Genomic DNA, 121896 nt, shown 5'->3' with positions numbered 1-121896 from the left:
CCAGATGAAGTGCCGCAATAAGACGTTTCAGAATTGCTTGTGGTTAGAGATAAAGGTGAGACACCTACTGTATTGTTCTCAAAGCTAGTGATTTTTGTGTTAAAGCTTTAAAAAGACTTGGCCGTCTGTCTGCTCACCACTGTCTGGCCAATGAGACGCAAGGTGGCCAACAACACCCATTGACCGTCTCCCTGAATGGAAATCACACTGATATTTGTGACCTGCCAAGAGCAAGCTGTGATTGGCACACATTATGTTGTTGGTTTTCAAATTGGCAAATAATCACACAGGTGTTTTAGTTCAGTGGGAGGCATTCTGTGTGAACATAGTGTACAATGTTTAGATTTAAAGAAACATTTTAATTGGTTGCAAAGCTGATCAAACAATGATTTAGACTGTGTGGGCGATTTTATCAGCTGTTGTGATGACCTCGGGTGGACTTGGATGATCAAAAAGGAATTATTAATGAACTTAAAATCAGATCTATAATGTAGGAATAGCACCAACATAAAAAAAACGAATAAATAAATATATAAAAATGTATTTCATGTTATAATAGCATGTTATAATGATAATATTGTTTTATGTCTTTATTAATGAATTGAAAATGAAAAAAGAATGAATTAAAAATAAAAGTTTATGCCACATAGCCATGTAATACAGGTTTTCAATATTTTTTTGATTCAATATCATTACAAACAACGTTTTTTTTTAAGAATCTTAACTTAGACGTGACTTTTATTTAAATAATGACTTAAATGTAAACAATTAAAACGGTAATTTAAAAATAATTAATCGTAATTCATTTATTTTTAAAACATGGTCATCATAGCTATGTGTATTGCAATTTTTGCATTTGCAATGTTTATGGGCGTCATCGTAACTTTGACCCCCCAAAAAAGAAAGAACTGAAAGAAAGGCCTTGAGAAATCGATTTGTTTGAAGACTCTCATGGGGCCACACAACTTTACAGATTTGTAGTTGTTCGTGATGAGTCAGTGTGGGGGTTCCTGGCGTTTTATTGGTCACATTAGACCTTACCCCGCCTCTTTCGACCAATAGAAGTTCTCTGATTTGCATACGGTCCCGCACTGCAGGATAAAGACACGCTTGTAGCGGTACTGATTTAAACTCTTGAGAGAAAGTCTGGACATAAGACATCTAAAGCAGCTGCTACCGCCACCTGGAATTTTAATCTGCTGTAAAACTATAAATAACCGGATCTCAACAGCTTTTAATTAAATTAAATAAGTTGTTGCATCCGTGATCGTTATATTAATATGGGGAGAGTAACCAGCGCTTGTTTTATATCTTGGATATATTTCGTCTTTTCCTCTGCTTTTGAAACCACGATTGAGCCAACGATTGAATTTGCCGCTTTTGGTAAGTATAAAGCTTATTTGTTTTATAAAATCATAGAATTAACATGTGTTTATAAATTTTATAAAGTGTTTAAAAAGTGACTGTGAGTATATATTTGATGAGGCAGTTGCATAATAAATATCAATACACAAATACTTTTATTGGACCAATGACCGCATGAGTCCCGAGGCATGTGGTTATTTTTCCTGCATGCGTTTCTTATAAATATTATTATATATTTTTTGCATTTTATTGCATTTTTTATTTCATATTGGTATACATTCTTTAGTCCATATCAATTTATACCGTTATCTTTTATAGTATTTTTATAGTATTATGCATCAGAAGATAACATGGATTGCAAAATATTAAATATAAATATTAAAAATATATTTTTATACACACCATATTTTGCGTTGCAGAACTTTTTACGATTCTATTAAACACAAATTTTCTTGTTATTATTTCTATTTTTAACTAGCATTTATTATTAATATGACACTTGTAATTATAAAATAAATATACTTGTCATAGAAATGTCTTTTTAAATGGTCAGCCTATTTTGTTTTAATAGCGATTTGCTTAATTTATCAATGTTTACCTTACAAATTATCTTCTTTGTTTTTAACTGTGAAGATTTGTAAACATAATGTATATAAAACGTAATATCTTAAAAACATGCAGAATTTGTTGACTTTTTTTTGACAATATGCATACTGGTAATTATCTGTTAAAGACAGCTCAAACATTTGTTTGATTTTTTTGTTTAGAACAGTCAGTTATGAATACATTCTGAAGGAGATTATAGCAAAACATTTTTTATGTATAGTCAGTCAAGCACTGGGAAAGGATCCAAGCTTGCCATTTGGAAATAATTCCTCACATTCAAAACAAGGGAAAAGTATAAGCACATGCAAGATAAGCTTCTTTTAAATGTTAATTTAAATAATTATAAGCAGCTTACAAGTAAAAAGCATGTAATATAAGCAGCACTTGCTGGCTGGAAAACTTATTGTTGATCTGGTTTTGGACAGGTAACTTAATGGAAAATGCCACAGAATGGATGATGGACTTCACCGACATCGAGTCCAAGTTTTCCTTTAGGACTAACGAAGAACCCGAGGAAGATCTGTGCTACATAGTTCCAGGTCAACCCCAAACAATCAAAGAGTGTAACTTCAATCCAGACTACAAGACTTTCATAATTATACATGGATGGACGGTAGGTGCATCTCCTACACTTGTTGAAGTCATTAAATGAATGCGTGAAGCAGTCCAAAGCATGACGTGAATGATTTCGTCTCAGGTCACCGGTATGTTTGAGAGCTGGGTTCCCAAACTAGTAACAGCCCTGTTTGAACGAGAGCCAACAGCCAATGTGATTGTGGTGGACTGGTTGTCCCGAGCGCAGCAACATTACCCAACATCTGCCGCCTACACCAAACTAGTGGGCAAGGATGTGGCCAAGTTTGTCAATTGGTTACAGGTATGTCAAACACTCTGAGAAGTTTTGTGCTATATCAAGGTGCATTTAAGAGCATTTGATGAAGATATAGTTTGTTTTCTGCAGTAAACTTTATCTTGCATGTCTCGTTTCTTCATCCAGGCTGAGATTGACTATCCTTGGGAGAAACTGCATCTGTTGGGCTACAGTCTTGGCGCTCATGTAGCAGGAATCGCTGGCCTTCTCACAAGACACAAGGTTAACAGAATCACAGGTAACTTCATTTTGTTTCTTAAAGCCCCAATATACTCACAGTGAAGTTCTTTTTCGTTCTTTTCTTGGGGGTAAGAAGTAGTTCAAAATACGCAAGCAGCACTTTACAGTTAGCGAACATCCGGACAACTCCCACACAGTGTTTAGATGAATATGTAAATGTGTGCTGCACGCTTTCCTTAAAGAAATTACAGATCATAGCAACACAGCTCTGCAATTCGGCTCTCCGATCAAGTCACGTCACATTTATTTATATAGCACTTTATAACAGCTTGCTTAAAATCACGGTTTACAGTATCAAACACAAAATAATTGTGTTAGTGTCGCTTTCAATAAGAGTTAATTCAATTTCTGTTATAAAGCGGCTCTCCAGTGAGTTCATGTTTTATCCGCATCTGACCTTGAAGGAACAAACAGAAGAAATGAACCAGAGAAGATTTCCATGTCAAAGAGGGCGGAGCTAAAATTTTGTAATTGCTACGGACCAATGGTAGTTCAGAGGTGTTTACCAGCCGGAGTAAACTCTTCCTGGAAAGTTTGCTTTGGCAATATGTTTCGATCCCTGATTTCGTTCGAAATGACATCACACCAGTTTTATCTTCGATTTAGCTTGAAGTATATTGGGGACTTTAGGGTTTCAACTTTCTATTTTACCATTCAAACCCTTAAAAATGCATTCAATTTAAAATTGGTCAATGTTCTTGGATTTTTAGGCATGGATCCTGCTGGCCCTACTTTTGAGTACGCAGATGCCCAAAGCACTCTTTCCCCAGATGATGCCCTTTTCGTGGACGTTCTTCACACCAACACTCGTGGCTCTCCGGATCGCAGTATTGGGATTCAGAGGCCGGTCGGCCACATAGACATCTACCCCAATGGTGGAACCTTCCAACCTGGCTGTGACCTCCAGAACACTATGTTGATGGTGGCCACTTCTGGCTTAAGAAGTACGTTTGTCCTCCATTGTCCTCCTCAGACGTTCTTGGATTTCAAAATCACAAAGCTTTAATTTTTTTCTCTGTTCTCCGCAGACATGGATCAGATTGTTAAGTGCTCCCATGAGCGCTCCATCCACCTGTTCATCGACTCACTGGTGAACCAGGAGCAACAAAGCTTGGCTTACCGCTGCAGCTCCAAAGACAGCTTCAACAAAGGCATGTGCCTTAGCTGCCGCAAGAATCGCTGCAACAAGGTGGGCTACAGCGTCAACAAAATACGTTCACGCAGGAGCAGCAAAATGTACTTGAAGACTAGAGACATGATGCCATATAAAGGTGAGGAGCACTAAAGTTTAAGGTTTTAATGTTTGTTTAATTATATATATATATATATATCCTTACGTAATTCAACCATCTTCCCACAGTTTTCCATTATCAAGTGAAGGTCCACTTCTTTAGCAAGACGAAAATAAGCTACAACGACCAGCCCATGAAGATCTCTTTGTTCGGAATCCACGGCGAGAAGGAGAATATCCCTTACATCATGTAAGTTAATAGCGTTTCCTGATAGATGTCTGGACAGGTTCTGAATTAACAACTCGAAGCCTAAAAATGCAATGTTAAGAAGTTTACTAAGATCCAGAGATTTTTCTTTGATTTCAGTGATTATGAGTGTTCAACCAAGTCACGACTGGACTCTGTCCTGTGCTGAGATACAGTAGCTGTACAGTTTTGACAAAGATGATACAGATGGTTTTTGATTCCACAGGCCTGCTCTAGACACAAACTCCACAGTGTCCTTCCTTTTGACCACGGATACGGACATCGGAGAGCTGCTGATGGTCAAGCTTCTCTGGGAGAAAGACTCCCTCATCAGCTGGCCCTGGTGGAACCCTGATATCTTCCACATTCGCAAACTACGCATCAAATCAGGAGAGACACAATCTAAGTAAGCAAAGAGGATACATTTTTCTTTATATGTATTATTATATATTATTTTGCTTTAAACAACCCACTGTTTTTCTTATATTACTAATTCTGCATTTTATTGCATTTATTGTTTATTTTATACCTTTCATACTTCAGATGACCTGAATTTAAAATTGATGTCTTTTTTGATCCAGGGTCATCTTCAGTGCAAAGGAGAGTGAATTTTCCTACCTTTCTCGCGGAGGTGAGGCTGCCGTCTTCGTGAAAGACAAAGAAGCCCAGTCAAGCCGCAAAAACCAGAGGTAAATTTCCATCCGTCGTCCACCCATTCTATTGATACAGCTCAATAAAATGACCTTCCCCGTTCAGTTAGTATGTTCTTGTTTTGTTTGACTAAACCCTCTGCACTTTACTCTGGCAGATTGCACAAGTTGAAGATGCACGGAAGTTTGTTCAAACAGGACACCGAGTAAAGAAGCACGTCGAAATCCACCTCTGCTGGGATCTGGCACGGAATCTGCCGGGGAAACTGGAATGGTAGAAACTGACTTCTCCCGTATATATTTGGACTAGTAGCCTTCACCCGACCCAAATCCAGAAACACATCCTGCAAGAAAGCACATCTTGAAAATGTTACTGCTGTGCAGTTTTAAAACCAAAAAAAATCACTTTGGATACTGCTCAAGACAAGCCTTGTGAGACAATCTTTAATGAAATCATTTAATGCATAAAATGATAATCATGTCTCTATGCAATATATTTATACAAGTAATCAGTTCTAGTCTGAAAGGACTTGCACTTAGTTAACAGGGTTTGCTAGTTGTCCACAAAAGAGCCTTTCTTTCTGGAGAAAGATGCCATTCGAAACATGTTGCTGTTCGTTTGGTCTATCAGTATTACTCTTGAAATTCCACTTAGAGACTAAACATCTAGGTTATGTAGCCGTTTGTTTGGTTGTACTGTGAATTAGGTTGTACCAAAGCGGTTTTCTAGCTATGCTAATCCTCTTTGCCTTAGTTCCAAAAGCAAAACCTTCAGATTTGCCTTTGTTGCAGCCCTCAGTCAGTCTCAATGAAATGCTTTAGCAAAAAATGGGACCAAATCCTACTGAATGAAGATGAAATGATTACTGTAAATATTTGTAATTGTCATTATATATACACTTACAAACAGCTCTTCAGATGTCTACCGTTCTTTCATTTCTTGGGTTATTGTGTCTGGCACAGGTCACTTTAAAGGCTTTGCCTCCATTTGATTCAGTTTTGTTTGGTAAAACGAGCAAAATCAACAAACAATTCAGCCACTTTTATGTTGCTTCTCATCACCCCTTTCAAAGCACCTCAAAGGTTGTTTCGTCTGGATTTTGTAAAAAGTAATGAGGCAAGAAACTACTTTCGTTCGCACAGCCAAGAAGTAAAACAAGCATTTCATCTAAGAAATGATGGCAACAGTTTTTTCCTCAAGCCTGACAGGGTTGACTGCCCCACATAATAGCCACAAATACATCAAAAATGTACCTTTTTCCTATTTATTGATTGTATATATTTGTATATTAAGCACCTAATATATGTATTCCATGTTTCTGAAGTGCTCTTGCCTTTTCTTTTGAGTCATGTAGACTCTATTTTTTATAAACAAACATTGAGTGAATGAAGTTACTGGAACTGATCAGTATTTGGTCGCCTGTTGTGATCATATGAATCTATAAGCCGTGCACTGTATGATGTTATTTTAATAAACATTATGTTACGCTATGTGAGCACTTAAGATTTTTCATTTAATACGTCACCGTCTCTATTTTATGTGCAAATGCCATGTCTGTATTAAAAGGTTAGTTCACCCAAAAATGAAAATTCTGTCATTTATTACTCGCCCTCATCTCGTTCCAAACGCGTAAGACTATTGTTCATTTCCGGAACATAAATTAAGATCTTTTTAATGACATCTGAGAGCTTTCTGTCTGTCATTGACAGCCTACGCAACTACTTTCAAGTACCAGAAAGGTAGTAAAGACATCTGACTCCAGTGGTTTAACCGTCATCTTAAAAATTGTTGATGCGAGAGTAGACGTTTTGTGGTAAACGTGTGTCCGTCAGAGATTAATATTTTGTAATAAAACTGGGTAAAGTTTTGTTTTTGTGTTTTTGTTCACAAACAAAGCACTCGCATCGCTTCATAAAATTGAGGATTACTTTAATGATGTCTTTACTACCTTTCTGGGGCTTGAAAGAGGTAGTTGCGTTACGTAGCTGTCAATGGAGGGACAGAAATCTCTCAGATTTCATTAAAAAAATCTTCATTTGTGTTCTGAAGATTAACGAAAGTCTTACGGGTTTGGAACAACATGAGGGTGAGTAATTAATGACAGAATTTTCATTTTTGGGGAAAATATACCTTTAAATTGCGCTGAAATGCTTTCCAGTGTTTTTTTTTTGTATTCTCTTTGGTATTATTTTCACAAGCAAGGTGTATATTTTCAAAACTCTTAGTACTAATATCACAGATCATCAAAAGTGCCCTTTTTTCAAACATTTCAGCATGTTTTCAACTGTTCGTACAATACACAAAATCACAAAGTATTCTTTTCACAACACAAAATAAGTGTTTCATCTATCTAAATGTTTCAATCACAGTAACTGTTTTTCATAAAGCTCTTACTATCAAACTTTTTCAGTTTAATACATTTGTCTATTAATCCAACTGAACTTAATGGTTGATTAATTAATAATTTGGTACACCAATAGAGTTCAATAGATATTGATTAGACAAGTTTCTATAGAACTTATTTGCAATTTCTGATATTCATAACCAAATGTAATGAATTCTTTTTACACAAGTGATTTATAGATGATAACCACTATTATGTCCAAAGTGTTTGCATCTGAGTGTTTGAGTGCGCGCGAGAGCGAGAGCGAGAGCGAGAGCGAGAGCGAGAGAGAGAGCGAGAGAGAGAGAGAGAGAGAGAGAGAGAAGAGCAGGATGGAGTAAGGGAGAAGAAACAGTCAATGACTGTAAACATCAGATTGATCAAAGATACATCAGAAGAAGGGGTCTCCCCTTGGCGTCAAATTTTACATTACCGTATGTATGCCATGTGATACTGTAAACAGATTACCATGGTAGAGACTGCCACAACTGTAACATACAGTATAGATTCAGTCATAGGGCACAGTGAAAACATTTACTGTATTGCCAGACAAATCTTTTCTAGCACAAAACCTCATGGCAGTTTCATAACTTCATCATTATGGATTTTCTAATGTGGCAACTGTAGCTTGTAATTATTTAAGCAACTAGGGTGATTTGAAACATGTATATTGCATTGTTTGCTGTTGAATGAAATGATTGTTAAAAGTACTAAACTGAAAGAAGATTAAGCTATACTGTTGTGTTTGTTGTGTTTCTGTGATTAAACCTAATGTTCTCATATTACAATAATCATGTGTTTGAAACAATGATTATGTGGATTGAAAAGTGCATAGCTGTAATGAAAGCATGGGATCAGGTTTTGAAAGAATGACCAGCTGTGTTACAAGTGTGATTAGTTTGGATTTTTGCGCTAAGAGTTTTGAAAATGTACACCTTACTTGTGAAAATAGTACCAAAGCGAATAAAAAAACTGTAATAGTGACACTAAATCTCATTTTAAATGAGTGTTTTGGATATTTTATGTCTCATATTTTGAAATGCTGTTCATTTCACAGCATCAACCGAAATCTGGGAAAGTTTGACTAAATACTTTGTACTACTTTGAAACTTTGAAAAACGACTTTGTTTACGCTAGATGTTATGTAAATGGAGCGTCATCCATTCAAATAACACCATGTGTGTGTAAAACACTCAAATGGCTCACATTGTTTAGTGAGAGAGCGACTCACGTGTAGTGACCTCGAATCAAAACACAAGGAGCTTGTTTTTCAAGATACCCACCCCTTTTCATGGAATGGAGTTCTTGGAATGAAAATACATTCCCATTCTTTCATTAGTCAGAACCTTCTGCAAGGAGACTGTTGAGAAATTGAATTTTTGGCAACGTATCGCGCATATAGGGATAAAAAATTTAGATATGGAGATTTAAATTGATCTTGGCTTGGCTTATCACACTCGAATTCTTCTGAGAAATCATATTCGACCTCCTCTGAGTTCTTGTATGGTGGACAATGATTTCTAGAACCGTTTCCATCTGCTAAAGAGCATGTGACAGCTCATTAGTTATGGTTTTGTTCTTGAAGAATATTTTGGACGATAGAGTGCTTGGTCCTTGTTACGTTATTACAAACGGAAGGAATGACCACAGCGCAGTTGTCATTGAGAGTTTTGGCAGGGTCCAAGTGTTATGGTATGACTATGACACAATGTGTGCAAAGAGCATTTAGGGTCCTGGCACATAATGAGTTATAAATCTTTACGGTCTCGAATGACAAAGAAAGGAGAACATTTTAAGTAAAAGGAATCAGTTTTGTTGTTGTTCTTTACTCACTCTCCTCCATAATATTTTGCATGAATATTGACATAACCTGTTATGTCATTGTCAATATTCATGACATAAGTTTAAAGTTTAAGTTGTCTAAAACCTGTCTGACCCATTTAGCTATTAAACCTAAGCTTATATACAAACTATATGACTGTTTCTTGGCCCTTTTCCCGCTAATAGATGGCCAAACGTTTGGAATAATTATGTTTTTTTTATTTTTTATGAAAGAAGTCTCTAATGCTAGACAAGGCTACATTTATAAGATAAAAAATACAGTAAAAAATAAATATTGTGGAATATGTTTTAAAATGTATAGATAGATAGATAGATAGATAGATAGATAGATAGATAGATAGATAGATAGATAGATAGATAGATAGATAGATAGATAGATAGATAGATAGATAGATCCAAGGTGACAACTGCATGTTTTATTATGGTAAAGTAACCTCGTGAGACATCAACAGCTCCTGACTAACAACAAATGTGTGACCTTATTACCCCGCCTGTGGGCTGAGACAAATTGTGCTCTTAGTTAGTAGTTCTATTTAGGAACTTAACTGAAGTCTGAGGCTCGGATTTCATTAGTCAGGTTTTCAAACAGCACCAGGACTCAGGAGTTAGGGAATATTTTAGTTTCTCCGTATATCGTATAGCAGCCTGCGCGCGCGATAGGAATTGGCGAAGGTCACAACAAGTGCACAAAGTTTAGACAGAAAAGACATGAACATTTTCTCATTCCAGTGCGTTTCGTGGCTCGTATTATTAAGCTTCACTGCTCTGTTCGTCGCTGCTCTGGAGGAAGAAAACTTCTCCAACGCAGTCTTCGGTAAGATGTTTGTTGATGCTCCGTGCAGAAAGGGATTCGGATAAAACCTGAGGGGTTGTTTTATTTGGACGCGGTCCGATTCTTTCGTTTTTAATGTCTGTGTTTTCCAATCCTACCGCTAATCCTGTGTTTTCATGGGATATTTTTAATTTCCGGCATCTGTCTGAGGTTTTAAATCCACGAATTAGCATGTAGAAGACGCTGGTCCGTTTACTTGACATTTCTTCGAGCCGACCAGATGTTAGTTGATGTTTTATGCAAGAATTTCTTGAAAGTTCATTATAACTAATCTTTACACTGCAATGATATCGCATCGATTAAAGGTGTGATAATAGTGTATAGTAAAGATATTATGGCTCCACCCACCTAGGCTGTCAACTATTTTAAATATTTAGCCTACTTTAGCTACTTTTGTAACATGTTTCATAAACAATGCCAAGTATGTTACATCTAAAGCATAAATATTTAAAATTTTATTTTTATGTCAGATTTTTCTTTCATAATTGTTCTTTCTTTTCAAATTACAATTTGAATGACATTGCCAATTACTAATGCCTTATATTCAAATAAAAAATTATAGAACATTTTGAAGTATAATTGTTTTTTATCTGTATATATATTGATTTATTTTATTTTAAATTATATTATATTATTTAAAAAAATTCATTTTATAGCCTAATTATATAATTTATAACGTAGTTTTGATAATTATAAATAAATAACTTTTTATATTATATTTTTAATTTTACTTTTTTTAATATTTGACTATTTTGATGTAGCCCTATTTCTTGAAATACGTTTTTTTTTTATGGCTATTACCATTACATAGGTAATTTCCTGGAGGATCTAAGGGACCTGTCAGATGTCAACAAACCCAATGTCAAGTTTTCTCTGAGAAACCCGTCCCAACCAGATGATGATGTGTGTTACATTGTACGTGGCAAACCAGAGACCCTCAACAGCTGTGACTTCAACAACACTTCGAAAACCTTCCTAGTCATTCACGGGTGGACGGTACCTCAACACTTTTACATACATTTAGTGAATTTTTCAATTGATTCTGATTCTTTTTCAACTCATCCCATATAGCCTATGTTAGTGTTAATTTAGCTCTTTCCCTTTAGGTAAGTGGATTATTCGAGAGCTGGGTTGAGAAACTGGTTGCTGCCCTTTATGCCAGGGAGAAGAACGCTAATGTCATTGTCGTGGACTGGTTGGACACGGCGCAGAACTATTATGCGGTGGCAGCACAAAACACGAAGATGGTGGGACAAGAGGTCGGACTCTTCATAGACTGGCTGGAGGTTTGTGTCAGCAAATCAAATCAGGCAAATAATCCTTCTCATGTTGTGCAAGTTGCACTGCTAATTGGTATTATTGTGCTACTTGATTCATAAGGAGACTATCAACGTTCCTCTGGAGAAGTTGCACCTCATTGGCTACAGTCTTGGCGCCCATGTTGCGGGTTTTGCAGGAAGTCATGCAACGAACAAAGTTGGAAGAATCACAGGTAGGTTCTCTGACTTTCTTTTGGAAATGAATCTTACATGTCTTAAATGCACCGTATATGGACAACAATTTGTTTTTTTTTGCAGGTCTAGACCCTGCTGGGCCGGACTTTGAAGGGGTCCACGCCCACAGACGGCTGTCCCCAGATGATGCCCATTTTGTAGATGTCCTCCACACATTCACCCGAGGTTCCCTGGGTCTCAGTATCGGTATCGAGCAGCCGGTCGGCCATGTAGATATATACCCCAATGGAGGAAGCTTCCAGCCTGGCTGCAATTTGAGAGGAGCTCTGGAGAAAATTGCCAGTTATGGAATACTTGGTAAAGACCTTGATCTGGGATATCTAAACATACGACTTCCATTTATCCATAGGCCTATATTTCACCAAAATTGATTGAAAAATGTAGGAAGAGTGCATGCACTTGGGGCCATTGGTTCTTGAATTGTTGATTGTTGAAAAGTTGATTGTAGCATTGTAGCAATTTGACATAAAAATATATTTATTTAAAAATTTAATATTATATGGTATTTTTTTATATATAAAAATACTTAGAAACAGAACAATTGATATAATAAAATTGTAATTAAAATAAATTAATTTTCTTATTTTTTGTAGTAAATACATTTTAATAAAATATATACACATTATACAATAATACAATTAACATAATAAAGTATCATTTATTTAAAATAATGTATCTTTTCTTATTTCTAATTAATAATTAATGCTGGCCATAAATCCTAATTATTTTGTCAAATATTCACATACACAAATTATGTAAAAGACTACAATTTAATATAAATTATAAATATTTAAAATAAATAACTTTTTTATTTATTAAGAATTAAATTACTTTAATTACTGGTAATAAGAAATGCTGATTTATCGTAGCAATTCTATTCTAGAAATTACTGTTATTTGTAACTTTCCCAAAGATGGAAAGAGATTAATTATATATCAAGAGGTTGAGACAGCGTTTCATAATCACATTTTCTAATCTGTTTTCGCAACTTACAACAAACCTCTGCTACAACTGATGCAACCTTTCGACAATGGAATCATTCATCTCTGCTAAGAACCAAGATATTTACTTGTGTGACTGTAAAGTTCAAAATCATATCAGTTTCATTAATACCCTTAGCCATGAATAATGCCATCAGATGCGAGCACGAGAGGTCCATCCACCTGTACATCGACTCCCTGCTGAACGAGGAAGAAGCTAGCAGGGCGTACAGCTGCGGGAGCAATGACATGTTTGACCGCGGCATGTGTCTCCAATGTCGCAAGAACCGCTGCAACTCTGTGGGCTACAAAGTCAGCAAAGTCCGCAAGGCACGCAGCGTTAAGATGTTCACCCGGACACGAGGCTCCATGCCATTCAGAGGTCAGTGTCAAGATTTTCCAGATTCCTGTTTTAATTAAAAAGTTTTTTTTCTATAGTTTTTATTAAGTTTTAGTTTATTTAGTTTTAGTTATTTTAGTACTTCAGTTATTTGTATTATATATTTAGTTAGTTATTATATATATTTAGTTATTTGTAGAACTTAAAGGGGTCATGACATGAGAAACCAAATTTGCCTTGATCTTTTGGTATATAAGAGGTCTTTGTACCATTAAAACGTCCTGCAAGTTTCATAGCTTAAGACGTCCTCCCCATTATAAATGAATCATTTATTTAATCAAGCTCTAAATACAGCTCGTTCTGGATCCATGGTAAGAAGTGACGTCACGGTACGAAGTGACGTACCAGCGTTTGCATAATGACCGCCTCCAGCAGAAGACAACTACGCTTAAAGCGCAAGACGACTACGCTCATTTCGTATCACTGTCGCGCCCGCGCGCTGCGCGCCTCACAAGTGTTCAGTCGACGGACAGCGAGTGGGTCTGTCTGTGTACAGGGAAATTACCTCTTATATACTGTCTATGGAAATTACGATGCCACGCAGATGTGCTGTTCCTGGCTGTGGACAAACAACATCTTTGAATACGCTGCGAAAGATTCAGTCGTCAGGGAAAAATGGATGCACTTTATTTTTTGCGGACGTCTCAGTCACGGCAGTGTTAGTTTAAGCGTTTGTTCTATACATTTGAAGGATGACTGTTTTGAGAACAAATCCCAAAATGATGCTGGCTTTGCCAGAAAACTGTTGCTCAAAGATAAGTCCGTGCCGACTATTCTGGGCTCAACAACGACGACGCAAACTGTAAGTAATGTATTTAAAACTTTAAACTACTTTTTAAATACGCCGAATCCGCAAATATTCTGGCTGGGGGCGTTAATAATTGATGCATAGGCACTGACGTTAGCCAATCATAACAGTGGGCGTTAACACTGAACTCTTAAAGGGGAAACACCCCCAAAACAGACTGTTTGAATCAGAGGATGAGAAACAGGGTGGGAAAAGGTCATAAATCACTACATTTTAAACGTTTTTTGTAAAAAAAACTATAGTAATATTATAATTGCACCTAAGGGAACATAATAATAAAATAAAAAAAACCATGTCATGACCCCTTTAAACTAAGCGAAAATGAGAAATGTTGCGATGGCAACTAGCTGAAATACAAAATAAGTATATATTTTATTTTAGTAAATGTTTTATTTCAAGCAATGAATGTTTTTGTATGGTTTTAGTTTTAGTTAAAGTGCCCCAATTATGCTTTTTCCGATATTACCTTTCATGTAGAGTGTAATAAAGCTGTTTGTGAATGTAAAAGGTCTGCAAAAAAAGTTGAACAAAATCAAAGAGCACAGAAGCAAGACCGTTTCTAAAACGAGTTGTCAGTAATTCCAGTGCAAATGTGTTACAAACCTATGTAATAAAGCCTATGTAGGTTTGTAACAGGGTACGAGTAACAAACCTGTAACACTGCAAATGTGTTACACACCTATGTAGGTCTTAATTTTATGTAGGTTTGTAACAGGATGTGAGGTACAAACAGGTAACACAGTAAATGTGTCACAAACTTATGTATGTTTGTAACAGAATGTAAGTTACAAACCTGTAACACTGCAAATGTGTTACAGCCCTATGTAGGTTTGAAACACCATGCGAGTTACAACCCTGTAACAGTAACACTGCAAATGTACGTAGGTTTGTAACACATTGTTCGGTCTGTAACACATTTGCATAATGCCAGCCTATGGTCTTCATTGGCTACCTGCGAGCAACGTCTACTTTGCCCCGCCCTCAGCAGAGACCCGAAAGATTTTGGTTTGTGTTGTTGACACGTCGAGATGTGGTTTTACGCTCTGCAAAAGCAAATCCACTTTGCATTCACTTCCAAAGGATGAGGATTCGCACTTGAATTATTACAGTAATATTACAGTAATATTACAATTATTAAAATTCGCGCCATTATTAGTTTGTATTACCGTGTATACAAGCTCTGAGAAAGATCCGGTGCTTAAATTCAGATATGGTAATTGGTGTTTTGTTTCCGACATGCGCTGTAAGCGGCAAACCAATCACAACAGACTGAGCCGTCTGACCAATCAGAGCAGAGTATGGTCTCGGAAAGGAGGGGTTTAGAGAGAGCGAATCCTTAATAGAGGTGATGCTGCAGTGTATATTGTGAGAAAATGATTTTTGACCTTGGATGCATAGGAGTCCTCCAAGAAAAAATAAGGAACCTTTAAAATAGCATATTAGGGGCACTTAACCTAAAAATAATAACCCTGGTTGTGGGTGCTACAATAATTTTTTATTTCTTAGTTTTTCACTATCAGCTGAAAATCAACTTCCTTGGAAAAATAAATCAATTAGAGACGGAACCAGCCCTGACAGTCTCACTTTACGGTACCAATGGTGATGCAGAAGATCTCAAGTTGAACGTGTGAGTAATCAATACTTATATATTCTAAAGATGGCTATATTGTTTTCATACCAGTCAAATGTCAATGCCAACTATCGTTAAATTATTTCAACAAGCAGACCAGAGAAGATCACCACCAAAAAGACTCATTCGTTCCTCGTTATAACCGAGAAGGACATTGGAGATCTTCTGATGCTGAAGTTTAAATGGGAGGAGTCCACTTCCTCTTTACTCACTCTGCTCTCCTCGTGGTGGTATGGAGATTCCACAAACTTTGACGTACAGATCCATAAAGTCCGCGTCAGAGCTGGGGAGACACAAAAAAAGTATGTTTCTACCAGTCTTGCTAGATATAATGAACCTAAAAAGCTTTCAGACACTTAAAATTCACATTTCTGAGACTCTTTTGCTCAATGACTTGAATGAATCGGTCTCAAGGAAGTCAGTTTCCCTCAAGTTCACACAGGTGTTCTAACAGAGAAACTTAGGTGTAATTCATCACATTAACTATGAACCACTAACATTTCGCAACCAGAAAATGTCACAATATGTCTTCAATTTGAACGTATCTACTGATTAGGATCTACTAATATAATTTCAAACCTAACAAAAGCTTTGGTTGAAAAGTTAGCTTTCTTTACATTAAATGCCACATGATGTGATGTTTCTTCTAACGCAATGAAATTCATATATTCTTAAGTATCTAACAGCTTTCATTCTTTCTTTCTTTTTTTTTTAGAATTGTGTTGTGTTTAAAAGATCACCAAACGGGAAGTTCAGTTCAAGAAGTTGTATTTGTGAAATGCAGGGAACCATGGAGGTCTTTATCGAAAAGGTGATAATAGCGTAGGCTACTATAATTAATATCCTCACATTTAATCTCATATAATTCTAATAACTACCATTTTCTTTGTTCCAACACAGGCCTAAACTGAAGAGCCAATGAAATGATTTGCAAGAGATTTTGATGAAGCACTTCAACAAATGTATTTATACAGATGTTATTTATTAAGACTGCAACTGCACTGTATTGAATAATGTATTGCTATGAATGTGATTCATGCAAATGGATTGTGGACTTTTGTACTGTATGGAATAGGCTTAAAAAGCCTTGAAATGTGATTGATTTCATTGAATAGCAGTGGATTTATATTTGAATGGTCATTAGTTAATCCAGTGTATTATTATATGTCATGCTGATTCTTCTGGCTACACTCACTGTCCATGAATACAAAATAACAAAACTTTTTACCCGCAACATTTCGCTAATGTAACTAGTGTAACTAGTAAACAATTTTGGTATTTTGACTAAATTGTCTGTAAACTCGGATAACTTTTCGATGGTACTTTTCCACTGAGAAAAATGTAAACGTGCATTAATACCATCACTTGAAATATTGAATGTTTAGCATGTTGTTTGAGCAAAAGAAACAATTACATCCAGAAGGCACCTTTTAAAGTCCAAATAAATCAACTGTAATAAGTTCATCTAAAAAAAATCATAATGAAATGAAAACAAATGAAGCATCTACTGTGTGTTGAATGCATTTTATTATTGGTAGAAGTTAAATTATTCCTCTTTTGCACTTTATATAGGTAATCGACATTCATAAGCAGAAAAAAATATTCCAAAAAGGCCTACTGCAAACTGACATTTAATCCGTCTACTACATCATACAAACTGCTACTACATTTTATACTTTTTTATGAAAAATAATGTGATGTACATCAATGAAATGAACTGTACTGTAAATGTGTCCAAATATATATAAATATCTTTGAGCTAAATATATGTCTTTTTAAATGTCTTGAGATCTAAACTTGAAGTGTTTTATACATTAATTTAGCTTTTTTTTTGCATTTCTTAGAGCACATTATACTCATTATAAATTAATTTACAAATTGAATTCTATTGAATATGCTACAAAACATTTACATTTCCTATTAAATCGTTTTTGAACTTTTTTACCCCATACAAGCTTAAATGTCACTTAGTTCTGTGCTTATCATGGTAACCACCCCAAGGACGACATGAAGAGATAAAATCGTGAAAGCAAATCCAGCAACTCAAACAAACTGGTGTCGTGATATCACTCATCATAGCCAAGAGTTTGTACAACACAAAATTTTGACCTTGCTGATATTGTTTTGAACCTGTGATTTCCGGAGGAACCAAATATGCAGGGACAACTAAAAGAAAGCCATTTGCAGGTTGACATCTACTGATTTTGTATTGTAGCATTCCCAAAAACCTGTTGTGTATGCATGAAACTACAGCCATCTGTTGTCTATGTTTCTCAAAATTAGAATGTCATGTTCTTGGATTTCTCTGAAATAAATGTAGGTGACATTGTGTACAAAGTTATTGAGAGCAATGATTTATAGCTGGAAAGCTGGAGAATATTCAATTCTCAAATCAGCACTGGAGTTAAAATAACTTTCTAAAGACCAATGGTGTGTGACACATGGCCGAAGTAAACTCAAATCATGTTTGGACAGATGCTGTGGATGACTCTCAGCTGTGCATCTGGACAGCCTTCAATGATCAGTCAGATGTTTTGAACATTCATAAGTTGCCTCAAAAGCAATGTTTTCTTGCTTGCAGGGGTTTCTTGCCAGTTGGAAGGCCCCAGATGGAGAGATGTTTACCTGTCATCATCAATCTCAAGGGGCTGTCCAAAAACACAGATAAGCCCAGCCATTACTCCTGAAATAGCGAGAATAGCCAGAAGAATTGCCCACCAATGTGCCTACGAAAGAGAAGAGAGAAGTTTCAAAGTATATAAAGAAAACTAAGGTAAATGAAGGAAATACAAAACAACCGCCAATGGAAGATGCTAGCATGATGTTATATTAGACTGTTAACAAATGCTAACAACAAACCTTCATCCAACCGGCCAGGTCATCGAACACATCCAATTTGAGGAAAGAATTTTTGAGCCTTGCAATTGGGCCATCCGCATCTAGGATTCGGCAGACTTTAAACCTGTCGCAGTAGCCTCTGTTTCCAGAGCAGGGTGATCCAGGAACCAACGCGACACGTTTCCCGCTAAAGTAGTGCAAAAGAACCGAAGAAGTGGTGCTTGCGCAGGTATTAGGTTTATCTACAGAGAAAAAAAAGGATAATGCCAAGGAAGTAAACTAAAAATCGGATACAAGAACATATGTGCTTAATTTAAGTTTTTATAAAGCAGTAATGTCAGCACAAACGGCTGTTTATGCATCTAATTTATTTGGAGTAGTAAACACGTTCTGATGTGGCGGAACATTGTGGTTACCTCTCTGCTGGCAGCACATGTGGCACCTCTCCATCTTGTTCTCTCCCGGACAGTCACATTGCACCATGTCGTACAATGCGCAGAGAGACAGGCCACATTCCTGCGACATCAAGCCACAAGACATTGGTTATAGAGGACCTCACATTGTATAATAGGGTAATACTCAAAAAAAGATATCTAATTTGTATCACTATGCTCACTAAGTCTAAATAATTCCATGTGTTAAGCTCACAACCACGCAATCTTTTGGATTTCTTTTGTCTTTTCATTCCCTAATCCCTACCCAATCTTCTTCATGCAAACAGATATTATTTATGACAATATGATGTTTTTATGACTTTGGACCAAGAAAAGGGGTATTTGTATTACATATTGCAGACATCCTCAAGGCTATGCTCTGACGTTTGTGGAATATCTCAAATATATGTTTTTTTGTATTCTGAATAGTTAAAAATGCATGAAAACTGATGTTAACAAATTGGATCCAAACTACATGTATATGTGGTTTGAAACTGGATTCAAATCTGGATATGTTTCAGTCTGAATGGTCTAGCCAGATATCAATGTAAATATGCAGATACACTGTAAATGGACTACACTGAAATGAAAGACACGGATTGAATCCAAATCGGTTTAGTACAGTGTGAACACAGCTAAAAAGATATACAAAAATCCATTTTGGCCCTGTTGGACGTACCCCGTTGAAACAGACACGTGTGCCATCACTGCATATTTTCATGTCGGGCTTGGCGGGAGGTTCTGGACATGCAGCAGAGGAACCGGAGCATACACTTTGGTTGCGACACTCAGAGTGTTGTTCACACATCAGCCCAGCTTCCTTGAAGACACAATGGGAGCTGCAGCACAAACCCTGGCTAGGACTAGGATAGATACAACTGTAAGTTAAACATTTACCAAAGATCAACTTCAAGAAGGTAGGTTTTGTGAACCTGAAAAACTATGATAAGTTCAGGCATTCTTAAAGCTATCCCAAATGGTGCTGTTGAAGTAGCTTTTATTTATATGTTCCCACGGAGTCCACAAGATCCTTCAGAAGGGGTGTCCAACCAAGCTCCGGGATGGACACCTTCCTGAATTGTTTAGCTCCAACCCTCTATAAAACACCAGCCAAGACGTATTGAGTATTGTATGAAGACCTTTATTAGGTGGTTCAAGTATGTTTAACTAGTGTTGGAGCTAAACCTGTCAAAAAGGTAGTCCTCTAAACACATGATGGCAGGGGTGTCCAACTTAGTTCCTGGCGGCACACCTTTCTGCAGAGTTTACTCCAACTCACCTGTTTGGAAGTTTTAAATAATCTTGAAGACCTTGATTAGCTGGTTCATCTGTCAAATTGAGATTGGAGCTAAAATTTTCAAAAAAGGTGGCAACTCCAGGAGCTGGACTGGAGACTCCTGGTGTAAGGTCTCTCATTTGTCATTTTATTTCAAAGGGATTTTACTACCACCCCCAGCACTTACTATCACCATTGATACATCCTTTTGGAAAGCCCCCTCTGTTGCGGTCTCAACAGTGGTCTGCTATCTAATAGTTGATGTGACTTTACACCACCAAGGATGGGGTTGACAGTAGAGTGCGGATCGGGCCGACTTTTTCAGTCCGAGCCCGGCCCGCGTCCGACAGAGCAGTAACCGAACCCGACCCGAGCCCGACAGGCATCAAGATATTTATGTTCGAGCCCGACCCGAGCCCGACAGTTAAAATCCCATTTTTTTCTCATACTAATGACAATTGTACGTTTGTTTGTGTGGAAAGCCCGCTTTTATTAAGCAACTGTAGGAAGGCAATCGGAAATGTCAACAGGACAAGCGCATCAGCGCGCGGAGCAACAAGCGCTCTTAACACCTGGCGCGCGCACATTATGCACGCGTTTCGTTGTCACGGCTACATAAACAAATGTCCGCACACAGGAAGACGGATGGTAATATTTTACATGTATTTTAATCACAAAAACGAACGTTTGCATCAAGTGAAAGCATCAGGCACATCGGCTACCTACATAAGCTGTTTTAAATTTAAAATGTTCAATGCCTTATCGCGCTGATGTGACCGAGCCCGACCCGAACCCGAACATAATTTCTAAATATCTGTCCGAACCCGGCCCGGCCCGTCGGGTACCGGCGGGTCCCGTCGGGCTCGGGTCGGGTATCCATCCTCTAGTTGACAGCACTATTTGGGACCTTAGAGTAAAGAAGTTTAATTTGTCCAAAAAGTCCAAAGGTCATGCTCCTGACACAAAATGGACTGATGCAAACCTGCATTGTTTTTCAGGCTTCAGTCGACATTCAATGCCTGAAGGTTCCTTCGAGCTGTAGCAGCATGGATCGCTTTCATTGTGGCCCACGTCGCACTCCTCACCCTTTTCTACGATGCGGTTTCCACAAATGGGCTGCTCACTAACTGACAAGGCAAAACAGGTACATCTCCAGTCAGTTTACCTCACGCCATGGAGCCATGGAGATCAGCCCCATTGTAGGAATGATTTAGGACTGAGACAAGCTAACATTCATTAGCATATCTATCCCATCCAAGAATTTAGACAGAGGTCATACCTACAAAGCATCTGTCCTTCTTGATATTCAGAATGCGACTCATGTGCCGCAGGCTGCAAGGGGAGAACTTGTCACTGTTCTCCTCAATCTTGTTGGTGGCTTGAGGGAACATCAAGAACCTTCCTTTACCACCAGTGATCTCCATGCCTCCACAGTTCGATTTCTCATCGTGCTGCCACAGAAAAATCACAAAGTAAAATGTAAATGTTAGAGATGCTCCTGTTGACTGGCCATAAATGGCTTTTAGTTTTATTTTGACCGATCTCTATTCTGTACTTACACACAAACTGCATTGCAATTATTTTCCAAAATGTAACGGAAATATAAGAAGTCTGTGTACAGGACATTAACACAGGACAGAGATGGGACACGTTGAAGATAGGCGCAAAGAAGAGAACACAGATGCACTAGCAGAGAAAATACTATACCAGGCACAGCAAGCTCACTGTTCGATATGCTTGAAATACAGGAAGAAAAATATAAATATTGAATTGGGGATGGGGGGTTATATGAATGAATCCCTGAAGGGAACTGTCTTGAACTGGAACTTTACAGTGGTATCCAAAGAAACCCCTGCTGTTCTATAAGCGCAACCTACTGTCAGAGAGTGAATTTGCATTTTCATTCAGTCCGTCTGTTTTTTAAAATGCAGTGGTTGCCCTGAATTTCAAATGGCTACAGATATTTTTGTTTAAGGCCAGTTTAGCCTGTTATAGAGCAAATAAACAACAAATAAATTTGCTAATGATACTTTTTTTAAACCAAAAAATAAATAAATCGGCAACCGGTATCAGAATCACCCAATTTGCTTGAGAAATAATCAGAATCAGTACATCACTGGTAAAAGTAGTAAAAATGTCCAATGTTTTCACTGGCCAAATTAATTGTATTTTGTAATTATAAACACATTTTGATTTTGATGGCTGCAACACAATCCAAAAGTTGGGACAGAGGCTAAATAAAAGTGGAAAGACAATAGAATATTCAAGTTAAACTGTTTTGAAACAGTCCACTATTAGCAGGTGAATTGGTAATAGGTGAGTGTATCGTGTTTGGGTATAAAATGAGCATCCACCAAAGACTTTGACTTCGCATGCAAAGTTGGGTCATGGTTCAATGAGAGAACTCCCAAATTTCATACTTTTTCCATACTTTGGAAAACCGTTGTTACTTAGCACAGTCTGCCGCTGCATCAAGAAATGCAATTTGAACCTCTTTTATGTTCCATTGGCCTGAGCTCATCTCAGATGGTCTAAAAGACAGTGAAAATGTGTGCTGTGGTCAAATGAATACACGTTTCAGCTTGTTTTGGGGAAAAACTGACTTCGAGTTCTCAGTCCCAAAGACGAAAAGGACCATTCAGACAGGTGCAAAAGCAAACATCTGTCATGTTATGGGGGTGCATCAATGCAAACGGTATGTGGGTCTTGCATATGTGTGAAGGTACCATTGATGTGGAGGCGTATATTGGGATTCTACAGAGACTTAGGGTGTATTCACACCTGCCTTGTTTGGTTCGATTGAATCGAACTCTAGTTCGTTTCCCCCCTTGGTGCGGACCTTTTGGGCAGGTGTGAATACAGCAATCGAACTCTGGTGCGGACCAAACAATCGAACCGAGACCCAGTAATTAAAAGGAAAGGTGATGTGACAAAGTGGTAAACATGCCTCTTTCCCGACTTTTTTGGAGTGTGTTGCAGCCATCAAAATCATTTGTACTTAAGTTGGTCAGTGAAAACTTTGAAAAGCTTTTCTTCTTATTTTTGTCAGTTACCGGTAAATATCTACATTTCCATGGCTATGAAGTAGTAAAACTACTTCCAGGTATACAAATGGAGCTTTTCATTCACACAAGCTCTGTGGCTCCAGGAATGAAATGAGACAACTGGGCTAAAGGCCATTGGCCCCTTTCCCAGTTCTCCCCATAAATCACAGGTGATGTGGATCCTCTGATCTGCTCTGCATCCCAAATTCAGTCTGGAAACAATGAGCCATGCTTGTCAGCCCTCTGATGTCAAATGTGACTTAACATGTAAAGGGAACATGGACAACTGGAGAAGCGCAGAGCTAATCTGCCAAAGAATCCTAGGAAGTGTGAAGAACATGGCTGCAACAGGTGGAAAAGATCACTGAAAGGCATTTAGATAATCATGTTCTATAGTGTGACATGCTATGCTAAAGCCTGCAATCTAACAAAAGTAAGCTAGCATTTGGCAACAGCATAGCAGCATGCATTTTCAAAACAAAACAAATTACCGGTAAGCCAATGAAGATTGCATATTTGATTTGCAAACCCAGTTGCAAACCCAACATTGATTATAACTATTAATTAAACTGACAGAGGTTTGTCGGTGATATCAACCAGCTGGTGGTGACAGCAAAGGCAAACATAGGACTCACAGGGGCTCCAAGACTATGGCCCAACTCATGGGCAAAGGTCAGATGCACGTGTTTGGGAGAAAGGTAGTTGCCGTAGTTCTGAAGGGTGATTAGACCCGTGTTATGGCTGGAATTGAGACCACCCTTCACGACCATCTCAGAGCAGATTCCTCCCCAGTCATCTGAGAATCAGAGAAAGGATAATCTGAAATGAGATTCAAACTAAAAACATCAGTCCATAAACATAAAAATGCAAACTTCAGGCACATGTGTTAAAGCAGTCCAGTCCTGCTCTTGGAGGGCCACTATCCTATAGAGTTTAGCTTGTGTTTTAGTACTGCAAACTTTTGTGTTTTAGTGCTGCATTTACGTGTTTCTTGGAAATCGATGTGTCAGTGGGGTTTAGGTTGGCCAAAATATCTTCTGTCATGATTTACATACTGTAGAGAATGAAAAGAAACCAGCTAGCAGAGTTGCTTACGTTTCTCATATGAGATCCCCTGTGTTTCAAGCTTATATAATGCCAACAGACAATTTTACTGCTGATCACAAGCAGCTGGTCTTTTTTGCACAGCCCTAACCAATTACATCATCGCTGACTAAAGTCTGCTGGTGGGTGGTAAGAGAGGTTAGACTTGTAGTTGGTCAAGATCAGCTGGTCCATCAAAGTCCCAAGTCCTGGATTGTTTTAAACCAGGCTGTGAACTGTTTTAGTCTAGCAAAATCAAAGGTCAAGCTAATGACTTCCTCAGATGTTGTTAAATTTGTGTTTTCCAACCAGGGAGCTGGATTTTTTTGCTTGTCAGGGGGAATTTACGAGAACCATACATTGTGGCTAGATAAACTGGCTAAACATAAAACTTATGTGAACTGTGGGTTTATAGAGGTTTTATGGTCATCATCTGTATCTCATGTACTCTCACATGAGGAATAGGTCTTCATTTTTTTAATTGCTGAGTCACTTGTCACTGGTTCTAATTAATAGAAACGCAGGAGTTTTAAAATAAAACTTTCAAATGTAAATGTCTAAAAATTCCAAATGACAGTTAAATCAACTGACTGAGAACAGGATGTATTATTATATAATAGTTGTATTATAAATTATTATTATTAATGTATGTCTGGATATTAAACTTATGTTAATACTATAAAAAATAATCTACACATTAAAATGTTAAGGTCTTGCAGACCATGTCTATCCAGCTATAGTGCAATTAGAAGGAGAATGGTGTGGTCCAGATAAACACATTAAACCAACTATGTGAGCTATATTCAATAAGGCAATGGCATATAAATGCAGTGCCTGGTTGCAGACCTTACTCATCCCAACTGACTAGGAACAGGGCCAAATGAAATGAAGGTGAACAGTTTACTCCGGTGTACTCTAGTGAGCAGGCATCTTTACAAAACTTTGAGCTCATTCAACAACTTGTAAGGTGACCAGGATGGTGCCTCAGGGACGTTGCTGCCTTTCACAGTTGCTATATCAGGCTCTTTTTCCACTGGACTTGCAGGGAGCCTTTTTTGTCACAAGGTTTTTAGGACACAAGGCTATTGATTGGCACCACAACACAGTCACTTGAGAGAAGCCATCATGATCTAGGGCAGGGGTCACCAAACTCAGTCCTGGAGGGCCGCTGTCCTGCAGAGTTTAGCTTCAACCCCAATTAATCATACCTGAACCAGCTAATCAAGGTCTTACTAGGCATACTAGAAACTTTCAGGCAGGTGTGATGGACCTGGTTGGAGCTAAACTCTTGTAGGACAGTGGCCCTCCAGGGCCGAGTTTGGTGACTCCTGATCTAGGGTTATACTCTGCGAAACAATCAGTAAAAAGTTCAAACCAACCACAAAGAGATGCAGAAGTACTTGAAGTACTAGAACTTGATACCTGAGGCGGAGGACTAGACTAAACTCTAGACTTTAGGGTTTATTGTACTAGGCCAATAGAGTGCTGCAGTGATGATGTATTTTTGTAGGCCAAACCGGAAGTTAGCATCACCATGGTTCCATCGACAACAACCCAATAGGGTTTTTCCACTGGCTTTTGGATAATTGCAGAAAATAAGCTCCCTTGGCCAACCAAACTTTATGATTGCACTATTGACAAAGGACCCACTTTTATGAAATTTTAAGCCTAAATACAATCGGCAGAAGTAAAAATCTAAACGTAGACTATGAATGAACTCCACCAGGGCCCCATGACTTCAACATCACCACAACTAAGCTTCCGACAACTCTTTCAGTCTTTATTTAAAATAAATTTTCCCTGAAACTTTGAGTTGGATTAGTTTGCAAGAGTGTGATTATAAACACAACGAGACTGTGGAAGCAGACTAGAGACTAGATGAGTTTACCTGTTCAGATGTTTAATGTCCCCGACAACCTCTGTAGTCCCAATTAGCCACTTGTTAGCAACTGCCTTATACAAGACAAGTAAAGGCTTTAAAAACAATCACAAGGAGGTATTACTGATGTATTTTATGTTGTAGAACAAAACGTGAAATATCTTGAGTCTGTGTTAACCACACACCTCATTTCAGGAATTTAGCCAAAAACACATATTGAAAAAATCCATTGACTTCAGGACAAAAAATGCTAACTTGTTTCTTGGTTTTGGACTACAAAAATACGTCATCCCTGCAGCACTCTATACGACAAACATTATGGGATTTAAGATATGGTCCAAGTCATAATGCATTAAGATATTAGAAGTACCACCCATCTATCAAAAATATTGACTCTACAACATCCCAAGCTGCTGAAGTAGAGTAATGCACCTTTGTTGGGCAAGTATGATTGACAGAAAGCAACCCCTGCAGCCTACTCCACCGTGGAGTAAATTAGTGATAACATGCCTCGTCAAAACAAGACCAAAAAGATTGTTGTAGGACTTGCAGATGTCTTGGTTAAATGTTCCAGATGTTAGCATTAGCATCTATTGAGTTTCCTGACATGTTTGGGTGCTAAAGCACTGGACGTCACATCAAAGTTATCATCGCTGTGAAGTTTGTCCAAAAAAAGCCTGAATTAACAAGTTTACACATGAGGCCCATCCCGTATGGAATTGAACGCAACTTGATACTGGATTGGCATGGTGTTTAAATGCTAATATGCGTGTCTAATGAAATCTCCTCACGTGAGGGCTTTGCCATGGAGACAAATGTGAAAAAAGGAATGTGGTTATCCAAGTTTTTGTGGAGGGGGCAGAGGTCTAGTGTGCATAGCTCTCTGGTCACATGTCACCATTGCCGTGGATTCACGCCCCCTTTCTCAGCCAATCACTGCGGGCGCTGTGGTCAATCCCATGGCCAGATTCAAGGATCTCAGCTGGCGGCCTGCACCTCCAACCGCAACAATAATAATCAAAACAATGACTGCTCAGTTTCCTAGCCATATGAGATCCCAGTGACATTCAGATTCTGAAGCGATTCTGTGTACATTTACAAAGCACTACCTCTGTGAAAGCCTCCACTCGGAGAGATCTGAGAGCCATTGAGAGTCAAAATGTAAGGAATGTGTTGGTATGAGTGAATACCTTGCTGAAAAGACAACACTGGACTGGTGGGGTGAGTTTGCTCGGTTGGGTTTCACCAGACACGTTTGTTAGGTCTTACTTGAACTGGGACATATGGACACAAATTGGTAAACCAAAGTTTTTTTGTAAGGCTGTACATTTCAGGTTTATCATGTTATGGTAATATTTCAAACTTTTTTGACAAGGGTAAGAAAAAAAATATTTCCACTTAAATATAATATATAAATAATCATGAAATAAAATTAGTATATTTATATTATTATACATTTTCAGGAACCATACCTAAAATAAATACTAATAAAAACACATGGGAAAATAAATAAATACAAAATCAACTTAAATTAAGGGACAATACTAAAAACAAATGGGCAAAAAGAAGAGGCAGTATATAAATATTATTAAAAAACAATAAATAAATAATATGAATGTATAATAAAGAGAGAGAAAAATACTATAAAGCAGAAAATGAAATAAATAAGCAAATAAATATATAATGAAATTATGTAAAATTAAGACACAAATAAATAAATTATACAGGCCTATAACATAATCATCTAAATTATGAGGCAATAAATAAGTAAACTAACAGGAAAACAGAAATAAAAAAATATGTATATGAGGTAATAAATAAATATGAAAATATAAATCATACAGGTTCTGTAATCATTTTGTTTAAACATGGATTCAAGTCCAGTGGAAAAATTAAATGGTGCAATGTATAAATATTTTGTATTATGCAAGTTGTAACTGCTGTCACACAACTATGCTAAAATGTAACTTAACTGGTGCAACTGGACCCTGGTGTCTCCAGCAGGCTTCTTAACTAGCCAGCTTAACCAGCAAGAGTTCTATGGTCAAGCTGGACCATACATGGTTATACTAGCATGGTTATGCTAGTATAGAAATCAATGCTGTTCTTTTATGAATGAATTGAACATTGAAGATTGGAGATCTCCCATTGTTGACATTCAGGATCTTGATAATGTCTAGATTAAAGGGACCGACAGATGAGGTAATGTCCTGTCATGAGGAAGTTGCTAATGAGAAATGCAGCATTCATTGTGTAGCAGAATGTTAATTACAAGGTCAGTTCAGCGGTGCTACAAACAATGAACCAACAGTTATTGCTTCGGTTAAAAGGGATTCAAATGATATACTGTAAGTCTGCTTGTACAATTGCTTAGACAACTGTATGCTGGTCTACTCATTCAATTGTGTTTGCTCGTACAATTACGAGAGTCATTAAAAACAAATACTTGACCAGGGAGTTTTAAAGTAAATCTGTCCGCCTGTTTCTCATAAAACTCTCAAAACTGCACATGGAATTACTCAAAAACTCACAGGAAGCTTGTTTCTCTGAACTTTACATGCGTGTACAGTCCTAGACATTTCTTAGAAGTACTTCCCAAAGACCACCACTCCACACCCAGACCCCCACCATCCGTACTGTCTGCAATTTTTCAATAGGGTGTCTAGAGTTTGAGTGATGTTATCAGATAAATTCACTTCAATATCATGTCGCGTCAAGGACAACTGTGCATAGAGGTCACATACCAAAGGCCAATATGCAATACAAGCCCAGATGGCCACCATTGAGTATAACAATATTCATCCACGTGGCCTGTTGTGGGCGTCAATGTGGCGGCTTGTGTTACCGATCCCGTCTAAAGCGGATGGGCTGAAATATTACCTGCTTTTCCTTCCCAGGCCAGACCAAGAACCCCGCTGAAGTCTCTGTTAGTCAAGAGATAAGAAAGACAGTAGTCGCTCCAGTCCATCTCGGAAAACACACACAACAGCTTCTCAGGTCCAATGTGAGTCTTGCCCAAAAGACTGCTGGGATCTTCCTCTGTGATCACCTGAAATTATCAACCAGTTTTGCGTCAATCACTGTTGCCAACTATTTTCAATGGAAAGTAGCTAAAGCATGCTTGAAAAGATGCTAAATGTCGCTAGATGACCCCATAAACCTTATTCAGGTAAGACGCCATATTGAATTTAATGCGAATGAAAACGAGGCTGTGAGGGATAGACTTAGAGTCAACAGTAACGCAAGTGACTACAATGTCACACACTTTATAAAGGTCCTAGAGTTTTTGTGTACTAAACGTTTTCGTCTTTTAGAACGACATTTTGTCAGCTGTTAAACAAAAGTACAATCCACTAAACACACTGTATTCTTTCCTTCACAGCCTCGTTTTCATTCCTGTCAAAAATGAAATATGGTGCCACCCTGACTAATGACTTCAGCCAATTAGTATATTTGTGACATCATTGCGTCATATTTGCATTCTGCCTAATGTCGGCACTTTACATCTGCTTTCGCTCCTAATCCGTGTTCACATACTGTACTTTTATATTATATATATATACAAATATCCAATAAAGCAGTGTCATTTACATATTTTTTGTCAGACAATGGAACGAGTATGACAATTAACAGCAGTGCAAAAAGTCCCTAGATTTGTCGTCAAGTCTGGCAACACTGATCCAGACTTTAAATCTTTGACATAGATGAAGAATTAAGTCACAAGAACAGTGAACAGAAAACTTTATGGCTGAAATGATATGTGAAAAAGGGCAATACAAGGACCTTACAGTGAGGAATTTCACTTTGAAGTTAACCAGCTCTATGCCGTCAAAGTCGGCTTTGTCATAAATGTCGTTTACTGCTTTCATGTAGGAGGCGACCTGGAAAACATATTGTTGCATTAAGCTTATGATTAACTGATTGACAGAAATAGCGACACACCAGTAAATAGAACGACAGACAGATTAATTTTGCCACAGTAATCTTATCAAATTGTTTGATCAATTGAGACACTGTTCTTAAAAGCTTTGGTTGCAACAGTGAAGTCTCCAGACAGTCTCTTGCCCCACTCACTGTCAGTGGAATGAGGCACATTTCACCTCTGAGGGAATGAAACCACTCTGGGGTAAAGAGTCTGGTGATATGGAATATGAGTGACAATCTGGCCACTGTTCCTTACAATGAGCAGGCCAAGACCAACGTATTAGCACACAGCACTGGGTGAATACGGTAATGTGGAAGAACACTGTGACATGGTGGCACACAGCTGGAGTACCTACACCCATTTACACAAACACTTCTGAATCTGTAAAAAAAAAAAAAAAAAAAAAAATTATGATAATCACAAGTCAAGATATTACAGTTTATCTAAATGTATATACCTAGCCTATATATATATGTATAAATACACACACTCACACAAACACGCACACACACCCTTATATTTATCTAAAAATTATGTATAAAAATATTATATTATTACTACATATCTTTATTAATTTCATTTAAATTGTGGGATTAAATTATTTACACTACCATTCAAAAGTTTCGGGGTGATTTATTAATTTAAAGGGAATACTAGTTTTAATTTGACATTTAATAGTCAAACATAATTTGACATTTAACAGTCAAACGTAAAGTCATTTATGTTACAATTATTTATATTTCAAATAAATGCTGTTCCTTTGAACATTCTATTCATCAAGGAATCCTGAAAAATACTGTATGACAGTTTCCCTAAAAATATTAAGCCGCACAACTGTTTTCAACATTGATAATAATAAGAAATGTTTCTCGAGCAGCAAATCAGCATATTAGAATGATTTCTGAAGGATCACACTGAAGACTAGAATAATGATACTGAAAATTCAGCTTTTCCATCACATAAAAAAAAATACAAATGTTAAAATATATTAAAATAAAAAAATAGCTATTTAAATTGTAATAATATTTCAGTTTTTTCCCTTTATTTTGATCAAATAAATGCAGCCTTGGTGAGCATAAGAAACTTCTTTCAAAAACATTTTTAAAATCTTACCAATCCCAAACTTTTGAACGGCAGTGTACTTTTTTTTTGCTAAGTACTAATCATTCTTGCTGGGAACAAACATATGGAGCAAAACCCAAAAGACATACAACAGTTTTGCCCAGCTCACAAACCAGCCAAAAAAAAAAAAAGCAACAAAAATAAAACATAACAGAGGCATTATCATTTTTAAGGGTGTTTTTCAGTTATTCTTTTGGCAGACACATTGCTTTTCAGGAATATTGTACATGCAGTGATTTGGTAAAACAATAAAAATCACCAGCTGCGGACAGTAAAACAAAAACATTGCGTAACCTTCAAAAATAAAATGCAGACAATGGGAACTACCCCCAAAGTAAAAGCCTCAGGCATAAAGCAGGCGTCCCAGGCCCCAGAACACACCAATCTGGAAAACTCGTCAGATAAAAGATAACAAATGGTAACATTAACTTGTGGAAATCCTGTCTTTTATCTTCAGCATACAAACGTTACATAACATTAAGTTCCACCAATGCAGATTCAAGACCTTTGTTTTTCACAGCAGCCATAGTAAAGAACTTGGCTTTGGTCCACTGGTGACACACAACCCCACAATTTCGCAGAAGTCTCCAATGGGATTGAGGAAAGGAACATGCTGTGAATCCCACTTCGGGGAGATTGGGTACCGAAGGGGGGTCAAAACTTTAGAGTCAACAAGAAAAATGTTGTGCTTACTACCCATGTAGACTTCAAATAGAAGTTGAATGAATCTTTTGAGCGCTATGGGAACTCACCTGAGCCACAACGGCTTCAACACTTCCAAAGCGTTTGTAAAAGCGGTAGTCTGCATGGAGGTGCAGAAGACAGCTGGTTTTGGACTGGTCGACCTTCCTCTTTGACCTGGAGACCGGTACCTGTTGAGGGTCACAAGATGGAGAACTTTGAGAAGGCGTGAAGGAACAATGTAAGGAGAAGGTTCACATCTGGTTTTTCAATCCTGCCACCGAACAGCTGGAAATTATGTGTTGTAGTAAATATGAGCTTAAAATATAACAGAAGCATGTTATCTGATTTAAAAACACGCCAGGTTGTCCTTGCACCCATTTTGGGTAAATTAACACATGGCTTTTAACCCAATCAGGACCTTCAAACAATAGATAGATCGGACAGATAGTACTCTCCCAAGCAGTAGCTTGGGTCGCCTCTTAAAAACAGGACATGGTGGTAAGGCGAAACAATCATTGAATGACATTACGAACCGTTGATGTAATGTCAGCCGATTTCAGAAAGCCCTGAACATCTGATTTCTAAATTATTTCCAGACCTAGTGGATCTCTTAAAGAAATTATTTGGGAATGTAAGGACACACTATACGGGGCTGAGCTGAAAACGAGGTGAGGTCATGTCTGACCTCTTGGTGGTTTTGGACAAGATGCTGCAGCCGCTCGGCACCACAGAAGCCAACATGATCGCGTCTCAAGGGACTGCTGTCTGTGAAAAAAAAAAAATCACATTATGTTACGATATGGGAGTCAACTACTAAGGAGATGGGGAACAAGGGATAAAATGCTGTAATTAACTTTTTTTTATTACTAAAACTAAAACTATTAAGAATCGTTTTCATTCAATGAAATAAAGCTGAAATAAGATAAACCATATGGATGAATAACAAACTTAAAAAACCTAAATTAAAATTTTAAATGTTTCTTTGGCAGCTAACTGAAATAAGACAAACTAACTAAAATTACTAAAAATAAAACTGACATAAAATAAATTAAAGCTATATAAATATATATTGTGACAAAAGCACATAAAAATTACTGAAAGTTAAATTTAAATTAAAATGGAAAACTGAAAATATAATAATAAAAGCTGATTCGAGACATTAAGTACTATAATATTAGTACATTAGTACATACATAATACTAAAATAACACTGGTAATCCAGAATGTTGATTTGAAAGGAAGGCGTTCAGATTAGTTTCAGTAAAGTTTTAAGTGACGTTTTATTGGTTTCTGGCACCATCCTAATTTTCTTTAAATTAGGTTCTTCTCAGATAAAAAAAACAAAAAAAACAAGCTATTTCTTTATATAAATAACATACATTTGAAAAATTAATTAATGATGCCCAATATAATTATTGGTGTCCAGCGAAATGCAGGACTAGATGATGCAGACAATCTGACAAAGATTGCAAAAATCTTGGACCCGCTTGTACAGCCTTGAAGTTATGAATCCATTGCAAAACCGAGGTGCTTGCTCAAGAGAGACTTGAGCGATTGTATCTTTTCTGACCCCTGTCGAAAACTCTCATTGTGACATAATTACTAACTGTACTAAACTTTGGTGGACGTGACACCAACTTACGACTAATGAAAGAAAAAGTTAATAAAAACTCCAACCTTTTATGTTATTTATACGTTTTATCACAGTCTGAATTTAAAAGGAAGAACAAGATTTGCACATTTCCATGAGAAAACATGAGTGGGGCTGGCAGGACCAAGCAAAAGTGTTGTGGGTGGTTGCCAGGGTGTTGCTAAGGTGTTTTGGTGGTTTAACGCATTGCTGAGGGTGATTTGTAGGTTTCTTATTGGGCCCACTCAAAATTGCTCAGCCCCAAAATTACCCTACAGTAAGTCAATTGTTTTTTTCACCCATTTGATCATCTGCTAGACAGAGAAAGTCTGAATGCTTAGAAATATAAAAGCAAATGGGTGTACACTATGGGTTATTTAGTACATTAAGCTCCTTTCACACAAAAGATGATAACTATAACGTTTTAATAATAGCTTCATTTATGTGAGAATAGTGGAGTCCAGATCACCTTCACAGTATTTTTTACAAGATAAAACATTGACAGCCAATCAGAATCCACTTGCTTTAAAGAGCTCTAGCATTTAAAGCAGACGACATAACTGCAGCGCATGCTTATAATGAACAGAATTAAAAACATTTCACCTTCAAAGACTCCTACAAAAGTGGCACAGTGCTCCTAAAGTCTTTCAAGAAAAGAAACACCTTGATAATGCTGTTATATTATTCTTATTAAAGAACAACTTAAAAACATTCACGTGTAAACTTCAATCAACTACAAAGAATACAATAGAATTTGTGACAGCAGTGCATCGTGACCCCAACCAGACATAACAATAGTGGTATGACCTTAAAACTCAAGGTAACTGACTTTCAAAAACAAGGTTTTACATTATGAATTAAAATTCAGGATGTTCCCTAGAATAACACAAATCAGATTAAACATTAATTTGAAATAAATTGAGGGCAAAAAAACAAAGTCAGGTGGTTGACATCCTCAACCGCCTGGTTAAGTTTTACCTACACTGTAAAATGACTGGGAGTTTAGCTGGGAGTGAATGTCAGGATGTTTCTTGACTTTAACTAGTGAAGCAACATGATTGGATCACACCATCCTGGTGTGAAAGAGTCAACCAATAAGAATTCTTTAATGTAAATGAGGTGGACAACGAGGTCCCACCGCTGGCCTCAGATCACGCTTTGGAACATGATCATAGTTTCTATACACAATAAGGCTAGTGGAGTCGTTCCTGGATCGGTGAGTTTGAGTTGAGAGAAATGGAGCATGTGAGAAGGAAGGGCAAATGCCGGACATTGACCCATTGATGGAATTACTTCCAGACTTTGGCTTCATCCTGCGTGCCTCTCTTTCAAGTTGTGCATGTGGAGATCAGGGCAGAAAGGTTTCAGGAGTTGTTTGAGGAAAATATGCCGGCATTTATTGAGAAACAATCCACACCAGAGGGGAGCGGAAATTAAAATAAATGTTTATCCAAGAACACTTGCAGAATCTAATCTGGAGATTAGTTGTTGTTTTTTCTTCTTTTTATGTCATTTCAATTTATTAGTATGCAAGTTCCCGGGAAATCAAACCCAAGACATTAGTGTTGCTAAAATTATGATTTTAAAAACGTTTTACTTTCTGTAAAGCTGCTATGCGTGTTGTGAAAAGCGCTATACAAAAAAAGTTTGACTTGACCTAAGATTTGACAATAAATTGATAATGAAATTCAACTGGGAAACCATCTTAATTCTGTGTTTTATATCTATGTTTCTCATGCATTGCTTCTGATTGGTTGTTTCCTTTATTCAGCCAGCTGCAGTGAAACCTAATCAAAGCTGCTCCTTTTCCTGTTAGTTTTAACTTCCAGATGGCAGACAAACCACGGCATTGTCCAAAAATAAGAGGAATCGGTATAAAAATAACAGATCTGTACAATCAGCTTCAGTCATCAAGTAACTCAAACAGGAAATCCGTCTCTTAAAATGGCTGCAAATCACAGTGCAAATTAGTACACTGTTTAAAAAAAAAAATGCTGCATAAAAAAAGGGTCACATTTTCCCTTTTTGCAATGGAAAATTGGTGCATAATATGTGACATTTTTCTAGTGTTAGTTTTGTTTTGTTTGATTTTCACATTAATTATATGTCATCAAATATATTTACTAGAACAACATTACTATGAATGGGAGAAAGTAGCATAATATGGCTAAATAAGTCCCACTTTCTAAATAAAGGAGCCAATCGTCAATCGGTAAAGTCATTGCGTCACTGCAACTGCCTTTAGAAGCTCCGGTTCCTATATAGAAAGGTTTTCTGAGACGCGCTTATGACTGCACATGCGCATTGGCTGGTCCAGTCTGAAAATCGTGTTGGTTCGTTTTTTTGTCATGGTTTGAGCATTCAGAAACAAAATTTATAAGACAGTTCTTGTCAGATTTCATTGGTGATTTCAAATATAAAATTTAATCGTATGCTTGGTGAACAGCTTAGGAGAATTTGATGTTTCCCCATTCAAAGATATAGAAGCTGTAATATGAATGAAATAGCTGCCCCAGAGGCGTTTCAAAGATGGCCGCCGAGTCAAATGACTTGCCTTAAAGGGGCATTGATGTAATTAATGCTTTTGCTGTTTTTTAAAACAGTATTTTATAGTAAAATGTATTACATTTTTAATCCAGTAAAATCCAAATGGTAAATTACAGTTAATAAACAGCTTTTTTACTGTAGCATAATTTAAAAATGTTTTTGTTAAAATTACAAACATTATTTACTGAAACAGTGATTCCCCTTATGCTAATTCTGTTTATATTTCTTACATATTATGACGTTCCTGGCATACTATAGTTACATGGTGCTCCTTTAAAACATATCCAAAGCTTTAAATATATGAATAACCTGCCCCTGGACCCATGGGAAACCTTGAAACCTTGTAACCTTGAAACCACATGGGCATGGTGTGACTTCAACCACGAGATCACATGACCACAAATATCCACAGACTATACCTACACTTGTCTCTCTGCCAATGTTTACCTCCATGCTATACAAAGACAGGAACACAAGCCCCCCTTCCCCCTCCCCCCTTTTTTTCTTTTCTTTTCTTTCTTTTTTTTTTACCACCACAGCAAAGGAAGTACACAAACACAAATGGAAATCCCAGAAATGACACCAAAAACACTCCAGGGTAGAAAAGTCTGGGACCACTAATGAAAATGCACCCATTTTGCTTTCCTGTATAAATTCATATTGAGCATCTTGAGTTTCATCTGAAGCAAATCTGACCTTTTGTACAAAAGGTTCTCAAAAAAAAAAAAAGTTGAACGTGGTCTCAGACTGACACATTCATTAAATGTACGTCTATTACTTACAGTAAATGACAGATATCTTTAATCCTTGTAAACTGGCTCTGCTTTCTAGGCTTGCTACTTAAAACAATAATTTCCATGTCAGTTAGCAGAGAAAGAAGACTACTAGGATTTAAAATTGACTTGGCTGAACAATAACTATTTTAAGTTTTGACAAAAAAGATGGCTAATTCATACAAATTCATATAAATCTGCTTATGCCCCATTGATGATTAGGTTTAGGGGTTCCTTTTCCCCTAAAAACTGCAGGTTTCCACACAAATCGCACCATACAAATTCATACGAAATCGCCACCTCAGGAGATTGAGTTGGAAAAGTTTTATTATATCGACCAGTTCTAACTTAACCAGTAGGCTATATTATTAATCTTGTTTTATGGCTTGTTAGTCTATCGGAAAAAAGACCCCAAAAAAACTGATCAATACAACGGTGAACGCACAAGAAAGGACATGAGAAAATTTTGTTGGGACTAAATCACAGCTTAAACGTAAGAAATACGTTTTAAAATCACTTACCCACATGATCCTCATGATAAATAATGGAATGGTGGTCAGAGTTGGAGGTGTTGTATCGGTCAGTGGGCTCCACGTAGAACGTCCCATTGGCTGTTGTGATAGTGCCTTCAAACTGACCCTCAACAACAGAACCTTGACATGAGGATCCACTGTCATCTATGAGAGAGAAAACATTTTATCTTACACTGTAAAAAGTGATCAGTTGACTTAAGTGAAGAAAACCTGTTGCCTTAAAATTATGAATAAACTTCATGCGTAATTGAAAAATTAAGTTATGTGGTTACCATAGACTGTAAAAAAATAGGGTGGTTACGCATGAAGTTTATTACTTAATCATTTTAAGGCAACAGGTTTCCGCACAAATTATCACTTTTTACAGTGTGTATTAACATTAATTATAGATAACAAACTGCGTGGCTGCCAAAACAAGAAGTCCTACCTTCTAGTACTCCTGAATATATGTGAGAGAGATCCACCATCTGCGTTTCATCTTCTGACTGGACCTTGAAATCTTCTGTGAAGCCATTTACATCTGGCTTGAGACGCAGGTGGAATGCCCTACAAGAAATCAGTGCTTAATACAAGTTTGTAAGTGGATAATAAAGTATGGAGGGATAATGAAGATGTGTGGACATCATAGGTGCCGGTAGCTACCTACCTTTGAAAGGCGTTGAAGTCTAGATGAAGCTCTTGATTTTTCAAATGTGTCTCCCGTCTGATGCGCTGGTGTTGTTGTTTTAAGAGCTCTCGGCCATAAGAAAGGCCTTCATAGTGTTTTATGTACTTGCTAATGTCTTGTAAAGCTTCTGAAATAGTTGGAACAAAAAATAGTGTTAAATTCGAGTCCAATGTATTTATCACCACAAATCTACAGACAACTAAACCTCAACGTAGCTGTTTTGTATTGAGTAAATCACAAAATATTAGAGTTTTTGCTTTCCAACCGCGCTATTTTCTTAATTGTTTTTCAATGTAAATAATATTAGACTAAACGGGCGTGACACGGCGTCTCTCGCTGCTTTTTCACCGTCTCGCGCATTTTCTTGCGCACGAGAGACGCCATGTCAAATTAAAAGTTTTTTTTTTATTGAACATTTTCCATTTACAAACTCAAGAAACAACAACTCAATCAAAACAACAACAAAACAAAAACATAAATATACATAAATGCACATAATTCTATATTTAGTCATAGCTATATACCGAATAGCTATAGCTAATAATACTGTATTATAGACATTATAGGCTATAACTAGACTATAAAGTAGCTAAAATTAATATAGGCTTATAAAAGAAACAATAAAAAAAATCCAACACTAAGGGGCGGGCTGAAATAATACAACAAGCTGTAAAATAATAAATACTGTATGCTTAAATATCAAGTTAAAAGTTGTGTGACCGCTCCTCTATGTCAAAACAGTGGGCCAATCAGAAGAAACTGGGGCATCACAGTCACATTGGCTGCGTCCGAAATCTTTATTTCTATAGTAAAAGATTGAAGAAATTTTTTAAGTATTTCTTCACGACCGACCGCTAAAAAGTATGTTAATAGTATTAGTATCTGGACATGCCTACATTCGCCATTTTGTCATTATCATGTGACCTACTAGTCAGTTGTGTCGCTTCACTGCCATTCATAAATCATCTCCAGTGGCCTCATGGGACAGTAAAGTGTCCATCGTATGCACACTTCAGAATCTCGCTGAAGAAAGTAGGTCATCAGGGTACTTTTTGCCTACTCTTTTAAGACATAATTATTTTGTCATATACTGTTTTTCGCTTACTGTATTGAAGAGGAGTATGCGATTTCGGACGCAGTATAGCCTAAAGTGGATTTGCTGGTCTGTTGACTGATTTTAGAGAGGTTTGGGTAACTTTTCAGCTGGTCAAGCTGGGAGACCATGCTCGCCCCCAGCTAAATACCTGGAGCAGCCTGGGATACCAGCAAAACAGATTAGGCTTGTTCAAGCATGTTTTTTTGTTTTGTTTTTTAGCAACTGTCCGCCGACTTGTTCGCCATTTCTGTTATTTACATGTGTTTTTTCTGAGCACATTACATAAAATGCATTAGACACCCCTGTTCTGTGGTGCACTTTTGTCACATTTTAAACGCAAGAAAGCATTCTGTTTGAACAGAACACTACAGTGTTTTGAGTGGCTCAAGTAAAAAAAAAACTACCTGTCTTGATAATAATCTTTGGACACAAATCTTTTATTTTGTCCATTTTATCGTCTATCAAAATGAAAATCTTTTTTTTTTTTTTTTAAAGTAACAGTATACCTCACCACCACAAGCCAGAGCACGAACGGTGCAGGTCAAGTTACTTCCCAAAGTGTAATACTTTCGGGTTTGTCCAAATAACTAACCCTATGAACAACAATAGTGTAACCTACCTTAACAAGACCTCTAACTATGACTAAAGGTGTTCTTATATCCAAATCTTATTTTGATGCAGGCAAGTTGAGGCAAACTACAATGAAAGAGGCCAAAAAAACTTCAGTAATGTAGACAAATGTGCTTATATTGACCTCAGATAAGCCCACCACCTGCTGAAAGACAACGCATAAAGAGATGTCTTACCTGTAAAATGTCCTCTAGATAAAATATAAATCAGCAGATAAATCTTGAAAGCACTCAAAAGTTTGGCTACCATGTCTTCTTAGCTCACTATAGGTGCTTGAAACCTATTCCGAGAGGAATGTGTCTGGCTACACATGCCTGAACTACACTAACTAGGCATATACAGACATGTTGATATGTTTTGAAGGAGGACCACAATTTAAATTCAGTTTCTAAAGTATAACAGGATTTTTTTTCCTGAATTTTTTTGAGGTTTGCTTAGGGAAACAATGACATGTTGGGTCCCCCACATTCATGCTCTTCCAAGGCTTTAAAAAGGATTTTTCTTTTTCTTTTGGGAAACTTCCAAAAACATTGTATAGTTAACTGCGGGGGAGAACAGAAATTCTCATGGGTGTGTGGTACAGTAATTGAAATTCCAGCTCTGCTCAGGTTTTGTTCCAAATGGCTTGGTCCACATGTCGACGTATTTGCAGAAGAGAACATGTGCCAGTTCAAACAGCAAAACATCGCTCAGTCAGACCTAAAGCAATGGACAATATCATTAGGAATGAGGACAACCAGCAGTTCTAGGACTTGTAGTCTTGTAGACAGCATACATTTATCAAGAATTTCTTGGCACATTTCAGCAGTATGATATATAATGAGAGTTTTATGACCCCTAGGCATTTCTAGGAATGAAAATCTGTCTGACTCCACCTACAAAACCTTCAGCCTGAATGCGATTGGCCACCAATGCACGACCTGATCTAAGTTAGTGACATCATTCAAGATGCCTCCCCAGAAGGCATCACTTTAGGCATAGGTTACTTTAGGACATTGTGGAACTGAAACACCGCACACCAACTTCACCTCCCAGGATGTCGTCTGTTCCCAAATGTTCTCCTGAGTTCCTTTGAACTGCATCATTTATCTTTATTGACAGCTAATTACTCTACTATTAGAGTTAATCATATGTAATGACCATTACAATTATAAATTACTACCCCCAACCAAAAGTTGCACTGCAGTGGTTTGTTTCAAAGTATTAAACAACGTCCCACATTACTATGGCTAATTTCAAGCTAGCAAAGCACAATATCCCCTGTGGAGTCAGATTGTTGTCATAATGATTAACTGAAAACAGATTCAGGAGTGAATTCAGAGCCTGAAATTTTGGACAACGTCGCCCCCTGACTTAGAAATTAAATTCTGAAAACAACTATAAGGAACTTCAACATGGGTTCTAAATATACACTAAAATAAAATATTCAGGAAATGGTTTTCCCTTAGCCAAAAGGTTTAGTGAGACATAGGGAATTGAGGGTTATTATTAGACATAAGTGATCTAATACTCCAGTGAATAGACTTGCACAATGTGACTGTTTAATCTTCTGACATTTAAAAGCATGTAACAAGTGCATTTATTTTTGACGGTTTATTAGATTAAAAGCCACAGTCCTCCTACGACATAGAAGTCAAGCTCTGAATAATCAAGATGTATTGAGCAATTGGCTGGTGGTCATGATGGTAATGCCATCCGTTTGCTTAATTTAGAGTCGCAATATGCCAAAATAATATCTAAATCTGTAACCAAGACTATAGAGAAGCCACATATTATTAGCTGTGTTTGCTAAAGGGAACCATCATAATAACATTAACCCTAAGTACTAAATTAACCAGTTCAGATTGGATTACATGAAACACTAACAGTTTTTTCGGGAAAATATAAAAATCTACTTGCATTCTCACAAACATTTTTCAAATCCTCAAATTTTGCTTAGACTAAGAGCGCCACCTAGTGGCAACAGAATGGTAGCGTGTACATAGGAAGACGATAGTACCACCTTTATGTAAAGAAAACTCCACAATTTTATTGAAACATCAAAAACAATTGAACAACTATTTCATGGTTTTAAAGACAGGTTCCATTTTAGCAAAACGTTCCTGAGCATTCAACAAGTGAAAAACAGAAAAGCCTAAAATCTAAAGATGTGGAATGGAGGGGAGGACAAAAAAAAAAAACTCAAACTTTACACAATGTAACCAATTATCTGTTTGTCTTTACACCATCAAAGTAAAAGTGGACTTAAAAATACAATTACAAAGCACGATTGGCAATGTACAAGCTGCAAAGTTTCTTTTCACATAACAGATACACAAGGGGTTTAAGTTAATAGCGTCGACCAAAGGCTCCGCCACCCTGTATTCCACTACCCTGAATCATTTGATTCGGTCGATTTAAGGCTCCAGAGAGTGACTGGGACGTCCCTGTCTGTATGTATCCACCTCGGCTATGGAGTAGAGTAGACAAATATTAGTTTCATGAGCAACAAAAGACATTTCCCATGATACTCTATTTACACAGTTATGTCTAGCCATGACAAACAAAAGCCTAAACCTTGATACCTTGCTATTCCACCTCGTGCCATGTGACCCTGTCCCGGAACACCTCGGTCTGCTCCTAAAAAGAAACGTAGTAGTAAGTTAGAGGGTAACATGCAACTTCTTAACATAATAGAAAGAAAGAAGAAGAAAAAAAAGACATACCTTGCCAATTTCTGTCCCCGTCCATTTTACGTCCAGGCTCCCAGTCCCTGTTGTCACGACTTCAAACAAGAAGCAGAGCAAAACAATTGAGTGAAGTGAATTTGCGACCATTTAATGAAGCGGCACATCTGACTAGATGAGACAAAAAGACCTACCTGCCTGGCACCGGCCTCATAGTATTCATTCCACGCTTTTCGTAGCCGCCACTCCAGTTGTCACGACTGTCCCTGCCATGTCTTTCCCGATCTGAAAAGTGCTGTAAATTGAGAAAGGAGGATGAGATGTTTCCCAATACCCGAAGATCAAATCTAATGAAGGTCTGTGAAGGGCTTTTCTTACCTGGTTGTCTCCTGACAAACCACCTCGGTTGTCTCTCCTGTTTGTAAGGGGGGGATGTAAATCATTACGATATAGTAGCAAAATCTATAGACAAATATCTAGACAGTTGGCTGCTGTTAGACATGTTAGACAGAGCTGGCATTACCTGTCCATCACATCATCCTGATAGCGGCTGCGGTCTCTGTGGTCAAAGTCTTGGTAGCGGTCTTGGCGTCCAAAATCCGACCGTCCATAGCGATCATCCATTGTCATTCTCTTCATCGGCCAGTCATCTTTTCTGTATATTTGGAAAATGAAAAAAAATTATAATAATTATAATACAGACACGCTGCATCCCACAGTCTAGGGCTGCACAATATATCAAAACTATCAAAATATTGCAAATGTATATTGTGATATGCATATCGTAATGGTTTACGATAACAGTTCAATTGTAATACTTCAACAGATTATGAAAAGTCCAATTTTTACTTTGACGCAGACAGCAGAGAATAGACTGGCACATGACTGTTTCATACGTGTGAGATGCGTAATGTTATCAGGCGCAATAAGCGACGCCTAATTTGTTCTTTTCTCCCACAGCTTATACGACCTAATACACATTTACATTTATTCATTTAGCAGAGGCTTTTATTCAAAGCGACTTACAAATGAGAACAATAGAAGCAATTAAACTAGCAGTAGGACAACAGTATGTAAGTGCTATGACCCTTCGCAGTTCAATCTAATGTAGTTTTTTTTAATAATTTTTTTTTTTTAGATGGAGAAAGTGTTAGTATTACTTAAGTGATGTCGAAAAAGATACGTCTTCAGCAATTTCTTAGAAATGGCTACGGACTCAGCAGCTCTGGTTGAGTTAGGCAGATCATTCCACCAGCAGGGAACAGTCATGGTAAAGGTCCGAGAAAGAGATGTTGTGCCTCTTTGAGATGGCACCACAAGACGCCGCTCGCTTGCAGAGCGCAAGTGTCTGGATGGCACATAAGTCTGAAGTAATGAGTTAAGGTACAAGGGAGCAGTGCCAGTGGATGTTCTGTAGGCAACCGTCAGTGACTTGAATTTGATGCGAGCGGCAACCAGTGCAATTTTGTGAGGAGAGGAGTGACGTGTGCTCTCTTCGGCTTGTTGAAGATCACTCAAGCTGCAGCATTCTGGATCAGTTGCAGAGGTTTGACAGTGCAAGCTGGGAGACCAGCCAGGAGAGCATTACAATAGTCCAGTCTGGATAGAACAAGCGCCTGAACAAGGAGTTGTGTAGCATGCTCTGATAGGAAAGGCCTGATCCTTCTGATGTTGTACAAGGCAAATCTGCATGACCGGGCAGTGCTAGCGATGTGGTCTGTGAAGATCAATTGGTCATCAATTACAACTCCAAGGTTCCTGGCTGATCTTGATGGAGTTATGGATGACGAGCCTAGCTGAATGGTGAAGTTGTGATGAAGTGCTGGGTTAGCCGGGATTACACACAAAATGATGTCAAAATGACCGTCTTAGCGAGTATTCACGTTAACGCAGTCAGTTGTGTCTTGGGTAGACTAAAAAGTTGAGAAAGAAAGAGCGCGTGTAACGATATATTGGTTCCAAAATTGACAGCAGCCTAATAAAACCTGCTTCTGTGTGTGTTAGGGCTGGGGCGGTATGATTTTTTTCTTATCGCGGTTGAAAAGCAATATAGAGCAGTATAGAGTTAAACCGCTTTAAATCGTTTTCATACAAAATATATATGTAACATAATTAGGTACTTTAGTTATTATTAACACAATAACGTAACACATGCAGGCTATGTTTCTCAACACTGAGAATGAATAAATCTCTGTGAAAGAGATATTTAATCTCAGAGAGCTTTTCTGGTTAAATAAAGGTTATATAAAATAAAGAATAAAAATAAACGCCTGTTTCTCCAGACTCGCGATTATCAGTAATCCACAAATCACAGCAATTTCATAATCACTAAGCCATAGCAATTTCAAATTTATTTAGATTTATTGTTCAGCATTACTTGAGCATTTTACAATTTGCATGGCTAAATGATGTCTTCCTCTTATCTGAGTGACCATGAATGACGGAGTATTTTAGTATAATCCATGCGATCACTCCATGTGATGATGGAATCCAGAGGATTAAGTTAACTCAATACAACTTTCCACATCCACCCCAGGCCGTTTACCTTCAGGAGTTAGAAGTACCTTAACTACTATACCAGGGCTCCAAACAAAAAAATCAAGTAAGGAGCCATTGGCTCCTAAAGGGGAAAAAAACAGGCGCCAAATAATTTTTTTAAGAGCCACATAACAATGCATTTACTTTTAGTCACCCTGTTGTGTGCATGTCTCTCCTCTTCTTACAGTTTCAGCATTTTCATCTTGTGAATGTTCTGGGAACTGAAGCTTATTTGGGAACTGAATGTCACTTCCGACTTATGAACTATATACAGTCAAATTAATTGTTTTATATAATAAATAATAAATTCACGCAGCTTGCATGCACGAGAAACTGCACGTGTTAACGGTGCAGTCTGTGGAGCATTCTTCGCGATTATGTGATCGCGTGCATTTTTATGCTTGTTACTGTCCCCTTTTTTGAAATGGTTAGTTCCTGTAATGAACTCCGTTTTCCCCGCTATTTCTTTGCCCGCTCTTGAACAAAAGTCACAAAAAATTGTTTGTGTCTCGTGATCATACCTCAGTAGGGCTGCACGATTTTGGCCAAAATGATAATCACGATTAATTATCACGATTATTTGTTGATTTGTCACATAGGCTAATTATAACTGGTTTTTACATTCATATTGTGCTACATTTCCTGCTAATGTGCATCAAAATAAAATGGGTCCTCTTATTCACCAAAATTCAGTGTATCTCCTGAATAAATAAAAATAAATAATTTATTAATATTTTAAATTGTATTTATATACATTGGGCCTCATTCATGAAACATTCGTAAATATACGAGTAAATATGTGAGTGATCTGCGCGTAAAGAGACCTTCCCGAAAACTCTTCTCCTGATTCACAAATACTTCGTAAACGTCAGATGTGATAGTGAAACGTGTGTGTGTGTGTTATGAATTCCAATCTGTCGTAAATGGGACGCGCGTTCACGCTCATTCTCAATTACCATAAATCCCGCCCATTAAATCCGACTGACAACTATATATGGGCATCATATTATGACACCAAACGAAGGATTTCAACATGTCTTCTTAAAAGCGAATGAAAAATAAAAATTTATCATTATCAGATAATATTTTATTATCAGAAGTTCATTCAAAACGCCACATAACAGGGCCGGATTAACCATTGGGCAATTGCCCAGGGGCCCAGGATATCTAAGGGGCCCTGGGCACCGTCAAATATTATGTCAAATATTATGATTAAAATGTCTCCACGATCTGCTTTTGAATAAATATCGTAGGATCGTGCATTCTATCAGTTTGCAGTTCTGGCGCCTCCGTCTCAACATACTGTACAGCGCGACGTATATTCACATGAAATGCAGAGGAACGGGACACTGTAGTTTATAAAAATTTATTATTTGCATGTGCTTTAAAGCCTTGCCGGTTAAACATGTCATTCGCTGCTGATGTGCTGTTCTAACGGGCGCTTTTCTGAGCGCAATAACGTTACACCCGCCGACGCGCACATGCACTAAAAGCCTACAGCGCCTGTTATTTCAAGCGTACATAGTGGCGTATCAGGTCCTAAAAAAAGCAAGCTTGGCAGATATTACAGATGCAGTTACTGGAGTTTCATCTGTTAATCGAACAGTCCCAGAAGTGAAGAGAAAATGGTTCGACAAGCTCGACTGCAAAAAACGAGTTCACTTCGAAAAAATATAGCCCAGCCCTATTGAGCAATTAATTATGTGATTAAAGTGTTCCGTTTGCAGATGCTATTACTGGCTCTTATAATAAAAGTAAAAAGAAAAAATATATGTAATTAATATAATAGCTATTTTTTCAAAATGCTGTGTAATGTCCCCGATTAAGGTGAATTAAAATGCAGCCTTATTAATGAGCAAAACGTTCGGAAGTTAAACGCACTATTTACACGTGGTTGGGAGCAGGTGTAGATTTCTTTCGTACCAACTAACATTTGGAAAATACGAACATTTTAATGAATCCGAAAATTTACGCCAGAACCACTTTACACACGATTTACACAATAATTCGTTCTGCTCGTGTTTCATGAATGAGGCCCATTGTATTTATAATAATTATTAGGATAGACTATAGATATTATCTTCTGTTATTATTATTATTACCTATTATTACATGGCTTGGTTAAATTCTAATGTAGAATGCAGTATGTTATTTCTTGATAAGACACAGTTGCCATGAAAAACATAGCGTTGTCACGGACACGGAAGCAATACAATCGTTTTTAAATCAATATTTTGTGTCAAATTATTGATTTATTTGGAAGGTAGCCATGTAAGCGGGATCCCGATGTCAGTGAATACAATTCTGTAGTTGTTATTTGAAGTCTCTCGCGCGCAGACACCCTCGGTCTCTCTCGCGCACTATTGCTCGCGCACAGACACACGCTGTCTCATCTCGCCCAGTTGAGTTCGCTTCGCTTTTGTTCAGTCCGGCAAAACATTCTAGTTTCTACATCTAGAAACTAAGCTGTGCGGTGCAGGGAACAACTCTGATTATTGGCTCGTCATGGAGCCAGCGCTAGATTGGCTTTGCAAAAAAAAAAAAAAAAAAAAAAAAAACTTTCATATGGAGCGTTCTATGAACAGAATGACGCATTTAAAATATCGCATATTTTTTGTTAGCAGAGGTGTGTCATGCGTGCTGGTGATTGACAGAGATGAGGATTGCTTGAAGAAGTCCAATATTTTTCGCTTTGACATTTTTTTTCTGGCACGAAAGGTGACATTCGCTTTACCCGTTCATATTTTGGCGCTTTCACTCAGTTCACACAAAGCGTCTCATTTCATGACGTTAACAAAACAAATGAAGCGATAGGCTACTGGTTATAAAACATGCATGTATGATGCAGATTTTACAATCAAAGGGAGTAAATTTGTATTGTCGCCAATGGCGACCTTGGCAGAAATTTCACTCGCAAATAAATATATTTGGTCGCAAATGCGACCATTTTAGTCGCAGTTTGGAGCCCTGTATACTGTCCTCGCTTATGCAATCCGTCAGACGGCGGGCCGCGGGAGTGGAAGGGGGATCGAGATGGATTCTTTATTGGTGTCGATTTTTAACGATAGGCCTCACGCATCTGTCAATCATCCCCGCTTGCTATTTGGGGAATAAACCCAGCGCTATGATTGGTCGAACTCTTCTTCTTTTGCTGTTGCTTGATTTGAGGACTGCGCATGCACAGAGGCGTCACCAGGTTTTTGCGTAGTTTAGAGTGACAAATCGTACCAGCTTACTTTGAGGTCAAAATGCGTATCCACTACGTAAATTGCGTACAGGTTGGCAGGTCTGCTGTTGTTAAATAAACCTAACGTAGGCCTGTCTGAAACTCTAAACCCCCTGGTTTAAACAGACGTTAAAATGACACAATGCTACAGTAAAACACTGCCATTTACTTTCAAAATTTGAAGGGATGCTTAAATAGAATGTGAAACATATGTTGTTATATCATGTTGTTTTTAATTTTACATTTATTTTAAACACTTACCATTATCGAATTTAATGAGTTCTCTTCAATATGGTGCAGCCCTACCACAGTCAAAGCTGACAAATCAAGGTGCTCCTGCTTCGTGAACTTACCCAAGGCATCAAGTAGAGTTGCAAGTGGGTGTGGAAACCTTGTCTTTTACTGGTTTGGCAAAACTGTTCGGCAACCCTACTTTATGCATACCTGCCATCCATGTCGTAAGGCCTCTTGACGGGACGTCGGTCCTGTTCAAAGCGTAGCTGATCCTGTTGCCGTCTCAGCTCCTCCCTCTCCCGATGAATGCGTTCCTGCTCACGCCGCCGCTCATACTCGATTCGGAGACGTTCACGCTCCAGGAACTCGCGCTCCCTGCGGTCGGCATCCAGCCGCTGTTTCTCCACCTCCAGAAAGTTGCGCTTCCTCAGCAATCTCTCCCTCTCCTCCCGCTCCCGAAAGAGGCGGATGCGCTCACGTTCCGAACGGCTGTCGCGGTCTCGCTCGCTGCATCGTAAACAAACCCCAGTTGGAAAATTGCTAGATTGATTTTTAGATCAAGACAAGATCAGGGCCAAAGGATAGAAGCATCAAATTTACCCAGAGTGCCTGCGTCTCTCCACCTCTCTAATCTCTCGTTCCCTCTGCCTCTGACGCTCTCTCTCTCTCTGCTCCTTAATTTGGTCAAATGACAAAATATCCTTCCTGTCCTTGCTAGAGGATTTACGGTCACGACTCTTAGTGCTCTGAAACAAAGATTGGCGTGTCATTTTAAAATGTTCAAAACCACACAAAGTAGTCTGAAAAATAACGGTTAAAACCACAAAACTTACTCGTTCTTTGCTTTTAGTCTTCACGCTGATGACTGGCTCTCCTTTTGACTTGTCCATCACAACAGTCCTCTCTCCTCCTTCTGTAACAGCAAGATTGAACCATTACGATTTGGATACCTTTGCATATTACTGAAGGTAGTTACAAATGTGAACGCAAGCTAATCTTGTTACCTTTTCCTTCAGAGTTTTCAGACTTCTCATCCTTGTTCTCAGATCTGTAAGGATGAAACCGCATGATGAGACCGTTAGTTATTTGGCATGCAGAGATGTCTAAATAAATACCATTGATTTAAAACTTACTTCTCAGTCTTCGAGTCCGAGGACTGTCTTCTGTCACTTCCAGGCTTTTTGGCATCGCTTTTTTCAGCAGGCTTCTTCCCAGCAGGCTCGTTCTTGGCCTAAATACAGATGGAGATCAATCAATTAGCTTTGACTCCACACCTGACGTCAATACTGATGCCAGCCACCCAATTCTGATGCAAGAGTTTAGAAATAAGGGCACTTGCACACTAGACAAAACTTTTGGAAGAAAATCCACGTTAGGGGGTGAAAATAAAATGGGAATACAACAAATCAGATGTCCAAAAGCAGAAATGTTATTGGTGAATGAGTTGCACCAATGGACACTCGCAGTTATCTCTGGCGAACTCTAGTATGTTAGGACCCAAATAATAAACAAAATCCCATACCTTTTCAACTGAAATCATCCGGCCATGCAGTTCGGTTCTGTGCAGATGGCTGATGCATGTTGTGGCCTCCTCGGTAGAGCACATCGTAACAAACCCATAGCACCGAGCGCCTGGGCTTCGGGCGTTTGTTACTACTTTCGCGCCAACAACCTGCAAGTAGTAGCAAACATGGATCAAGACACCCTCAAACCTAAGAACAACATTTCCAATGTGTAGTTTTCTATAACATGCAGACCTTGCCATATTTGCTGAACAGATTCTTTAGATCTGTCGCTCTTGTGGTTGAAGAGAGTCCACTGACCCAGAGGTTCCTTCCGCTAGCAGCAGCACTACCTGATGAGGCGCAAGATCAATTTACAATGTCCAGTAGGGCTGAACGATTAATTGCATTTGCGATAATATCGCGATATGATGAAACACGATTTTGTAATCGCAGAAGCTGCGATTACACTCTGGTCACGTGACACGCGATAGTAAAGCAGTCTGCACTGCAGATGAAGCATCAACTTGGCACGCTACGCATATAGGCCTGGTATAGGCTACAGGAAAGAACAGTTTGTTTAATTTATGTGATAGTGTTATACATTTTCCGATTCTGTATGGATTCAGATCATTTCAGAATCGAGTCTGAGCTTAGTTTTAAACACAGATGCGTGATGACGCTGCGTGTGCTTTATACACAATATTCTGCTTGCTTCTAATTCCTCTGTCACACACACATTCGAACCTTCCGAAAAATTGTCGTTCATAGTCTACAGTTCGGAAAAGTTGAAGTGAATTGGACGTTCGCGGGCTTCATTGCACTAGAAGATCATATGGCACTCGCTGTGAAATACGCGCGCTTGATGTTACTCTAGTAGTGCGCGGTCCCGCCCGCCGGTATTTTCCTTACAAATGCTCTATAAAGGCATCATAAGTCTTTTGGAATGCAGTTGGCTTATATATTAAAAATAAAAATATGAAAACCATCGACAGAAGCTGCTTTCAATTTCAAATACTCACGCCCACTTTGTGAAGAGCGCTCTCACATGCGGCTGTGAGCGACTCTGTCTACTTGTATGTAAAATGTACTTGCATCTCAAAATGCGTTTATGACGCGAAATTAATGTAAACAGTCAGTTATGTCTTAAGGTATTAAACAGACAGGACAAACCACATCTTATATTTCAAAAGATATCTGTACATAAGTGTGAAGCAGCTTATCTTATCTAAACTGAGAAAGAAAAATCACTTAATCACAGCTCTTGAATGGAAAACATTCAGACTACTCTTAAATACTGAAAGCACTCTTTGGTTATTGCTTGTAATGTTTTTTCCCCTCTTTGTTATTGATAGCTTTTATATTTTGAAGCTATTCGCTTATATAGCCTATTTAAAATTCTTAACATGTAATTGTATTAATTTAGTTTTTTAATGTGTAATTATTTTTAAAAGTAGCCTACTTATAATTACATATGTAATTAAATAAATATTTAAAGTTTTATTAATAAGATTAATTGATAAATAAATAAAAAGTCGATCGGCTCATGAGGTGCCTAAAGATTCCCATCCATATTTTACAATGATTTATTGCTTGTGTTTGTTGAATAATATAAAAGATAAAGAGCTTAAAAAATAATCGCATATCGCAATATTGGTAAAAATAATCGCAATTAGATTATTTTCCAAAATCGTTCAGCCCTAATGTCCAGAATCAATTTCTTGGTCAAAAGTAGTACTTCATTGCACACCCACCTTTATCATCTTTTGACTCAGGCTTGGTTGATGTATCCTCATCACCGCTAGAGAAAAAGAAAATGGTATTATGAGAAATTGAAAGGGCAAAATGAACGGGATCACCAGTGTTGATTAACAAATACCCACCTAGTGAAAACACAACCATAGTCAATGAACAAAGATTTGGATATTACAACTTGAATAGTCACGTGAAGCCCAATTAAATTAAACATACCTTGGACTAAGATGGCAAACCAAATTTCTGGTACATTACTTTTTGAAGGTAGAAAAAAAGACAAAATGGTAGACGAAATGCGCAGTCGTTTACACCTCCCAAGAGAACCCATACTTGTTAACAAAGGAGCCAATGAAACAGAGAAAGCCATTGTTCTAGTAGACAGAAAACAACAAACCTCTTTTTCTGATCATCACCACCCTGTACAGAGGACTCTTTGACTTCTGAAGACTCAGCAGGTTCAGTCTTCTTGCATTCCTCGTCTGCTTCTCCTTTAGACGCCATTTCCGAATCAACTGCGCTTTCGATATCGCGCAGACATGTTTCGCTAGCATTAGCGGCCTGAGTGGAAGTGCTCTCAGAGTCCACCAAATTGTCCTGAACGTTTTCTTGGTCCTTGCATGTTGAATCGACTTCACTTTGCTTTGTCGCGTCAACGTCCATTTCGCAGGCTGGCGATTCTGCTTCCAAATTGGCGGCCTCCTCTGCATTAGCAAGGTCGTGCACATTGTCTTCCTCTTTGTGAGAATCCCAGACTGAAGATTTCTCGTCTTCAGTCGGCTCTTCAGCGAAGTCTTCCTTAAGCGGCTCTGATATACAAGACCCGGCTACTTTCTCACTTTCTACGGATTTAACAGGAATAGAATGGCACAGAGTTTAATCACTTCTGAGACATTGCAATGTTAACGTGGAACTGGAATAGGACGTGACCCTCTGCTTTCTCATACACAAGCAAAGGCAAGCTACCCTATGAAGAGACTGGAAAAACCAAAGCAAGAACAAGCAACAAGCTTCCAGACAACAGGCCATTTCTTTTCAGTTCACCTGCACCCTGAAGCAGAGGGCGCACTGTTGACTAGGGAAAGCCACAAGACCTCCACCACAACCGAGTGTCCATCGTTGACTTTAGTACTTGAAGTGTCCATGATAATGAAGAAGCAGCTTGTGCTGTCTTTACAGGAAATTTGTTTCTTTTCAAACAAGCAAATGGTCCATTAGTGAAATCTCCAATTAACAAACTGAGTCCTACAGTGATTTTGCGTCAGCATGATCCAGTTCTTCTTGTCTTCTCTTCGTTGTCTTCTTTAAGCAACCTAGAAACACTAAATTGCATCTGCAACAACCATTTAAACCAACCAATGTACTAACTGAAACAGATTACTGACTCTCTGCATATCTTTGCCTTACAAAAGAGCATTTGAGTGACTATAACATCATTCTAAATTGATATTAATGGCTAAATGCCCAATGTCAGCAATGCAGAAAGCCAGTAATCAACTTTGGATTTCCAGTCTCTTTTATACCTGGAAAACCTGATACATTTACACTAAAGGACCTTAAGGCTTCACCATGACATTAAGAGTAATTCCAGAACCCCATACAGTACCTTTTTCGCTTTTGGTGTCCTCGCATCCAGGCTCTCCATCATCCTCCTGCTAAAGATAGAAAATGAGTGAAGACGAACAAATGAAACCCAACAATGGGCACCATTAACAATTTGTTTGTTCATGTTAAATAAGAGGCGATCTGGCGCTGAAACGTGTTGTTTTTTAAATTATGCAGTGTGTTCGTAGCCGCTGTTATTAATGACAGAAGGCAACAGTGTTCTCTTGTTGCTCGTGCAGTCTTCTTAGGGCTGCACGATTATGAAAAAAAATCATAACTGTCAATTATTCCCTTTTTTGTAAGGGAATTGTAATTGCGATGATTACAATCGTCACAATCTTCATTGAATATATATATATATACATATATTTATGCATATTATAATACATTTGTTTACACAAAAATTGTTGACACACACGTACTGTCCCCCTTTACTTAGCATACACATAAATTGTAAGAATATTACTAATAGTAAAGAATACTGATAAATAAACATTAGGCCTATGCTAATATAGCAGTCCCAAACTAGTGATACAATGTTGGTATGAGCCACCACAGTCATTTAAAAATATAAAAAATAGCACAAAGAGAAAATAGAGGCATTTTGGGGTTATGGAAATGACAGTTACCATGGTGAATACACATTACAAGAACTGTTAATGAAACATGGAAACTGCTCCTGGCGAATAGAATGAAAATCATACCTGCATGCAAATCCTTCTCAGCTAGCTCACGACGTACCAGTAACGTGATTTATTGGTATTTGACTTTTATTTCGTGACTTACTAATTTACAACGTAACGACGTTGCATGCTCGTAGTTTCTTTTGCACTTTATATACAGTGAAACGATATACAGCGTGCTGCCGCTACATTTGCATGTGCAATTGTAGAGAGCGCGCTACGAGCACAGTATAACGGCTGACAGGAAAGTCAGTTTTTCTGAGGTGAGAGACTTTTTATTTCAGCGTACACTTACGTCACTGGTAGTTCCTATTGTGCTGGGTTCTCTGAAGTAGGCGTGGTTCGCCTCTCATAACACTAAACACACTCAAAGTGGATTTTCTTTTGTAATCGCAGCTTTGATCGCTTATGTAATCGTGGCATCCGTAAAGGCGAGCATACACTGTGCGATTTTGAGCCGAATTCTGACTTGTGCGACTCTTTCGGGCAGGCCGATTTTCAGCACGAAAGGCGATAAACCTCTCCCGGCCGGCAATCGGATGGTCAGATGAATTTCTGGCATGTCAGTAATTTTGGTTGCTCCTCGTGAGGGTATCGCACAGTTGTAGCAGAGCTACGAACGATTGCCGGACTCACGATTTGAACGCTCACTGCGCCTGCGCGAAAACAGAAGTTTAACCATTTTATCTTTAATGCGGCAAGAAAGAAAATGAAAAGAGGGAGCTCTAGCTATCAGACTAGCTACAAATTATTGTTGCTTACCTATAGTTCGTGTTGCAAAATGGATAAACCATATTACCCACGTCTTCCAAGCCACCTGCGATGTAGCTACACGTGCCTCTTTTATTCATTTTTTAAACAATGTTCATGTTAAACAAGCTGTTTTTGAAATAAACCCGATTTAATTTTCATTGATGACTGATTATTGCAGTGTTCGGACATATTATAGACTATAGTTTTAATTATAGGCCTATAGTTCATTGTAATCGACCTAAATGTTTTTAGACAATTTTCAATGAGGAGGAGTAATCTTCGCAGCATGTCGTTTATGCGCTATGAAAATATTGCATGGCAAATTAATTAGGCTATAATAGCCTATCAATTTAATAATAAAAGTAGGCCTTCCCTAATAATAATACAACAACACTAATAATAATGTAATACATACATTGGAAATGTTAAATACTCTTAATATTGATAGCTGATGCTTGTTTTGACAATATATCTGGATACAAGATATCACGGTCTATTGGCGCAACCCGGCACGGGGGTTTATCGCGCATATTTCACACGTATAGTGGGAGCAGTCAAGTCGCAGCTCGTCGTTCGGACCATATAGTGGGAGCACAAAAAACGCAAGCTTTGGCTCTACATCACATGCAATCTACTCGTTCAGTGCGAGTAGGTAACCTGGTTGAAATCACAGTGTATGCCCGCCTTAATCGCAATCGCGATAAGAAACTTGATTAATTGTGCAGCCCTACTTCACATAGACGAGTGCTTCAATCTATCGCTCAACGCTGTTGTGGAGACTCATTCGTTCTAGTGAAATAACAAAAAATCAGACCAGGTGACTTTTGATATGAAAAAGTCTCTACTTTCAAATTTGGTCTTTTTTTTTATTTCAACAATAAATATCGGTTTGTGGTTCTTTAATGTGTCTGACACATCGCTGTAGAGCCTCAGTTAAAGCTGCTCGTGAACCGATCATCTCTTCCTTCTAGTTAATTTATAGCATCAAATAAACATGAATGCACATAAGGAATGTTATTTTAACCGCGGAAAGACGTCCGTACACTTAATTATTCAAGTTCAAATCCTCCAACGTTAATCTACTAACTCTCCTGACTGCTTTGTCGGACAAAAATGGCAGATTATTATTGGTCAGACCAATGATTGATTGATCAAACTCCCTGTGAGGGGTCAATTGAAGTGCTCTTTTTTCATACCATGAAAAAAATACCTGCTTTACATGAAAATGTGATCTGTAAAATCATTGTGCATCACAGATAGACTTGAGTCATATATTGTTGAAAAGGTCTTAACTAGCAGAGTACAAGAAGCATATTTGTTTCAGTTAGCCAAGTATGGTACTCTACCAACTATTGGTATGAAAAAGAGCCGCTGACGCACGTGTAAACAGTATACAGCTGTAAACCATAGTCAGTAAACCATAGTAGATCACATTGATTGTAAAAATGAAAAAATTATTGTAGCCTAATGCGCTGTGCCACTGTTTGTATTAGTTTTGAGCCTATGCTTTATTTTCAGTTTTGCACTTTATTTCGTTTTTGCTCTTGATCTGGTTTGTTTAATAAATATTATTTTTTATATTAAAATGGACGTGCCTTTTGTGTTTAAGAGTAAAGCTTTAAGTTAATAGTCTATTTGTCTCAGCCGCGAAGCTGCGCTCCTGTGTTCACCCTCACTCTGCGAGCTGCTGCGAGCGGTCAGTTATTATAATACATACGATAAAAACAATTGTCTAAATTATGTTGCATATTCCTCAAAAGTTCTTGTGATGATATCACTAGTTGACAACAGTACTATTTTCGGAAATCATAGGCTATGATATTGCGCAGGTGCACGTGATGCAACGCTGTCAGAGCCGACAGACTCGCGTGTCAGACTCATTTCAGTGCAAAATAATTAGGTCAAAAACGTTTTAATATACTGCAAATAGCCTACAATTTTTTTATGTTTATTTATAATTCATTTAGGTGGACAACAAGGCTACCAAGAACTGCGCACAGTGCGCAGCTAATTAATTTAATGGTTTTTTTCCTAACGTCATTTTTAATTGAAAATTTCAGGACTTCAGTCGACCAAGATTTCCTTTGGTTGATTACAGCCCTACTAGATTTGCGATATATGTGGAGTTCGCCGAAAAGGGCCATCATTGCAGCCTGTGCATATGCTTCAGTTATTGTGTGAAAGAGAGATCTCAGGACTAGTGAGAGGATACTGTGTTTAAATATTGGCTTTAACGAGGAGCAGTGGGTCCGAAATTTTAGGATGAGCAAGCCAACCTTTGATATGTTGTGTCAACGTGTGTCCACATTTATCTCCTACGACGTTTCGTCGAGCCACAAGAAGCACTTTGAACACTGACTGTACAGGATACAATATAAAGCATACAAGCATAATGTTGCATGTGTTAGCACGCACAGACATATGCATACTATTGTGTTTTGTTTTGTTAAATGTGTCTAGACTCTGTTCATAGTGATTTCTACATCCACTTAAGCCCATATCTTATTTTATGTATGGGATGTATTTATTGTATGTATTTTAATAGTATACATTTTTAATTCAATACTCTGTAATTTCTGTTTTAATTTAACCAGGGACAGGGATTGAAAATTAGTCATGGCTATAAACCTGTATGCATGGCATTTACTTTGTATTCTTTATAAAGCAATGCTCTATGCATTTGTCCCTGTCAAATAAACATTAAATAAATACATAAATAAAGCCATCCGTCCCTTTTCATATGTGCGTCGAGGTTTCTCTCATCATTAAACTGTGGAGACGTAACATAATGCCTCGGAAATTTCGATCTGTCGGTTTACATGACAGTCACATATCTGATTTATGAACGAGGCCTGAAACCTATCTTGAAATATCCAAATGCATGCGTTTTTTTCCTGTTTACACGGTCATAGAACACATCCGATCTGTGTCACATATGAGGAAAAGAAAAAAATCGTAATTGGGTCACATTTCACTGACAGTGTAAACAAGGACAGATAAATTTAGGGTGGGTTGAACCAATTAGGATGAACTTAAGCACAGTTTAAAGCTAATCTAGGATTTGTTGATCTGGGCTTTATTTTAAATTGATTTGTGCACTGGTGTTGCACCAGTTCATTTTAAAAACAGATTAGAATTCTAACCTGCGATTAAAACTTCCATTTACGATAAATTTTCTCCGTCATGATGGATTCGCCGTTGTAATTAAACAGTAACAATGTTTATATTCCATTTCCTTCTTTAAAAACCAGAAACTCTCTCTGATGATAATAGCCCTTGCCAATAAAGGAAATAAACTAGAATGTCAGCTGTCTTAATAAACTACTCGTAGAGAGACCATTACTGATAAAGCAGGTAATGAAAATATTGCGGCAGCGCGTTCGAGATTTCATAAGCCTGGAAATATATAGTATCAATTAATGAAGTAATAAGGCATCATATAATGTATGACAAAACAACCGCGATAAGAAAAAAAACCTGGCATGATTCGCAGAGTGACAATCTCCAGTCTTGACAGCGCCACACTGTCCGTTTGAGTATATAAATGATATAAATATAAATAAATATATTCCTCTCTTCTTTGTCCGACAGCAGGCGTCCCGGACTCGATAGCAGGCGTAACAACCCTCACACTCTGCCGGCTCAATGCGCTTTATTTTTCATTTGTAATAAAAGAAACCTGAGGACACAACCACTCTTTCGGTCTTTGTTCAATCAGCCACATATTTTATTTGTAGGTGCAATTTATTTTATCTAAACCTCATCTGGTTTAGCTGGTTAAATCTTTAATTGAGATTTAAATCTGAGTTTAAAGTCTTGAAGCAATAGGATTCAAGTTCATCTATTTTAAATATAAATTAACTCCAGGATAAAAATTATGGTTTAAATTTAAACCTGCTTTTTTTTTAAACAAGGTTTAAAGTTTGGTTCAACAGAACTATTACATAAACCTTGATTTAATCAAGATTAATCCTTATTGGTGCAACCCACCCATAGAAAATTTAACTACGGCGCGCACAATTAAATTTTCCTCGTGTCTCTGCACGTGTTTTGCGAATAAGCCATGCACACCTCAAAACTATGCACTCTAATGATGACCTTGCTTAATCAACCATCGATACATTTTATCAAAGAACCTATTAACGACAATTAATCAATATTTTAATTGTTGGCATCCCTACGTGCCCCCCCTCCCCTCCCCTCCAAAATGTCAACTTCCTTGAATACCTGACACGGCACATCCTGGTTTTCTTCCATGTCTGCGTCATTAGCCTTTATTTCCTGAAAGCCAAAGAAAGTGTCACTCAATGTGCAATAAGAACTAGGGTTATTATTGTTAACTAAAACTATTCAAAAAAAAAAAATTTGTTAATTGAAAGAAAGCTGAAATAAAATATAAATATTATTTGGAAAAGAAACTAAACGAAAATTAGAAATGCTGCCTTGGCAATAAACTGAAACAAGTTTAAGTTGAAGCACTAACATTATTAAAAGGAAATTAATAAATAACAAAACTTAAACTAAAAGAAAAATAAGTTAAACCTAAATAGCAATATATAAACAAAAACACAGTGAAATTACTAAAAATTAAACAAATTAACATGAAAATTAACAATAAAACTAAAACCAAAGCTAGTTCAAAATATTAATAAAACAATAATAAAAACTAAAATAAGAACTGAGCTGCGGTATTATTAGCAAATATTAAAACCTCACCTCCTCCACTTCAGATTTACTCATAACTTCATCATCAGCATCCTCCGCATCATGGTTATTTGCGGCATCCTCCCTCAGGCTGTCAGCGTTTTCTTCATTTGATAAAGTATCTAGGACCTCGTCGTCATATTCGTCTCCATCAGTCCCGCCTCCATTGCCCATATCGGCTTCATCCAGAACATTCATGTCCATGATATCCATCTCATGAAGGCTATCTGGGATAGCATCTGGATCCTCCTAAAGAAGGAAAATAAATTGTTAGTTGTGATAAACCTATGCAAAATAACCAGGTCAGATCATATCCATCAACAACTTCATATTACAGAGCACCTGGCCATCAACAGAATCCTCCTCAAGGGTGCCATCTTCAGCCTCATCAGGTTCATCTTTGCTCTTTCCTATAGACAGAAACAAATTCCATTTCAAACCAACTTAAAATCACCATGAAATCAAAACTGTCCGATATATCAGCCGCCATATCGGAATCGGCCAATATATGTTAATTTTTTATGTTATCAGCCCGATAAGAAAATGTGCCAGATATATTAAAGCAGATAAATAATGGATTATTTCCTTCAGGTGAGACTCTTCAGATGTGCACTGTTCGCCATGATGGTTTTTTTTTGCTTGAAATATGATTGGAAAGGAAACTACAGTTAAGTGCCACATGTGCAGCACAAGTCTGTTATATAGGCTAACGTTACATAAAATTATTATTTTGGGAGAACTAACCCTTTAACCATCGTGAGATCAGTATTGTGTATAGAACCGAATCATGACACGAGTGTTTTGTTACATTACATTTGTTCATTACATTTATAATTTAAATGAAAAACCTTCAAACACAGTATATCAGTACATCAAAGAGAAAACATCTCGCTTTTACCTTTTGGAGTTCGCCTAGGTGTTTTCTTAGGCGTTATCTCAAGGTGTACAACAATCTCATCTGGATTACCGCCCTCCTCTTCAATAGCCTGAAACGAAAGTATGACAGTCTAATACAAAAATGATTGCCATCCATTGCCTATTGTTTACATAGTCACACAACTCATTTTTATTCTACACTGACAACCTATTGTATTCGCTGCATATTACGTAAGCCTTAAATCCAAAACATCCAGCAAGGCCAATTTGATGCCTGAAACAGTCAGACAGGCGTGCATGAATTATTATATAACGTTACATAAACGTATATACTTTTGCGCATAACAAAATAGCAGTAACAATCCAGAACATCATTCATCATAACAATAAAAACTGAGTACGAATATAAACAGCACATGTACTGCGGTAAGCATAACGTTACACCCCAGTAACTCAAGACCATGCAAAGCATGTTTATTCATATGTAATAAAGAGTTGAAAAATTATAAGATATGGATATTTCTCGGGGTCCACTTGCCTTTTTGAGTCTCTCTGAAAGCAGGCTCTTGTTGCCGCTAATGTCGAGATTTCGGCGCTTCAGCTCGGCCTTCAAATCGATCACTCTCAGCTCCGATAACTTACGAACCCCCGCTTCCACAGGCCCCACATCTGCCGTCGAAGACTCTGACATGTTTTCGGGTTGTGAATATAATCGTGGAAATAGACCAATGAGTCTCTTTCTACCCCGCGAGCACTCACCAGATTGTAGATAGGACACGATATACAGCGTTTCTCACTCGAAACAAAATGGCGCAGTCGGCTACAGCCATGCGCATGCGTCTGCCTTGGGAGTTCAGTTTTAGCGCATGCGCATAGACGTCACAATATTCGCGGTCAGTTTGACAGGAGTTTGCCAGCGCGGGAGTGTGAGTTTTTTTTTTGCTGATATTATTTTGTTATTAATTCCAATAAAGTTTTACCGGATAAAATACACTCCAGGTAGCGATAGATAAAGAATATTGTAGGTGCAAGATCGGTTTTGACTGTTTTGGAACAGCTGAGAATTGTTGAAAGAAATAACCTATTTAATAATCATTTTATTTAATTAGGCAGATATGATAGATACATATAATAATCTCACATCATGCAATATATTAATTACACTATGACAGGAGTGAGGGAACCTAATATTTAATATTTTAAAATAAATAAAAGGTACTTGCACTTTTAGTGGGTAAAAAAAATTACATTCTATAATTAGTATTTTATTCTTAGATTATTTTTATCATGTCTAAATTCAAGTGATAGATACATTACAATGATTTCCACAGACAGAATCATTTGTGGTGTACTTTAATGAAAAACCAAACAAATCCAAAATAAGATAATTTAATGCACTGGTAGATTTATAAACAAAACAATACTGTAAGCTGTAAGAGTACATCAACTTTCTCAATTATATTACATTCTTAGGCTTCTGTAACATGTGGCAGATAGAGTGGAAAAATTACACTGTAACATTTTGTATACATATTATATACACAAACAGTAACAGTTTGTAACACATCCGATGCGCAGCACTGAACACTTTCCTGCTAAATGGAATTTGGTAAGTTGCTAAATTTAAATGGGAGTTCCTCAGAAGAAGTGCTAGGCAAACTCTTGATGGCGGGAGGTTCTTCAGACTCAAGAAACTCTGGACTTATGGTTTCCTCAGGTTCATTCTTTAAACCAGTGTATGTGGGTGATTCCCTGGGACCCTGACAGTAAGACCAGGATGTAGATGGAGATCCAATGTAGGAAAGGTTTGAGTCAGACAGGTTAGCTCTGAAGCTTTCACTGAAGGATGAAGACTCCATTATACTGGACATTTGTAGTTCAGAGGAGGAAGCGGGAGAGAGTCGAGGCTCGTGGAGGTTGAGTTTTGACACTAGAGGTTTGCCTACAGTGACCCTTTGCTCTTCCAAGAAGGCCTCTTCATCCAGATTAGCATACTTGTAGTGTAGACACACAGTAAACGAGAGCTCTTTCTGTGAGGGGAAAAGCAAGTAAGATATGCCTTATAATATGCATTCCATATAAGTAATACATTAGATATACTTTGCACATATTGTACAAACACGAGACACTATACCTTCAGCCTTTGCAGGGCACTAATACGAGTAAAGAGTCGAGGTTGTTCCACAGGCAGTAGATCATCTAGATTCAGTAGTAAGCTGCCAGCCTCACGGAGACTCTCCTGATTGCTGTGCTTCAGGTCTATTTCGGGGCCCTGAAAAACAAAACAATGCGTCTTGGGCTATGTTTTTGACAATCTACCAAAGATACACAAGTTGAAGTGGGGCATGAAAAGGTAATGAATCTTATTCACAGGAAATCAATGAATGATACACATTTATGTAATTTTCTCATAACTAACTCAATAAATTATTTGCAGATCTACAAGAATGTTAGTTTACCTCTGTAAAGTCAGAGAGCTGAGCAGAGCATGACGAAATGTCTTTAGGAGTCTCCAATATCCGAGTGTAGATTATCATGATATTGGAGAACTCTGCAGCGAAACCGAGCTGTACCTTGACACCACATTCAAACTGAAGACAGCGGCTCTGTGGGATGACTGGAACCATTTACACAAAATCATTATGTTTCAATATTTTCAGCATTTTATCTACAACCATTGTACTTTGCATAAGGATATAAACGAAAGGGTTTTTATTATGAACAGGTCCCACCATGCGCGATGGCCCACTGTAAGTTCCGTGTTGACGCTGTGACTTGGCACGTTGGAGCTTGAATGCTGTCCGTCAGGGCACGACGCTCTGAGAGATTACTGCGAAGTTCCAGAGCCTGCCGGCCACGAGTGATTTTACACCTTCCCATGTCTGCAATGGACATAAACTTTTTTCATCTAATAATTCTATCTGTTAGCCAGGGCTGCGTTTCCCAAAGCATTGTGAGCCAAGATGATCGTAGAGAACACTGGTGGTAATGGTCTTCACGATCAACTTGGGCTCACCATGCTTTTGGGAAACGCAGCCCAGAGCAGTTCAAATGTCAACATTTGCAAAAAATGACCAACAATATCAATTCGAGAGAAGTTTATGATGTAGATGTGGCTTAAAAGTATTTGCACATTTTGTAACATTTTCTTGTCTGAAAAGTAATTCTAGCCACACACTGATACCAACAATGAATTGTGGATAACTAGGGAACATCTTTAACCCCAAACCTTCTGCCACTTTGTCAAGTAGGACCGTGACCTTCTCTGGCTCCATCAGTCTCTTCTTAAGAAAGCTCATGAAGATTCCATTAGAGAGATCATCTTTATTTACTTCAAATGCTTCGGCATCAACACACCTGAATCCAGAATGCGAAGATTGCAATCACAATTTCTAGACATCAATAAAATTACATGTCATTGCATTATACTCACGTTGCATAGCCGAACACTATGTTTGCGGTCACTCTCAAGGGGCCAGGTTGTGGGATGCTCTCATCGTTTGGGTTTCTGTATGAACAACACAACTGCAGTAAGGTTCAAGTAATATTTCAGTACAATGATTCAGAAATAATAAACTTGTGAATCAAACCACACCGTTTCCGACACATGTCCAAAAGAAAGACGTTAAGTCCCGTCTGGCGCTCTTGCATGCGCTGCAACACGTCCTGCACCCAGAGACATTGCTTGAAGGTATAAGAGGCTGGAGCATCGATGGGTACCATGAAACTGTTTCCATAGTTCTCATAGCCATGACCAGCAAAATACAACAGCCCTTGAAATGGCAGACATGAAAAAAGAGAGATTAGATTATCCAAACATATTCAATAAATAAACAAGGAGGATTGGTGTAACGTTCTATTGCTGCAGAAATCCAACTGATGCAACAAGGAACTAACCATAAACGCCTCGATCCAACAGCAGCAGGAACTCAGTAACAGCACTATGCATCTCCTGCCAGTTGAGGTCCAGTAGAGAGACGACTTTAAAGTCCAACTGGCGTAGAAGGTTTGTCAACTCATGCACATCTGCCATGGGAGCTCTCAGCTGCCGGTGATGCAGGTAGTTCATATTCCCCATAAGCAGTGCTACCTTGTCAGTGGCTATAGATTTTAGAAGTGACAAGATTGACACAGCAGATCCTATGAATACAAGAAATACGAAGAGTAATTTCCTTATCACTTACCGCAACAATCACCCATTTGCCTTGGACCCGCATCAGAAGTACCTGTAAAACATAAGGTGCATGTGAGTGACAAGAAAGCATCAGTACATATGCTTAATCATACAATTATACAGATCATTCTTACCCACTTCAGTTGTTTCCCATGAGACATCAGAAGAAGAACCAGGACCTGAGTGAAAATAGGCCATGCTATGAAAAATCTTAGGTCGATTTATTTCATTTATATTTAAGGGAATGATTATGGATCATGTTGTCTCAAGTTCCTTACCTATGTTTATTTGGACCTGATCGCTCCACATTTCATGATAGAGGTTGTAAACTCTACAAGTATATGTACCTCTGTCCGCTGTGGTAATGCATGGAATCTGTGGACAAGCCCATGTAAATGCCCAATTAAGTACACTGTTCACCATACTTTGGCATAACCCTTTGCATTCTCTAATAAATTATTCTACACGTTCAACTGTGATACTTAAAATTCAACTTAATGAGTACCTTTAAGAAGCTTCTAGAACACTTTGGCATTGGAAGTTTGTTAAGGAACCATTGGAACTGTGGAGGTGGGTTGGCCTGAGCAACACATTCGAGATAGAGAGTGTCTCCCTCCATCAACACTTGAGGCCTGGGTTGCTGAGTAATATACAACCCACTAGTTGAAGAAGGGAAGTAGCTACCGCTGGCACCTGCAGATGACACAATGTATCAGTGTTGAAGGAAGTTTGATTCCTTCAAGTCTGAAGTAAGTTTTAAGGTGAAATATTCACATACCTGCACTTGCGCCTCCAGACCTCAGTAGACGTACATGGACCCAGCTGGAGAAGATGTACTTGTCCCCAGAACTTACACGGCAGATGTAATGGCCCTGTTGAGATGGACTTACGGGATTCAGGACCAGCTCTGGGCCACTGCCTCCTGGCATCTACCGAGAACATAAATAATCAGACTAAGGATGACATTTCAAATCAGTAAGCTTAATTACAGAATGTAGTGCAGCAGACCTCATCTTTGCCCCTGAACCACTGGTAGGTGAGCTCCACAGGTCCAACTGCTCTGCAGCTCAGAACCACGGTACTTCCCTCTGGTACCCGCTGATTCTGTGGCTGCAGTGTGATGTTAATATGCTCCATCACTACCCAAAAACACAAATAACACCTGGGTGATATTACCCACCCCTTTGGGTTACCACCTCCAATTAGATTAGATTAGATTTTTTCTTATGTATATTTAGCTACCATGTGTAGAAAGAAATCCAACAGCCTCTCTGTGCTCAATTTTCTTCAGGCATTGAAGCAGGAAAGCCAAAGAACACCGTCTATCTGCGAGGAGGGCAAGCAGGTATCGACCAGGACTGCCATGTGGACTTAGTACTTTGATTGAGCAGTCAGTCAGCTCTTTGTCACTGCAAAGAAGTAGATTCTGTAATTGTGAATCGGTCATAACCATGCACAATATCGGTTAGTTATTCCACACAATTTAGCCTATAACAAACTTACCTATAGCAGAATTGTGGCTGCTCAGCCACTGCTTTTGCCAGCTGTTTCCAACCACACTCTAGATTGTCTAGCATGTAACCAAGTCTGTTTAGCTCTGTCTCACTCAGGGTTTCTACACCCAAAATCTTGTCCTCCATAATTTGATCAATGATTATCTGAGAAATAAATGACAAGAGGTTTATTTACATTTATCATCAGACAGGATTTTTTCCCCCAGTTATTCAGTTAAATGCTGGGGCATTCATATAATTTTTACTCTAGGTGTGATACCTAGAGTAAAAATTATATTAATGCCCCAGCCCACTGCTCATCTTTTGTAATTTTTCAGAATAAACTATAAATCAGCTTTCCAAACCAAACATTTACAGAAGAAATGTTTTATTCATGCAACACCCAAACCTTACAACAAAAGGGGAAGATTTCATGAATGTGTTCCCTTTTAACCCGCATAACAAATATCAAAACCAAATTTAAAAAAACTAGGGCTGAACGATTAATTGCATTTGCGATAATATCGCGATATGATGAAACGCGATTTTGTAATCGCAGAAGCTGCGATTACACTGGTCACGTGACACGCGATAGTAAAGCAGTCTGCACTGCACATGAAGCATCAACTTGGCACGCTACGCATATAGGCCTGCCATAGGCTACAGGAAAGAACAGTTTGTTTAATTTATGTGATTGTGTTATAGATTCTCTTCAACGATTCTGTATGGATTCAGATAATTTCAGAATCGAGTCTGAGCTTAGTTTTAAACACAGATGCGTGATGACGCTGTGTGTGCTTTATACACAATATTCTGCTGGCTTCTAATTCCTCTGTCACACACACACATTCGAACCTTCCGAAAAATAGTCTTTCATACAGTTCGGAAAAGTTGAAGCGAATTGGACATTCGCGGGCTTCATTGCACTGACTAGAAGATCATATGGCACTCGCTGTGAAATACGCGCGCTTGATGTTACTCTAGTAGTGCGCGGTCCCGCCCGCCGGTATTTTCCTTACAAATGCTCTATAAAGGCATCATATGTCTTTTGGAATGCAGTTAGCTTATATATTAAAAATAAAAATATGAAAACCATCGACAGAAGCTGCTTTCAATTTCAAATACTCACGGCCGCTTTCATGAAGAGCGCTCTCATGCGGCTGTGAGCGGCTCTGTCTACGTGGTTAAATGTAGGCCACTTGCATCTCAAAATGCGTTTATGACGCGAAATTAATTAAACAGTCAGTTATGTCTGTATTAAACAGACAGGACAAACCACATCTTATATTTCAAAAGAGATCTGTGCATTAGTGTGAAGCAGCTTATCGTATCTAAACTGAGAAAGAAACATCACTTAATCACAGCTTGAGTGGAAAACATTCAGACTACTCTTAAAATACTGAAAGCACTCTTTGTTTATTGCTTGTAATGTTTTTTCCCCTCTTTGTTATTGATAGCTTTTATGTTTTGAAGCTATTCGCTTATATAGCCTATTTAAAATTCTTAACATGTAATTGTATTAATTGAGTTTTTTAATGTGTAATTATTTTTAAAAGTAGCCTACTTATAATTACATATGTCATTAAATAAATATTAAAAGTTTTATTAATAAGATTAATTAATAAATAAAAAAAGATTCCCATCCATATTTTACAATGATTTATTGCTTGTGTTTGTTGAATAATATAAAAGATAAAGAGCTTAAAAAATAATCGCATATTAAATCGCAATCGCAATATTGGTAAAAAATAATCGCAATTAGATTATTTTCCAAAATCGTTCAGCCCTAAAAAAAACGTAGGCCTACACCACACACTGGTAGTTTTTTGGGGGCTTAAAGTCCTAAAATGTCTAGGTGCATGGTGTAACTGTCCAAAAAGAAAAATTCCCCCCCCAAAAAATTTATTATGCATAATATTTTATTTTGAGTTGAATAATTATGTTCTAAAAATATTACTAATATTTGAAAAGCTTTTGATCACCAAATTGAAAGACAACAACAACAGTAATTTAACTGGAAAATAATTCAAATCTTAAAACTTCTTGCTTGCCATTCTGTAATGTTGCACACGTGTTTTAATCTCGATTTGTGAACAACTTCTCTTTTTTTATCAGCTCTGAAATACTTATTTGTCGTTGTTCCAAATACGCATATCATTATTATTCTTTTTTTTAAATCATATTAACACCGTAATATTTAAAATAGAAGACATTTCAAAACGTTCTTTGTTCCTGTACGTTAATAAAACAGTGAAAACCAATCAACATAGCTAGTAACATGAAAATGCGGAACCGAATAGCCTAGATTTTTAAAATTCACGACACAGTTGGCAATTTAAATAACCAATCGTTAAGGCAATTAATAAAAAAATAGCTCTATGATATCATTGCAATGCATCAGCAAAACTTCAAATAGATTAGCTTTTAGTATATTTCATTTAATTTGGAAACGAAATAAAAATTAAAGCTCTTAAATGTAATCTTAACAGGCAAACAAAAGTAGGCTATATTTACCTGTTATACGGTAGACTCCAGGAAGTGAGTTTATCCCGAGTTCGTAAAACGCAGATTGTAAAGTGACACTGATAATTAAAGATCTCACTAAATTCACTGTTTTACCAATAATCAGTCAATCGTTCTCTAAATATCCGTTTAACTTACTTTGAATCTGATTTACTGCGACTAATACTGATCAGAATCCGCAAATCAATATGGTAAACATCCGCAGCAGTTCTGTCTTTTTCAGGCAGTAGTTCCTCTTTCTAACATGTATTTGCATGCACACCCCTGTCTTTGTGCACACCCCCACCACGCGCAGTAAGAGCTTTTTGCTTTCACCTTCTCTCGACCTATGGCAGCAAGACATCATGACAAGTCACTCCTGCAACCCTCATATTAACTCACATAACCTAGATAGATAGACAGACAAATAGATAATAATTATTAGATAGATATAATTAAATAAATAGTTAGATACATTATAATTATTAGATATAGACAGATAGACAGACGATAGATAGGTGAAACTCTAAAAATTAGAATGCAAAAGTTCATTTATTTCAGTAATTCAACTTAAAAGGTGAAACTAATATATTATATAGACTCATTACATGCAAAGTGAGATATTTCAATTTGTTATAATTTTGGTGATTATGGCTTACAGCTTATGAAAACCTTTTCACAATATTCTAATTTTGAATTTGGGGTTTTCATAAAGCTGTAAGCCATAATCATCAAAATTATAACAAATTGAAATATCTCACTTTGCATGTAATGAGTCTAAATATGATATATTAGTTTCACCTTTTAAGTTGAATTACTGAAATTATAATTTTTCGAGTTTCACCTGTATATACAGACATGCGGATATAGGTAGATGGACAGACAGACGAATAGACAAACAGTTAGACACATACAGATAGACAGACAAATGATAGATAGACAGAAAGATGATTGATAGATACAGACGGATGAAAAATAGATATAGACATACAGATACAGGCGAACAGATAGACAGACAGGTGATAAATAGACAGAGATAGATGATACATAAAGATGAATAGATAGTCAGACAGACAAATAGATAGTCAGACAGATGGAAGATAGATTGATAGACAGACAACGGATGATAGATGGACAAGCAGAAAGACAGAGGTAGAAATAGACGAATAGATAGACATACAGACGGATGATAGACAGAAAGATGATAGATAACAGACAAATCATTTTTTTATAGTTACATATTTCCACAATATTTTTATTTTATTTAAAAAGACACTTTTTGACATTGCGCATTGATGATGGCATCAGAATTTTATTTGTTCATGTGACTGAAATGAGAACAATAACAAAACGACAATAATAGTAATACAAAGAATGACAACAAAACTAGCAAAAATACATCCACTTGATTCTCAGAAACAGGAGAACCAACGCACCAGCAAATTTGGCAATGTCCGCTGTGCCTGCTGGGAAAACAAAGGTTCACCCAAGCCTTGCTCTCAAAAAAGAATGATTTATATAAGCATTCTGTCCATTCCCTTTACATCTTTTTGCCTTTATGCAGTTTATTATGTCTCCAAATATGCTCCTTCCTTAAAAGCCTACAGTATTCCCAACTGTCTGGTTCCAGTTCATTGAGTTTTTTGGGTGGGCCGAGGTTCAACTGAAACAGCCTGAAGACATGGGACAACAAATGCAACTTGAGTTACAAACGTGTTATTTTTCTAGCTAATCTGAGATGCAATAAATGCATTATAAAGCACAAAGTAGAATACACCTCATCATACCATTCTGGATACTCCTCCTTGGGTTTAATAAGAGGGTCATCGCCCTGTTTCAAGATGTTGACTCCAACTGCATGCGTGCAAAGTCTCACTGGATCCTTGCACACTTCTGGACCCTTAAGAACTTCCTTTACCATTCCTTTACCTTTTCCTTTCATTACTACGAGAGACAAAATAATATTTTATTAAAAAGTATATATTTAAAATAAGAATGCAAACCAATATAAACATAATATAATAATATTATATATAAAAAATGTTTTGAAAATCGGTCCTCCAAGGTCAGAAGACATATGTAATAGGTACGAAATCAACCTTACCTGGTTTTTTAGCATAACTACGGTATTGAATAAAAAAAGTGTTAACAAAATGCTCGTTATAAGCATTCAGAACAGGCAAGTTTATCCTCTTCAAAGAATGTAGTACAATATGTGCCATTGTGCCTCATCGGATCTTCCACCATGCTGTACATGTACGTGAGACGTACTTCCGGGTGAATCTGCAACACGCATGCGCGTTTTGCGTACGGTCTAGTCTAGAAACTTCAGTTTCTTAAAAAATATATATAACTAACATTCAGTGTAACATAACAAACCACGAATGTGCAAAATATTAAATAAATAACAAGTAAAAACAGATGATTAATCTATACCCTTTCACTCCTGTCCTGTAGAGGGCAGTAAGACCGAGCATAAGCTATAAACACCACCGACCGTCTGTTGTTTATTGACGAAAGCAAGCCAACATGTCGGAGTACAAATCTGTCCAGAAAGGCTCTTTAAACCTGAAAGGAGTCTCTTTAGCAAGTAAAAAGTATGCATTTGTTTATTTTCATGCTTTTCTAAATATCAAAACATTTTAGCTGTTATTTCTTGTGGGAAAATGTTGGCGTTTCCTGGCACGACAGCCGTTAGCTGTTATGCTAGCTTTGTGTTGATGTTATTATTAGCAGTTTTACTTCTTTTGGGGGTTTATTTTATAGGAAAAAGAAGAAGGAGAAGGAAAGGAAGCGTTTAGAGGAGCAGGCTATGGCCTTAGAGGAGCAGGCTATGACCAGTCAGAGTGAAAATGGAACTAAGAAAGTTTATGTTGACAAAAGGACGCCAGCACAGATGTCATTCGACAAAATACAAGAAAAAAGGGTATTTATAACATTTTATATTTGTCATCTATTGTTTTAGTGCCGTATACAAATACTACGTGTATTTTCTGTGATTATTTTTAATTCTGAGTAATAAATTGTCAGTTTCACCGAATGAAACTATATGAAACCAAGTGGATTATATATCACTAATCCACTTGGATTATAAAGTGATATTCATTCTTTCTTTATAATTTTTGTTATTAGCAAATGGAAAGAATTTTGAAGAAGGCCTCCAAAACACACAAGAGAAGAGTTGAGGTAAGGTCAATGATGTTTATGTTCATATTTTAAGTAATGTGTGTGTGTGTTTTTGTTTTTTTATTAATTCGTGAATATTTCTTTGTTACAGGATTTCAACCGACACCTGGACTCACTGACAGAGCATTACGACATTCCCAAAGTCAGCTGGACTAAATAAATGTCAATGGCTTTTCACCTGGATGCTTTCAGAGCAAAAACACCTGCTATAATGCTAATTTTCTTACAATGAGTGCTGAAAAAAAAGGTCCAAAGTGATTTTAACATGTTGCTGTTATACTCTGTGATAGATTTTTCTTTTTTAATTTCAATTTTCAGACCACTGTATGTTAAAAAGTAAAATTTTCCTGCAATTGCTTAGTAAGCTCCACTTGTCTGCCTGCAGTGATCATTAACTTTTGGTTAAACTATTTAAAAAAAACTCTTTACCTTGGTATATAAGTACAGGATGGTATTTTGTATTATTTGCATGTTGTAATAGTTGCTGGTCTAAGAGTGACTGAGCTGAGACCAGTGGATTTCACACTATTACTTGTTTTACGTTGCATATGGACAGCTTTATCTTTTTTTTATTACGCAAACTTGTGGATGATATCATCTTTTTTTCTCATAAGATATTCATTCTGTGTTCATTAAATGTCTATGATTGGCTTATCAAGAGATGCATACAGAAACCAGAAGCTGTGTAATAATATCAAATAAAGACTAGTTACCGTATTAGTTTTCTGAAGACTATAAAACAATATTCTTCCATTTAATAAAAATATTTAATGTATCTAAATTGCACCAAACAATACAGTGTGAGTCCAAATCTAACTTGCCTGTAAACAAAGACAATGTTGTGCCAACTAAGTGCAACTAAACTCTTGTATTATACACTATGACCTGGTTTAACCGACCTTTCAGACTAGGCCTTAGTTCAATCAGGACATTTACAGCTTTTATAAATGTGCCTTAGAAAAAAAGCATTACTGGGTCATTCTATGAAATTGGTGCCTTTTGTGTCCCAAGTTATATTAATCAGGCATGAATTACTATAACAAAATATATATATGTGATCTAAAAACAGTACTATATTATTAAAATCAATTTAACATTATATTAAATAATTAAAATTGCATTTATGCTGGTAAGGTTTTTGGCCTGTCTATTCACTACGATTGTTCTTTTTCAGCAGAACTTTTAATTTGCAAATTGAAAGCAAAAAAAATCTCATAATATACTAAGAATAGTCTCATTGTTACGCAATGTTTTGGCATAAGTATACATTATTTTGTATAAATAATTGTATCGGTGTCCCCTGATTTCATGTCAGCCCTGTTACCCTCACCAAAAACCCTTGTAAAATAATGGTATACATTCCAGTGTGCATCTTGAGACAAAAATGGCACTGACATATTTCAAGACAAGTTGCTTTCAGTTAAAACAGCTCAAACAAGCATTTTAGTCTGAGACTAGCTTAAATATTGTATTTTAAAAAAAACTCCGTAAACAGTTTTAAAAGTTGTGAAAAGTATGTAATCTAGGACCTTTATACTGTGAGTGCCATTGTAAAGACTGCAGGCTACAGTATAACGTCTGGTCTGTCTCTCACAGCCTCGTTTCCTGCGTTAAATTCAAAATGGCGTCTAACCTGACTAGTAGGTTATATTATCGTTGTTGCTGTTATCTAATTTCATAAATGTTTTTGAATGAATTCAAATGTAATTTGATGTACAATATAAGTATAATGGCACAGAAAACCAAATGCTGCGTGTGCTCGCCATTAAAAAAAAACATGTTGCAAGACTAATTCCAGCAGAAGGCGCTGTTGGTTTAGTGACTGAACTAAAAGATCTTCACGCTATCACGCATGATCGTCTTCAAAAGCTGAGACATGTGAATTATAAGGTATATTTTATATGCCACAAATAATAACCTTTATCCAGAGCAACTTAAGTGTGTTTAATCTAAACATTTCCCCCCAGTGTGCATTCAGAGGGAATCGAACCCCTTGACCATGCTAGCAGGTAAGCAAAATTAAAAGTTACGTTTTCTGACACGACACACAGCAACCTTCGAAAGAACTTCTCATTGTGTATAATTATTGTTTAACGTACTAGTTTACATTTTGAGTATTATTTAGATACACAGCCAGTCAAATATTTCTTACATGTCTACTCAGCACTGTTTATTGCTGTTTAATGGCAAAATAACTCCCATTCGTGCTAGATATTAAATATTTGTTTGATGCTAAGGACACGTCATGCTGATCTGTGATTATAGCCTACCCTGGTGCAGCTTTGATAGTCAGTTTATGAGGGTGTAATTAACAAGGTGATTATGTGGTTTTCCATGTTTTATGTTTGTTCATCCCGTGTGTTCAGAGTACACGTGCACGCGGACAAGTGGCCTCAACCTTGTAATTAAAGGGATATTTCTCCCAAAAATGAAAATTATCTCAATTACTCACCCTCAAGTCGTTCCAAACCCGACAGACTTTCGTTCGGAAAACAAAAGGTTTTTTTTAATGAAATCTGTAAGCTTTCTGTCCCTCCGCTATGTTGACAGTCTACGCAACTACCACTTTGACACTTTAAAACGAGAACAAACCTCATTGCTGAAGCTCAAACTTGCTGCGTATCATGAGAATTAGGGCTTCACGATTAAAGGGCACCTATTATGGAATTTTGAAATTTACCTTTCATGTAGTGTGTAACATAGATCTAAGTGAACAAAAACATCCTGCAAAGTTTGAAATATGAAAGTGCACCGTATATAAAGTTATTGTCTTTCAAAAGTAAGAGTCGACTCGGAGTCATTTTTATGAATCGTTAGAAGACCGAAGCTTTTTCTCTGACTAGATGACGTCAACTTGTCAAGTTATTTGAATATGATACGCCCACTTATTGCGCTCCAAAGCAAACTTGAAATCATCACGGCGACGAGACGCTGCGTTCTGAAGTGCGATCTGCCCAAGGAGGAGCATTTGAAGACTAAGTGGCTACAATTCATCATATATACAACTATACCACAGAAGTATAGTCCGAGCCTTGTGCTTTTGTCGCGCCATTTTGAAGACGATTGCTTTACCAACTTAAATGCACTCAAACTGGGATTCGCGAGCCGGCTGATATTGAAGGAAGGTTCAGTTCCAAGTGTATTTGCATCAGCTTCCTCCTCCGTATCACAACCTGTAAGTGTTATTAATAATTGTTGCTTATATGTTTTATGTAGGATGCTTAATTATTATTTTGTTTGTTGTGTAAGCACCGTTTGCTTCTAGGTTTTCAATGACAATTGTATTGAGATATGTGAAGTGTTTGTCGTTGTTTTCGGAGTTGTCTTAAAGAATAGAGTAATACCTCGTAGTAATATAACTGCATTTTTTTTTTTGTAAAAACGTTATGTTTATGCATCGGGCTAACGCAAACAAAGACTGATTGTGCTTTTATAATATGAACTCTGGGCTATGCTCGCTAACATAACATTAAATTCTTTAACTTATTTTTAGTTTTTTACTACAAACTACAAAGCAGTGGACTATAATCATTATTATAACACGATTTAATTGATAAAAGCATCATTATACTCCGTGTTAAACAATAAATATTATCTATGTAAACACTGCTGGGTCATCTGACCAATCAACGCAGATTAGCGTCGCGCAAAGGAGGGGTTTGGAAAAGGAGTCGTTGAACGATTCATTTGGGAGTCGGTGAGCAAATCAGGTAAAAATAAATGCATATTATACGACAACAAAAGTGTTTTTTGACATTGCATGCATGTAAAACTGTTGTTGGGGACTCCCTAAACAACATTAGGAACATTTTAAATGTCATAATAGGTGCCCTTTAATCAAAATGAAACCGCACGCAATTTGGCAAAAGCTGCGATTATTTTATGTGCAGCGTGTCAGTGAAACACGGCTCTGTGATCAGTAGTAAATGCGACTTCATCTGAACGCCAGAGGGCGCTCTCACGCAAACACTCCAGAAAATGCCCTACTGCAGAAGTAGACAACACGTGTCATTCCAGAAAATCCCCTGAAACACTTTGATTGAGTTTTTAAATGTTGTCTTTTGTTGGACAAGAAGTTCGGTAATGCTTCTCACGTTTGGAAAGACGTTTGTTTGGCTCGTTGCTTTTACAAATTCACGTTATAAGTGACTCAAACTCACAGTGCTTTCAGATGGAGCAGCGTTTACAGAGCCGTAGCCGTACATCAATGACAAGCTGCGCATAACAAATAATCGCAGCCTTTGCGATTTCATAATCGCAAAAAAAAACAAATCGGTTTAAGCATGATTTCATGTTAATGAGAATGAACCAATTTGGTTCTTGCTGAAGCTCAAACGTTCTGCGTAACACGAGAATGAACCTCATTGCGAGATCTCACACTTTGGTTGAGCTTCTGTTTATGTTCGCTGATCAATGTTTACATGTGAATAAAAGCCTAAATTCAATCTGTTCATCATATAAAGCGATCTTAGGCTATGTTCACACTTAGCGTCTTTTTTCAAACTGCCAGCGTCTGTTCTACATTAGAACCCTATGGAGTAAACCGTTTTTTTCAAAAAAGTCCTGAGCGCTTTTTTAAACGCCACCGCCGGCGTCTTTTTCTGCAGCTCAGAGCGTCTTTTAAAGTTGAAAAAAGTTTAACTTTTCTGAAAAGAACGCCCTACGTCAAGCACCTTTTTGACAGCTAACCAATGACAAGCGAGTAGCGAGACCTGTCGTTTCCATAACAACAAGAAAAATGGACACGGTGCCGGTAGAAAAACTAATCGTCCTTGTTTCGGAGCACAAGGAGCTGTTTGATATGAGTACACAACTCTATCATAACATACATCACAAAGAGGCTGTGTGGGCACACTACTGTTGCAGCTGTTGTTATAGCAACAAAAGACGCGCTCGGCTGCTATTTGTAACCGAACGCGCAGCGGTTGTTTTTTTTTTGCTAAAAAAACGCCGTTGTTAACTTTTTTTTGTCAAAAAAGACGCTAAGTGTGAACGTAGCCTTAGACAATTTTGGACTAAACCGCTCAATTCATATGGATTAGTTTTATGATCTCTTTATGAACTTTTTGAAGTGTCAAAGTGGTTGTTGCGTAGCTGTCAATGGAGGGACAGAAAGCTCTCAGAAAAATCTTTATTTGTGTTTTGAATATAAATGAAAGTCTCACGGGTTCGGAACGGCATGAGGGTGAGTAATTAATGACAGAATTTTCATTTTTGGGGTGAACTAACCCTTTAAGCAAGGCATATGGTAACAAGATCCTTCTGACATGAGGTTTCACTGACTGTATGTATTTTAATGGACTGGCTGGGTGAACATTGTTTTATTTATTTTTATCTAAAAAATAAAACAGCTCGAATTGCGAACCAAATATATTAGATATACACAGATTAAGTCCGCTAGAAACTAAAAGAAATGGCATGTAGACAAATCCCTGACCACTGGAAAATGATAGAAAACTAAATTTCACTGTTACCATGGCAAATGTACTCATTTTCCAATTCCATGAAGCATTATACAATTCATGTACAATATAATACAAAGCCTCAGACTACTCCTTAATTAGATGCTAGTCATAAGTGTGTGTGTGTGTGTGTGTGTGTACTGTAGCCTATATATATATATAAATTACATAATTTGCAGTGCTTTATTTTAGTTTTGTTTATTTAAGTTTTTTTATGCACCAAACTCTCCCCGGGGCCAATATTCACAAAACCTCAGACTTAATTAGACGCTAGTCATAAATAACTGTTACCGTGGCGAGCAGGGTGGATTCTCTGTGTGTGTGACACTGGAATGATGTCACATATGGTTCTGATGAGAATTGTAAAGTATTGATGTTATCTAGCATCTGACTGATGTAATTCTTAGTCCTATATTGCACTCGTCTTATCTTTAAGATTTAACACACAAGTTACCTTTTGGCTAGTACAGTTTGTGGTGTATTAATTTTCAATTCAATTAAATGCTTCAAAGATCTGAAGGCAGCGTGGGAGGGCTGCAGTTATTTCAGTTATTACTAAATTATGCAATCTACACAGTCATATTGTCTAGATAGAACATCAAAATGGAAATTCCCATTTGAAACTGTCAGTTTTAATTTTAGGGAAAATTAGAGGGAAGTACAGCTTGCTAAAGCAAAAATGGTTTAGTTTGTACAACCCAAGCTGTTTGTTACCTTCACTGTGTTATACATTAAGTATTTCTGACTTTTTTAGTGTACTACTATTCTCTTTGGTTACTTCTGTCCCACCATTGCAATTCAAGGATTAATCTTAACCCCCGATGAGCCCACAAAACTCATCACCCAAGATGGTCTCTAATCATGAGCGCACTGCCTGCACGGGCCACATGTCTAAACGCAGAGCTGCAACCCACAGACATAATGAAAGTGCTGGAACTGAGATACGAGCCTCAATGAAAAACAGATCCACATCAGACTCGGGGGTGCCGCCGTCTGATTTTAGGATAGTTTAAACAATATTCTGCTCCATATGCAGAGCCATTTTGATGCACTCACAATTGGTGAAAGTTGTATATCAGAAGTATAAACAAATCTGGAAAATAATATATTGTATTATGTAGGCCTATGTGGTTAGTGGTGTACAAGTTTATTTTAATTTTGTATTTTTTACTATGGTGACCTAAGATTTTTTACACGGTAGGACAACTCTGCAAAAAAAAAAAAAAAAAAAAAAAGTAAATAAATCTATTTATCTATTAATAAATCTATTAAAAAAGAATGTTATATGCATATATATCAAATAATAAATGTGTTATATTTTGTTATAAATAACAACATTGTTAAATGCATTGATTTATTGATAAATAATACCTTTTATTTATTATGAAACTAAATATATAATTAAAAATAATAAATGTGTTATTTTGTCATAGATAAAATGTATATTCTATACATTATTTACTTACTGATAAATATAAATGCATTTATTTCTTATAATAATAAAGTAATAGATAATTATTCTAAATGATAAATAGGCCTACTTTATTTTGTCATTATAAACTTTATAAACACATTTAACCGGTAAATCAATGCATTTATTTCTTACAAATATTCAAAAGTAACAAATATTCAAAATAATAAATGTCTTGTTTTGTCATAGAATTTAAATACCTTCATTTTAAATTTATTATATAATAAATTAATAAATGTGTTGATTTATCAGTAAATAATGAATAATTATTACAAATAATAAATGTTTTATTTTGTTATAGATAACAATTGAAATATGTTCATTTATTAATGTAGTATTTACTTATTGATAAAAACAACGACAAAACACTTATCAATAAATAAAAAAAGTTAATAACTATATGATCAGAAAAATAGTGTTATATATATATAAAAAATAATACTATTATAATAATACATTTATTTATTATAAAATAAAGTTATAAATGATTAATAATAATAATAAATGTGTTATTTTGTTATAGATAACAATTATAAATTCATTATTTACTTACTGATAAATAATGAAAATATCAATAAATAAAACAATATGCCTACATGTATGTTATTATAAATAAAATACATTTTATTTATAATAAATGTACAATTTTAATACACCGACATTTGAACTTCTTAACTATTTAAATGATGCTAGGGCAGCACAAGACAGACTGCTGACACCTCAAAGTCTCGACTTGTTATTTCTCTTCTTTTTTTTTCCCCAGACAAAATAATCCCAATGGAATTCCTGTCAGTGTCCAACCTTGATAAAAGTTGATTTAAGTGACCGGAGAGGAAAGACCCGGTGAGTTACCAACATAATTCATAACCGGAGTCGACGTTAACCCTGTGACATCGAGCGAGGGGTCAGGACTGTATTGAACAGACCAAAAGCATGCAGCAAACGAAAACACTCGAAAAGCAGCCGTTGATGTTATCTCTTGCAATAACTATTAAGCGAAGAAAACAATAGGGAAAACACGCAGAAAGCTCAGGGGGAATAAGGGCGTTATATCGCCAGCCCCCTCGCGCAGACGGAGCAGTCTGCCAATAGCACTGAACTTTACAACTTAAGGGTCATTGATGACGAACGTTGCGCTGCCCTGTGGGACTCCAAACACATGACTGTTTATGTTACAGATTCATGCCTCTAGGTTGCCTCATGCCTCGTGTGATATCATAATGCACGTATGAGAAAGGCACTTACTCTAAAGTTTTACATTGGCTGGCACAAATAGCAATTAAAGTCATCTTTCTTTGATTTATGGCAAACCTCCTGCACATTAATAGTTCAACATGCAACAATCAAACCACTGCTTGTGGCTCTAATTGTTTTTAATTTACGATCGGCACTAATTCAATGGAAATGAGGACAACTACAGTACCACATGTTCTCAAATCTTTTGCAGACCTATAGAGGAGATTGAGGAGGACAGAACTTGATTTAACACTATAATCAGCCGCACAGTATTGCTTTTGTTGCTTTCTGGTACTAAAATTGAAATCTTTAAAAAAATAATCAGGTTTGCCATCTCTTGTATAGAGCTTATGCATTGAAGGAATAGCCCCCCCACTCCCAAATTAAAATTCAATCATTATTTACGAGTCATAGTCAAGAATCAGATCAATCAATGAAAAAATACTTTTAAACAGGTTCATTTCAATGATCCTTTGATCCGGTTTTTACGAATGAGAATAATTTGTTTATAAATTGAGCTGATTCATTAACAAATTTGACTGATTGTTCCAATCCCAGCAGTTGTTGAGTAAACAGATCACTGGATGGGGAGTTTATCAGTTAATAACAACTTAAATTACCTCACAGAAAACATTTAAGAAGAATGAGTTAGGTTATATGGACAATGTTTGTGAGTTGTTGTATTTTTGTGGTAATTTTTGTCATTTTTGGTGCTTAAAAGCATGTGGAAAAAAGGTTGCTGCCTTATATTTTTAAGTACAATCAACTTGAAAGTTTAAGTCATTTAAGTTACATTAAACAGACTTAAAAAAAATTAGTAACATCAAAAAGTTGAAAAATACTTAAAGGATAATTCCGGTATTTAACACCTTGAGTCTATATTGTAGTTTGTTTTGGATGAACAAGAGTGGTGGACAACATTTTTTTGACAATGGTTCCTCTCTCGAGTTTTTGACTATAATAGAATTGGCCATGGACCCATTTAACATTGGAGTCAATGGGCATGTCCGAAAATGTCATTAAAACAACAGCCAATAATGTTCGTTTACAAAACTGTTAAACTCACCGAGTGGTTAGTGGTGTTCGTTGATGATTATAAACAATATATCGTCGCAATATATGATTCCAATCCGTTTATTTTGCTATAGTGGAACTATTTTTTCAGACACTTCACAACCGTGTAACTTCCGCTCAATATTTGAATCTGAAGCGTTAGCACACTCCCGACCACTTGATGGCGATAACCGATGTTTATGTCTTGCGGGACACTCACGGTCACAGTCGAGTTCAACTTCATATTACAAGTAACAATTAATGAAGGTTTTGTTTGTTTATTTCGCTTACTCTCCCGGAGCACAGTTGCTCTGCTCGCTAGCCTTATGAGAAACGGAAGCGAGCAAAAAGACTACATCGACCAAATGTAAACAGCCCCCTTTCCGTTTCCGGTAGCGCATTTATATTAACGAGCACTCAGTCCTTCAACAGAATTCAATGGGATTTTACAAAATGACGAATAAAACACGACAGAAACTGTATTTCGCAACACTTTTTGTTTCTGGAACATCAACTAACAGCACTAATCACTCGGTGAGTTGCACAGTTTTGAAAACTAATGTTAAAGGTTGTTTTAATGACATTTTCGGACATGCCCATTGACTTAAATGGGTCCATGGCCAATTCTATTATAGTCAAAAACTCGAGAGAGGAACCATTGTCAAAAAAATGTTGTCCACCACTCTTGTTCATCCAAAACAAACTACAATATAGACTCAAGGTGTTAAATACCAGAATTATCCTTTAACTTAATTTGATGAGTTAAAGCAATGTAAAACTAAAAACATGTTGTCATAACTTACTGATCATATATATTTTTTTTACAGTGAACTGATTTTTATTTTATTTTTTAAACGGAAGAAAGTCAGTCATACAAGTGTAGTCAATAATGACAGAATCTTAATTTTTGTTATAGCTCTAACACCTAATAAACTACAAAATGATTGTACGAATAACAAAAACACAATACGCATAGCCTAGATCTGGACCAAAATATCATCATCTGCATGTGCATTTTCTGGCCCATCTCTCATTTTCCCCATAAAAGCTTTGTAATGAGTTGAGGGGAGGGTTGTGGTACTGGGCCAAATTACAAACCTTCCTCCATCATCTAGTTGAGGCTGCTAAACTCTACCTACCAATTACTGCTACAAACCCCCTGAACGCTAAACCATCCTGTTTCAGCCTTTTTAATGTTCTTGTCTCGCAACCCCTCCAGGAAGCCGGATTGTTTGATGGCTCAGCAGACAGTCATTTTAGAGGATCCTTTGGGAAAGAGGAAACAGCAATTTAGACCCATTGTCTAGACATAAATGAGGAGAAATGCTTCGTTTCAAATCAAGAAATGTACGCAATAACTGATGTAATTCTATGAACATGATGAATTTATGAGTCGTTTTTAAAATCTCCATTGCATTAGAATACACACATGTCCTTAATTGTTCTCAAACACGTGTTTTGAAAGCAAACGAGAGCCAGCTATCCATAAGCCTATAAGGGAATGGCTAACTGTCAACACATAATCCTCCACACTACAGCGCTAATAAAACCTAATGGCAACCTTTCGTTGTTATTGTTATACAGAAATCGTCACATTCTTGAAGTATAACCTTCCCCATATGCTCTCCTCAAACAGCTGGTTTGTTCTCACTGTGACAAATCCAATGGCAAACATGCGCACGCGGCCCATTGTTTGAGCCTGGGCCGGACGCAGGTTCACCTCCACTGCTGGTCTCCAGATCCCAGTGCAGATAGAGCTAACAACTTGGCTCGAACGTAAAGCCTGAAACTCAATACAGCTGTTCCTTCCGAGCTCTTACGAGCAGATCTTGCTAACATGTCCTCAACTATGATTACAAGATGATACAAAACAAAAGCCGTCTTTGAAAAATCTCCTGACATGGTTTATCCAGATAAGTTTGTACTAAGAAAACGTAGGGTTAAATGTGGATATTGTAGGCATACTCTTATAAATAATGTTTTTATTGGCATCAATGGTTCCATGAAGAACCTTCAACATGCATGGAGCCTCTCCATCGCACAAAATGTTCTTTATAGTGGAAAAACGTTCTTTGGATTAGCCTATAAAAATGCTCTTCACACCATATGCAAGAAAAAAATAGTTATTTTAAGAACTGTTCACTGAAAGGTTCTTTGGGGAAACTAAATGGTTCTTCTATGGCATCATGCGAAAACCCTGTATCGAAACCTTTATTTTTAAGAGTATCTAACTAGACTAAATATCCTGCTAGTGAGCATTATTGAGAATACTGATAATAATAGCCTAATGTAGCAGGACACGCTAGCTTTGAAAAAACGGAAGGTAATATACCAAAACCAACAGGCGCTTTTCTGCAAACTGTTAAGTTGATTCTTTCACATTTCGTGACATTTTCAAATAAAAATATCCACTTCAGTGGAGCTAAAAGCGCTTCGGTTTTATGGTTTTATCCAAAACAGATGAACGTGAATCTCGCGATGGTTCTTGTACTTATCGCGACAGTACGTCCGGTCAGTGGCGCTAAAAGATTAACGCTCGTTCGAGTTTAAAAATAACGTAGCCTACCGCCACCTACACTAACCCTACCCAAACCTAACCGATAGTGTTAACAAAAAGAAAACATGAGATAAAACGTATTTGCTGAAGCAACCCTGCCGTTTTAGTTTGTTTCTACAAGTCTTTGAGGTGAAGTATTTTATTGTGATCGTGTTTCGTGGGACTCGTAGTAGCCTAACGTTACTCGAGAGGTGAGCTACAGAAGTTTAGGCTATTAACAGCCATATGGAGATAGTTGTGATGCTACATCAAAATGTACTCGTTTATAAATCATGCATTGTGGTAAAAGTGTTTTGAGGTCATTAAAACATAGTATTGTGCAAGAAACAGCATGAAAAGTCTATTAATTCTTAATTTAATCATTTATGTGAAAAGTTTTAACAGTTGTTGGTCTTTACTGACAAAAATGTGCATTTCAGCTGGAAACTGCGGTGAATTGTATTTATAGGTGAGTTTTTTTTAGTTGTGTAAAAATGTTTAGGCCTAGATGCAATAGCCTTTGTTAACCTAAAAAAATTCGTAAAAGCTTTCTTGTTAACCAAAGAAGCAAGAGTTCGCACAGAGGTTTTGGATTGGGGTTCTGCAAAAAAAAAAAAAAAAAAAAACATGCTGAAAAGGACATCTTCAGGTAGACAAAGGTGGTTTAATGGTCTTCACTAGCTAGCTGCTGTTCAGTTGGTTAGCCTAAAAAAGAAGAAGTAAACAAACAAGAATAAAAAAATCCCTTTACAACCATAAAACTAGACAAGCCTGACTAACTTGACAGAAGATGTTCTATCTTCCTTTGGCTAAAGCTATTCAAAATTCATAAATTTCACATCTTAACTAGTTACTACCACAAAATGTGTCATTTAAAGCTATTCAAGTTGTTTTGACGCTTCCAGCTATTGTCTCTCCTAATGACAAGTTTGGAGTTTAACTACATGATGAATACCCTGTGCTAAGCTCCATCTGGGCCTCGTTTCATCTTGGCTTGATTGCTGAGAGATTGATTGTTGCTTTGGGCTCTGAGGAGGTGCTGTACACGTTAATTTCTTATTTACATATGTTTTGGATCCAAAATAATGTTCTGATTCTCCCTAATCTATCCTTCCACTGCAATTCACATTGCGTCCAAAAGCGTTAGCTAGCCAGCCGTGGCAGTTCTATGCAAGATGTCGCCAAGACCATAAAGTGATTTTTAAGCGAGTTAATCTGGTGATTATGATTAAAGCACATTTTTTTTCCAAAATAAAAATATTTTCTGTATGGGCAAATCGGCTAAAGGTTAGCACATCCGTAAGTTGGTTTAGCTTTAGTCTGAGGGAATCCAAACTGAAATATGCAAGGATGAATTGGGGGAAAATGACCTACGAGCGCCTTTCCTTCCAGCTAACCATGGAAGGCTATTTCAGGAGCTGAGGTCAGCAGGCCTCATTCAGTTGATGTCACCTCCTGCGCTCTGAAGTGGCGTATTTAGGAGCGCTGGAATGTGGTTGAGGAAGCGGTTTCAAGCTACTGTCTGCCAGGCTCTTCTCGGACACAAAGTAAGGACAGGACACAATGAATGGGAGACTTCTACTGTCCAGACACAAAGGGTTTGAAATTAGCAAGTTTCTGTGTGAATTCGTCTTCTGCACATGCTATTGCGAACAAATTAAACTTTCTTCTACTATAATATAGTCGAATTTGAGGATTTCCAAGAGTTTGGTTCTACCTAGCATGCGGAGCAGTACTGAAAAAAAATTGAAAAACATTTTACTCATGATTTATTAGCAATTTACTTACCTTCATGTCGTTCCAAAAAACATGCTATGTTTTCATTGAAAAAAATCAAGAATCTTTTAAAGCTATAGTGACAGCTCAGAGCAATTTTCCATAAAATGACAGTTTTTGTGAAGCACCAAAAATTAGAGAAAAAAACAAAAAAATATGTCATGGTCAATAATTCAATAAATTGTGACATTAAAATGTATTTATTCATTCTAAAATCTAAATGTAAAAATAGGGGAAAAGATTATGCAATTAAACATCACATTTTTGACAGATACATTTTTATATACCGTGTATATAAATCTTCACCACAACAACAAAAGCACCATAAAAGCATGTTATGACTAATAACCAATCAACTCAGAGATTTGAATTTACATTTTTATTTATTCATTATAAAATCAAAATATATAGACCTAACAATTAAAATCACGTTAGCGCGAGCGTTAGATAATGGCAATGTTAATCTAAATGTAAACATAGGGGAAATGATTATGCAATTAAATATCAAATTTTGACAGATACTGATCAATTCTAAAAATCTAATATAAATCTACAAGTAGTGAGAGACACCAAAAAAGCATGTTATTGCCAATAACCAATCAAGACATTAAAATATATTGCAATTTATTTTATTTATTAACTCCCAAATCTATAAAAATGAATCTCTAAGAACTTAATTTCAAAATGCTGCAATTTTTACGTGAATTAATTTAGGCATCACAACATTATAACACACAGTATGAAAAATGGATATTCATTTTGATGTATACCATTAGTCAGCATTAGATCCAATCTAAATTAGGGCTGTAACGATTAATCGCGATTAATCGAAATCCAAAATAAAAGTTTGTTTACACATAATATATGTGTGTGTGTTGTGTATAATTATTTTGTATATATAAATACACACACATGCATGTATATATTTGATAAATATTTGCATTTATATACTGCATATATATTTTTATATGATTTATATTATATATAAATATAACTATTTTATATATAAATAACACATTTTTATTAAATATAAACATGCATGTGTGTGTATTTATATATACAAAATAATTATACACAATACACACACATTTATTATGTAAACACAAACTTTTATTTTGGATTTCGATTAATCGTGATTAATCGTTACAGCCCTAATCTAAATGTGAAAACAGTGCAATTAAATATCCAATATTGAGAAATACTGAGATAAACCAAGATGGCAGAATTTGTATCCCTTTAAAAAGCAGCCGAAGTTGCACTTTATGCTTTGAACTTGTGAAAATATTCCCCAAGGAGCAGCACTGAAGAAATCTCAGAAGTCAGGACCCAGTGTTTGCCTGTCTGATACTAGTATTATGATTGTTTGAGTAGAACTTTGTCAAGCAGACGTTTCCCCCAAGTATTGTGTGGTTATCTAATCTCGGCGGCTCACTTCGGTATGTGAGGTGCTTGTGGTCAATGCGGCTGTAGCGCACATGCACAGATATTTAGCCGTGTTTCTTCACAAGAGAGACAGGATGAGGGGATTTCTGTAAACGCCTTGTCTGACACTTCGGAGTAATGAGAGGATTACGGTGAGACACGTTTAGTTTCACAACTCCAAGTTGCCCACACGTAAGACAATAGCATTGTGCATCGTTTTTGGTCGTAAACAAAGTGTTAGCCTTACTTTAGCACCAAAAGGTTAGGGTTTGTGCGCTTTATGTACAATATCTGGGAAGACAAACTGCAAAAGAAGCCTTTGGAATAACATGCCATAACCAAAACTAACCTGTAGAGGTCACTGTTCCCCACACACTACTTGAAATCTCCCTCCAAGTCAGGTTGGTGTGACAAGCAGCTAGCGGCAAGATTAGCCTCTTAAGAAAAGGCACATTAGACCCCAAGAAAAATGTTTGTGAATTAAATGACCGAAGACACTAAATTACGTCTTTCCTAGTGTAGCCCAAACAAGTGAAATTAGCACAAACCAAATAAATGAGCTGGAGATGCTAAAGCAGTTTGCTTGTTTCTTCATTTATATTGCATATGCAGCACACTTAGCTTAGTAAGCCAAGCATAACATTTGTAATGTTATATTACTAGCATGTTAGCATTACATTAGGGCCTTGAGCTAGATGCTAGATTGGGTGTAAAAGAATGTGATGGTTTAATCGCCATAAAATGTTTTTAAGTCCATTTTATTACAGTATCCGTTTTGTTTCTTTACCTTTGAGGTAATTGTACAAAATCAACAACTTTTGCAGCTATCAGTTTTCATTGTTTTTGCTAGCATATATAATTTGGGCTAGCTGACGTGTAACCCTGCCCTGTAGAAAACACCAGTCTTTTTTCGAAACCAAAAAAAGTCATAAAATACCAATTACGAATGTGCTGGTATTTCTCGTGTCCCCGTGTTTGCTTTTGACGTGATATATTTACTGACGTATTGAGTTGCAGGACATCAAGTACATCTTGGCTCTCTATAGGTGTGTTGTGTGGGAGTCCTGCTGTTTGTTATTCTTTGACCTTGTCGCCTAGCAACCAGCTTTTTTTGAGGGAAATCCTTGTGTGTGAGAGAACACCTGGTTTTGTGACGTGAGCAGGCAGTCAATCCTCGCACAGTGGTATTGACTGATGTGGGACAGTTGGATGCCTGGCAGCCACAAACATACATGAGTAATAAGCAGAGAGGCTTAAGTTTATGGAGTGTAGGGTTGGTGAAAAGATTTTAAACAGATCCTATTTGAATACCTCATCCATGACATAGATGTGTGGGTGACTCTACAATGTATTGTGAAGAAAAGGGCTAGAGACCATGCTCAGAATTCAGTCTGAAGTAAGACATTAGCCTGGAGCTCATTGCTGGGAAATATCTGTGCATGTCCCAAGCTTGCTGTGCCCTTGGGTTTAATACTGATGCATGCTCACTTACTGGTATCATGGCTGTGAGATGATGGCTCTGTGATCATATACCACATTCTATGTCTCACAGCACTAGTAATGACGCAATCTCAGACACAGTCAAGTTATGCCATCATCACTTTTTCACCTCGGATGACTGCAATAGATGTTCACCTGTGACAAGAAAACACTTTTCAAGGGTGATGTTGACGGTAGCCTTCCATAGTAGTAAACAAATACTATGGGAGTCAATGGCTTCAGTCAACTGTCTGGTTACCAACATTCTTCAAAATATATATTTTTTTGTGTTCAACAGGAAAAAGAAACTCATACAGGTTTGGAACAACATAAAGGTGAGTAAATGATGACAGAATTAAACATTTTGGGTGCACTAACCCTTTAAGTCAACTAATGAAGGCAAGAGCTTGAAGAAAATATAGCACCTTTAGCACAGCCACATGCTAAAACCACTAGCAACCACCTAGTAAACACCTACATGTAGATTCCACATTCGACCGCTCCAGACGCATTGACACGTTCGCCATCTTGGAACAGTCAACATTTCAGATGCTGTCGTCACTCACAGTAAAAATCAATACCTTTTCCAAGACGCCAAACATTGTGCAGCCTCTGTTTGGAAAAATCGTTGAGATTTACATTCCAGAAGTAATGGGATCACTGGTGAGAATGGTTTGTGATTTTTATTTTATTTAACTTTGATAACTTTTTAATGTCATGTTAGCTGGCGCCATTGTCTTGTTGTATTGTGGTAATGATATACTAAATCCTATGAAAATCAACTGCTGAAGTCTGTTGCAGATATAGATATTCATACGTGCGTACAATTACGGCTGCAGACACACTGTGAACTTGCTCTCAAGAGTTCACGGACCGGTTTTGACCGTTCCTATGGTGGATGGCTTACGAATAGCGGCCTATAGAAACAGCTGCTTATAAGGCTTCTATGTATATATATATATATATATATGCTAGTAATCACCTAGCAATCACCCAGAATACACTATTAAACACATAGAACACCTATGTCTATGGAATAACATAGCAACATGCTAAAAAACACTCAAAAGTCCTTATCAACGACTTAGCAATTACTCAGAACACAATTGCAAACACGAAGAACACCAATAGCAGCATGCTAATAACCATTCAAAACACCTTATCAACCACCTAGTGAATACCTATCCGTTTAGTAAACACCAAAAAAACACCTTTTGCATATTAACATGCTCAAAAGACTCAGAACATCTTAGCAACCACATTTGCTCAACCAAGTTAGTTAAAGTCAACACGTTTTAAGCTTGCTGAGTGAAAAACATAGCGGCGTAATTTAAAGGCAACTTTATTGCCCCCTTGAATACTGAGGTTTATTACCACCAGATCAAAGTAATGGCATTTGCAATTACACGCATGAAATAAGTATGTCTCTCAGGGTCTGATAAATACTTTAATTCTAATCAAATGATAAGTTAAAAGCAATTACAGCTTGTACAGCTCGTACAGCTTGCTTTTAATAGCTGGTAAACATGGTGTCCTTTAGACAAGAACTAAGTACATTCAATTGAGCCTTTAAGTTTAGTAAATGTGTCTCACGTGCTGGAGATCAGCCTCATTATGTGGCGTCTCAATTATCATTTGATGTTGTGTAATCATAACATGTACAAAGCCCTGCAGCGACTGCTGTCCTGTTAACAGATAAATAGGTTTATTCTGAGACATGAAAAGGTATGACAGCAAGCAGTATTTAGAACAAATAGATGAATGTCATTGCATGCTAGGAATGTTTAGTGAAGCCAACCTTTATTGTCTTTCCCTAAACAGCCAGAAAGGTTTCTAGTTGTGTTCTTTGTGACTGCAGTTCCCATAGCTTGGCTCAGGTAAAAGGTCACCGTCCAGGTGCACACCTGGAGGATGTCACTAATGCTAATGCAAATCCTCATGCTTTTGCAGCTCCACGTCCCCATCTGCCTTTTTTAATACTTCCCTCGGTGGAATGCAGGAAAACCGCCAGGGTGACATGTGCGCTCCGTCCCATAATTTCGTCCCCTCTGCGTAGCGACCACTCTCCTTTAAAGCCATGAAGTGGTTTCTAGGCCTTCTAACTGCTTTAAAGGGGAGTAAAAATAAACCCTGGAGACACATGTGCTTTCCATTTGACTCAAAGGAGGAGGTGAGGGGGGGTGGTAAAGAAAGAAAGAAGCACTCATTGTGACCTATTTACTTTGAGTTGTTATGATTAAGTCTAAACCAGCATGCAATTTACAGATTATTCCCTTTAAATAAGAGGGTACGCTCGACACAAGAAAGGGCTCGAGATGAGTGAATGAGGGGGGGGAGTGGCTTTTTTTTTCAATGAAAGAAAAGTTAAATATAACATATGCCACATGAAGATAGCCCAAAATAGCGTATATAAACCAATGGTAGCACATCATATGGAAGGCATACATTTAACTTCTGTCAAAAGATTGAAATGACATGCTAATTGAAATGCACCCTCTCGGCATCCCTATAAATATCACACACACACAATGTAGAATATAACCATAATTAAAATTTTAAAATAAAAAACCCACCAAATATTTAAAAAAAAACTTTTACATTTTCAAAAGAAAATAAGTGGTTGCCTGCATGTGCAAAACTCCCGCCACAATGTTAGTGCGTTCTCAAGTTGTGTCTCAAATAACGCACTATACACTATGCACTTATACTATGTACTATGTACTCAACCATCTAGTGGATGAATGTTATAAGGCTATTTTGTCATCCAACTAAATATTATGATAGCCTCTCCCGCTCATAAAGAAAGTGCATGAAGTGTTCAACATTCCACACATTTTCGGGTTAATGAAGTGCACTTTCTTGTAGGAATTTCCAGTCAGAATGCTCTAATCGCACTATTTATTCTACAAAAAGGCAAAGGATAGTGCATAAATAAGAGATTTGGGACGCCACTTGAGTGTTTGTTTTTAGCATGTTGCTGTTCTAAAGGTGTAGTTGATGTTTGCTAGGGGTTCTGAGTGTTTTTAGCACATCATTTATGCTAAGACTATGTTTGTGATATATAGTGTTGCTAGCATGTTCTGAGCGACTGTTAGGTGGTTAAGAAATTAAAATAGTTTTAGCACATTATAATGCTAAGGGCATTCTTGATATTTGCTAGTGTTCTGTGTGGTGGCTCTAGAACATTCTGTGTAGTTTTTAGCATGCTAAGTGTGTTCTGTTGTTTGCTAGAGTTGTGCAAAGGTGTTCTGAACAATCGCTAAGTGGTTAAGAAATTCAGAATGTTTTTTTAGCACATTATTATGCTAAGACTGTTCTTGATATCTGCTAGCATGTTGCTAACATGTTCTGAGTGATTGCTAGATGGTTTCTAAGAAGTTCTGAGTGTATTTAGCACATTATTATGCTAAGGCCACACTCGATATTTGCTAGAGTGTTCTGAGCGATTGCTTACTCCAGTGCGAGTGTATTTTTTTTCACCCGTTTTATCATCCACATGAAAATCGTAAGTCAGATCGCAGTAAGTTACACAACAAAGTTCAGCAGCCTAAGTGTCAACAACACTATTAGCGCATTAGCAAGCGCCACTTATGATAGGATTCTATAAAATGCCATTAGGGATTGCTAATCGATTAATCTTTCAAAACACTGCTATCTCATGTTCAAGTCAAATGTTGCAGTGCATATAGACATTGTTGCTTTAACCATTTATCTTGGCCGTAAGTGACTCAGTGTTCAAATAAAGAAACTAAGTGTTTAATCAATATCCTTGGACTAAGGAGGGAACATGCCTTATCTTTAAGCTATACGCCAACTAGGAGATTTAGAGATAATATTTAAGACAACACAGTGATAGTAGCTTCCACCTAACTACTAATGATTAATCTTTATGGGATTCTAAGGGAAGACACTGTTTCCCATCTGATGCACTACAATAAATGTGATTACATTTGGTCTGACATATGGTCAGGGGTAAAAACAGGCCAGAATAATCCGGAACAACGTTCCAACTTCACAAAAAGTTTGTTAAACCACTACAGAAATGTAATAAGTATTCTCTTTTTTTAAAAAATTTAACCTAAATTTTAAATGCTAACATAAAAGAGCAAAGTAGCATTGGACGTTTGGCATGCAAAATCCAAATATGCAGACTACAAAAGATCAGGACAAAACTAGATTAACTTGTTCGCATAACGTCTGACATGCTCATTCATGTATTCGGCCTAAAGAAAGCAAGGACATCCTGTTCCGTACAGTTTTTGTTTTAAGCGGAGATCATGCGAGGCCGTGCCACGGATGCCGCGGGGCATTGTGGAATCTGCGTACAGACAGTTCTTACCTGAGACAGGTAATCGCATCAGCCGTGTGCCAATTCCTGTTCTAATCTTAACTCTCTCGTCAAACAAGTTTTAAGAGGCTGGGAACAATCAAAAGACAAAGTGTGCAGTTCATTGAAGGTGCAGCTTTTATCCACACACTTTGCAATCGAGTAGAAACACTGTCCATCTTGGAAAACCTGTCGTGTTGTCGAAAGCAAGATGAAAGCAAACTTCGGCTGTTAAAGGATTATTTCACACAAAAATTTAAATTGTGTCATCATTTACTCGCCTTCATGTCGTTCCAAACCCATAATGACTTTCCATTTTCTGTGGAAAACAAAAGGAGATATTTTGAAGCTGTTCCAAATGCTTTTGTCCAAAATGGACTAAAGTATTCATTCATAATCTTACACTTTGACTTTGTATCTTGTAATTGCGACTTTACATCTCTCAATGCATATTTACTTATGTAAATTCATATTTGAACATACTCTCTCTATGTATACATGTATTTGTAATTTAATAATTATATATACTGTATATATATATATGTGTTTTTATGTATATTAATCAATATAATATGTATACACACACACAGTGTATGTAAACAAGTTAAAGTAAAACCTTTTACTTGTAATTGCCACTTTATATCACATAAAATGGCACTCACATTATGACTTTTCTTATTTTAAACTTATTTGTTTAACCCTGAGGTGAAAGCAGTCTTCTGTATTGGCATGAGGGTCAGTAAATGAAGACATAATTTTCTTTTTTCGGGTTAAATGTCCCCTTTAGAGCTTCTGTGAGCCGGATTCCAGATTTTTATCAACTAGATCGGGAACAGGTGAATCCCAGCTACAAATGAGCCCTTGGCAAGGATTAACGGCTTACATTTTCCCACTGTTTTCCCACTAAACTGGGACAGTTGAGAACAAGAGCTTCTTCCCTTAGGCCCGATTTGTTTTAAACCCCCAATTTGAATGAGAGCTCGAGATTGGATGTGATAAACTGTGATGTAGGCCGAATCTCAACCAAAACAGATTAGAACTGAGGCTTGTTTTAATCCAAACAAGTTGCTGTGTTAAAGAAAGTCAAACATCCTGATAACGTTAAGGGAACGTCTGTTCCAAAATATCATGAGAATGGGAGAAATGGCTCTCCTCAGCTATTTAACAGACACCACGGGTTTAAGAGCCAAACCAATGTTAACTGTTAAGTTTGCTCTTGTGGTCTATATGTTTTGCTTGCACAGCTTTTAGGAAAACCTCTGGTCCTGTATAACTCAGAAATGACAAAATAAACCAGATAGTTATACATTATAAATAGCACCAGAGTTATTGGTACGAAAAACACCTGTTAGAAAATACAGCCTCAAACAGACTGTTTTTAATAGTTTCTGAATTTAAAAAATCTCAATTTCTTCAATTATTCTGTTCCCAAACAGACAGAGAGAGAGAAAGAAAAAGAGCACATGTGAAACTGATCATAGCATATTACCTTATATGAGGTCAAAAGTACAACCTCCTGCTTGGAAGACAAATTTCTGGGATTCTCTGAAGCAAAACCAATACTGTAAACATTACGGGGCTTTATTACATTACAAAAAGGGTCAGGTGAACATCCATGGATGAAAGCAGGTCTTTCCCTCCCTCTGGGCGAGCAGCTGTCAAAGCTGTAAGGTGCACAAAATACCACAAAACTCTCACGGTTCTCTGCAGAGATGGTTGTCTTGGAATGACGAATCTGAAAAATGCACAGAAAATGCAAAAAATGCAACGGTATTGCTAGCAAATCTTTCTAGAGGTGCATTCAAATTTTCAGCTTTTTGAGGTGTAGTTAAACTATAAATAATAAATATATTTATAATATAGAAATCTATGTAAAGAAATGACTTTGCAAACATTAACATTAATGAATATAAATTGTATAAATGTAATTTAATATGAATAAATACATATGTGTGTGCATATACCTTTTAACATATTTTTAAATGTTTATTATATATTATAATGTTAAGTATATATTATATTTAACATTCTTTATATATGCATATATAAATATACTTTCATTTAACATGCATAAGTGTGTGAATGTGAGATATGTAATATATATATATATATATATATATATATATACTCTATTTAAATATAATCTATTTATAGACATTTTTTCAAATATAATCTAATTCATAAAACTATGAATATTACAATACAAATATTAATACATAAATATAAATTCTAAGATATATATATATATATATATATGCATGTATAAGTAATATGGACTAAATATAATAAATATTTAAATATTAAATAAAACAGAATATATACCAGTGCTCAATAATATTATTGTATAAATTGACTAATTTTCATATTTTCTCAACATAACAGAGAAGTCCAGTAAGTATCGTGAGCAAGAGAGAAGGCCCATAGTCATGAAGAAATCATGTTTTTCTGGTTGGTAACACAGTTAATAATGAAGTTCATACACACAGCTGGGTGAAAATCAGAGAAAGGCAAACGCTCAAAAATTGCAAATTGACGTTCCCCGTGGAGCTTTGTCTCGGATTAGTTTTGCATGTTTTGTTTACCAGATGTCTGAGCGTAAGCTTGGAATGCCGTCTTCTTTTTATGCACCATAATCAATCTCAGACATCAAAAAAGATAAAATCATGTTGACATTGAGTAATCCAGTTAGCATGTTTTCCGTCTTTCCTGTAATAGCTGCGATCTGCGTTTGATTCTCTCCAGATACCAGGACGACTGGGTACAGGCTGCCGAAAATAAATGCATGTTGAAGATGGACACATCTTGCACCTGTATGTCGGAGGCCTGTTACTTCTACAGTTACAGCAACAACACGAAGCCCTCAGCATCCAGCGGCTCTCAGTGGGCATTTGACCTGCTACCAGGAATATAACAGTAGGTACGAGGGGGCCTGAATACGTTCTGTTTGTTTTTCCAAATTCTGCTACGATCTGAAGCTGCGAATTAGCTCCAGTTTGATCTACACATGAGCTCTCGCTAAAAACATCGAAAAAATAACACGGCCCGGCGAGAAGCATTCCGTGCGTGTTTGATTTTCCCTCAGAAAATTGCGCGCTTCAAAGGAACGCTCTACGACGAACGGGACATAATCTTACCGAAAAGACCTCACCTTACATCACTGAAATAACAAACTGATTTTTATTGAGCCAAAAAAATAATATTATTCCCTCAGCACAAACCAATAACTGTATTAGTGCAATTTTCAACTGAGAGGACAGACCAGAACGTACGGCCGCCGTGTTGGAAGATTCCCACGAGAAACTGTTACGTTTGTTTGTTCTTGTTCTGGTTCTTCCAGTGAAAGTGTGCATAAATCACATGGGCCACCGACCAAAACATACACTTACAAATATTCATACCATTTCGCTTGTTTTGTCATCCTGTTGACTTTTGTCATGCTATTAACCCTCAGAACGCCTCGTTACGTCAAACACCTGGTCTGGAATTACTCCAGGCATGTTAGCTCGTCATAAATCAACATGCGATGCGTGAAGTATTTTTATTCAAATGCCTCGAATCAAAAGCGTGTAGCAGATATCAGCTTTCAGTGAAGAGTACCAACTCAGAACATTTCCGATTTGAAAATGAAACTATATGCAAAGGTAATTTACGTCAAAGACTGTCATGAAAGTATCAAACTACAGTGCTTCACGGTTCCACTGTAAATCCGATACTAACCCATTAGGCAGTGATGAATTAGTACATTTTTGCTGATGTCGTAAATCGAAATCGCCCCCATAGCCTTAAATAGGACACTATTTGAGGGGACAGCCTTTTGTAGTGGTGTCCGAAACCATAGTGGACGTTATCGAGTGCACTCATTCAATCCCACAATGCACCACAATAACGAGTGTACAACCGATGTACGCTCAACGGCTAGAGAATACCCATAATGCACTGTGAGAGTCGCACGCCGAATGAATACCCGCGTCTGACCAGAAGAAGTTGCCGCAGTTAAACCATCCATCCAATTTCCAAACCGCTGGTCCAATGTGGCTACAGCGTAATATCATATTGGTATAGATTCCTTTTTAATTGATTATTAAATTGTTTAATTAAGGTTTCCGTGACAGAGTTCAAGATGAAAATTTTCATTTTACTGCTGGAGCTGCCAGTTTCAAATAATTACTAAACCGCAAGCACAAACTACGCAAAACCCTTTCGGCGCACTCAGTGTTCCAATCACTCACTCATTTTCATTCTCACCCTCAAGTGAACTACATTAGTAGACTAATGTAGGGAATAGTGAATGAGGGTATAGGGGGTCAATTCTGACAGCGCATAATTTCAAGATGACAACACGTGGTGTTCTACTCTGAGATGTTCAATTACTCGTTTCAATGGAAACAATCAACGCCTAAATTAATCTATAACGTCAGGTGGTACAGCAGTCACATGGTACAAGTAGGAGCTCTCTGAAAATTCCAAGTTTACAAGTTGTAATTACAAGATCTACGAGGACGTGAACACTTTATAAAAGTTGAAATCTCGTAATTACAATAATTACGACATGGCGTGAACACACTTTTAGTTACGCAGTTCAAACTTTGTAGCGCCAATATTTGATGGCCCCGCTACGCGTGATTTCTCCTCTTGTACGTTTGCCGGAAATGACTAACTTTTTTTATTAACGTATAAAATAATTGTGTCGTGTAATTGAAAAATAATTGATCGTGATTAATGCAACATCGTTACAAAACTTCATAACTTAAAGGGATAGTTAAGCCAAAAATGAAAATTCGGTTCCAAACGAATTTGAAAATTCCAAAAGAAAATGAATTTCTTTCTTCTCTTGAACACAAAAGAAGATATTTTGAAGATTGTCGGTAACCAAACAGTTGATGGACCCCATTTTTTTCCATGTTGTGGAAGTCAATGGGGCCCATTAACTGTCTGGTTATCGATATTCTTCTAAATATCTTCTTATATGCTGCACATGCTAATCTAAAATAATGAAAAATGATGAAATTCAGTTTAACATTATTTGAAAGATATTTTGCACCCCCTCTTGAATGTTTACCGAGGTCTGCTAGTGGGTCCCAATCTTAGCTAGAGGCTGTAATAGCTACACCTGTCTGCGAGCCCCTGGAGGATCGAGCTGACCCGGGAATGGAAGCCTAGCAGGAGATCTGGGAAAGCAGCAGACGTGGGATCAGCAGAACCTGGCGTCTAGACGAAGGTGCCGTACCTGCATTCCTTCCAGAGCGACTCATCCCAGCGGGGCTTAAGGTCGCTGTTGAGCAAGACATGTGGGAGTGAATCAGGGATTCGACACGAGTGCTCTCGCTCCGGCAGGCCTCGGCAGATGGTCGATCTCTACGCTGGAGCGCCACATGTCAACATCAGCCGACCACAAACCCCCCAGCGTCCCCCTCTATCCTGTCACACTCGCAGGCCACACATTAAACACCACACGCAAACCCCCCAATCATCTAATTACACTATTTGAGACAAGCATGTCATTTTAGGTTAGTAACTCGCCATTGAAGAGTTGACGGAGTCTGCAATTTGAAGGAAAATCACATACGAGCGCTGCTGTCGGTGCATTTAGGCCGTGCTGCGCTAGGCTAAAATGAAAAGGCTAGCTGACGTCACAGGCGCGAGTTGAGGGCCGTCATGAGGCAAGAAATGAAAAGCTTGGCCTGCGTACTTTGGGCTTTGAAAAAAACGGGTTAAAGCAGGTCAGGAGCAGAGATGAAAAGGCTGGCTGTTTAACTGCGGGTAATTCTTCATGTGTCGGTTTTTACAGATGTTAGGTGAAGCCTTTCGATCTTATTTGGAGATCGAGAAGTACTTTAAACTCCTCCGAGCCAAGAAACAGCAGGCCGTTCCTTCTAAACGTGAGCTTTGTGCAACGCTTGCGCAGGATAAATGCTGATATAACTCACCTTGCCTTGCCAACCGTCTTTATCACACCAGTATTTTTTTAGGACGAGGCAGTCCCCAATGAGCAGTTACCTTGTACATGATTTGCGAAGTTTTTAACCTTTCACAATTGCAAAACATTGCATCACAAAGGAGTAAATCACACTGAAACATTGAAACCATTCATTTTGCAAAGGTTAACAGTAACTGCTTAATACATCGGGAACATATGAAGGGGTTCGGGGAGATTTATAGGCCGGCGGATGACTCTGGAGATGAATCAGAGACGATGGTGGTCCAAACGATTTAATCAAAGGTGTTCTGGGTTATTTTCAGCCATCGCAGTGATTTAGCAATTGCTTTGGAGTAAGAACTGAAGCCTCTCAGTTACACTAAAAAAATAAAATAAATGTTAATATACAAAATAAATAAATATACAAAATGACACAAAAAACTTTTTCATAATAATGTAATCGAAGTTTTAAGCATACAAACATAATAAATTAAATAATAGGTGTCTCGACCACAACAAAAATATTAATAGAGATAATTTTTTATAAAAAATAATGTGAGCATTTTCAGCATAGAAACTTATAAGAGGGTCATAAACATTAATTATTGAGACTGTTCAGCAAAAAATAAATAAAATAACAGATTCAGTGGTTGCTTTAGAGAAGAAAACTTCTGTTAAAAAATAAACAAGGAATAATAAAAATAACGTAGTTTTAAAAAATATATATGAATAAATAAAATAACAGATTTAGCGATAACTTTAGAGAAAAAGGCTTCTAGATTACACAAAATAAAAATATTAATTAAAAAAAGTATAAAATAATGTAATTAAGACTTATATGGAATATCTTAAATGGAATGAGACTTCTCGATTACACTAAAAAATAAATGTTGATTAAACATTTTTACAATTGAGACTGTTCAGAAAAAAATTATAAATTAATAGATAAAAAAAATAGATTTAGACAAAGGTTTAAAGGTTTAGACAAAAAAAAGTTTTTTAATGTTGATAAAAAGAAAAAAAATAACGTTACTGTGACATCAGCCATTGCTTTAAAGAAAGAGGCTTCTACAGTCGATTACACTACAATATAAACGTTAATAAAAATGAAGAAAATAATGTAATTCAGAATTTTCAACAACAAACTAATTAGAAATAAATAAAATAGCAGATTTGTTAGTTTCCAGCATTATTGTACAAACCTAATTTAAAGAAGAAGAAAAAACCTAGTTATAAATTAAAAATGGGATGAAAATAAGGTGAACTATACAAATAACACAAATTAACTTCAATTTGGTTATTTAAATCGATTGCATGCAGTGAAAAAAAGAGTAAAAAGAAATCATTAGCATTTCGAAATCTAAAAGTCTCTATTTAAATTCATGTTATTATTTGTTTTGTTTTGCTTTTGTTGCAGCCGAATTGAGAATATGAGCGCTCTACCGATACTAGCATTGTCATGCAGGTCCAGACTTTGATTTAGCCAAATAAACATTTGCTGGGAAACAAAGAGTGTGTTTGTTTATCCCCAAACACACACCTGAGACAGGCGCTCTGCAGGGGATTGTGGGAGTCATAATCATTCGTCCCACGTGTCTTTTACCATGTATTCTCTTCAGTAAGACCCAGACGCACCTGAATACACCTCAGCGGCCCCCTGTTGCTGGCAGTAGCAGAGATTTGTGTGTGTGTGTGTGTAGGGGTCAATAGAGCAACAGGTTTGTTGTGTGAGTAGCTGTGTGTGACTCAGTGGAATAAAAGCTGGCTCTTCAGCAACAATAGAGCTCCGCTTGGTTACCGTGAGAAAAGTCTTTCAGCGAGAGCTTTGAAGGATCGATTCCGAAATAAACATTCGGCTTTCATCTCTTCGGTGGTTTGGCGTGTGATGGAAAGGTTTGTGTTAATTCGCACGACTTTGAATAATCTCTTGTCAGCAGTGTAACTGAGTGGTAATAATGCGATATGTAAAAGGCAACGCCTGCGGAGCTTTTTATGCAGCGATTCTTCCAAAATGAGCGCAACTCGAGCGTGTAAATAACAATAACATCTTTCAACATCACATCTTCACACCTTGACAGGTGACATCAAACAGATTATCCAATTTTACATCTTGTTTGACTATCTTTCTATCTATCTAAACGTTCATCCATCCATCCGTTTATGCTTTCATCCATCCATCCATTTACCCTTCCATCAATCCGTTCATCCTTCCATCCATCTGTTCATCCATCTGTTCATCCATCCGTTTATCCTGTCATCATCCATCTGTTTATCCTGCCATCCATCCATCCGTTTTTCCATCCGTTCATCCTTCCATCCACCCGTTTATCCTGTCATCATCCATCCGTTTATCCTGTCATCATCCATCTGTTTATCCTGTCATCATCCATCTGTTTATCCTGTCATCATCCATCTGTTTATCCTGCCATCCATCCATTCGTTTATCCGTTTATCCATCCTTCCATCCATCCATCTGTTCATCCATCCATCCATCCGTTTATCCTTCCATCCATCTGTTTATGCAGCCATTCATCCGTTTATCCTTCCATCCATCTGTTTATCCATCCATCCAACCGTTTATCCATCATCCATTCATCCGTTTATCCATCCATCCATTCATCCGTTAATCCATCCATTTATCCGTCTATCCCTCCATTTATCCTTCCATCCATTTGTTTATCCTTCCACCCATCTGTTTCTCTTTCCATCTATCTATTTGTTTATCTATCTATCCATCCATTCATCCATTTATCCATCCATCCATCCATCAATTTATCCTTCCATCATCCATCCATCCATCCATCCATTAATTTATCATTCCATCCATCCATCTATCCATCCATCAATCCTTTTGTTTATCCTTCCATCCATCCATCCAGCCATCCATCCGTTTATCCATCTGTTTATTCTTCCAACCATCCATCCGATTATCCTTGCATCCATCCATGCTCCCAACCATCCATCCGTTTATCCATCCATCCGTTTATCTTTCTATCCCTTTATCCTTCCATCTATCCATTTATCCTTCCATCCATTCACTCATTTATCCATTCATCCATCCGTTTATCCTTCCGTCCATCCACCCATCCATTCAATAATTTATCCATGTATTCGTTTATCCTTCCCTCTATCCATCCATTTGTTTATCCTTCCATCCATTCGTTTATCCTTCCATCCCTTTATTCTTCTATCTATCCATTTATCCATTCATCCGTTTATCCTTCCATCTATCCATCCATTTGTTTATCCTTCCATCAATCCATTTGTTTATCCTTCCATCCATCCATCCGTTTATCCTTCCATCCATTCATTAATTTATCCATGTATTCGTTTATCCTTCCCTCTATCCATCCATTTGTTTATCCTTCCATCCATTCGTTTATCCTTCCATCCATCGGTTTATCCTTCCATCCATCCATCCCTTTATCCTTCCATCCATTCATTCATTTATCCATTCATCCGTTTATCCTTCCATCTATCCATCCATTCATTTATCCTTCCATCCATTCGTTTATCCTTCCATCCATCGGTTTATCCTTCCATCCATCCATCCCTTTATCCTTCCATCCATTCATTCATTTATCCATGTATTCGTTTATCCTTCCATCTATCCATCCATTTGTTTATCCTTCCATCCATTCGTTTATCCTTCCATCCATTCGTTTATCCTTCCATCCATTTGTTTATCCTTCCATCCATCGGTTTATCCTTCCATCCATCCATCCATCCATCCCTTTATCCTTCCATTCATTTATCCATCCATTCATTTATCCTTCCATCCATCGGTTTATCCTTCCATCAATCCATTTGTTTATCCTTCCATTCATCCATCCATTTATCCTTCCATCCATTCATTCATTCATTTATCCATTCATCCGTTTATCCTTCCATCCATCGGTTTATCCTTCCATCAATCCATTTGTTTATCCTTCCATCCATCCGTTTATCCTTCCATCCATTCATTCATTTATCCATTCATCCGTTTATCCTTCCATCTATCCATCCATTTGTTTGTCCTTCCATCAATCCATTTATTTATCCTTCCATCCATCCATCCGTTTATCCTTCCATCCATTCATTAATTTATCCATCCATCCGTTTATCCTTCCATCTATCCATCCATTCGTTTATCTTTCCATCCATCGGTTTATCCTTCCATCAATCCATTTGTTTATCCTTCCATCCCTTTATTCTTCTATCTATCCATTTATCCATTTATCCATCCATCCATCCATCCATCTGTTTATCCTCTACATCCATTTATTCATCCAAACTGTACTAACGAAATTAAAATATGTGTACTAGTTAAATTTGGTTGGATTAAACGTAAATGTATTTATTGATGCATAACGATCTGAGAAGTGATTATGAAGTGATTATAAACCTTATCAGCCAGGTTCATGAATATTAATTAAGTGATAACATTAGTAGTCATCACCGATTTGCTGAAAAATATGCAGTGGCCTATTAGGATTTCTTCTCAGCGATTGTGTTCACATGTACGTTGGACTGATGATACTTGCAGTATATATATTGAATTTCAACGCTGATTAAATGATTTTCTTAATTCTTCAAGCTCTTAAAATATAATTATTGCCCCAAAAGGAAGGTGGATGAACTTTCAAATATATTTCCTGGCTGTTGTCGTTATTTTATAAAAGCAACAAGTCACTCCAAGTTGTGCATTACAGTGTTTTTGCCTCGATTTTACTCGATTTTTAGTTTTAAAAATATAGATTAAACTTAAATGTGACATTGTTTCCATCTGCTTTCTTAAACAACACCATGGAATTTTATTTTTCAGCATGGCTCGCATGCTCAACTTGCAGGCAATGAAAATCAAATCAGTGTGTCAGAACAAAGTACATTTGAGATACATTCGTGCCGGACTTTTAAAAAAAGGACTAAAGCAGAATAAACTACAGCTATGCAAGCACTTGCACGCAAAGACTCACAAGAACCTCATGCCGAATGCAGATTTTGGCACCGTTCTTCTCTCAGAGCTGTAAATGCAGTGCACTCCTCCAAGCAGGTCCTGTCTCACATCTGTTTGCTAAAATGCACAGAGAGGATATGTTTTCATCATCATAACATGCTAAAGATCATACAGCCGCTAGCATATTGAACTGTTTGAGGAAACGGGCAGCTGTCACGCTAAACGTTCTCACTGCATTCGCTACAGTGTCAGGCTTACCTGCATTGAGACGCATTAGCAACAAATGCCGCCACACCTGCTAGGGCTGTACAATGAAGATTACTGTATGTTTACTTTGTGGTAAACTTTAAAATGGAGTGCATATGCCCATCCTGTTGTACCTCATTTGAGATGCTTTGTGATGTTGCCATGGAAATGAGAAAAACATGGAGCCTTGGATCCAACAAGAACGTTACTGGGTCTTTATTTGAAAAAGGTTACACTTTTTCAGTATTTTAAGGTATCATTGTTACAGTACATGTGTTTTGTTCCCCCACCCCCAAAAAAAGAGAATCAAGACTCAATTGCTGAAATTTAACAGTCTGGTAGCAGGTAAAGATGGTGGAATAACAGACAGCAAGTCAAACAAATGTAAAAGCTAATTATATGCTGCTTATGGAGCCAAAATAATTATGCTAAAAAGGTACCTGATTTTGGCCAAATTCCAAGGCAGGTTCACATGTATACTTTGTGGAGAAGAAAAGTTAGCGACACGAGAACGAGAGAGGCGAGTCTCAGAGGAGCACATGATGTTAAATAGCTAAAAATCGTGTTAAATCTCTGTAGTTCTCTTGTTTATGAGTCATTTCTACCTGGGTTTGAATTTACCATCTTTGAGCTGTAAGCCCACATCCTGAACCACTGCCACGCCTTATTAGCATCTTGTGGCTTATAAAAACACACATCTGAGATGCAAATCACATCACAACCCACACACACAATGTGTATATATATATGAATACATTTGCTTAATCCAACTAAATTTAACCAGTACATTTATTTGAATATAATTAGTACAGCTTAATGTTGCTTTTTATAGCTTTTAGGCTTATCCAGGATGGATGGACGGACGGACGAGTGAGTGAGTGGATGGATGGATGGATGGACAAATGAGTGGATGGATGGACAAATGAGTGGACGGACAGATGGATGAGTGGACGGATGGATGGACAAATGAGTGGATGGATGGACAAATGAGTGGATGGATGGATGGACACTTGGACAGATGGATGGACAAATGAGTGGATGGCTGGAAAAATGAGTGGATGGGTGGACAAATGAGTGGATGGCTGGACAAATGAGTGGATGGCTGGACAAATGAGTGGATGGCTGGACAAATGAGTGGATGGATGGACAAATGAGTGGATGGATGGACAAATGAGTGGATGGATGGACAAATGAGTGGATGGATGGATGGACGGACAAATGAGTGGATGGATGGATGGACAAATGAGTGGATGGATGGATGGACAAATGAGTGGATGGATGGATGGACAAATGAGTGGATGGATGGATGGACAAATGAGTGGATGGATGGATGGACAAATGAGTGGATGGATGGATGGACAAATGAGTGGATGGATGGATGGACAAATGAGTGGATGAATGGATAGATGGACAGACAAATGAGTGGATGGCTGGATGGAAAATGAGTGGATGGATGGATGGACAAATTAGTGGATAGATGGATGGGTGGATGGATGGATGGATGGATGGATGGATAGACAAATGAGTGGATGGATGGCTGGACAAATGCGTGGATGAATGGATGGACAAATGCATGGATGGATGGACAAATGAGTGGATGGATGGACAAATGAGTGGATGGATGGATGGATGGATGGATGGATGGATGATGGATGGATGAATAAGTAGGTGGATGAATGTATGGTTGTATGGATGGACAAATGGGTAGGTGGATGATGGATGGATGAACAAATGGGTAGATGGATGCTTCGATAAATGGATGGAAAATATGTAGGTGGATAGGTAGATGGATGGAAAAACGAGTAGGTGGGTGAATGGATGGACAGATGGACAAACGTGTAGGTAGGTGGGTGGATTGATGGATGGATGGATAGTTAGATAAACGGATGGATAGATTTGCATCTCTTAATATTTTACAACATTGCTGTTTTACTGTATTTTTTATCAAATAAATGCAGACTTGGAGCCTCAAGGGACTTATAAACAAACAAAAATCTTACAGAATCCAAACCTTTGAATGGTAGTGTATATATTTCTCAAATTACATTTTATATATCATGTAATATTTGTAAGAAAAAAAAAACTGAAATATATTTGAGAAATATTTTTGAGCATTTTATTAATTAACAAGATGTTTTCTACACAAAATGATGGTGTCCCATTAACCAACCATTTTAAAATGAGCATTTATAGCATGACCTCTTAGATCATGGCATTGTGACCTCTCTGAAATGTAATAAGATGTTATGATATGAAATCATTAATAATTGGCCCGCATGAACAGTGAGCCAAGGCTCTCCATGAGGTGCTTATTAGATGTTAAAGCTTGTTATTACCTGATAGCATTCTGAAGCTCATTTACTGTAATCCAACTAAAGCAAACAGGCAGCCAACAGGGATTATATTAAAAGGGGTATTAAGAAACATATCCACATATTTGGCAAGCCACACTTTTTCCGAAGATGCAAAGCTCTTGTCATCACACATGGGAAAAAAGGTCTTGAATTTCTTTTAGGAGTCCGGTTGAAAAAGATACTCTCGCGCACAAAAATGATGTGATTTTTTTTTACGATAGCTTCTAAAACAATATCAAGCGCATCACGTCACTTAAGTCATAGCAAGTTTTATTGCGGAACTAGTGAGGGGATTTCACTGTCTTGTATAGCGATAGCAATTGCCGAGCAACGGACAGAACAGTACAATAACATTAAAAGGTTAAGTGCCCAAACAGACCACCTGAAAACAATTCTGAATGGTGGCTCGTCAAGTCTTTCTGTTTTTTATTAATGTCTCACGTCATCCATGAAACAAGGGGCTGGAATAAAGTTGGCCAGTGCTCGGCATCTGCTGCAATTGTTTATTGAAATATGCCCATATTTTTCCATTACTCCCCCAGGACCCATATTCAAGGAACGATACATTCCAGTGAAAGAAAAGGAGCGATTCCTCCGGCAGGACTTATGATTGTATTCCTGGAAGAGAGCCTGGTAAGAGACGAGGTTAGTTAACGTCAATTACAGAACGAACTAGCTTTGCTGACTTACTTGGGTTGGTCGTACGTGGAGTTGGAGAAACATTCACAATGAGTTTCATTGTTGACTTTTGGGCACTTTTATACAAGCACACGGATTCTGTTTACAGAGTTGAAACTTCACATCTTCAGGTTTGAGGTGAATGAGTTGAGTTTGTATTGGGATTTGAAGCTATTGAAGGCTATGGAAATCTGCTTAGGATAGAAAATGACAAAAGTTCCAGTTGCAGTTCCTATCGTATGTTTTGGGATAATGGGACAAAAACATGACAATTATATTTGTCCAAATCTATTTGTTTAAATAATACATACATGTAATTCATTTAAAAAATAGATGTCCAAATCTCTCTCTCTCCACAAAGTCCAGCAAATCAAAGCCATGTGATGCAGAAACATGCAGAAAAAACCCCAAAGCAAAACATAAAACAGGAAGTGACATCATAGAGAGATCATTAAAAATAAAATAAAAAAAACTTAACGTATTAAAATAATATAGTAAATGTATTTTCAAAAATAATGATTAATATGTTGTTCCTTTTTACTTGGTTACACTACATTACATTTTTAAAACACTTTCCTGGAAAATGATTTAAATGTTTTTCAAAATCATATTTCTGAGAAGTTTCTTAGAGTTTTCTTTATAATGAACACTATTATTTGTCATTGACTCTTGTTATGTTTACACAACAACGATGTACTAAAAACAGAAGAAAAAAATCATTTTCTTTTTTGCACACAGACGATAACGTTGTCAAAACGATCCCCGTTCACACTGATCCGCGAAAACGATTAAAAGCACTGTATTATTCATGCCAGGCCAGTAGTTGGCTGTGTCACTTTGTAAAGAAACTATAGACTGAACACTTAATACACATGCGCATGATGTCACGGTTTTCACAAATTCGCTTTTTGGTAATGGAGATGTTAACGGTATATTTGCAAAAAATTGCACTTTGAAACTTGATTTCAAAAGTTTGTGTTTTCAGGCCCAAAAATGCAGTTGTCGTGTACGGTAAATGCATAAAAAGTTTCCCGTTTTTAGTTGAAAACGGTGTTGTTTAAACGGCCCCTAAGACCTCTGTGAGATGAGACAGGAAGTGATGTCTTTTCTGAGAGGACTCTCGCTGCATTGGAAAGGTGGGGGAAAGATAATTGCTCTCAGCAGCCTGACAGAAAGGGGGAAAAAGAGAAAGCAAGAGAGAAAGAATATAGGGATTGCTGCCAATTTGATCAAGATGCTTGTGGCGTGCACATATGGGCTTCATTACGGCATTCGGCTGACTGTGGTGACCCCCATTGGACTAGATCAGCGGTTTCTCGCTGACGGGGGGCGGCCTATTGTCCCGCTGCGCCCTAAAGACCACGAGGACAACCTGCAGGTGGACTTTGGCAACCCTCCGGTGTGGTCACCATCCAAACACATTCCCGCGTTCTCCACCAACTTGTACACCAGTTTGGAGCTCTGGGCCAGGCCTGGAGCGTCTCCAAATGAGCCTCAGTCATCCTGACGACACTCCGCATGCACAAAGACGCGCGCCAAGGTTACGCCATCGCTGACGTCCGTCAGGCGGGAATCCTCTCCCTGTTTTCTTTCTTGATCAGCCGGAGTGTTTTCTCTGCGGTTCGAGAGACAGAAATCCGAACATGCCAGTGATTATTGCTGGCCCATAACAAGCTCTAAATTCATTTGCTGTCGACTCTGCTGTCGTCAGGCCAAGTTAACATGGCGGCTGGAAAATACCCTGGAAGAGAGTCACGGACACGCCTGTCCTTCGCAAGACGTCCGCTCGAAAGCGCGCCCCTGTTGAGGAGGGAGAAAATAAACGTGTATCGAATCACATCTCCTCTGTTTGGGCCCCTCTCTCCGTGGCAACCATGAAACAAGCTTGTTTTCCCATCCGACCAAAGCACCCGAGATTATAAGAAAGTAGCTGAAGGGGAAATGTGTGCTATATGTTTCATGATGGTAATTAATAGCATGCTCACTGAAAAAAAAAATTGCTGTAGGATTTACTTCAACTCAAAATCGCTAGTAAATTTCACAAATAATTACAAAGAAACTGTACCAATGACGGTTTCTTGTAAAATGTTTCTTGTAAAATTACATATGAATGTGCAAATAATTGTCATTTAAAGGAATATTTCAGGTTCAATACAAGTTAATCTCAGTTGACAGCATTCGCTTGAACTGTAAAGCCGTTTACATCAAAATGTTTACAAGTGTTTTGGGGTTTACAGTGTCGTCATGCTGACTAAATTTTAAAACTGGATATAAATTCACACAGAAAAGGTTAGCAAGTAATACATTTTTAACAATAAAATAATTGTAACACTCATATTGCTTACATTTTGTGGTTACACTATTGAATCAGTGAGTTGTTTGATGTTTAAGTGCCATTGTAAGTGTCTCACTGTAAACCAGTTAAGAAAAAGTGGAAATTCATTTTTGTGGTAATCAACATTAATGCCACAAGTGCTGTCTTGAGTTTTTTCCTTTCAACATGGAAATGTAGATAAAAATAACTCAATGGCTCACCTTGAACTGCTACATGAGCTGCTGTAAAACTTTCATTTTCCCTTCGCATGATCCAACTCAACGACTGTCGTCAGTGTTCATTTCCGGTGACATTTGTTTGGGTTTGAGGGTGCCAGGGACAGATGTGCCATCTATCCTCCATGCCCAGACCTTCTGATGGTTCCCCTATCAGCTGATTGCACATATCCTGTGGTGACGGCCCATTGGCTCTCCAAGACCCCGAGGCCAAGCTGTAGATGGGAGGAAATGGCCGCCACTTACTATGGACTGAGCAGAGACCGAAGTTCCTGTAAGCCATGCAAGCCAGGAAATCAGAGTCTCGTCAAAAGATGAGTCAGGACTAGACACGCCATCCCACAGCTGTGGGAAGCTGAACGGAAATAGTAAAGAATTCGAAGTTGACATTGAAATTTATCAGCCAAATAAGGAATTTGCTGAGGTTAATTACTCTATGCTTAAAAACGTTGTTTGAATGCTATAGACCGTACGCGCCAGAGAAACAAGCACGCATCGATCTTTCGATTTTTGTCTTTGAATTTCTAATTTTGCGGTAGCTCTGTATATTTCTATGGCATCGCTGTCGAAGAATTAGCTAGTGAATCGGATTTACTTATTGTAGAGTTAACGGAAGTTACCATGGACATTATAATGTTTGAAGCGGATGTCATAACAAATGTCAGTATACCTAGAAGATTTAAAAACAAGAGGTTCATTCATAAATCTGTACGATCATACCTTCATGCTGTAGAGATACAAACTGGAAGACAAAACACAATGAGCGCAGTGCTGAAAAGTGGCAGGGCTACATAACGCCTATACAATGTCAGATAAAACTTGATACAGGGTTGGAACAACTTTAGTGTGAGTAAATGATGGCAGAACTTTCATTTTTGAGTGTACTATTGGGTGAGCTCTATTGTGTCGTATACTATATAATTATGCCATACTTCACTGTTGTTTATAGAGTGAAGTATGGCATAATTATAGTATACGGCACAATAGAGCTCACCCAATAGTTCACTCAAAAATGAAAGTTCTGCCATCATTTACTCACCCTAAAGTTGTTCCAACCCTGTATTAAGTTTCTTTCTTCTGTTGAACACAAAAGACGACATTTTGAAGAATGTTGGTAATCACATAGTTGACAGTTCACGAGCGATCAACTGTCTGGATACCAACATTCTTTTCAAAATAACTTTTGCGTTTGGAACAACTTGAGGGCGAGTAAATGATGACAAAATTTAATTTTGGGGTGAACTATCCCTTTCAATTTTGTCATACTGCCCCCAACGGTTTATCTTTAAATCTGGCTCACAAATAAATGTTCAACTCAAAAATAAAATAAAATGGTAACACTTTATTTTACAGTGTTACAGTGTACATTTATGCTTTCCGTTTTAGTTTGATAAAACATTAAATAAATAAAAATGTTATTAAATTGTAACATTTAATAAAAAAAAATTATGATTTAAATGTAAATTTTTTATTTTTTTTATTTACATCTTTATAATTATATTTTATTTTAATGTTATTTAATTGAATGTTTATAATGTAATATTTTATGCCTTATACACTTACACAACATAAATCCATTATATCAAAACCAGATAATTTTTGCTCTTAAAAATGATCCCTGATCTCCAAGGAAATGATAGCAGACATGTAAATCATCCGCAGGATTTGAGAAAGATATTAGTCGAAAAGATCTGTATATGCATCAATAGCTATATAACAAAGGCACTTGGACTATAAGCATAGCCGCATTGAGTAAAACATCATTTGGTTTAACTCGTACATTAAAATTTTAAACCACAACTAATTGCTCAAATTCATCGCATTGCTTTACTTGCGTAACATGAAACAATAATACAATCGTGTGTACATCACTTGGATGAATCAAACATGTCAAGACAATTGTTTTCCATAAACAATATAGGAAAATTCAACTCCATCGCTTGAGGTTGACTAAATCCTTCTAATTAAATCTTTTGCAATGAGGTTTGCAAAGCTAGTCAATCCCCAAGAGACACTGATGCAACATCTCCAGACGTAAGGAATGGGATGAATTGCGCTTCGACGGAATAATATCGCTGCTTTTCAACGGGGGAGGATTCGGGCAACGTTTCAAAACCATCTGTAGACCTCACACAGAAAATAAGTGCAACCTGAGACCATCAGACTGCCAAAACACTTCAGTGTTGACTGCCAGCAAACAAGCGTCAACAGCAGGAAAGTTGTCGTAATGGATTCAAGCCTCACACCCGTCACGTTCAGCCACACTTGAGCTCTGGATGCAGTTTCAGGTCCCATCACTAGAGGTTTATTGAAATTAATGGAATATTTCATTTATTTCTTAGTCAAATGCTGCTTTTTTTCTTTCTTTAACATGACTAACTCCAAATTGAAATCCAAGATGACATGAAGACACACAACAATGGGTTTGGGAAAACGGCCAAGAGCTTGGTCCCTAAGAAAGGACTATTCAAATCTCTTACGGCAGAAAACAATGGGATTCCTTTATTGCTACATGGGAATCATGGGGTGTAAATTTTAAGCTGAGTAGGTCAGAACTAAAAGCAGCGATTCCATTCGTCTGTGATCTAAATAAGTTCTTTTGTCAGAGCTGTTGGAATTCCATTGTTGCAGCTGTGAAGCACCTGTCTGCTCCTGAAGTCCACAGGGAATGAATTCCTCAGACACACATCCTCTGATATACAACTGGACATATTAATAATCAAGCAGGTGCTTGTGCCGTATGCAGTAAATGTTTTGGCAAAGGGTTTAATTGGGGTCTGATGGCTGAAATTAGATGCTGACAGATTTAAGAAGAGTCCTCAGTTACACTCTTAAACGGACAGTCTCAAACATTCCCAAATGGTTTTCCTTAACGCCGAGAGGGGAAAATAAGAAGGGTGATAAAGAATACAGACCTTGCACTCTCAGCAATTCTTTGGTTTGGAAGAATGAATCTAAAGAATGGAACAGGGAGAAGTAGAGAACAGTCAGTGGAAAACTATGCTGGAGGGGAAATCAAAAAGAATTGTTAATTTGTAAAGTGATAATCTGGATTATCAGCATAAAGTAAAATCAAATTGTTCTCAGTTTACTTTCTCAGTGCACATTCTTGGCCTTATTTTAAATTATTCACCAGTGGATGTAGCTAGTGTTTGATCTAGAAAGCAGAGTGGCTGATATTCAAAAGAAAAGTGGTCCAGTATAGGTTTTCAAACCCTTTCATTTATTTATGCCTTTGGTGGAACAATCTTGCATAGTGTTGCTTCTTTTAGACTGGTCGGGACAATCTGCAATTGGCTTATTTTCTAATGCTAAATCCTTTCTGCACCACTTCTTGTAGTGTATAAATTAAAGAAAAAGGATAAATGCATAGCATTTGGGTGTTTAAAGATGTCAGGGCGCTGATTTTATTAGCAGCTGGGTGCACTTTCCACCAGCCTCCTTATTCCACAAGGTCTAATTAGCTTAATAAAAGAAGGCTTCAGCTCTACAGAGGCATTTTTAGTGAGCGCTGTCTCCAGCCTGTCTGAATGCCTCCTTTAGGGAAGCAGTACAATGTTAAAGCTAGTCTGAAGGTCCATGACGGAGGGAGATGTTATCAATGTGTCGGGGGTGGACAAAAAGAAAAGGGGGGTTGCATTTATACCTGCAGTAGTTGCAGGGGTAATTAACCAGGTCAAACTCTTGCTTGCTAATCTCCATTAGGATTCTTTGAAGAACCCCGGATCCACATAAACCTAATTTATCTGCCAAGGTTAAGAGGGAGTCATGGGTCGTAGACTCCAGCGACCCTGCACCTGACCGTCAACAAGCTTTCACAATGTTTTTCAGTTCACTTACAAATCATTTCTCCTCCAAATCTCAGGAAGACTTATGAGGCTCCTTGTACTAAAGACAAGCCAGTATTTGGGATTCTTGAAATACGATGGACCAGAATTGGAGCATTGAACCGGTTGACTCTATAATAGAACGTCCAATATTTTCGTCTCTTACACTCTGCCTTTAGGAGTACAACAGCTTGTCACTGAGGCAGTACCCTTAAAAAGACATTTTTGTACCTTATCTACTCCTAAAAAGTGCATTTCAGTACCTTAGAGTCGTATTACGTACCCTTAAGGTACTACTATAAATCTCTTAGGGGTAAACAAGGTACCTTTTTGAATGACCAGATGTTGTACCCCTAAAAGGTGCATAGTAATATATACCTTTACGGTACTACTATGACACTTTTAAGGGTAAATAAAGTAAAAAGATGTTTTTTTTAAAGACAATTAAAAAAACAATTGAAATGTTTTAAAGACAAACTTTTGGGCCCTAAAGGTGCATATTACCACCTTAGAATACTAATACGAATCCTTACTGTTAGGGATGCACCTATATGAAAATTTTGCCCAATACGATAATTCAGCCAATATATTGCCGATAACCGACATATTGTCCGATAAATCTAAATCCACAAACAAGTCTCACCATTAAAATCCATGTCCCAAGCAACCAATTATAATGTTCTCATTATAATTTTATGTAGCCTAAATGACACTTGCGCTGCACATGTTGCACTAACATGTTATTCCACATAATAACATAAGTTATTCCAATCATATTTAAAGCTATTCAAAACCATCATCCAAACAGTGCATATCTGAAGTGTCTCAGCTGAAGGAAATAATCTATTATTTATCGTCTTTAATATATCTCCCAATTTATTTTATTGGGCCGATAACGATAACATCAAACATGAACATATATCGGCCAATACCGATATGGTGGCTGATATATCATGCATCTCAAGGTACTACTATGAATTCTTTAGGGGTAAATAAAGCGTAGATATGTGTTTAAAGGTCACTGCTCCAGTGGCAAGCTGCTGTATCCTAAAAAAAAGTACAAATTTTGCTATTTTTTCTGAGTGCACAGTAGCTAAAGCCTTGTGAAACAGCTGTCAACGTGTACAGGGAAATCAACCAAAACCAAATACCAAAACTCCTGTGATTCACCCTCCTGACCTTCATTTTCCTGTAACAAATCAATTCTGGTCAACTTTTTGGCCATTTTTGTGCGGAAAACCGGCTTACTAGAGTTTCACCGTACCTTCTTAAGTTACTCCAGTCGACATGCTGACAGTGCGGCCGGAATGTCAGGTCAGGCTCCAGACTCTCTCTCGTACCGTAGCAACCGTCTGTCGGCGTCTCCGCCTCCACCTTCCCAACCGTAGTCATCATACGTGCGGTTTAGCTTGGCCTGCCTTTGCTGCCGTGTGAACCTCCAAGCTAAATATTTTCCCCTCCGCAGGTTTTCAGTGGGAGCCTGTGGGAAACTGCCGGAGCTTACAGCAGCAGGAATGCGCTGCCTGCTCTCTCGTCTTTCTTCAGTTTATTGTCTTAACCTGAACATGCAACAATAACCCATCTCCTTCTCAGTTCTCCCCAGGCCTTAGCATTAGCATTCAAATCCTGCTCACTCTAGCCACTGACGGGCCAAGATCTACAGGGGCAGAAATGGAGAAGCTTGGGGAATTTTTCTTCCCCATCAGCAAAACATTGCCTTGTGAGTGCAGGTGGGCATCAGGAGAGGCTCCAAGGTAGATACCGACCCCCAGGTTCTGTCGCTGATCTTGCTAATCAGAACCACATTGCGGAGCAAACGGGGCCGCAAGATCGATCAGCAGATCTCAATGCTATGCTAAAGGAAGTCGCTCATGTATATGCAAATATAGTTGGCGCAGATTGTTGGACCGGCAAGGAAAGGAGGTTTTCACATGCTAGCTAACATAATTTTCATCTCTTGTAACATGTTTCCCACAGTTATCAAGGCACTCAAAATGTATAACAACCACTGCTGACCACATGAAAAGGAAACTCTGACTTGTAGTTTTAGCACCTTCAGCCCCTGCTCTACTAATATCACAAAACCAATGCTCTTTTATGTGCGATTACAAATGATAATAGTCATAATTAGGCTATATTACTACATGTACACCCTTGCACAAATGCTCAAAGACAGGTGTTTGAACTTTGCGCTATTGCTGAGACGTCTTTGATGCCTCTGAATGTGCTTTTAGTGCCCATTTCCCCAACTGTAATTGCTTTAACCTTAGTGCACCTTATAAGTTCGTTTTTTATTCTTAACAACTCCAGTGTACTTTCTCCGATGTTCATTCGAGACCAAACCAGGATCTGGTTGTGCATGGGATCACTGTGTTCCCATGCAACTAAACTTCCCCTCAGGGTATATTTTCAGTCAATATGATTATAACAGGATCTCTGCATCTGGGCCGGCGTTCAGCACACTGAAAGAACAAGTCGTGTGGTTATTAGCAACAAAACAGGCTGTCATATATTAGCTTATTTTAATTAAAACTTCTGTTTTAAGTGCAGGATTATTAGAAGAATGTTGACAGTTCCTGAAGGTGGAAGCATGCATTTTAAGGCATGTCTTTTTTTTTATAAAAACAAACTAATTTGGCTAAACCAAAATGGTTAAACCAAACTATTAAAACAAAATAACTAAGATTTTGTGTACTGGGTCAGGCGCCTTAGTTGTCCTCATTCCCATGAAACTCAACCCCTTCCAGCAGTGTTTCTGTCACATTCATAATCCTGGAGTTTTCTTTTACTGCTACATGAGAACTCCCTAACAAAAGAAAGAATGGCTGAGAAACAACTAAAATCAAGGCAAAACAAATAATGTTTCTTAGCTATCCCTTTAAAAAACAGGGTTTTTTCCCCCCCAAGTATATGCTTTTTTTTACAGTATGTTGGTCAGAAAATATTGAAGCCTTATATTTGTTCACCCAAACCATCAAAATATCAGATTTATGGATGAATACTAAGGTTTATTGAAAGCATATATTAGCAGGAGATAGAAACGAGATTTTAAGACAAATCGACAAATGCTTGGAGTTAAAATACGTACCATATGCATGACTGACGTCGATCTTGTCTGAATGCATTATCCTGGTAAAATTCAACTTGTATTAAAACGATATCAGTAACATTGTGTAAAAACCTAAAGTGACTTACACTTCATGAGAGACTTGATGTTATCCAAGACTGACAGATTTGCACCTGCATTTTTTCACCTTTTTGTGGTTACCTAAGAATATTTATGCAGCACATCTATTTTATTGGACTGTAAATCTGATGAAAGATTGCACACTATTCAAAATATTTGACAAAAGTCCTCCAATCATGGCATATTGTCTACCTGGTCTTTGTTCCTGTCAGATGACTGTGTTTTACCCCGGGTCAAGTCGCTTTTTCAACCCCCCTTGCAGATGCAAACGGTAAAAACACTAACAGCTTCTGAACGTCCATTTCAACTCTGAAAATTGGGCTTGTATTAAAGGCCTGAATGAAGCACATAATTATGCGTCTACACCTGACTTGAAAGAGAAACAGAGGACGGTGTGTGTGTGTTTGCATGCGTGCGTGCGCTTCAGGAGCCCACCAAAGTTGCGGCTGAAGGTAACAAGTCGAACTGACAGAGAATGCACCGCAACAGATCAATTGAATGGAAATGTTTGCTCAGCGCTCAGTTTGGAGAACAAAACGTCTTCGAGTTAGACATAACAGTCGTGATTATGCGGTTGGTGATCTTTTGAACTTTACCTTCACAAATTAGAGGTTCAACAATGCGAAAAGGAAGGCCTGAAAACAACAAAATGACAAGCATTACCTCTGATGAGAAAAAGAAAAGTCAACAAATACCTACAGCTCACTTTGCGCTTCTTTTGACTCGGGTTGATTGTCGTTTTAGTACGTTTTAAAGGGACAGCTCACCCTAAAAGTTCTGTCATCATTTACTTACTCACGTGTCGTACCAAACCTGTATGACTTACTTTCTTTTGTGAAAAACTAAACAAAAACAAGATACCTTGAATTGTACTAGTTGCTCTTTTCCATGAAATTAAATAAATAAAAACTAAAAATATATTTTGAAGCTTCAAAAAAGCTTCATACACCATATTGCAAATAATCTAATTTTGTAACTAAATCAAGTGAATCGTTTAGAACTGTCCCGGTTTGGGTTTTGTTGCTTGTTCCTGTTTCATGTCTGTCATGTGATCCCTTGTTCTAGTCATGTGATCCTGCCATGTGTTCCCTTGTCTGATGTGTCATGTTGTTATTGGTTCATTGTTTAATTGTTCACACAGGTGTACCTTGTCTAGTCATTAGTCTTGTGCATTTAAGCCCTCATGTTTCCCATGTATATTTGTTTAGTCTTGAATGTTTCTTGTCTATGTTCCAGTTTCCAGTCGTTGGTTTATGTTTGATCATGTTTAGATTTAATTAAAGTTGCATTTGGGTTCACGTCAATCTGCCTCCAGTGGATATTGTAACAAGAACAGTTTGTGACCTGAATCAATCAAACTGATACATTGAAAAGATTCAAGGCTCAAAAGTATGATTAATTTGTGGGTCGGCTACTTAACACAACAACCACAACAGATCATTGATTCAGTGAGCTGAACTTGAGAAAAAATTAGTTTGAAGGATAAACGATTAATTCAAGAATTGGACCTTACTTCTCTCATGAACACACCAAAATGTTCATTGACTACATCTTAAATTTCAGTTTTGTTTTCACACAAAAGCAATTGTCTGGCTTTAGTACTTAAGTATTGTATGCATAAAAGTACTATAAACGTGGAGAATCTTTAAGCTTTAAAGCCTCAGCCTCCATTCATTGTAATTGCATGGAAAAGAGCAGCCGGAACATTCTTCAAAATATCATCTTTTCTGTTCCACACAAGAAATTGAGTCATACAGGTTTGGAACGACATGAGTGTTCATATTTTGCTGAAAAAAACTTTCAATTAAACAACATAACATGTAGTTTGCACAAATACTTCTCTAAATACTCAAAAGTCATGCAATGCAGTGAACTTTTCTTGACACACTTTTCATCGAGTGGTCGTGAAACTGTAATTAGTTGAGCCGTATTTGCTCGATGCAATATCTTCCTTAAATGACCAAGGCAAACAAAGGAGGGTAAACAAACCAAGCTCACTATCTAACCGGGTGTTGGATCTCTTTTTGACATTTGAATAATCTTGTTTACACACACGGCCTCTGACACATTTACACGTTTACTCTACCTGGGCCGCACGATGGACAGAGTGTGAAAAAGAGCGCTATTAACGAAGCTTGATGAGTTTGTCAGAACAAGCAGATGGAAGAAGATCAGTGTTCTTCGCGCGTTTCCTTTTATGAAGCGATACTTGAGATCAAAACACCAACTGCAACATCCAAGGCTGAGCGTTTCTACAGAACGTTAAACCCTTAAGTGCGGTTAAGCGTAGTAGGATGATTAAAGCAAAGGGGTTTACCAGAATTTGAAGACTTGTCATGTGTGTCTGAGGGGGGAAATCTAGTAAAGTGCTGGTGGTCTAAAGTATCTAAAAGCATTGGAACTTGAAATCGAATAGGTTCAACGTTCAAATGTGAAGCATTTAGACTTTTCCTTTTGGACTTACACACCATGCAAACCTTGTTAGACGCAATTGCAACTGCATCTCCGTATCGTATATCAGCACCGTAATCCACTTCCAGCTCAATCACTCATTCGCGGATCTAAAAATGTTTCACAGAGCATTAAATTATTTACACAGCAAACACAAGTGTGCGACATTCTTTGAATTCAAACTCTTGGAAGAACCGAGAGCCATATTTTACAGCGTAACCCCATAAAATGCTTAACAGTAGTCTTTTATGGTAAAACTAACTGCAACTTTAGGCTAATTTCCAATAATTTTCTTTTCATCCTGTGGGCTATCAAATTTACAGGTACATCACAGTTTTTCCACAGCTCCCAAAAGCACTAATAAACTGCCAGGGACAAAGTTGGTTTTTATAAGTAGATGGTTGAAACTCGTTCAGGGGCTTAAACAAAGATTAACTGCGGGGTTGCACTCCGGAGACACTCAAAGACACGCCGCGGAGGCTTCTTCCATAAATATTCGACTACTATGCGCTCCAGACATTCGTCTAGGTGATAAGACCTCCTACGTCATCCATTCAGTTGATCTATCATCACTTTATCTGTGCCCAACTTGAGTCAAAACAGGTAACTCACGCTTGACACGTGGGCACCGCGCACATGGTTGGCCCATTTACTGATGTATTATGACAATGTAAACACATTCATTCCATTAGTGCTTTTAGAAGGCCTTCCTCGGGTGCTTATAAATATAACCACCTACGAAAACAGTTGTGAGATGGGGGGGGTGAATCAGATAAACAAAGACGTGTGTTTCAATCCGAACACACCCTGGGTCCATGTTAATGCGCGAAAGGAATAAGCGTTTCGGCTCCAACATAATAAACCTAGCTGCGTCTTACGTTTTATGGCCTGTAACTATACCTCAAAGACTTTGCGTATAGCAAAATTGTTGACTTGGCACAGGCATAACACTGTAATTTAGGGCAAAAGCAGCGTTTACAGTTGATGACGGCTGTAGCCAGACAAAAGTGTATCCTTTGCATACTCCATTAAACTAGCATGCACGGTTAAGCTCGCAATGGCTGCCTTTTGTTGTTGATGAGTAGGTAAACACGTGCGGCCCATCAGGCTCCTACCCTCACGGTGACCTTCACACATCCGCCAGTTGCTTAGAACGGTCTCGGTTAAACACAAAGACCCCCAAACGCCATTTCCAAGGCACATAAGTTATTCCTAAACTTGTGACAATGAATCCCAGGGACATTTGACAGCAAGGAGTGTTGTTTTTCACTTCGAGGCGTTAGCGAGAACAACTTGGTCTTTGCATGCTAACTCGAGCTGGGATCGAAAAATCTGAGACCAAGTGGAAATGCTTTACAGTGATAACAGGAAATGATTCAACTACGCAAACAGCTGTACAGCAGCTCGAAAAGAAAACAGTGTCGTTGTTCCGCTGAAGTCATTTCAGAGTTGATTTAGTTCTGTTGTAAAAGATCTGCAATTATTTAATTTGTTAATTTCATCTATAAAGCACTTCTGCAGAAAAAAAGTGATGTCATCTTCCAGCTCAGTTCAATAGTCAGTGCTCAAGTCAATACAATTGCTGAATATTAAATGTAATAGTATGCTCTAATTTATTTAATTGACTTTTTGACCAAATAGATCTAATAAAAATATATATAGATTTTTTGACAGACAGAAGGGACTGGATTTGGATGGATGGATTTTAAAAGTACATTTATACATAAGCAAAAATTCATAGGCAAACATTGCCATATAGCAGGTCTGTACTACTATGGGCAATGGTACAAATATGCTAATTTTATCTTTCAATTACACCGCAAAACATGCTTTTCTTACTTAGTATTTTTGTCTTGTTTACAGTCCATATCAAACATTTCTTAAATCAAGACCCATTTACTAAAGTAGTAAAATGACATAAGATATTAAATCTTGTTTTCTGGGGATATAAATAAAAATTAAGAGAGTTGTTGCTTAAAAACAAGCAACATTTTCTCCCAATGGGGTAAGAAAAATAACCTTGTTTCTGTTTGAATTAACATCATTTTTCTTAACCCATTGCCAGATAATTGAGCTTTTTTTTAAGAATCAACTGCAAATAATTAATTAATTTTGATGAATTCCCCTGGAAAACAAGACATAATATCTTATGTCATTTTACTCATAGTAAATGCATCTTGATTTAAGAATGTTTAGATACTTGGACTGGAAACCAGACAAAAATACTAAGTAAGAAAAAATTGTTTTCCAGTGCAGTTAAAGAAATATTATTTTATCCATGCACAAATTAAAAATAATTTACAGAAAATTGAGAAAACGTTAACTTTGCCATGTTGCTATACCACAAAACAATGCAACTACAGTGAAAACATTTCTAATTCCAATTTATACACATAAAGTGCATGAATTAACAAAAATATATACTTTACATCACAAATTTCGATGTGACCATAGAAATAGTGCAATGAACATTTTTTTAAAAACGGTTTCTTTCCCTCTTGCCATCAGGTCAGCATATAAAAAAAAACGGCTGCTCTGTTTGTGCAAAGGTTCCTGCTGAGCTTCCTGTTCAGCCTGTCACTCGCACTGTTGTCATTATGAGACCTTTTACAAATATGTACTTACACCGCAAATGACTCATTCAGCAAACACTTGCAAGTAAGAGCCTTTTTCTTCTCCCAGTGAGTGGTTCTCATCAAACGATCTGAAGGAATGCGGCAGGGATGGCGAAATACATTTCCAGGCTCAAAGCTCGCAGTCCATCGCTCCTTTCTTTCCCTTATTGATTGTGCTTCAGATCAAAACCCAAACAAACACGTGGTTGCCATGCAGCAAGTTAGATATTAAGAACTCGATATGGCTTTGGCAGCATTGATTGAGTTTTGATCGTTTTATTGACTGACGTGGTCTTTAATCGTGTTCAGGTCGTACTGTAGTTGTCGGACTAATGCAGGAATAACACAAACGTGTTCAGGTTCAGGTTCAGGTTGACCCAGATACCTCTGTACTGAACTGTGTTTGAGTTCATTTCGTCATTCTTTCAAGCAACTCTGAGTATCTTCACATGGAGCAACAGTGCGCCTCCGGCACATAACACAGATCAGCCAATTACACGTTATTAGAACAAACAGTTCAAAGCACGGATACATTCTGATCCTATACGTAGACATGACCTAGAGTTCTTGGCACCAAACCTGTCCTCATGGACAGTACAGTATGTCTTATTTAGGTTAGGTTATTTGAGGTCTAAAACCGGTCTTAATGCACAGTACAGTATGTCTTATTTAGGTTAGGTTATTTAAGGTCTAAAGACATAAGACATATGATGTGCAC

At 37.5% G+C, this 121896-nt stretch overlaps 7 protein-coding genes and 1 long non-coding RNA gene across 15 annotated transcripts; 4 read left to right on the top strand and 4 right to left on the bottom strand.

Annotated features, from left to right (window-relative positions):
• Positions 1 to 1090: 1090 nt before the first annotated feature.
• lpla (lipoprotein lipase a) lies at positions 1091 to 6701 on the top strand. The gene is made up of 10 exons (XM_079593283.1): positions 1091 to 1383; positions 2397 to 2584; positions 2669 to 2848; positions 2969 to 3080; positions 3793 to 4026; positions 4111 to 4353; positions 4443 to 4563; positions 4787 to 4966; positions 5142 to 5249; positions 5369 to 6701. The coding sequence occupies exons 1-10, from the start codon at positions 1281 to 1283 to the stop codon at positions 5418 to 5420; spliced, it is 1521 nt and encodes a 506-aa protein (XP_079449409.1). The 5' UTR covers positions 1091 to 1280; the 3' UTR covers positions 5421 to 6701.
• Positions 6702 to 9961: 3260 nt separating this feature from the next.
• Positions 9962 to 17364, top strand: lpl2a (lipoprotein lipase 2 a). The gene is made up of 10 exons (XM_079593284.1): positions 9962 to 10250; positions 11080 to 11264; positions 11375 to 11554; positions 11649 to 11760; positions 11846 to 12079; positions 12902 to 13144; positions 15477 to 15597; positions 15696 to 15902; positions 16316 to 16411; positions 16501 to 17364. Exons 1-10 carry the CDS (start codon positions 10145 to 10147, stop codon positions 16520 to 16522), a joined length of 1506 nt encoding a protein of 501 aa, XP_079449410.1. The 5' UTR covers positions 9962 to 10144; the 3' UTR covers positions 16523 to 17364.
• Positions 17109 to 40087, bottom strand: LOC306988344 (disintegrin and metalloproteinase domain-containing protein 10). Its single transcript, XM_079593282.1, has 15 exons — positions 39938 to 40087; positions 38015 to 38162; positions 37796 to 37914; positions 37357 to 37512; positions 32571 to 32650; positions 31954 to 32073; positions 29943 to 30035; positions 29035 to 29203; positions 23828 to 23988; positions 21428 to 21599; positions 21131 to 21275; positions 19552 to 19735; positions 18855 to 18954; positions 18460 to 18680; positions 17109 to 18326 (listed from the first exon to the last, which is right to left on the bottom strand). Exons 1-15 carry the CDS (start codon positions 40008 to 40010, stop codon positions 18222 to 18224), a joined length of 2046 nt encoding a protein of 681 aa, XP_079449408.1. The 5' UTR covers positions 40011 to 40087; the 3' UTR covers positions 17109 to 18221.
• Positions 40088 to 41764: 1677 nt separating this feature from the next.
• safb (scaffold attachment factor B) lies at positions 41765 to 61218 on the bottom strand. Of its 5 annotated transcripts, none has more exons than XM_079592870.1 (21): positions 60839 to 61218; positions 60323 to 60410; positions 59767 to 59834; positions 59437 to 59673; positions 58948 to 59001; positions 53286 to 53334; positions 52077 to 52521; positions 51682 to 51728; positions 50183 to 50280; positions 49948 to 50097; positions 49559 to 49656; positions 49430 to 49473; positions 49259 to 49338; positions 49026 to 49171; positions 48636 to 48932; positions 42951 to 43082; positions 42806 to 42842; positions 42622 to 42722; positions 42467 to 42525; positions 42326 to 42380; positions 41765 to 42210 (listed from the first exon to the last, which is right to left on the bottom strand). In XM_079592870.1, exons 1-21 carry the CDS (start codon positions 60989 to 60991, stop codon positions 42090 to 42092), a joined length of 2559 nt encoding a protein of 852 aa, XP_079448996.1. In that variant the 5' UTR covers positions 60992 to 61218; the 3' UTR covers positions 41765 to 42089. The 5 variants fall into 5 exon arrangements, 4 of the variants coding, with proteins under 4 accessions (XP_079448996.1, XP_079448997.1, XP_079448999.1 ...); XM_079592871.1 differs by having other exon boundaries at positions 50183 to 50276; positions 51678 to 51728; positions 60839 to 61133; XM_079592873.1 differs by having other exon boundaries at positions 50183 to 50276; positions 51678 to 51728; positions 53286 to 53331; positions 60839 to 61126.
• Positions 61219 to 61586: 368 nt separating this feature from the next.
• malt2 (MALT paracaspase 2) lies at positions 61587 to 68766 on the bottom strand. 3 transcript variants are annotated; one of them, XM_079592822.1, is made up of 17 exons: positions 68629 to 68766; positions 65978 to 66132; positions 65717 to 65883; positions 65483 to 65613; positions 65253 to 65403; positions 64980 to 65167; positions 64753 to 64849; positions 64609 to 64653; positions 64485 to 64526; positions 64198 to 64401; positions 63896 to 64073; positions 63734 to 63808; positions 63530 to 63657; positions 63033 to 63182; positions 62760 to 62917; positions 62435 to 62572; positions 61587 to 62330 (listed from the first exon to the last, which is right to left on the bottom strand). In XM_079592822.1, exons 2-17 carry the CDS (start codon positions 66112 to 66114, stop codon positions 61896 to 61898), a joined length of 2424 nt encoding a protein of 807 aa, XP_079448948.1. In that variant the 5' UTR covers positions 66115 to 66132; positions 68629 to 68766; the 3' UTR covers positions 61587 to 61895. The 3 variants fall into 3 exon arrangements, with proteins under 3 accessions (XP_079448948.1, XP_079448947.1, XP_079448949.1); XM_079592821.1 differs by having other exon boundaries at positions 68482 to 68740; XM_079592823.1 differs by lacking the exons at positions 65978 to 66132; positions 68629 to 68766 and having other exon boundaries at positions 65483 to 65636; positions 65717 to 65845.
• A 520-nt stretch (positions 68767 to 69286) lies between these two features.
• On the bottom strand, positions 69287 to 70760 carry mrpl54 (mitochondrial ribosomal protein L54). Its single transcript, XM_079592819.1, has 3 exons — positions 70574 to 70760; positions 70257 to 70413; positions 69287 to 70142 (listed from the first exon to the last, which is right to left on the bottom strand). Exons 1-3 carry the CDS (start codon positions 70689 to 70691, stop codon positions 70010 to 70012), a joined length of 408 nt encoding a protein of 135 aa, XP_079448945.1. The 5' UTR covers positions 70692 to 70760; the 3' UTR covers positions 69287 to 70009.
• fam32a (family with sequence similarity 32 member A) lies at positions 70709 to 72372 on the top strand. The gene is made up of 4 exons (XM_079592820.1): positions 70709 to 71066; positions 71236 to 71395; positions 71602 to 71655; positions 71747 to 72372. Exons 1-4 carry the CDS (start codon positions 70999 to 71001, stop codon positions 71813 to 71815), a joined length of 351 nt encoding a protein of 116 aa, XP_079448946.1. The 5' UTR covers positions 70709 to 70998; the 3' UTR covers positions 71816 to 72372.
• A 917-nt stretch (positions 72373 to 73289) lies between these two features.
• LOC306988609 lies at positions 73290 to 109944 on the top strand. Of its 2 annotated transcripts, none has more exons than XR_013795453.1 (6): positions 73290 to 73545; positions 73623 to 73664; positions 79352 to 79431; positions 88389 to 88425; positions 95160 to 95330; positions 106413 to 109944. It is a non-coding gene; the product is annotated as an uncharacterized lncRNA (long non-coding RNA). The 2 variants fall into 2 exon arrangements; XR_013795454.1 differs by having other exon boundaries at positions 95160 to 95334.
• The last annotated feature ends 11952 nt before the right edge of the window (positions 109945 to 121896 follow it).

This window comes from Phoxinus phoxinus, assembly GCF_949152265.1.
Source record: "Phoxinus phoxinus genome assembly, chromosome: 20".
NCBI lineage: Eukaryota > Metazoa > Chordata > Actinopteri > Cypriniformes > Leuciscidae > Phoxinus > Phoxinus phoxinus.
This window is presented reverse-complemented; position numbering and strand designations above follow the sequence as displayed.

Coding starts and splice junctions, on each gene's coding strand:
- lpla (XM_079593283.1), top strand. CDS start 1,281: ATGGGGAGAGTAACCAGCGCTTGTTTTATATCTTGGATATATTTCGTC. Junction 3,081..3,792: donor CAAGGTTAACAGAATCACAG/GTAACTTCATTT, acceptor TTGGATTTTTAG/GCATGGATCCTGCTGGCCCT. Junction 5,250..5,368: donor TCAAGCCGCAAAAACCAGAG/GTAAATTTCCAT, acceptor TTACTCTGGCAG/ATTGCACAAGTTGAAGATGC.
- lpl2a (XM_079593284.1), top strand. CDS start 10,145: ATGAACATTTTCTCATTCCAGTGCGTTTCGTGGCTCGTATTATTAAGC. Junction 15,598..15,695: donor GAAGATCTCAAGTTGAACGT/GTGAGTAATCAA, acceptor TTCAACAAGCAG/ACCAGAGAAGATCACCACCA. Junction 16,412..16,500: donor TGGAGGTCTTTATCGAAAAG/GTGATAATAGCG, acceptor GTTCCAACACAG/GCCTAAACTGAAGAGCCAAT.
- LOC306988344 (XM_079593282.1), bottom strand. CDS start 40,010: ATGGTAGCCAAACTTTTGAGTGCTTTCAAGATTTATCTGCTGATTTAT. Junction 37,915..38,014: donor GACTTCAACGCCTTTCAAAG/GTAGGTAGCTAC, acceptor GATTTCTTGTAG/GGCATTCCACCTGCGTCTCA. Junction 37,513..37,795: donor ATATTCAGGAGTACTAGAAG/GTAGGACTTCTT, acceptor TCTCTCTCATAG/ATGACAGTGGATCCTCATGT.
- safb (XM_079592870.1), bottom strand. CDS start 60,991: ATGTCAGAGTCTTCGACGGCAGATGTGGGGCCTGTGGAAGCGGGGGTT. Junction 59,002..59,436: donor GTAAATCTGAAGTGGAGGAG/GTGAGGTTTTAA, acceptor TTTGGCTTTCAG/GAAATAAAGGCTAATGACGC. Junction 49,657..49,947: donor GGATGATTTCAGTTGAAAAG/GTATGGGATTTT, acceptor ATCTGTATTTAG/GCCAAGAACGAGCCTGCTGG.
- malt2 (XM_079592822.1), bottom strand. CDS start 66,114: ATGGAGGACAAGATTTTGGGTGTAGAAACCCTGAGTGAGACAGAGCTA. Junction 65,404..65,482: donor GGTTCAGGGGCAAAGATGAG/GTCTGCTGCACT, acceptor TGTTCTCGGTAG/ATGCCAGGAGGCAGTGGCCC. Junction 63,658..63,733: donor ATAGTGTTCGGCTATGCAAC/GTGAGTATAATG, acceptor TTCTGGATTCAG/GTGTGTTGATGCCGAAGCAT.
- mrpl54 (XM_079592819.1), bottom strand. CDS start 70,691: ATGGCACATATTGTACTACATTCTTTGAAGAGGATAAACTTGCCTGTT. Junction 70,414..70,573: donor TAGTTATGCTAAAAAACCAG/GTAAGGTTGATT, acceptor TGTCTCTCGTAG/TAATGAAAGGAAAAGGTAAA. Junction 70,143..70,256: donor AAGGAGGAGTATCCAGAATG/GTATGATGAGGT, acceptor CCATGTCTTCAG/GCTGTTTCAGTTGAACCTCG.
- fam32a (XM_079592820.1), top strand. CDS start 70,999: ATGTCGGAGTACAAATCTGTCCAGAAAGGCTCTTTAAACCTGAAAGGA. Junction 71,396..71,601: donor ACAAAATACAAGAAAAAAGG/GTATTTATAACA, acceptor TTTTGTTATTAG/CAAATGGAAAGAATTTTGAA. Junction 71,656..71,746: donor CACACAAGAGAAGAGTTGAG/GTAAGGTCAATG, acceptor TCTTTGTTACAG/GATTTCAACCGACACCTGGA.